We start from the raw sequence: 144179 nt of genomic DNA on the forward strand, positions 1-144179 counted from the left end.
GTAGACGGCTTCTGACCTGTTGGCTGACAAGGGGCCTGGGCCGCCCTCCATGGCAGATGTCAGGCCTTTGGTAATGGGCATGGCCATAGCAGGTAGCTCAGAGTGCCAGCATGTGCCAAGGCCAGAGTGGAGGAACTTACTCAGGGCCTTGCTTGAAGGAGAGAGAGAGAGAGCTTCCTCTCTCTCTCTTGACCCTCAGTCAAGAAGGACACAGGCTGAATCCGGCTCATGCACCACACATAGCCCAGGACCTAAGGCAGGCAGGCAACCCCAAGCAAAGGGTCCCATGAATGTCCTCAGACACAGAAACCCAGACTCCAAATTATCTAAAATGAAATTTATTGCATTTCATGCAGTTTGAAGTCCATGCAGCAAAGGAGACTAGCACAATTTTTAATGCTTTTAAAAATAAAGTTGAAAACAGGGGGTAGGGGGGGTATGCACAAAGTTCTAGTCTCCTTGGGCCCCTGGAAGAGAAGGGTTTGGGAATGAAACCATCTACTCTCCATGGCAAATGAGTCTTGTAAATGCAGGGAATGTTCCCACAGCCTCTGGAGGAAAACCCACAGAGCTCTGGGGCAGGAGCAGGGCCCAGGGAGAAGAGCACTAGTGGAAAGGAAGCTACACACGTCACCTCATTTCACCTGAGGGCAGAACAAGGTGGCGAATCCCGGGGCAGCGGCTGTTCTGAGAGCCGGGAGACTACACACACCCCTGGGGAGATCTGTTCCTAAAAGAAGTGGCGGTAAGAACCCAAAAAAGTAGAACAAAAGAAATATTTCTTAACCACACTCTTTGAGAAAATGCCATAAATATGTTATTTAATATTTTCATTTCATAGCATTGGACACATAGCTCAACATATTGAAATATTGATTCCTTAGAGAAAAAAAAAATGAGAAAGAAGGAAATAAAAAATATTGCATCTTTCTGTTGGAGAATCTCGGCCCCCAGGCTCGGGGCGTTGTGCACCAGTGTCCTAGCCTGCAGGAGGCGTGGAGGTCGGCGGGGTCCTCTGAGGAGGGAGGCGGTGCCCATCGCCTGGGGCTGCATGGCAAAAATTGTGTTGGGTGTCCTTGGCCTTGCCAGCTCAGGCCCTCAGTCGCCGGTCACCTGGGGGGCCTGCCCGTCGGAGGGCTGGTTGGCTGACTGGATGAACATGGGCTGGGCGAGGTCCTGGCCAGCAGGCATGGTGACTTGCTGGATCTGGTAGAGCTGCTGCGAGGAGTGGAGAGGAGAGAGTGAGGTCACCCCGGGGAGAGGTGCATGCAGCTCCCTATGGGCCTCGAGTTGGCTGGGGGCCCCGGATACCTCAACCACCACCCACTGCACGGCGTCTGAGGGGGGAGGGGAAGTGGCAGTCTGCTGGGGCTGGGGGCAGCAGACCCAGGAGGCACCAGCCCGGTGGGAGCAGGGGTGTGTGGTGGGCAGGGAGGAGGTGCGGGGGGTTGCATTTCCTGTGGCTTTCACTTCTCTCGGCTCTGCCTCTCCCGTTAGCTCAGAGCCTCGAGCTTGCTGCACGCTGTTCCTCTGTGACAAACACAGGCAATTTGAACCACTGTACCAGCAGCCTGGAAGTCAGCATTTCCCCAACTCTTGGTAATCTTCACTGGCAGGGGCAGTAGGGATTATCCCCTCTCTTTTTCCTTAGGTGTCTGGTTCAGGCTGAGGCCCCTGCACGGGCCCTGATGGGCAGGCAGGTCACCTGGGATTAGTCGCTTCCTATAGCCAAGACCCGTGAGGGGCGGAGAAGATGCTCATGGAGCCACCAAGAAAGGTCAGGGTCAACTGGACACAAATCCTCAGGTGTTTCCACAGAAACCCCAAAGCTAAGACCCCCTGACACAGGAGACCTGGCGTGTGAGCCTAGCATCTGGTGCTGGCAGAAGCCAGAGCTGGGTCCTGATGCCAGCTCCTCCCCTCTCTGGGCAGCAGAGAGCATAGGCTTACGCATGCCATCCTACCATATCCTCAGGGGTCTCCAGGGCCAGAGCATTGAGGGAAAGGCGGAGGGAAAAGGGAAGGTTCCTTCCTTACATGGGTTTAGAATTACTGAATTCCAGGCACCGACAGAGCGGAGAGGTCATGCGTTCTCTGCATTTCAACTAATCCATGAGATTAAAAAGAGCACAGCTTAGAGAAAAGCTATTCTTAAAGGAGACTGGAGACCTGCACTCTAGTCCTGGTTCTGCAATGAACAGCCAGGCAAGCACAGACAAGGCACTTCCCACCTCTAGGGCTCAGTTTACTCATCTGTAAAATGGGCACGGGGGCTATATAAAGTCTAGGGTTATTTTAAACTCCCACAAGTCTATAAACCTAGAGGACAGGCAAGACTTGTTTTTAACAACTTCTGTCCACTTATTGTTAGAAGATGATGGGACAGCTCCCCTAAGCACCAAACCCACAGACAGCACCTGCTGCCCTCCAACAACTCCTCATCCTCTGTGCCTGGCTTGGCTGGTATCTTACCTGTCCATCCGTGAACTGGCTGAACTGCTGCTGTCCTTGCTGGACCTCTGTCTGTGTGATCTGTAGGAATCAAGAAGGCAAAGTAGGCAGATGAGCTGCAGGGTCTGGCCCATCAGTCCACCAGCCCACCAGCCACGAGAGGGTCATGAAGATCAAGTGGACAGTGCATACGAGGTACCCAGAACGAGGCCTGGCACAGCACAGGGGCTTGACGAGTAGCAGGAAAGCAAGGGTCCCTCCCCACCCCCGAGCACTGATGGCTACTCAGAGTTGGCACCACAGACAGGCCCGTGGAGATGCCAATACACAATTTCCGCAACCATCTCTCTTAATGTCCGCCCAAACCCCACCCCCACCCAAAACCACCCCCTCACTACAAGGTCTTTCTGAGGCCTGAGGCTCAAGTCAAAACAAAAACACCTAGCTCCTAGATGCTGACAGGACAGGGCACAACACTTACAGTTTAGGCAGAAACCCCAAGAGTCTGTCTTTCAACCTGTGATGGGAGACTGCAATACACTTGGCAAAGTGGTGAGTGGTCGGTGGGCTCCAAACCAAACCCTATCACTTAGATTATCTCAGTGGAATATGAAACACCCTGGCGAGCAGGCGGCCTTGGCCCTAGAAGCCCTTGTGGCAAACCTAGGAAGTACTTTTTCCGAGACAGGCCACACACAGCCCTCTGGGCCAAGGGCGGGGGCGGGGGACAGTAAGGAAACCATTTGTCACATGTACTTAAAATCTTATGTGGGCATTTTAAATACATGTTAAAAGAAATTTACTGACATGGAGAACCGCATCATCTAATGCCAGCTGCAAGAGACAGCTTGGAAGACTTGAAAAAAGACTGAAGAATGTTTGTGTGTGTATGTGTTATCTGTGGAACATTTGACTAGCTCACGTTTGCTGTGTACCTTCTCCTGGAATCATCACAGCCACCCTGCAAGGTAAGGGCTGTCTTCTCAAGTGTCCTCACAATGGCCAAGAACAAGCCATCAGGGCCTACCCATGGGGCTAAGAGAAGAACAAGGGGACAGGTGTGAAAGGGGTTTCATAACTACTGTTCTTTGTTTCGGATCTTTCTCCTCCCACGAGGGCAGGAGTTAAGTTTTGTCTTTCCATCCCCCAGTGCAAAGTAAGTACTGAAGAAATGCCTGCAGGATAAAGGAGTGATCCTGAAACAAATGGAAAATATACCTCATAGATGAGGTTTTCACTGTGCTCTGTGGCCAGCAGGACTGCCCTTCACATCAGTTGAACAGAGTTTCATTTACCTTTAAATTCCATTTACATATAATTTATTCAACAGTCATTCAGCAAACATTTACTGAGCACCTACTAAGTGCCAAACTGTTAAAATTACAATCACAATCCGTCAATCGGTTGTTAGGAAGACTCTTGACTGTCCTCAGGTGCCTCTTCCTGCTTCTTTCCTCCTCTCTTTAAGACCCAACTCTCCCCACTTTCTGGCTTTAGCTCCTGGTCCCAAAATTGACCTCTGGGGAATTCTTCCTTCTCATTTCTTCCCATCCTGTGCTACAGAAAGTTTCTGGATCCTAGGCTAGAATCTTACAAGTTTAAAGGGAGCGGGTACACTAAAGGGTGGGGTAGTCTTGAGATCTGATTCCCTGTCAGTGAGCAAGCCAATGAAGCATGGATTTGGAGAGGGCCCTTTAACCATCCCAGAGACCACACGGAACTCAGAAGCCCTGCTCTTGGCTCATTCCTCATATTTCCCCAAACGAGATCTGTGGAGACCTGCTCCACAAACTCAGCTCTGTCACAACCGTCAATAGATACATCGCACCGCAACAGACACATCGCCAGAAAGGCACTGCGCCAGACGAGTCCAGCTCTTAAACGATCACTGCTTTTTTGGGTCTGAGGCAAAGAATAGATAAACAATACCTCCCTGCCAGCATCCATGTCCCCTGCAAATAATGCCCACACCCCCAATCCCCACGCCCAGGGAGGTGGCCCCCTCAGCACCTGTGGCTCACAGCATTCAATATCTTGGGGTGTGAGGTGAGAGGAGGGGGCAGTCTCTGGTTAGGGGTGCACAAGAAGGGGGGGGGGATCTAAGTAGCTTTCCAAAGGACACAGAAGATGCCAGGACACAACAGTCATTCAGGTTTAAACATGGAAACTGAGCCTGACGATGAGGCAGCCTGTGAAAACACTTCCTTCAGTCAGACTGCATTTACACACATCAGGCTCTCCTCAGGTATCCTGAGACTCCCTCTGCCTTGTGTTTCCTTGTCCCTCGAGAACAAGACAGTGAAGAGACACACTTTGAATCCAATCCTCGGATAAAGCCCATCTGTCCTCTGGGGTGCAGAACATGTGCAGAATGTGGAGGTGGCTCTTGCTGAAGATGAGGTGGCCAGAGAGTTATGTGCCAAGCCCCCCTTTCCAGTCAGAAGCCAGATCCCGCTGGTCCCCAACTCAAGCCCTGCATCTCTGGGGGACATACCTGTTGAGCATTGGTGGCAAGCGTCTGGATCTGTCCCTGTACGACTTGGGTGCCTGATACAGGCTGGGCTAAGCGGATATACTGCAGTTGGCCGGCATTCAGCTGCACCTATGGCAAGGGCAGAGACAAGCAGACCACAGGAGACTGAATGCAACCTCGAACAGGCAAACTTTTCATGACGATAAATGGTGATTGTCCCCTACCCACCACCCAAAGAAGCCAACTCGGAAAAGCTCCTTTTAAACAGAGACCAAAATAAGCAAAACCGTAACATCCCAACCCCATCAGTCACACAAAAGAGCATGCTCCTTGAGTGGGCTTGGGGGAAATTCCCAGAGGACTTTGTCATACACGTGAGAACCGCACGGCTGGACCCTCAGTATTCACTGGCTCTTAGCTGTCTGCTCACAGTTTATGCTAGGAGTTCATGCCCAACTGTGACATTATTGGAATGTTTGAACCTTAAGTGTGGGCCTTTCTCTCCTCCATCTCCACCCTTCACTACCCCAGTTCCTGGCTAATCTAACACTGAGAAGAGCCCTAGCATCCACCAGGAGCCCAGAGCAGATGGCCATCACTCGGGACCACAGCCCGAGAACTACCCAGCTCCATGCTGCACATCTTGGAAGAGAAAGCTGGCCCGCTTAACTATCTCTGTCCCCAAGAGCCAGGACCAATGCGGGTCTGTGGGACTTTTAGGAGCCTTGGTATTCAGCACTAGCCTATGGCCAAACACCTCCCAAGGGGACGCTGAATCAATAAACCTTTCACAGGATACCCCATCATGGGAAACTAAAGCTACAAAAATGCCTTTAGAGTCCCTCAGGCTTACAATTAAGTCTCAGATAATACAATAATACCGCAGGCTGCATTTAATTGCATGCTAAAAGCCTTAACTCGGGCTCTTAATGCTCCAGCATACCATGAAAGTATTAGTGCTTTGAGCGTGAGGATGAGGAGAGGACCAAGGCAGCTACAACGCGAGGGGAACTGTGGCTCAGCAAAGAAAACAGTCGGCAAAGGAAGACTATGGACAGTCATGCTCGGGATATGGGGGATGAAAGAGGCTCCAGGAAGACCGGCAGATATGGTCGCCCTCCATCTAGGTGTCCAGACACCACCCTCCAGAAGAAAAGCTGTCTGGCCTGCTTTTCTTTTAAGGGTGAGCTTCTTGAGGGTAATATGCAAGTCATGCCTCTTTGTCCTGCAGAAAATTTTCCTCTTGCCTTCAAGAGCTAACTTCATTATATGGGCTTTTGCTACCATGAGTAAAATGCTGACGGGATGAAACTCCTGCATACAAGTGTTAAATCAAACTGCTTCTCTGAAACTTCAGCTTCAAAAAGGATTTGAACCATCAAGAAAAGATGAACACTGAACCAAGAAAAGAGGTATGTTGAAGTTCCTGGTGGAACATTCCAGAATTGTCTAAGGCAAGGTGGAGGGACACAAAATCTAAACCCACTACGAGTCTGCTTTAAAGGAGACAGGGCAAGATATTGTGACCTACTGTCATTTCTCTTCTGAGAACTTGCCAAGAAGAGTTGCTGGGAAGTTGTGATGCCAAGCCTAACCCCCCACTACATTCCACATTGCTTCCAGGCCAATGTTAAATTGCTTACGAGGAGGAAGACAGCTGCACGGAGGCTTGGGAAACCTCATGTGCTGAGATTGATGGTGATTGGTCCCAGGAGTCTCCAGAACTCCAGCCAAGGACACGGGATGAAAGACTACAAGAAGCCTGGTCCCAGGAGTGGGGGAAGGTATACTGCCGGCCATAGGGATTTTACATTTCCCAGCTGGAAAGAGCACTTTGCAGAAACTCAAATGTGACTGAAAACTCGTGAGCCAAACAGTTCTAAGCAGTTCTTAGAAGCAAGCTCTTCTTTTAGGCTTGGGCTTAGATATCTGGGGATGCTCTGCTCTTTAGTCCTCTACCACAGGGATAATCCTGGGGACCCTCACACCCTTTTAACATTAACTACAGAGCAAAGAAGCCCACCCCCCTGGATGGAAATCAACCCTGAATATTCACTGGAAGGCCTGATGCTGAAGCTGAAGCTCCAACACTCTGGCCACCTGATGAGAAGAGCTGACTCACTGGAAAAGACCCTGACGCTGGGAAAGACTGAGGGCAGGAGAAGGGGGGCAAGAGAAGATGAGATGGTTGGATGGCATCACTGACTCAATGGACGTGAATTTGAGCAAACTCTGGGAGATAGTGAAGGACAGAGAAGTCTGGTGTGCTACAGTTCATGAGATCGCAAAGAGTTGGACATAACTTAGCAACTGAACAGCAACAGAGCAAAGCCCACTCCCTGGGCTTTCCAAAGAGAAGCATAGTTCCCTTCCCGGGAACTCGCACTCTGCTAAGCCTAGAAACGCAGACTCCTGCAGAAGTATACAGTGGAGACTAAGTCCTAAATTCTGCAACACGTCTTCTGTGCCCCCAAGTGTTTAAAAGACTCAAGTTAAAGTCACTATGAAGTGGGAACTCTACTCTGGCTTAGATGATCTTATTTTGGTGCTCTCACATGCAAAATCGAGAACCATTTATGAGAGAAGTCATGGGTTGGTGGCTGCAAGGAATCTGAAATCGACGCGTGCTTGTGTGTGTTTGTGGTCACCCCACCCCAACCCCACCCTATTTAAGAAGGAAGGGTGGGGGAAGGTGGGGGTGGGGAGAAAGAGAGAGAGAGAGGTGACAAAGAGAGAGAGAGAGTGATGCACACGGCCCCCTTTCCTCAGCTTTCTCTTGGCCTATTACTCTGTTAATTAAGAAGAGCTCCCCAAAATAGAGCTAAGGATACTTTTCAAGCTTCCTTCAAAGAGGAAGTGGTTAGCCAAGACCAAGTGAGGTTCTGTATCTGCCAACATTTCATTAACAATAGGAAAGGTGAGAGGCAGGAACAGACCTGCTCTATGTCATGTGTTTTCCACATTTTTTGTGGCAAGTTGACCAATGAATAGGTGGCACATGTTACGACAAGGACTTTCTTCTTTTTTTTTTTTAAACAAAAAAACAAGTATAAGTGAAAAAGCCAACAAATGTAGGAAATGAAATCCCTCAAGGCACACAGGAAGTAGCAGTCCACAGTGAAGCAATGGATAAGTTAAATGAAAGCCAAAAATACACTTTGTTGCAGGCTCCACTGGGAACTGACTCATGAATATGCAACAAGTGTATTTATGGCCTTCTCTATACACCTCCCTCTTATTATCTGCAAATCAAGACAGGACTGCCTGACAGGGCCTTTGGGCCTTGGCATGGAATAGTGGCTACAATGACCTCTTTGCACAGGCTGTGGGAGGGGAACTCTAGAGGCGCTGCCCCACAGTGGTGAGTCTGAACCTGGATTAAAGGAAAGCAGGGAGTACACAGTGAAGCCAGTTGTGGTCTAGGGTAATGGAAATACAGGTTTACAACAAAGTGTGTGTGTGTGTATTAAAATTTTTAACTGTTTCTGATTATACTGTTGAGCACAGCGCCACACAGACCCGAAGGCAGGGCAGGGCTTACCGGGATCTGCTGGATCTCTCCTGTGTTCGTGATGATCTGCTGCATCACCTGCATGGTCTGTCCAGTGCCACTCTGGGCCTGCTGGGCTTGACCTTGTGGCTGGGCCTGGACAATCTGCACCTGCTGACCTTCTCCAACTTGCATGGTTACAGGTGTGGTCTGGAAGGAAGAGTCATGAAAAAGCTGACTGAGTTCTAGCCCAGAGCCATCAGGCCTCCCAAGGGGTTAATGCTGAGCAGTTAACCAGGAGCAAACCCTCCTGAATGCCTGACCTCATCTCAACACCAACAATACTCAACCTAGAGAGTCCCCCAGGACTATGCACACTCAGAGCACTGATAAAATCATTTTCCAAAATAAAAGACAGGAAAGCCGAATGGATTTTTTGGCTCAGAGTGCAAAGTATTTGCCTCAACCCCAATACCTCTCTCTATGCTTCAAATGTTGCAACTTTTCACAGCCCTTTCAGTGACAGAAAGGCAGGTATGGTAAAAAAGAATTAAAAGCAACTATGATAATTCTCCCACGACTTGGCTGAAGTCAAGCCTGGAGCAGGTGAGTTTGGAGGGCAAACCAAATGGGAAGTGGGGTCAGTTTAGGACCCTGGGCTCCTTCCCCGGCATGCAAGGCCCTGGAAAAAACATAAAGGGCACACCGGCTGTCACCCCCACTTAGTCAGACTGACTCAAGCCCACGCTGGCCAGCTGGCTGCTCCAGATCACAGCATGGCTTCCCACGGGAGAGGCAAACACCCTTAAGACCTGGACACTGTTAAGACCTGGATCCTAATCGAGGCTATGTAAGTAATAGAATTTAAAACTTTAACAGAATTTAGCAAGAATTTTAACTTTCTAGAAATAGGAATCTCAGATTTAAGGAATTTCTGTCTAATGTATACAAAGATTCTGTGTCTCACACACTTAGAGGATTATCCAACCCAACGAAACTTGTTCCTTCGAGAGACAGTGGATTCAAACTGTCAAGAGGGTCAGTTACTTCTTTAAATCTCACATCTTTACCTCTGTAAAGATGTGACCTTTACAGATCCCAGAATAAGTTGCTCAAACTGGTGGTGGTGCTAGTAGGGCCTTTAATTACACCTGAACCCCAAGCCCTCACTTCGGGTATGATTTCTCCCCACTTGAAACCAAGAATCACCTCCTAAGATGACTCAGAGTCTTAATGAATGCTGGTCTTCAATAGATGTTGTTATCCCGATTGCTCTTACATTCTGACCGCACAGGTCTACTCTGCAGTAACGTTACCTGGGAAGGGGAAGGTGTTCTGGGAACTGTAGATGAGAAATGACTACAAACTGTAGGAGGGTAGGGAGAAAGATGACAGAGGGTAATGCATGCACGCAGGGGGCCAGGTCAACAGGAAACATCTCCCATTCTGACACCATGATCTCCAACTTAGCCTGCTCCCCAAACCTCCATAAAATGTTTCCAATTTTAGGACAGGAAACACAGGATTCACTTGACCAAAATATACTTCCTCCCAATTTTAATATGTATCGGTCCTATAAGGGTATCTGAGCTCAACTTGAAAGAGCCACTCCTGTAGGCCTAGGGAGGTGTGACAAAGCATAGCCACAAGGCCTTCCTGAGCTAGTCAGACAGGGGAACAAGAGTTGGGAGATGCTGGGAGGGACCAAGTTCACCATCCTCACAAGCCTTATCAGCTCCAAGCTGACCAAGTTCAGTGTGGCAGAGAAGAGGTAGATAAAATTCTCGCTGACTTAAAAAAAAAAAAAAAAAAGCATACTGCCAACTCATCACTGTACTACCAACTCAATTTTCCCAAGAGGACTTCCAAGGTATTTCTAAATCATTTCAGGAAAATGAGGGCTCATGTTAGCCTGGCAGATGTCAAATCACATATGGCGTGCCCTGCAGTTGGGGCGCAATAGTCATGAGCTTTTCAGAATGATTAGCCAATCAGGGACAGCTCTTGGCAGACTCCCTTGAAGTTTCCCGGTGCTGGGATAAAGCCTTAGGCAGGCAAAGCGCTCACCACTGCGGAGGCACAAGCACCGGCCAAAGAAGGTCCCTGAGGCATCATGCTGCAGTGAATGCCTCGAGGCAGGGACTGGGATATGGTCATCTGTAAACCCCTCCTGCCTAGCACTGTGTCTAGCAAAGAGCAAGCACTCCATAAACTTCCAAATTATGGATAAAAAAGTGAGCAGGGAATAAATTCCAAAACCATAGTAATTTAAATCTAGCTCTGTCCCATTGTTTTTTCTTTAGGCAGACCTAGCTTCAATGGCACCCCACTCCAGTACTCTTGCCTGGAAAATCCCATGGACGGAGGAGCCTGGTGGGCTGCAGTCCATGGGGTGGCTAAGAGTCAGACACGACTGAGCGACGCCACTTTCACTTTTCACTTTCATGCATTGGAGAAGGAAATGGCAACCCGCTCCAGTGTTCTTGCCTGGAGAATCCCAGGGACGGGGGAGCCTGGTGGGCTGCTGTCTATGGGATCGCAGAGTCGGACACGACTGAGCGACTTAGCAGCAGCAGCAGCAGCAGCAGCTCCTTACTAGAATACACACGGCTGTTTAGGATGGGTCCTCTGCCTGTCTTTTCAACCTGCCTAGATGCTCCCCTGTGCTGACTCTACCCTCCCCGCCTACCACTTCCAGTGCTGTTTCTCCCCACCTTGCTCATGCTGTGCCCTCTCCCAGGAAAGCCCTCCTTCCCCGCTTTATTTGATTCATTTCCATTATTCCCTGTAAGACTCACATTAATCCTTTCAGAGAACTTTCCTCTGACATTCTCTGCTACCACCTCCCTCACATCTTTTGTCGGGTACCCCTTGTGAAGCACTCCCATAACACCCTCTACACAATCCTAAGAATATCTTACACTTCCCACATGGCAAGTGCTGTAATCTCTAAGTATTTGTAGCCCCAACTAGATTCTTAAATTCTTAAAAATAGGGGCTGGTTTATTCATGCTTGTATCCTCAACACAGCATTGGACTTTAGCTAAGAGGACACTCAACGTCTGATGGATAAACAATGACTGTTAGGGAATTTGGAGTCAGGGCTCAGGAAACATAGTTCTCTTCAGCCTTTCATGATCCCCACCAATGTGGATATTAACTGCTTTCACAACAATACTATCGGGAGAGAAGGAATCTTCTGATTACTGTTCTAAAAACAGAAGGTCACTGGACACATCCAGTGGGAGACAGAAATGATGAGGAAAAGAAGAAGAAATGTATGCAAGCTGGCAATGACGCCTGATTGCCACCTTAAAGATACAAATTCCAATTCTGGTGGGGAGACGCAGACAGCAGGCATGGAATCCACTTAAAAGACCTCATATGAAGATGTCACTCTCTTCAAGGGGGCATCATAGAGACTTTTTTCCTCCTAAAATGTTTTAGGGACCCCAGAGAATGTCCTGTTCACTGCACTTTCCTCATCTGACCCATGAGCATGCCAGGATCCAGAGAGACTAGGTGACACATCACCTCAGCGGCCGGGTCTGGGGGCAAGTCCAGGTCTCCAGAATCCAAACCCAGTGCCCTACAATGGTCTGACTGCCCATCTGCCCCAGCCCCACTCTGCCCATCCCAAACCTAAGGGGTGCTGTCTTGCTGGGACGGCACCCTCTGCTGCTCACAGACCTGGCCCTGCTGAGGCTGTGCGATGATGATCTGCCCAGGCTGGATGGTGGTCGTGGAGCTGGTGGTCTGCTGGCCTTGCTGCTGCCCCTGGACTTGGACGGCAGTAGGCTGCTGAGCCAGCGTGAAGTAGTACTGGACGGGCTCGGCAGGAGTCACGGACTGGCGCACCTCCTCCTGTGGGGCAGAAGGAGAGGCAGGTAAGAGGAAAAGAACCGACTCAGCAGCCGCCGCAGTGAATTTCCATTCTTCCCCCAAACGGGCTCTGCACAGTTGCCTGCCGAATGCTGAGTTCTCTACATTTGAAGCCAAGGGAAAGTGGAATTTGAAGAGACCAGTTGTGCTAAATCGAACTAAAAATAACAGATTCCATAGGCTTCACAAAACAAACATACAGCCAATTTTCTGAAGCACAGAGTAATCACCCACTGCGTGATGAGTTGCAAATGGGCAAATAATTACCGTAACTAAAACCACGCACTAGCAGTGCTTGTCAGTAAATGCTGTCAAGGCCTGTGATCTGAGAACAGTGCTAATTGCAAGTACCCCAAACACTCAGGCTGGCTCCCAACCTCCCAAATAAGCAGCACTTATTTCATTCCCCCACCACCTCCGGAGGAAAAGAGTCGGGGAAAGGGACACAGGGCTTTTTCTGGGTTGGAATTTCAGAAGCAAATGTCAGGACCAAGAACGCTGGTAGGCAAGAGCCCAGGTTTTCACAGCATGTCGAGAGCTCGGTGGTCACTAAGGCCGAGTCTATCCAGCATCACATGTGGTTTGCTGGTACTTAGCCACAGAAGTGCAACCCAGGGGGCCTGAGGGACAGCTCTCCACTGGGGTGCTGCCTTGGCTGACTAGGGAGGTCGCATTCTGGCCGACCTGCTGAGTGAAGAGACTGTTCCTTCTTCAGCAGACGTTTTCCATGGCAGAAGGAGTAAACAACCCTCTCCCAGCCACCTCGAGCTCACAGCTGAGAGTGTAGGATGTTTACACACACTACGGCATGGTTACAGTCTGAGGGTCCGGGGTTGGTCGGCCCCTGACCACTGACACAGAGGTCGGCGTCTGCTCCGGAGGGCCCTGCGACACACGGAACCCCGCCTGGGACAACAGAAACAATACAAACATACAACCACTCGGCTGGCTGAGCAAAAATATCAGCTAAATTTACTCACTTCTGTGCTCTGGACTAAGTCTTTCAGGCTCAAGGAAAGAGGAGAAGGCTTCTCCAAGGCAGAGACCCTGTGGATTGCCTCAGAGCTCTCCAAAGGGACATACACAGTTGGTACTGACCCTATCTCCAATCTGTGCTTCCACGGCCCTTTTCTCATGAAACCTTTTTGTACTTGCTGGTCAAATTCACTACCCTCCCTGCTAGAATGACAGGCCTATGAAGGCAAAGCCTCGATCTCTCTTGCCCCCTACTGTCCCTATTACCATTCTCCTTTCAAGCACTCAATAAAAGCAGGTGCTAAATGATAAATGAATTCATAGGGCCGGGCAGACAATGGGAGGTAGGAAAGTATTTTTTTTTAAACCCAAGCTGCATGCATGCTTAAGTCGTTCGGTCACGTCTGACTCTTTGTGACCTCATGATCTGCAGTCCACCAGGTTCCTCTGTCCATGGGATTTTCCAAGCAAGAATAGTGGAGTGGGTTGCCCTTCTCTTCTCCACAGGATCTTCCTGACCAAGGGATTGAACCCAGGTCTCCTGCACTGCAGGTGGATTCTTTACTGGCTGAGCCACCAGGGAAGCCCTAACCCAAGCTGGGAGTATGACAAACACTCTTAAACCCACCAACTGTCAGCAACAGACAAGAACCCCTAACTCTTGCTCCCTCTAGGATTCTGCAGCCCCCGTGTGGGGATACACTTTTGTCCACTGTAGGATGGGGTGGGTACTCTTTTGCTTCCGGGGAACTGGGGGCCCAGGATACTAAAACTAGGACTGCGGAGACCTAGCTTCTGAGTAACTTGGATCTCAGCATGCAAGGTTCCCTGACGGCCATTCACCCAGTCTAGGCAGATACTTTGGACACTCTGGGTTTCTAAGCTAGCCCTTCAACAGGAACCAACTTTCTAAGTTAATGTATTCTGTGCTTCAGGCCCAAACAGTATGAACCCTGGACATGATCATGCTGAGGCAGAAGAAAAAGGAAGCTCCCTTTTATTTGCATCTAGGTCTCAGTTTCCAGAACAACTTAACTGTGACAACATTATCTCCATTTCAACTCTAACTTCTCACCATTATAAATAAAGGTCCACCAGTCAACTAGATCTTGGCTATGACAGGGGTAATACTGATACCCTCCCCAGCCAAGAAACAAAGGCCAGCTACTCTTTTCAAGGCTCCTGAAATAGGTTCAATGAATTTATCTTCCCACTCAGAACTCCCTTCCCATTTTATAGAAAACATTAACCATTAAAGTCCAAACCTAACTTGAAAAAGCTCTTGGGTGATGAACGAGTATAGAGGACTAAGAACTCCAAAACTAACCAGTAGGAAGTCTTGGGGAGTAGGGAGCCCCTGGCCTTCACCAGCCCTTGGCCTGTGACTGTTCTGTCTCCAGTTATCCTTGACTACAGCAAATCTGCAAGTGAATACTGTCTTTCTGCCAGAAAAATAGCAAACACTGTACCACTTTCAGAAGCTAAAATATCCTTTTCCAAAAGCTGTGAGAACATGTAAAGAGCTTCTCCTATGCTGCCTACAGTACCCTCTTAAGCTGTTTATGAACTAGGCAATGTCTGGGACACTCTGTGAGTATCAAATAGAGGCACCAAGGTTTGCCTTATGAGGACAGGCATGTCAGCTCTCAAATCACTGGAATGGAAGGAAGCATATCTAAGCTGCTTCTGCATTAGAAGACTCATTCTGCCAATGGAGGTCAAGCTAGAAAGGGAGTGATTATGCTTGGTTTAAAGAAATGGGTGAAGAGGAAATGACGTTTCAATGAGCAGGAACTTTCAACTCATAGCTTTATGGGGTAAAAGTCAGGTCTCAACTCTCTCCTGCTTGAGTAGTCTTTACTTGCTTCACCAAAGAACAAGAGACATCTCCAAGCATCTTTGAGAAGTCAAGGACCTTAGAACAACTCAGTATTTCTGGCTCGTTTCTTTCCCCAGCAGCGGGAAGCCACCCCCTGTGCTAGAACAATCTCTGAATGACTGGATCAATTCAGGATGGGGCACTTGCCCAGCTTAGCAGTGGCCTCCCCAACCAGAGTGCCTGCTCTTGGAATCTCTCCAGCAGTGGAGTCTGATAAACAACACCAGAGAATGGGCAGCATCACCTCCTAGGGCCATCACCACAGTGCTGTGCAGCCAGCCCCCAAAAGCACATTTGCTTCAGTAGCAAGAATGAACTGCTGCTTCCTTCAGAAAGGGTGAGTTTTGGAGAGTAGGCGCTTTTAAAAGACTTAAGGAAGCTGCCAGCCAATTTGGAGCTTGGGAAAACTTCATGTCTACAGAGGATTAAAAGCGCTATCTTAGAACTTTAGGCCAGCTTTCGGCAATCTCAACCTTTCAAAAAAGGCCAGGCAGCAGCTGTCCCGAACAGGATGCCAATCAATGGCCTGAATGCCTGCAAAGAACTGAACCCAGGCAGCAAGGAGCTGTCTCAGCTAGACACACTTTAAAGGAGATGGATCATAGCATTCAGAGTCAGGCTAGGATGTAACAAGGAGCTCTCTGCCACCCTAGGAGAGTCAACCACTGAGGACACGGGAGGAATGGAGAGGACACGACCATTCTTTCTGGCCAGTTGGCTTGGCAGGCAGCCCACAGGGAACAAGCAGGAGTTGCTGCAAGGAGCCTGAGCAAGGCCTGATTGTCACAGAGCTCACCACCTTGTTTTTAAAGGGGGCTTCTGAAACAAATTCCAACAGGGAGAGTGGGTGAGTGGTATCAACTGTTTTGAAGAAAGAGAAGTGGTCTGAGTTCTTCTTGCAGTGACTTCTCAAAGAGGAGGGAAGCACCCAGAGGAGGAACTGAGCCGTGGACACAAACCTGCAATGTTTCAAAGGCCATGTGCAGCGGGATGACTGTGGCAGCCTGCCGCTGTAAACATCCGACTGAAAGCTCCTTGCAACGCCTTACAGCTTCCAGTCAAGGATGTTTACAGTAGCAAAGACTGCCCAGAAGAATGGAGACGCAGTGAGGCACCCCGTGCTAGGAAGGAGGTACTGAGGGCTTGCTAACCCAAAGGTCCCCAGGCAGGGTCGCAATTACAAAGGCCGTTAAAGATGCCCACTTCTCCTACACTCTCTTACTGGTTATTAACATGAGACAGCACAGGAGAATAGTCATTACTGAATGACTCCTATTTCTAAGGATAATATACTATGAAATAATTCATTAAAAACACTGAAACTTTTATTAACAAAAACAAAGCAAGTAGATCAAGGCTCAGCTTTGCTCCTGCCAGACTCTGCCACTATTCCAAGTATCTCTACTATATCCAGTGAGTCATACAATCTGCATGCCTAAAATGATGAGCAACACAGGAGAGGGATCTATCAAAATTGCAATTAAGAGCTTTATGTACACAAAGTGCTGAAAAACAATGGTGTGACCTCTGGAGAGGAGCAGACAGAAGAGCAGGAAAGGCAGACACATTCCTTCTCGTCACTGCTTGGAAAAAGTTTAAGTGAAGGTTCTCAAATCTGGTTGCACATTAAAAGCATCTGGAGAGCTTTAAAAAGGACTGATGCCTGAGCCTCCCCCTCACAGATTCTGTTTCAGCCGGTGTGGGGGACAGAGCCTGGGCACTGGTATTTCTAAAAACTCTAACAGGTGATTCTAATGTGCAGCCAGCACACTGCGTAGAGAACCACAATCCAGAGCAAGAGAAGACCAAGTCCACTCCCTTCAAGCACAGCTATGCACACACAGAAGCTGCTTCCTGAAATCTAAAATCTTTAACCTGCTCTCCCATCCCAGACTTAAGAACTCTGATAGACTTCCCAGGATATTTCTAAATGAGCTACACTTTACTGTTTTAACTCATCTTTACTTTTCATTTTGTCTGTTTTCACTGAGACACCACCTCAGAGGCACTGAGTTAAAAGTATCCCTAAATGAGTAACAGAAGATGTTAAGGATGGATCTGGTCTAGAGAAAGAGAAGCAAAAGAAGAACAAATGACTTGTGCTGACAGAGGAAACGGAGATCGTCTGATACCAGGATGCAAGGCACCCTCTCGTCAGCAATGCCTTCCCAGCTCACCTGACGCTTCGGTGGTTTCAGCTCATCTCTTGGAACGATATCGATGAGAAAGTCAAACTGATCAAATTTTGTAATTGCCATGGCGATATCATTTCTCTGTAACAAAGAAAAGCAGGGTGAAAAATTAACTTGGGGAGAAACGAGTTTACCTGGCTTTCTACTCTCCAAGTTACAAGTAAGGTTAAGACGATGACTTCTAAGTCAAACTAAAGACCCACGGCCAAGCCTATAGCCAAAAAAAAAGCACACCCAAACTCTTACAAACTTCAAATGATCAGACCTGATGGACAAACACTGACCAAAGAAGAGATACATATAGCTCATGCTCTACAGACTAGATACTTGAGCCTGCAACTATTAACACCTCTGCTAGATCCTGCTCCAAGGTCTTCCCCACAACTGTTTAGATTAACACCCTCCAGATACATTCGTACAAATCTAGCCATATCAACTGACAGGTTTCTGGTCATTCTGTGGTTAGCAAAGTTAGGCTATTACTCAACCTGATAACCCTTTAAGCCCCTAAATAATATTTTGACTCTTTGGCTCACATGTAGTTTATAATCTATTTTGAATCTCTTAGCTGAAATCCTATTTCAGTAATTTTTTACAATATTTTTGTAGTCATTGGATCTATTAATGTTAGTTTCTACAAAATTACAATTTTTATTTTGAAATTCAAAATGACAATGTCAAATTCACAGTTTAAATATTGTTTAACGTGACAGGAATACTAGAAATCTGAAGCCACTAGGGTAGGGGCTGGGGGGAAGAGAACATGAGTCAGCTGACTAATGCTACTGAAACCAAGGCCTGCTCTGATGAGGTTCTTTCTAAGAGTGACATTCCCTTTCTTTAAAAGATTTTTAAATTAAGAACCAACACACTATGTATACTTAAGGTTTGTGTACGTCATTGTAGGACAATTATAAAGCAAAAGAAAAAAAAAATAGAGAACACTAGTAAGTGACACACATATTGAAGTGCTCAGGGGAATATAAAGTTTTAAATGCATTTAAAACCAGATGATTTGGTGGACAGAGGGAAAGACAAATATGGGACTAAAATGAGTAAAGTGTTAATGGTAGATCTAGGTGGTAAGTTACACAGGTGTTCACTGTAAACTTTGCTTATGTTTAATTTTTTCATAATAAAATGTTGGAGGGAAAGTCAACATGCTAACAGAAATCCTCAGCAAGCTCTATATATCACAGTTAAAAGATGACTCATCAGATAAAATAGGAGGGGATGGAAATTTTCTGTTGTTTTCTTTTTTTTTTCCCCTTTCCTTGTCTTTGTGATGGCCCCGAGCCACTGAAATGCAAAACTCCAGCCCGACCTTCTTGCCAACCACCAGCCTGATAATAAACCCTCCCAACAGAGGCAGGGCACATATTAAGGGTGCCAAGTCTCATTTAAGATTAGTACAATATAGTATCACATTCATGATGATGTCACCTACTCAAGCTACCCAGATGGCTCATCTATGGATAGAATGAGGGGAAGAAAAAAATAAATGATCACCTTTAGACATATACTAAAGCATTCTACAGAATTTTGGAAACAGATATACTTAAATGAGTCTTTTAAACACTTTTATTTTGCCTTTTGTAATGCTAATATTTTACCAATTATCATATTTAGTGAAAAAACAAAACAAAAAAGCCAGAGAAATTTTAAGTACCCAGCTTGATGAATCTGAATAAATATATGCACCCGGGTAGCTATCACCCATATAAGAACATACAAAGTTTCCTTCTATTCCTTTCCAGTCAACTTCCTTCCCTTACCAATCTGAGGCAACCACAGCTCTGACTCCTGTCTCCATAAATGATGATAGTATATGATAGCATGTACTGTGTAATCTGTTTCTTTTGCTTAAATATGATTGAGGTTCACCCACATTGTTGCATGAATAAATAGTTTGCTTCTCTGACTGTTGAGTAGTCATCCATTTTAAGAATAAATCTATTTGTTAATAGATTTACATCTTGATGGATATTTGAGCTATTTCCAGGTTTTGGCTATTATAAACTAGGTTGTTACAGACAGTCTTATACAAGAATGTCCACACTTTTGGGGAGTACATGTAAGAGTGGAATGGCTGGATCTGAGATTAAGGAATAGCATTTTATTAGAAAGTGCTAAATAGTTTTCCAAGGTGATCACACCACTTTACATTCTAACCAGCAATAAATGAGTTTCAGTCATTTCACTTTCTTGTCAACATTCGGTACTGTCAGTCTTTCTAGTGGGTACAAACCAGTATCTCATTGCGGTTTTAATTTGTATTTCCCAGATGACAAATGACATTGCATACCTTTTCGCTGTTGAACATTTAGGTGTCTTCCTTTTTGAAGGGCCTGTTCAAGTGCTTTGCCCATTTTACTTTTTAATCTGAATTGACTCTGAAGGTAGCTTTAATTAGTTCTCTCTAGATCCATAGACTTCCTCCAAGACAACATAAGTAAGTTTTCAATATCTAGCTGCACGAGACTATAGAATTTCTAAGGGTACGAATCTCTGTCTGTTTTGTGTATTAATTCCCAGGGCTTAGAACAGTGCTTGGCACACTGTGGGTATTCATTTAATATCTGCGGAATAAATGAACAAAAGCATGCATTTTCAGTTTTGGAGATAAAGGGAAACAAAGAAAACATAATGCACTTCCTTGGCTTTGCTGTTAAAATGCTGGCACTCCTGTATCTGCCATACTTCTCCTCCTATGTCTGGGAAATCTTTCCTCTAAGAAAGGGCCTGGGTGATGAGTGGAGGGGCTATACACCCAATGACTAGGGGTCTTCATACAATAAGAAAGTGATTTGCTGAATTAAAACAAAAAAAGAAACAAGAAAGAAGGAAAGGATTCCCAGGAAAAGAGAGAAGGAACAAAAATGCCAAAGAGGTTAGTGAGACTATTCTTCCTGGGACCGTTCTTTCCTGAAGACTCTCAAGCCTTCCAACTGGAAGCTGTTTAGATCTAGAAATAGATAAATAATCACTTTAGCCTCTGTTTACAGTGAGAACTCACCAAGTACAAAGTTCAGTCACTGAGCCGTGACAAACAGGGAAGTTGGAAATTAACATTCCTGGTAGGGAAATGCATACTGTCTTGGCCAGAAGGTCTGCCTGCCTCCCACCAGAAAAGGAAGATGCCAGTTAAACACATCAGTTTGACAGAGGTGTGGGAAAGAACAATCTTTGGTCCAAAGCCATGCAAGAGAAGAAGGCAAAGGCAGCTGCTTGCCTAATTCTCTACAATATTACCTGAAGAGTCCGGCGCTTGTTATCCTCTGTGTGGATCCAGGCTCGAAGAGTCAACTCTGTGATAAAAATCTGGGCTGCCTTGGCAAACAACACAGGGGCTTCTGCACTGATCATCTGCAACAGACGTAGGCCCTCCCTGTCAATCACCAGCAAGTCATTCAAACCAGTCAGTTTGTCCCTTATCTCATGTCCTGCCAATGGGCTATGGGTCAAGGACTAGAGAACAAGAAGGGGGTTGCCTCAAGAGATTCCAAGGTAAAATAAACCCATGACAAAGCAGGGACAAAGCAGGTAGCACACAGAAGAAGGGAAGAGGGAGAAAGGTTATTTATCTAGCACCTTCCATGGACTTTCTTGCTCTCATAAAAGCCTTTCAGAGAAACTAGGATTTAGGAAAAGTGAAGTGACTTGCCTATAGACACAGAGCCAGTAAGTGGAAGGATGTAGGCTCTAATCCAAAGGGAGACAACGTGGGGGAAAGATAATGAGTGCCAGTGGATTTAGGGAAAACCTCCAGCTTCTCACCCTTCTCGGCTTCACTTTTTACATAGTGAAAAAGAGGTAACAACTTGCCAGGGTTGCTGTGGGAATCAAATGAGATAATGTATGTAAAAGTGCCTGGCACATAGTAAGTCCTCAAGTACTGGAAGCTGCCTTGCCGAATCTGAATTCAAAGTTCAAACTCTTGGTCAAACAAAGCTCTGGACCCTGTGCAGCCTTTCTGAGGTGGTCTGTGGTGATCTGTCTGTGTGGTCAGAGTTAAGGAAGCAGGAGGTGAGAATTGGGATCTTGGTTCTCCAACTCTAGGTGAGTCACTTTTAACCTCTTTGTGTCTATTCGCATATCTACAGGATGGAGAAACTAGTAACTCTTATCCTGTGAACTCTCACATGGTTACTATGAGGAAGTAAGTTAATAAAAAGGAAAACTGCTATAAACTGTTAGCTTTCTATACAAATACAGGAAACTATTAATTCAGAGTGGAGAGAGTTGCTCTCTTCTTGAGAGAACTGTTAATAGGAGGCGGACTCCTAGGAATACAAAAATGGTCAACCAAAGTAAATCCTCTCACAAGCATAAACTGTAAAACAACTCACAGACTGAAAAGTTAGAACAAGTGCAATATCATTATCAGACATTTCTTAGAACTCAGATCAACTAACTAGAGACTGCAATAAGATGCCAGAAAGACGTCACTGTTCTGCTGACATGATGATACATGTTTACGCTACACAGTGGAAAGAATCAGGCAATTCAAAAAACAAATACTCAGTAGCTTGGATTTCAACAGCTAGCAAACAGGATATTCCCAATTTTTAGAAAAGTACCATACAATAATTAAAACTGTTCAATTTCAGCTCGGAACCAAATACAAAACCAACAGACAATAATACTTTTATTTTTGTTTAATTAAACTTTGAGCTCTAGAGAAATAAGCAATAATCTTCCCATTGTTTTACTTTCAATATGAATAATAAAAATGAATGTGAATTCACCTTCACATCTTCATCCAGTTTCATAATCTTCTTAATACGAGCCAGTGGGAGTTCCTGTACTCGGAAATCTTTCTGAAATGAGTAACAAGAGGTGCATAAATGGTAGGAATAATTAATAGGATGTGACAGGCAGCATGAAGCCCCCTGGTTGATCTAGTCCCTCCTTTTAGAAAATATGGCAGGAGAGGAATTACAAATGGAATTAAGAAAACACAAGCTCTAGAGCGAAACACTTCTTAACCAATGCGGAGCTTCCAGCAAAGGGCTTCAGGGTAAACTTACGGTGCCTTCTAACAGGGCCCTCATGAAAAGTAACCCCAAACAACACCAGGTTCTTTGCCAGAACAATAGAGAGGTGCATCAGGAATGCATTTTTCCCCCTAAGAAAGTTTACCAGTCTGCAATATGCAGATTAAAATGAGATTTCTGGCCTTAGGGGTTTTTCTCCAAGTTGCCAGTTATTTCCTTCTAATCAAGGACTACAAGAGCAAGCGCCAGCAATACCTGACCACAGTGACCGCTCTCTTCAGCCAATGTGACACTGGCTATTTCTGACCTTTGCACTAACATGACACCAGAAGCCGAGGAGGAGCTCCTTACCCATCACAGCATCAAAGGCCCTGTCTTCAAAATCTGCTGGGGGTGGGGGTAGGAGTAGAAGAGTTTGGAAAAAGGGTAAGCGTGAATTTATCAGCTGCTGTTTAGGAGTAGTCCTGTCAATTTTTTAACAAACAAGACTAAGTTGGGAAGAAACCACTTAACTTTACTGTGGAAAGGATTTAGGAAAGGAATTTTTGATCAGCATTACTCAATTACTTCTGATTTAAGTGCTTTTTCATTTTATTTTGATACTACTGGTATTTAAATACACAGCCAATGATGGATGCAATTCTAGAAATAAAAATCAATTTTGGGTTTCAAAGCTGCAAAGAAGAGAAAACTGAAAAGGCAGAGATTAGCTAAAATCAGCAAAATCCCTACTGGCACTAGGTGTCAAATGATTGATACTATAAGTGGTCTGAAATGTGATTCACCAAATCCAATACCCTCACCTGGGAAGTTACATCATCACATTATGGAGGAAGCAGCTCTTATTTGAGATTTGGTGTAATTAACATGCATTAGTGAACTTTCTTTTCCAAGACCAATAAAAAAATCAACTATACGTCAAAGAAGGCAGTGAAGCATTTTGGAAAAACATCATCAGCCTTCCCAGAATCTATTTTATGAATACAGAAGAACAGGAACTATTAAGATAAAATATACACCAAGACACCTAATTTTTTTTGGCCACACCTTGTGGCATGCAGAATCTTAGTTCCCCAACCAAGGATGGAACCCACTACCCCATGTAGTGGAAGCACGGCGTTCTAACCACTGGACCGCCAGGGAAATCCCAAGACATCTAATTTCTCCACCCAAATTCAACAAGCTGCTTGGCTATCACTGACCTCTATAAAACCCCAACATCAATTTTTTGTCTTTTCCAAATTAAGTATCAGCATTTTCCACGAAGCCTCTAAAAATCTAACTCTGGAGTGGTAGAGGCTTAGAAGTCCAGTTTACTAAAATTTCACCAAAAGGAGATAGCACGACACATTCTAATTTTTTCTCCTCCTCTTTCATTTGTTCCTTCATGCAACTCAACTGATAGCAAATGTATGATGCCTACTACTATGTGCAAGACGCAAATACACTTTTCTTTGAACAGCTGGGCTTCCCTGGTGGCTCAGATGGTAAAGCGTCTGCACGCAATGCAGGAGACCTGGGTTCAATCCCTGGGTTGGGAAGATCCCCTGGAGAAGGAAATGGCAACCCATTCCAGTATTCTTGTCTGGAAAATCCCATGGACGGAGGATCCTGGTAGGCTACAGTCCATGGGGTCGCAAAGAGTCAGACACAACTGAGCGACTTCACTTTCTTTGAACAGCCAAATAGTTTAGAGACTATCACTTATGAAATATTATAATCCCCTAAGCTATACTAGAATGGGGGTGTAAAATCCCACAGAGAAAAGAAAGAAATGACCAACTGCAAGTGGTGGGTAGCGGGGAGGTGTTGGAGTGAGCAAGAGGAGTTGGCAAATGTTCCGCAGAGGGGCTGACATCTGAATTGTGTCTTGGGATCCTTCAAATCTGCTTGCTGGAAAAGTAAGTGAATGTTATTCAAAGGACACAGCACACACAGAAGCACAGAGACAAAAAAACTGGCCTATTTAAGTTTTAGATGTATGACCTCAGTACAGAGGGGAGCAGCAGGAAAGGGAATACTGGATTGGGGCCAGACCCTAAAGGGATTTAAAAACAAAAAAACATTTAACTACAGAAATCAATCACTGGTCCTCCTTCTTGTGTGGTGTATCACACAAAATGATGCTAAACAGAAATGCCAAAGAAAACGCTAGGGATGATAAGTTTCTTTGGAAGGCCTCCCAGGATGATACACACAGCACAAGATTATGACCACAAGATTTAGGTCTCTTACAAGTGTGTTCTCATTTGGCTTCGTCATTTAATATAATTCCCACAACACTGTTCTAAGATTACTTAACTAAAGCCCAGAGCTGATAAAAAGATCTCCTTCCCCAACTTGAAAGAATAAAATATTACTTTCAGAATTTTTATGAGACTACAATTAAAAAAAAACAACAACAAGGAAAAGTCAAGATATAGTTCCACCTTGAAGAGAGGAAGAAACTTACAAAAAACTCTGTTCTAAGTCCCATACATCTTTTCTTTTGTGAGAAATTTTCTCATGATCTTTAAACCTTGAGATCTTAAAAGATCTTCAGATGTGCATGTGGGGCTCATTATCACTGACAATAGCCCAGCTTTCTATAATCTCAGCCCAGCTTTCCAGTCACATGTAAGGCTTTATGACCAGCTTATTGGAGAGAGGCGCCCCTTCACAATCGGTAAACTGGCTTTCAATTCAATGCTCCCTTGTCATTGGCAACCATGCAACTGACATGAGTAACATTTAACTTCTTATCCTGATGCGAATCCAAGTGGAAGAACAACTGACACACTTTACTCTTAGGAGTGACATCAGAAAGGCTGGAGAGCGGATTCTCTCTCAGAACATCTTTGTGCTCCTGACCACAACCAAAGAAGTATGTTTAAAAATGCTGCCATCTGAAACTGCTGAACTTCAAGAAGTCTGAATTCACTCAATGACAGTTTAAAGCCAAATTACAGTCAATAGGTCTCAGGCTGAACTAAACAACATCTGGAGTTTCAAATAATGATGAGGAATCTTTTGCAGGCCTACCTAGTCAGGCACTCACTCTGCAAAATCAAGATTCTACCTTCTCAAAAGCAGTGATTCTCAACATGGACAGCATGTTAGGATCACCTTGGGGAGCTTCTGAAACACAAGATGTCTGGGCTCTACCTCAGACTAACTGAATCAGGAACTCTAGGGAGTGGAGTCCTGGCATCACATTTTTTGAAAACTACCCTGGTGACTATAATCCAAAGTGAGGGTTAAGGACCACTGCTTTAAAGCCTTGCCGCTCAAAGTGAGGTCCCTAGACCCACAATGGCATCATCTGGGAACATGAATGAAGTGCAGAATCTAAGGTTCCTCTCCAAACCTGCTAAATCAAAATCTGTATTTCAACATGACCCTCATGTGGTTCACATATAGACAATAAAGTCTGTGAAGCACTGTTCTACAGGAAGGGCTCAAACAGCACAGGAACTATTTTTTAGCAGTCCACCAAACTTCACCTCCAAGTTCTCGTTTAAATGGTTATCTGATTTGATTGTAATGGTGGAAATGTCATCTTCCAATCTGGAGACACTGAAGAATGAAAAGATGTAACAGGCAATTAAAAGAAAGTGACCAAAGCATTAAATTAGGGCTAACCTGAAGGCTAAATGGGGTGTAGGGAGGGAGTTTGAAGGAGGATTAGATTTTTCTTTAAGATTCAGCATTACTACCTCCCCACCTGCCCCACAAAGGACAAAAGTTAGCTCTTTTTTCCCCGCTTTCAAAGAGGTCTAGAGAGTAAAATTTAATGCCAAGAAGTCTATTAATTATTGCTCCCAGAGGTCTGCTAAGCAAGAATACAGCATTTAACACAATCATCCTGGTATATAATCATTTTGGTATGATTTTTAATCAACTCAGTTTCAGGTGAGCACCACCTGAGGTTATGGACAATGCAGAGCTTTCAAGAATGAGGAGAGCAAGATGGCCAAGCTGAGATGAAAGACAAATTGCTTTTGCCGAACAGAGACCGAGATAACTGGGGCCAAAGTTGCCAATATATAATGAACTGTATCACCTGTGCTTAGTCGCTCAACTGTGTCCAACTCTTTGCAACCCCACGGACTAGCAAACCCGAATTACTTATTTTTGGAACACCTCTGTCACAGGCTTAGAGAGACCACAACACCTTATGAGTGTTCTCATAAACTTTATTTACATTTGGATGGTTTGAACATACAGATTTTTTAAAAAATCCGGTAGACATTTTGAGATACCAGCCTAAGAGGCTCTGCCATATCTGAGCAAGTCTGGTTGAGGTGCTGCTCGAGCTCTACAAAGGCACACACTAAGCACTGAAATATCAGCCGCGTCACACAGGCAGAGGTTCAGTCAGAGAAGCAGATGCCTTCATTTGCCATTGGCAGAGGAAAATAAAAGTTTTGCAAAGGGACTTTACCGGATTGCATTCTCACTCAAATCTGGCACTATGCTGCTTCACACTAAGTCTGAAGTGGAGGAGTCTATGATTCATTTAAACATTTACTGCGCACCTATTACATGCCAGGGCTTCCCTTGTGGCTCAGCTGGTAAAGAATCCGCCTGTAATGCAAGAGACCTGGGTTTGACCCCTGGGTTGGGAAGATCCCCTAGAGAAGGGAAATGCTACCCACTCCAGTATTCTGGCCTGGAGAATTCCATGGACTGTATAGTCTACAGGGTTGCAAAGAGTTGGACACGACTGAGCAATTTTCATTCATTCACTCACTATTACAAGCCAAACATCATTCTAAGCATCTGATTTAAGAGATACCATGGTAGTATTCTGACTTCCCTGGTGGCTCAGACAGTAAAGCGTCTGTCTACAATGTGGGAGACCCGGGTTTGATCCCTGGGTTGGGAAGTTCCCTGGAGAAGGAAATGGCAACCCACTCCAGTACTCTTGCCTACAAAATCCCATGGACGGAGGAGCCTGGTGTCCATGAGGTCACAAAGAGTCGGACATGACTGAACGACTTCACTTTCACTTATGGTAGCATTCTAAGATTCTTTTCTTGAGAGTATGTGGAAGGAAAATTTTAGCCATCAACAGGAGAATGATTAAAAATGACTTTTGTCCTTGGTCTTTCTCCTTACTCATAAAACTTGAACTAAAAGTAAATCCCTCAAAGTAATCCACTTTTAACCTCTGCAGGACTAGCTGTCTAGCTACAAAAATTTGGTCAACACCACTATCTTCTCTGATGTCAATCAAACCTGAAAAGTAAATCAAGCAGGATAACATCAAAGCCCATATTCCTCTTCACTGCAGCATTATTCACTATAGGCAAGAAACAAAAGCAACCCAAATGCCCACTGACAGATGACTAGATAAACAAAATGTGGTATACACACATATACAAGGAAATATTATTCAGCCTAAACAAAGAAATCTTGTCATATGCTACAACATGGATGAACCTTGAAATCTCTTAAATTATCTCTTAAATCACTTACTTATGCTAAGTAAGTGAAATGAGCCAGACACAAAAAGACACATGCTGTCTGAGTCTACTTACTTATATGAGGTACTTAGAGCAGCCAAATTCATAGAAACAAAGCAGAACAGTGATTACCAACGGCTGGAGAGTGGGGAAAGTGGGTAGTTGTTTTACGAGTGTAAAGCTCCAATTCCACAGGATAAAAAAAGTCCTGGAGATCTGTTTTACAACAATGTAAATATACCACTGAACTGTACATTTTAAATGGTCAAGATGGTAAATTTTGTTGTGTTGTTTTACCACAATTTAAAAAAAAAAATTCAAAGTCCAACAAAATACAGAAAAGCTAGGTGCTGAATTTCAACTTCTAAAGTTCATCTGATCACTTGTCTGATCCTGAATTTGTTTCTGCATTCAAGCTGGAACATGCTTGCTGCACTGCCTAGTCCCACTAGAACTCAGGAAGGCACTCGTTTTATACCAGGCTGATCCCAGCACTTAAACCTGAAAGCTGAACCATGACATTATCCCCTCAAAACATACAAAATACCCCACTTCTGACTTTATAATTCCATTTTTTCCCTCCCTTCCGCTTTATATCTAAGATACTATTGGTAACTACCACCTTTAGACTGCAGAATGATTTTTCAGTGGAAATCCACCAGTGAACACAGGCCACTCAGAGAAAGCCCAAACCAAGGTCAAATGCTGAAAATCCCCCCTATAAACAAACATGACCCACAAGGATACCCAGAATATAGGGGGTTTTTTTGACCCCTGAAGTCAGTGGACATTTATCACAATGAGAAGTTATTGTTTATTTTACTCATTCATTACCTGTTTCTGTCTCTCCCACCAGAATACATGTTCTGTGAGTGCACCAGTTTTGTCTGTGTGGTTCACAATAACTAGCCTAGCCATAGTAGGTGTGTAAGTATTCATCGAGTAAATGAAAACTGATCATGTATGTCAGAGGTTAAGGACCTTGCAACATGAGTTCTACATCAGGAAAGAATCCAGTATTTGCTCTGCCAGGATGCTAAAACCTCTGGGTCAGGAATGACATATCTCACAGAGTGCTCCTTCAGCCATTCGCTGAAATGGGACCAAACACAACATTATTCATTATGGATATAACATCATACTCTCCCTTTTAATGCTTCAGATTCATCACTGTGCCTGACTCAGTAACTATTTAATAAATACTTGTTGAACAAATGACCTGGGTGTAATTATTACACTGTAAGCTCCTCAAGGGCCAGGGTTTTGATTCTTCTGTCAGTGGGCCTCAACAAGGATGATTTCAGCCCCCAGGGAACATTTGCCAGTGTCTAGCCACAGTTTTGGCTGTCAGAACCGGAAGTGCAATGCCACTGGCTACAGTGATTAAAGGCCAGAGATGCTGCTAAATACCATACAATGCACAGAAGAGCCCCTCACAACAAGGAATTATCTGGCCCGAAGTGTCAATAATACTGCTCTTAAAAAACCCCAATCTAAGTGTATCTTTTAATACCTGGAAAGAGTGCTGGCTTACAATAGATTTGTTGTTGAATAAACTGCCCAACAGTTTTCACCAGGTCCTAGAAACCTGGCAGGGCCACTAAATCAGGCCACAGAAATGAGCTACAGCTTCTGGAGGAAAGGAAGACCTGCTTTTCTGCATTCTCTAAAAGATCTGCCTCACATTAAACAATCTCCAAGTCAAAGCATCCACAGGCCTAAAGAAAGCCACTAAAATTAAAAAAATAAAAAAAAAAAAATCCATGTAGTTACCTCACCTAAAGTAAATTGTATCGTCATCTTCTTACCCACAGGTCAGAAATGAACTATACCTTTGTAAATGTGCTTGAGATTAAACATGCTTTAGCCTAAGTTTTGATTATTCATCTCAAAGCTAGTTAAGTCTCTCAGCCTTCCTTACCACTGTTAAATTCCGGATTTCTTCCATGACGCGAGGCCAGAAGGACTGCAGGCTCTGCTGGGCGTCGCTGCTGCCGGCACCACCAAACCCTCCTTCTGTGGACATTCCGACAGCTAAAAACACACACATACGCGACACGTGTTACACAGAAGAAAGTCAGGCTTTGCATCTATTTATATCTTTCCTTGTGGATGTTTTCACTAATTCTTTCAGTTTTTCAGTCTGAGAAGATAATACAATTGTGCTGAAGAGGTTTTTCACACCAACTTAAGTCTTGGCAAAAAATGAGGAACGTTTTCCCTTTCATCCAGCTTGTCTCACAGAGACTAACAAGAAGCTGAAATCAGAAAATCTAAAATTCCTAGAAGAAAAAAAAAATATACATATATATATACATAAAACTGCTAGAAACCCAAATTCAAATCCTAATGTGAATCAAGGACTTTTAACGTCTCATTTCGGAGAGAAGGAAAAAATAAAAATGTACTTGGCTGCCCTAGTGTTATCCGTAATTTTCAACGCCATCCTCTCCAGTGTTTTTCAAGTTCTATGTGGCTTCTCACACTCCATGCCACAGCCTGCAGAACATATATTAAGAGTCCCCAGTGAGTAATACTGTACATAAATGTAAACCCAGAGTCTTAAAAACTAAGAGCCAAGTTTATTCTGCTGTTTTAGTCACTGTGGTCCCATTTCTTTGGGGCTGACGATTATTATTCTTTCTAATCTCAAACTAATCTTCCTCAAAGGACACAAAATCCGTACAGCCTAGGCCAGTAACTGAGTGGGTGGCACAAAGTCCTTGAAATCACTTCCAGTTCTTTGCTTACCTGAACCCTGTTGTTAGGCACAAAGTCAAACAAAGCACACCATCAAGTGGAAGCTCTAAGATGGTTGAAAAACAATAGGGAATTAAATTCAGTACAGAGAGAAGAGGACCAAAGTTTGGTCAACTGTTTTGTTGTGAGGGAGGGAAGATGAATAAGGACCCCTGCACCACCTATATCTGTACCATAAATATAGATAATACTGTAATGTTTGAAAAGATTTACAGGGGGAAAGTAAAAAACTCCAGATGGCTTAAATGTTTACCTGGCAAACACTTGAATCTAAGAAACACTTTAATTAAACACAAAGAACAAGAAACTTTAGTGATATCCCAAGAATTTCTATTCTGGGAAATTATTCAAAAAGATTTAATATGCCAGTGATAGGATGCTAGCGGAGAGCTATGTAAGTCATTAAGAACTAATTCTGACGGGCTGAAAGAAAAGCAGCAAGGCCAGGTGTCACACGACCAAACTGCTACTTTCCAGGGTCCATGTGGATGCATGCTGGGCTGATTACTCTCTATCAGCAGAGTGGATGAAGGCTGATAAATCGAAGTTTAGACTGTGAGGATGTCTGATTCACTCCTAAATGTTTGCCTGGGATTGTCCTAGAAATCTCTGATTTTTTTTCCCCTTTTTCTTCTAAAGGAAATGATGAGAGGAAAGAACAGAAGGAAAACAAGAGTACAATCTTCAAAGCAGATTTCACTCTGGTATAATGACATTAGTGGGTGATGATGTAATGGGAAAAGGTTTGGAGCCAATTTCTGGTGCTGGAGGCCCACAAGCAGCTCTATACATCAGCAGGAACTCTAAGTCCTAGGAAGCAATATGATCTTGGGAGTTTCTGGAGGGAAATAAAGTGAAGAGTGTTGAATCACAGTTGGAAATGACTAGATTAAAATCCTGAGTCCTAAAAAACTAAGTAAGAACACTTCAGCTCAGCTCCCATGACATCTTCACTTATCACCATATGCACGTGACCTATACACTATTATCTCAGATGTTCTGAGAACAAAGAAGTCAAGGTAATCTAGAGAAGTGTAGTTATTTATTTTTGTTAATAGATTCTTATGAGGTACTCATGACAATGATGAGAGCGAGAATCTAACCTTTTTAAAAGGGGCAAATAAAACCTTTCCAGAAATGAAATCAATTATCAAAAAACTTTAAAAATGAATCTAACCTTTTACTGTACAGATCCAAGGAAAGGCCTGATCTTACCGAATCTGCCATGTAAGCTGCTATGGTCAAAGAAGGAAGAGGCACAGTTGCCAGTGTGATACTCTGTACAACTTGCTAATGAGAAGCAGGATTCCTCTGAGTGCAAAGGTCTTTAAGATTTACAAAGCTGGTAACCAGTTTTGACTGTCCTCTGATCTCCTCCCACAAATGTTATCAAGGTACATAATTCAAGAAGCATTTTTTAAAACCATCTGTGCATAGTCTGCTTTTAAATCTTGAATGGCCCCAACTAAGCATGTGCTGGCGCAATCAGTTCCCAAACATCTGTGCAGTCAATAGATTATGAATGAATCTTTGGCTGGCTCAGAGCCACACACTGTTGGAGTGGGGGTGCGCACAAAACAAACGTTGAAAAAATCTTTCTGGAACTGACAAACGTATTAAAGGTTATTAAGTTTTTAACTCGAGAGACCCATTTTGAATTAGAAAACCATAAATGGATAATGGCAAAAAAAATCCAAATCAATAATAATGTTCTTTACATTTTACTGCCTCATAGAACTTGAAAATGGGGTGGGGGTGCTTTAAGAACCACCCAGGTCCAGCTCCTCTAAAAGATGCTCAGAGCTCTACTTCAACCTCTGCCCAGCTCCCTCAATGCACCCTACGAGGTCATTGAAACATGAGCTCCTCCCTCTACAGTTCTAGGAAACTGGTGCACTGGCTAGGCATTCTTTTCCATCTTTGGACAGCTCTCACTGCTCTTCTTTACATTAAGTTGAATTTACAAACAAAGGATCATTTCGGCTTTAGATGTAGTTACAACTTTTATGATTTTTCCATCCAGAAACCTCTTCATAAATTCCTGACTTCAAAAAACAAAGGTACTGGACACTCCTCATCAGGGACAGAAGACCTTTTCATGAGGAAAAAGAAAAAATGGTTTGGAGCATATTTTCTAGCATCTTTGCACAGAAATAATTTGTAGATAATTCTCAGTATCTCTTGGAAGACCATAAATTGTTACTATAAATTCCTAGAAAAGGTGAATATTTTTATTCAAAAGGCTTTCCTTAGAGCAGATCCAGTCTTCACATGGGGCTTTACAAATTAGATCAAATCTCAAGCAACAGATTTCATGAAAATAAGCTAGAATTCTCAATATTTTCTGACTGTGGCACAACTTAAAATTAAAATAATAAAACCTAATCATAAAAAAATTCTGCTCACTAAACACCTAAGTTAAAAAACATAAAGTAACTTCTCACTTATTTTAATATTACATTAATTGCAACTAAATTGATTTTGCTACAAAGTAGCCTATTTGTAACATCTACAACCCATGGAAAATATGCCAGGTTCATCTTCTAGAATGATGAGAAAGGAATGGATTTAAAAGTAAGAAGAGATTTATATTCCAGGATCCTTTTTACTCCATGTTAAATTGCTATTCCTATCATGAGATAAAGCTACTTACATACAGTAAGACCAAGCCGCATTAGCTTAGATGCCTCTTTTGAAAAATGCACAACAGAATTTCCCAGATTTAATTAATAATTAATATTAGATTTATCATTCATGTTCATTAATTAGTTTATAAATACCTAATAAGACTGCCTGCTTAATTATTTAATAAAGACTTAAGAATCAGATAAAGTATTGAATGGTTATTGCTATAAGAAATCTCAACTCCCATTATCTTTTCATTTATCTGGTTTTAAACACAGTTTCCTTTCCAAAACTAAAATGGGAAGAATCAAAGTCCACCAGGAAAAGGCCGTTTCTCCAGTGCTCAAATCAACTGCCATCTCTCCACAAGTCTCTAAATCACCACAAGTGATCACTGCTTCCGTGAACCTTCAGAGCTCTTAATCTGTACTTCTTCCTGCCCTCACCGCATTACCTTGTATGATCAATATTTATGTATTTCTTACCACATATCCCCTTCTGGTTTATAAGCTTCTTGTGGGTAGGACGTGAATATGATTCATCTCTGGATTCCCTCACAGCACCGAGCACAAAGTCTGATAAATAATTATTTCTGAATGAAAGAGAGTTTTTGCATATGTACTTTCTGAGAAAAAAGAGGCCTCTTAGAAAGCCTGGCTCTGAAATAAGATTTATTGGGACGGCAAACTATTTTAGGAAGTTCAGAATATATGAGGTTCTCGCTGGGCCTTTAAAGTGTTAGTAGGACTACAATCAGAAATCCACGTGACTTAAGTGAATTTAAGATAAAATGAAGGAAGAGGATACGCACACGCACACGCACGCACACACACGCACGCACACACACGTGTCCTGGAAGTTACAAGGCAGACCAGAAGGCTGGAAACATCGGTGTGTACTATCCACAGCATAAAACTCTTGAAAGTCAGAAACTTCTCAGAAAGGTGACCAGGACAGGAGGAGAAAAGGGGTGGGGAATACCTCTGTTTGGCCATCCACTGCAAGGAAGATAAGGAGAACATCATGCAGAAAATGAGATGATTCAATCAGATCACTCAAGGGCACACAATCTAACTGTCATTCAAATACCCAGTTACTTTATCAGTTTTAAAGAAAGAAGACCTAAGCAGTTTTCAAAACATCTCAAAAGCAGAGTGCTCCTCCTTTGAGATTCTCTTGGAAGTCTTTCAAGCTCTTGGTTTTGACCAGGTACCATTCTTACCAAATCCTCCCTGAGTGATATGCTGGACGTGGAACAGGATGTATCAAAATAATCAAGCTCATATACAAAGAAACATAAGATTTTACTACAATATCCCCTAGTCTCTAAAACTCTGCATCTTTAGAGCTAAAGCCTATTTCTTAGCATATACCTCATTCTCTCTACAAAAATCCTTTGTAATATGTCTAAACCCACATATAGCTCTCTAAAGTAACTAAAACAAAACAAATGTTGTTGGGAGACAATACCTAAATCCCTATCATCACAACAACTATTAAAGGAAAAAAGACCAGAGGAAACTCCCCTAAAATGAAGACCAATCTTTGATCAATGCTGCTCCCTATTAAAATACTAGAGCTGCCCTGTTTCAGGCAGTCAATTTTTACTTAAAAATAATGTTCTCACTATTAAATGTGAACAAATACGCCTTAGCCCAGTTGTGACTGAAGAACAAATCTAAACACTGGTACCATCTTTCACCTTAATGCCCCTCACCATCCAACTTGCAGCCTCTAGGCATTTCAGGCTGAGAATGCCCTAACAGTTCCTATATGTCTCCAACTTAACATGTATCAAGCATCTCCCTATGTTCAAAGCACATTAACTTCTTCACTTCTTTTCTTGACTTGCATTTTGATCATGTTTGTCATTAGATGACATGATTTTTCTTTTGCCCAATTAGTAGCTCTATCACACACATTTTATGTTCCAGTACTACTCAGGTATTTACTGAAGTTAGTTCCAAGCTTCTTTACTTGAACTGGCTAAAACTGTTGGGATACTATATTTCAAATGGGGAATGAAGAGACGACGAGAGATAAAGAAAGAATATTAATATGAATGAATAAGAGGAAAGCTAACTTGTGCTTGCTATTTTAGATATTCTCCCAAACTACAAAGAAAAGTGAAAACTAAATTTGAGAACTGAAATTTCTGCAACAAAACAATTCCACCAACATCAAGTTGGCTCTCACGTTTACACAGATGGACCTAAAACCATTATCAATCACAAGGGCTAAAAAGGATTTCAAGCATTAAGGAGGCATATGCTTTCCACAATAAAACCAATCCTAAATTGACAATTTCAGAAGAAAAATAACACTGTTCTGGAAATCAAAAGACCTTTGTGAACTGGTCTGCTGCCGACTAGCCAGTGGCCTTGGGCCAGTCACTGCACTAAGCCACTGCAGCTGCAACGTATACTGAACACATACACCAAAGGGCAAAGGGGCGGTCTGGCATGGAAGGCCTACACTTCACTGCTTGAGGATGCAATAAATGAATGAATACAAGGCAGGGGGACTAGAGAGAAAAGAGGGTTCAACTGTCTTTATTTAAGCTCATCTAAGGTTTCTACCGAGGCAAGAAAGCACTAAGCCTGGTGCCAGAAACCTTACTACTCAAGTTCTAAACATAACTGGATACCAGATGGTCATACTTACTGACAGGTTATTATACAGTACCCCACTACTGTAATAATGAATAATGCTGTCTTACTGGAGACCCCTTTCCCTAATCCTGAACGCCAAGTTCAGTGTTTGAGGGTGTGTCTGTCTTGAACTCCAAATGGCTAAGTAAGTCCGAAGCCCCTTTTCTAACTGCATACAGCAGAAACTGTGCTTTCCAAAAGACTATAGGTTGGAACTGGCTGCACAGTACTCTTCCTAAAGATCTGGTCACAAAGATACATTTTCAAACTGGCAGCAGAGACACTTCCTTCAAAAACAAAAACATGTTTCTGTTTGCCGTCTGATGCTGCTGCTGCTAAGTCGCTTCAGTCATGTCCGACTCTGTGCGACCCCATAGGAGGCAGCCCACCAGGCTCCCCTGTCCCTGAGATTCTCCAGGCAAGAACACTGGAGTGGGTTGCCATTTCCTTCTCCAATGCATGAAAGGAAAAAGTGAAAGTGAAGTCGCTCAGTTGTGTCTGACTCTTAGCGACCCCATGGACCCGTAGCCTACCAGGCTCCTCCATCCATGGGACTTTCCAGGCAAGAGTACTGCAGTGGGGTGCCATTGCCTTCTCCAACAACATACTCTTTCAAACAAGGAAAGATCATAATACAGTGTGTCTGGGGAAAAAAGGAAGGTAGAGCAACTTATGGTATGAAACTTAACAGGAAGGCATGACCAGAACATTAGAAAAAAACCTGTTTCTGTGGAATAGAAACGGTATGTAAACATATTACTTCACACATTTGTTTCCTCATTCCTTCACTGATGTCCAACTTACATGATATATTATATACACAGGTATATATGATAGCAACAAAACACTATCAGTATTTTGTACGATGGAGAAAAAAGACCAACAGGTATTTTAAAGGCAAGGGCCCACAAACCACAGCCCCCAAGCCAAATTTGGCCTGCAGCCTCTTTCTGTAAATTCACTTTTACTGGAAGACTGCAGCCCCATTCATATACGTTGTCTATGGTTGTTTTCATGCGGTAACAGTCGAGTTCAAAGTGTTACAAAAGAAAGTGTATGACCAACAAGCTAAAAATATTATCTAGCTCTTTACCAAAAAAGAGGATTTGCTATCCTAACAATGGGGAAACTGAGGGCCAGAGATTGGAAAGCTTGCAGTAGATCACACAACTATTAGATGGCTTCCTCACCCATTCAATCTCCAACCCGCTCTGCGCCACAAAATATCTGTTACTCTCTCCTGACACTCCAACCTAATGAAAGTAAATACATTTCTGAAGGAAGAATGACAAGTAACTGGCTTTTTCAGACTCTGAGCCTCAAAGAAAATTCTAACACGAGCTGGAGAAAGAATAGTGCTACGTGTGCTCAGTCGTGTCCGACTCTTTGCGACCCCATGGACTGTAGCCGCCAGGCTCCTCTGTCCATAAGGATTCTCCAGGCAAGAATACTGTAGTGGGTTGCCATGTCCTCCCCCAGGGGATCTTCCCAACCCAGGGATCAAACCCAGGTCTCCAGCATTGCAGGTGGGTTCTTTACCTTCTGAGCCACCAGGGAAGTCCATAGTGCCTGTTGTCTAAGCTAAATCATATTCTAAAACAGAGAGTCATTTTGCTTCCTGGATTCCTTCTGAAACTCAGAAACTCTAAGAACAACCTTTCACCCAGTCTCTAGCAGGCTCCTGAGTTGATGTATGCCCAGAAGTGAAAAGCGTGATTCTGAAGAATGTTTCAAAGATACCAACTTTAGAGCTTTAGAGTTTTACATAATACTTGTTTCATACATTATCTTCAGTTGATCTTCACTCAGCTCAGTGCCAAAGATATCAGTATCATTCCAATTTTACAGATAAGAAAGCCAAGGGTTGGGTATCTTTGTGCTCAAGGTCACATGTAGTAAATGGAGAAGCTGGAAATACAAAAGCTCTAAAATTCTGTTCTCGGCTTAGCACAGCTTGTTCATTCTCACTTTATGTTGCTTTAAGGTGTGTGTGTGTATGCAAACTATTCAGAGATATGAGCAATCTCAGCTTTGATCACTGACTCAAATCCTTTACCTAAAAGATCATTTTAATCCCCTTGCTCCTAAAATCTCTGTGGAAAACATGGAAGAGAAGATGCTCATGGAAGAGAAGATAGCTCACTGCTATCTCCTTCTCTTATTTCTGTGTCTCTTTCCTTGCTCCCTCACTCTCTTTTCTATCATTCCCTCTTGCTTGTCTCTAGGACAGTCAGTAGCACCTATGAATACTCAGCTGCAAACAGTGGGGGGCAGTAAAGTACAGGGTAAATACATAAAGAAAATCTATTGGACCTGGAGGTTCTTGTTCTCTGGCTACTAACTGGTCACTTAACTTCTTGAGGCCTCTGGTCACCTCACAGGGCAGCTGCAGCATACAAGTGGGAAACACATGTAAGAAGGCCTTGAAAAATACCAAGCATCATGTAAATGTCATATGGCATATCAAAATCACTGCTCAGAGCTAGACAAGTCATCTATCCTGGTCTGACCAGTTTCAAACACAGTACCACACCAAAAGACCAATCTCCCTTACATACAGTAACAAGTAACCCAATTTGCTTCTTTCTCTAATTTAGACTACTTAGAGTTTCCGGAGTGCAGAGTCAGATGCATAGAAACAAATGCACTGAGAAATCTTCTTCCACTTCTTTTATAAATATAAAATAACTTGAAGCCCTTTAAAGTTTTAAATTCAGAATGAATGTACTAGTTCCAAACAAAGAATTCAAGATAGATATGATTAGGTACGCTCTTAACTTAAATCCTTGGGAATGTCAATGATCAGTAGCTATGCAGGCTCTCTCTCTAGACAAATCCAAAAAAACTAAAATTCTTAGAACCTGTCTCCTTGGACACCTCAGACTTCCATAAGCAGGGAGTATGTGGCTGTTCTGTCTTGCAAAAGGAATTTTGTTTTTTATGTTAGAAAGTGGAGGAGACCTGGAATCTAGGCAGCATCCCATCCTATCTGGCCCCACCAACCAAGAGAAAGATTCTGTTTTGAGCTCTGAAAAGAGCCCTGGCTGCTTCTACCTCCATCTAAGATCTTGGAGTAAAGGGAACATGTTGTGAATGTAGTACTTTATGAGACTATCTAATGGATTGAAACCAACTTTTTAAAGTTTTGGGGGGACTAGCACTGCTAAGGAGCTTGCTTTCACACTACGTACAACTGTAAGAAATTAAACATACACAGTCACCGATCAGTGATCACTAAATTTTTTTCTCCCCAAGAAACCATTCCTGGCACCCAATAAAATCTATTTCTATAATTAGCGTATTCACTTTCTTCAGGCACATTACTATTATTAGGTACATTATTTTTTAAGCCTAAAATTTTCGTGCTCCTATTTTCTCCCCTGTTCTTATTTAATTATCTTTGTTTCTGGCACATCCTCAAGGAAAACATGGCTTGGACATAGTGGGGACTCAACACACATCTACTAATGAACAAACACAAGCTCCTCAAGAACTATTTTAAGACCCCAGGTACCTTTGACTTCACTCTGGGTTCTTTTCTTTGAAATGTGCATATGGGGAAATCCCTTCTCAAGTACCTAAGCTCAGCTGTGCAATAACTGTTGTGTAGTAATACAATGGAAAAGTAAAAAAAAAAGTGGGGATGGGAAGAAACCTGTTCTACTTTAGAAAATGTTAACACAAAATGTTCATAATTATCTAATCATAGACTCCACTGAAAAATGGAAGATTGTGCTGGTGAATTAATCTATCTAAAAACTGGAGAATTCTCGATAAAAAACTCGGAGGGCATTAGAAGAGTGTCAGTAAGAGCTTGGCTTTATTGATTTAGCTACATGATTCTGCTGATTCACAGACACTAAATTCTGCCCTCTGCTTAGTGTCTTTTAGCACTGATTTGAAAGTTAGAAGCAAGCAAGCAAGGGCACGAGAATAAACAAATCCTCCAAGTCAACCAAACGCTAAATCTCCCACCTCTGTGTATACAGCTGTCAGGAACAGAGAATGTAAAGACCACTTCAAAGAATGCAAAGCAACGGAGATGGTTATGCTAATCCTTTGCATTTGTACATGCTTTACACTTTGTAAAGTAGCTTTCCTCCTTTACGTTATCTCATTTATTCTTCACTACAAACACAAATACTAATGTTCCCATCTGACAGATAAAGATACTTAATCCAGAAGACTGAGGGGCATGTCTTAGGTTACAGGGCAAGTACATGGCAAAGCCAGAACCACGACCCATATGCCCTTATTCTCAGTTCTGTGCTCTTTCACAGCATGCTCTCCTCCCGCTTTAGCACTGGTAACTCAGCAAAGGACCGAACACTTGAGAACCTAGGGATCTTCTCAGCCTGGAACATAAATCCATCAAGCCCTTTATCTTTGTTTTCCTGATCATCCTCCTGGAGAACATACCCCCAAAAGCTAAAATGTCACATTCTTATATATTTCAGAGTAGAAAGTTTAAGGTTTTCAAGCTTGTTAAAGCTGCAGTTGCCCATAAGGACGAGGACTTGGGACTATCTGGTCACCAACCAAGAGTAGACATAAAAAGGTCCAGTAGATCAAGTTCACTCTCTGGGGGCCTGATGATGAGAAGTCACTACCTTTTCACTGTGGTTGAGAGGGACAGCCTTAGCCTAGCCCCCACTTACTGAAGCCACTTCCACTGCTGCACATTCTGAGGAGGAATCACCTGCCACAGCCACACTGTGAACACAGTGGCAATGTTATTTTAATTATGTGGCCTTTCCGCTTAGAACCAAAATCCCTGTTCTAACTACCTTAACAGGGATAAAACGAAGATTATGAATCGCAGCTAGGAAATACAAGCAGCTGATTATTTAAGAACACAATGACTCATCTAAAAACACTCATCTCTGTGGTTCAAGGTAAGAACTCAAATGAGGTGCCCAATACATACCACAAGTGTACGTTTGCACATCTAAGGAACACTAGTGAACAACTAACACAATTCTAACCTTGTATCCATTTGGAAATCCTTCATCTATTTCTCTGATCTTAGTAAATTTAGATAATTCCCCAACATAATGGTAGTATTCATACTAGTATGCTACCTATTTGCACTACGTTTCATTCTGAAAAGAAAGAGTTGTGTTCATCTATCTTGTTTGACAAAAACTTTAAAAATCACTCCATTAACTGTAAAGGACTATGTTTCATGCAAACATATTACGTTACTTAACTACCTTCAAGGGTAGCGTTATGAACATCTTGCCTGTTAATTACCAGAAGAGAAATAATCATGGAGTTCAGGATATAAACAACGAAGATGGCTGGAAACTTATCACTATTCCTCTAATGAAAAAGTTCTTATTGCCTCTGTTAGACTGAGGATAGTTACAACCTACCTAGCCTAGAAATCTGCTTAATCCTACAGATGAGGCTATCCTATTCCTGGTAATTTATTATGTGTGCTGCTCTTCAGTGTTATCATGACCATGTGGATATAAATTACTTGCTAAGTAAATGTTGCCAAATTCCTACTTGTGTATTTATGGTTGGCTTCACGCAGAACGCTGCCATTGGAGGCTTTACAAAGCTAACAGTGATAAGATTAGGTGGACGCAACTTAGGGAAAAGTCTTTGCACTGGATGGAGATGTGTGTGTATATTTAAGAGCTTAAACAAGAAAGCCTGAGGTTATGCATCCACACACATATACATAAACATATACATAACTAATTTCAAAGAGCTACTGCATAACTTTTCAAGGAAACACTTGTACTTTTTCAGAAAAAGTGAAGGCCACATCATAGGGCAGTATTTCTAATCTTCATATGAAGGCACACACTGAAAATGTTAGTATTACCTTTCTTAATATTTAACCTATGTGAAGAGCTGACTCATTGGGAAAGACCCTGATGCTGGGAGGGATTGGGGGCAGGAGGAGAAGGGGACGAGAGAGGATGAGATGGCTGGATGGCATCACCTACTCGATGGACATGAGTTTGAGTGAACTCCGGGAGTTGGTGATGGACAGGGAGGCCTGGAGTGCTGTGACTCATGGGGTCGCAAAGAGTCGGACACGACTGAGCGACTGAACTGAACTGATGGGATAATACTGATGCCCTTGCTCACTTTAACCTGTGACAAGATCGTGTATCATGCATGGCACTCCACCATGCTCATTTCTAGATGTCTCAACTTCAGGGTCCAGCCTTTTCTGTGTTTCCGTCATGGACACGAAGCTTTATTCTTCTGGTCCTCTGTCCATCTTCTCCCTTGATTTCCCATCCATTCCCCAGGTTCAGTTATGATCTTGATGAGCTTAAATTCCAAACATATTTTACCAATTCTGGTATTTCTCCAAAGCTCCAGTCCTGCTTGCTAAACATCTCCAACTGAAAAGCCACTCAGAACTCTAACTCCTTTTGTCTAAAGTTACATCTATCTTCTTCTTTTCCCAAACCTGCTCCTTCTAACTTTTCTATTTCCATCCTCCAGTCTCCCAGGCTTGAAATCTGAGTCATCCTAGATTCTGTTCCATTCTAATCAACTGGTAAACTCTGTAATAACAGTGTCCATCTCCTGACCTTTCTTCATATTGCCACTATGTCTGCTCAGGTTCTCATCTCTTTCATGTAATAACAAAAATAATGGATAACAGCTAATGCTACTCATGTAGGACTGTGTGCCAAGTATGCTTCTAAGCCTTTTACACTGCTCTTTTACCCTCACAATAATCCTATGGGTTGTGAACCTAGTATGTGAAGTCACTGCATAATGTTTACTATTTCTAGGATCCTCTGGTCATTTCTACAGTTATATTCAATGAATATTATAAAAGCACAGCTCTGATAATGTTATATGAACCTATCACCCAACATTTCCAATGGTTTACCATTATTAAGGAGAGACAGTTCAAATTTCTTAGCTTGGCAGTCAAGGCCCTCCAATATCTGACCCCAACTCACTTCTGAGATTTCTTTCTTTTGCTACTCCCTCAGGACTTCCCAGGTGGCGTGAGTGGTAAAAAATTTGCCTGCCAATGGAGGAGACATAAGAGACATGAGTTCAAGCCCTGGGTCGGGAAGATCCCCTGGAGTAGGGCACAGCAACCCACTCCAGGAGCTTGGCAGGCTACAGTCCATAGGGTCGCAAAGAGTCGGACACGACGGAAGCGACTTGGGACGGACGGACCTATCCCTAACTCACATCCTTAGGCACTATGCAGACTAGACCACTCACTGCTCTCAGCGCACACTACACCTTTTGAATCATGATGCTGCTCCTCCTGTTCCCCACGCCTGAAGTGCTCATGCCCCTACCTCCAAGTCCAACACCCAGTTAAAATGCCTTCCCTCATTCCTAAGCCAGAGGGTCTCCCCTTCTCTGAATTCTGTGCCTTTTGCTTATACTTTCCATATCAGTTTAATACATTTGATATACATCATCTGTCTCCCCTACCAGACTGTTAGATCCTGTAGCATTACAACAATTACAGTATACACCAATTTTATCTGTATACATTTTTTTGAAATCTCCACATAAATGAGACATGCATGCAGGTGAATTAGTGAAAGAAGTATAAAACATTCAATTTTAGTATTTTCTCACAGGGGCTTCCCCAGTGGCTCAAGTGGTAAAGAATCCGCCTGCAGTGTGGGAGACACAGGAGATGCAGGTTCGATCCCTGGATCGGGAAGATCCCCTGGGGAAGGGAATGGCAACCCACATCAGTATCCTTGCCTGACGAATTCCCTGGACAGAGGGGCCTGGTGGGCTATGGTCTGTAGGGTCACAAAGAGCCGGACATGACTGAACTACTAACACAAATACACACAAGAACTATATAGCGTAGGTAGATAAAGGAAAAACTAATTGTGTCTGGATATTTCCAGTTAAGCAGGTCTTCTCTTTAGTTTTCTGTATAACTGAAACTATGGAGACTGACCAAAATGACAGAACTTCCAAGAAAAAAGGATAACCAAGCGAATCAGCACTGCTGTTTGCTGTGGTTATTTTTATATATCCTTTCTTCCTCTGAACTAAGGAACACAAGGTCACAAGCTATGTTATGCCACTTTAAAGTTAAACATTTACAAGATTTTTTTTCCCTTTAGTTCTGCTTTTACACTAGAATTTATCTTCATTTCTTATCCTTCAGTTGCACCTTTTCACTGCAGGATAGAGTTGTAACTTAGTTTATAGTAAATACTCTTACAGAAAAACTTTGGCCAACTACTGAACAGTGGAGTCTGGCTTTTCGATGCCAAGGAGAGAGACAGGAAGATATGGGTGATAAAGCAAATAGAATCTAAGTTCTAAAGAGCCAAGCCCAACAGAGGTAGCAGAAAGAGCCAATTACAAAGAAAACTAAGCAGACGTGACGTAGATATCATCCAGCTGTGTCTACTGTAATTTTCAGTCACAGTATACCTCAAGACTTAAATAGAACGAGTTACATTATTCAAGCTCTTCTTCTTTCAATAAACTGTATCTTTTGTTCAAATATATGAAGGTAGTTAAAAGAAATGCAGCCACAAAATGGAAAAATTAAAAATTTTCAAGTACATTATGGTCTACCAGAGAATATGCAAAATAAAATAAAAACAAAAATCAAACCTACAACTACCCAAACACACATATGCAGATATACAATACTAATTTCGCTGGCAGTAATGATTAAAGTTGGCATAGTTAAAATGTTCCTTTGAAAGTATATACACAATGACTTCTATTCAGTCTTGGTAAATGCTTAAAAAGATCCTGGGATCTTTGTTTATTACCTACTGGTTGGCTTTAAGGAACCACTTGAAGAACCAGGCCCAAACTTGTTTGGGAATTAGCATGTTCCTGAGCTGTGTTAACAGCAACAACAGAACTGGCTGCGTGCAGGCGTTGTTCGTGTGCCGTTACTCCTTGCAGTGAAAGGGATGCATCAAAGAGACCCTGCTCTCCGGGACAGTTCAACCAGGTGGGCACCATTAGCTTCCTAGCTGATTCTCAGCTTTCTGAATAAGCAACTAACTGAGGCCAGAGATCTTCAGATCCCAAAAACGACAGTAAGTCTGCTGTCACAGCAGACTTTCTTAACCGACAGACTCCGCATGAAGACTTCTGAACGTCTTCCATGGCCCACTTGCTCTCTGTCCCTTCTGTATTCATATAGCAAACCTGTACAGATGTACCAAAAAGGAAGACAAATAGGAAACACAGTAAGCAAAAACAACCTAGAGGAATCAAAGAAACATTGAACGAACTGAGCTGGAGTTCAATCTCTGACCACTTACTAAAAGGCTGGAAGACCAAGACAACTAACCTCTCTGGGCCTCAACTTCCCCACTTCACAAGAAGGGAATCAGGCTAGATCCCTAAATAATTTTCACTGGGCTAACTTAACAGTATACACACTCTGTATGCATACTTCATTGGGATTAGGGACAGGCAAAAATAACGTCTTTCATGAAGAAGACCATGTACAAATGATTAGCTTTAAAAGTGCCTTTTGGGTTACTGGAGCCTCCACAAAAGTAAACTGCTTCTTTAAAAGGAGATCCCTGTCTTCTTTTAGAAACAAAATGTTCCCAGTGACCATGACTGCTGTCTTCAAACATACACATCCCTGAAACTAGAATTTTATTTGTAGAGGCCAATGCCAATTTTGCCAAACCTTATTTGATAAAAATGACTCTTTCAGCGCACAGAAAGGAGGTAGACATCAGTGCTGACTGACCATGCCTGAGAGGAAATGACTTAATAGGACCGGAAATCAAATAGATTATAAAATATCCACTACCACCACCACCCAGGTCGGGGGGGGGGACCCTAAAAATAGATGACACCAGGCATGTAAAATGGGTAAGAAAGAAAACCCCATGAGTTCCCACAATTTACCTTGGGAATATATCTTACAATAGGTATTAACTGTGAGAAATTTATTCCCGCATTTATATCTTGATAAGACCAAGTATTTTTTAAGTCTTCATCCGAACATTCACTAGCTTACAAGTTTGAAAACTGACATAAAAGAGATCATATGACCACTAAGCAAATGATAAGTGGCTCCCGTTTACTTTATAAATATTTGGTGCACAAACTAAAAATGTAACCCCTTCCTGTTAAACATCTGCAACTATTACAACTTACCTGCATTATACTGCAAATCTTAGTATACAATCAGAACAGGTTCCCGGTGTTTATTCTGAGAGGTCCCTAAATCTAACAAGGGTTTTTAAAAAATCAGTGTTCTCATTTCACCTTGCTCTAAGAGATCCTTGATTTTTGACTAAAGGGTTAAGATTCTTCCATAGGAATCTTGGTAAAGGAATGTTTGATGGTCTCAAAGTCTGCATCACATGGGGTTCTATAAGCATAAACAGGAATATGCAGGTGAAGGCATGTGAAGCCAGTTTAAAAAGAGATGTGTCAGGTTTAAACAAACTCTTTTTAAACATATTAAAATAATAGCATTTTCTTTGATGCCACATCTATCTCCATAAGCATTTAACCCATAATTTGGATTAGTAACAACCAACGTTTACACAGCACTTCAGAGTTTACAAAGCCCTCTGACATACATGATCTTATTTGAGACTCACCACTAAATAGGAAGGCGCTATTTTTAGGTTCCATTTTTACATGTGAGGAAGCTGACACTAAATGGCTGACTTGCCCAAGCTCACAAAGCTGGTGATAGCAGAACACACCATCTCCTGCTGTGCTACTGCGCCATGCAGCCTCAGATACCATCATCAGAGCTAATAAATATCCAAACCTCAGAGCCCATGTAAGCTTCTCCTCCACACATGCACCCACCCCCCAGCCTAAGTTATAGTTAGCTCTGGGTCTCTGCGTCTTATGGAAGTAGAGTTTTCTTCATTTCTCTGGGAAACATTTATCTGGCTCAAGTGTTAAATGAGATCATATTAACACCATTCAATACATACTGGAAAATATCTTAGTCACCAGGGGCTCTGCACAGGCATGTCTATGTGCGCCTTCTCAGGCAGTAGGTCAGATTCTCAGGGACCATAACCCTAAAAAGGTTAAGGACCCAGGCTAGAGGTAGCAGCTTTCCAAGAAGCTAAATCCACAAAGTTCTTAAGTTAAAAAAGAGTTTTACCTAGGCCTCATACTGTGAGCCACTTACCTTCTGCCTCCCCAGCTCCGGGCCTCTCCCAGGACCAGCAGGGTCATTCAGTATCTACAACTGTTTTTTAAATCCCGTATTAAAAAACAGAGTAACTGGTAACATATAAATCAATAACTTGTAAAAAAACAAATTTAAACTAAAATAATAATCTATTAAAAAGTAATCTTTAACATGTACTCCTTTCTCTTAGGACTTAACTTCTCAGAATGACCATTTGCCTTTTTTTTTTTTCCGTAAAGAAGGACTGTTTTCTTACCATAAGCATTCCAATTTCCCAAAAGAAGTTTCACAAACATAACTACTTTGAACTCCTGAAATACCATTCTTCACTAAGAATCCTCTAGATTACATAGAAGACAAGGTAGCATGCAAGGAATTCTGAATGTTAGGCAGTTCACTCAACCATCATACCAGAAGGATTTAAAATTTTTTTGCTGGGGGGAGGGAATGAAGAAGAGCGCGAGAGAAAAATGAACGCAGCCTCACTGCTGTATTGCTTGGAAACTCCTAATCTGAATCTATAACATAACCCTACTAACCACTGGACTTGAACATCAGAAGTACAGCTTCTTTTCATCTTAAATAGAAGCTTTTCAGTCCAAAATCTGCATAAACAAACTTTGTCCTTCAATCTTTCAACTCCTCAGCAGTTTTTCAAGGTCACTTTTCCGAGCAACGACAGAGGCCTGTATTTAGCAACTTTGACTGCTATATCACTCCAATTCCAAGAACCCAAAATCTAAACCCCCATCGATTCTCTCAGGTAAATCCTTTACTCAAGGGGAAGGCAAACTAACAGCCTCCAAACTTCTCGGACAGGGCCTGCTCCTTTTCCCTCCCCAGAGGCTGAGCGCTGCCGGTCCACTGCTCCATGCTAAGTCTGCTGCAGAAATGTTCCAATGACCTTCATTCCATGTTTGCAAACAGAAAGAAAACAAAGAATTGCTTTTTGGAATCAAGTGTCTTATGGATCTTAGTACATGAGATGGAAGATTTCACTAGTCACAAGAACAGGCTGGTTACCGATTAGCCAGCAACCTACATTAGTTTCATATCCCTAAAGGGGGGGTGGGGGGGAACCAAGGGCAAAAGACAGGGTGCCTATACACTTTACTTTCCTATTCACAAACTGTAGGTAAAATTAGGATTTTAAAGACTTCATATAGAAAATGTAAAGCATTTTGCTCACATCATTTTAAGGAACCAAATCAATACCTAACAAAATGTGTGAAACTGGTGGAAAAAGATTTGTTCTTGTCACTGCCAATATAGTGGAGATGTTTCTAACTGGCATTCTAAGCTAAAATGTGCATTTTAAAACAAAGGCTGTTCATTAACTGGTACTTACTAGAATGCAGAAGCAGACAGGTAAATCAAGAAAGTTATGGGAGAATTTCACATTGGCATGTGGGCCTTTACCATTAGAACCTGCATCCCAGTGCAAATCATATTTTCACACAAATTTAGAACAGCAATGGTGCTACTTCCACCTCTGAAAACACAAATGTCAACAAAGTGCATGGAAACAGAAAAAGTCTCACAACAACTCAGCTCATTCTATAGGAAAGGTTCAGTGCACTTGAACAAAGGAAAATTATTTGGAAAACAGTTAAGTTTACCGAAAGCAAAGAGAAAGTGCTTTGCTTCTGTGTGCCCCGGAAAAATGATTAGCCTTCCTTCATGTACCTGCTCTAGTCAATACTCAACTAGGAAAAGAAATCCTAGCTGAAGGGCATGCAAAATCTAAACAGAGCAAGGTATTCTAGGTGCACCAAAAGGTATGCATGGAATGTAAAGTGGCCATTTTCTGAAACAGTGCAACTTGTCTACACTCTCTGAAGCTTAACAGTTTCTACCATTTTAACACAAAACAAAGAATTAAACTTACCGGGAACTGCATTAATTTTACATGTAGTTATTTATATCTCCTCGGACAGGGAGAATTTAAGTCACTCCTATCCCTCCCCCCCACAAAAGGACGGAGGAAACAAAAGGCAGCAGGAGATGCAGAAACCTGAGTCTGGAATGTCCACTCCAGTGAAAGCCCGAACAGCTGTCCCCCCACCCCCCAGCAAACTATTCGCCATTTTTCTTTGTCTTTCAGCTGACCCCTGCCTCAGTGAAAAACTCCGAGGCTCCAATGAAGCCCTGCAGCCTCCTTCCACTTTAACAGTCAAAGGCATTCAATCTAGCATGCTATTTGACACCAAACCTTGCCTCCAGAGTAGTCCCATTGGTTGAGCTGCTTTATCAGCTAAGAACACAAAGCCATGATTGGCTGCTCACGTCATCAGTTACCTCCTTTGCACACTTCCTGTTTTAAAGTTACCTTGAGAAGCAGAACAGGGGTCAGATCCAGACTTCAAACTACAAGGAACTTAAGGCTTCAAAATGCCTGGCAAATGCACACAGCAGATGCACTAGGGCCACATGTGCTTCCAAAACAGAAGATTCTGAAATTTTAGAAGTGTTCTTAAAATCACCCGAAAGGGCTGTTACAGTTCCCACCCAAAGGATTTCTTATTGGCTGTCAGAGTTCCATTTTAAAAAAATTTAAGGTAATTTAACTGCTTCTGATTGGCCATCAAAGATGTCTGTAAGATACTGCTACAGGATCCTATGGCAGTAAACCAGAAAAGCAATGTGCACAAGGTTGGAAAGTTGTGGCTTAACTATCTTCAGCTTTCTGTTGAGCATTAACAGAAGGAGAAAAAGAAAACTGGGTGGGCTAAATCCAATGGCTCCAAAGAAAATAACAGCTTCTGTAAAGTAACAAAGAGTGATACCAATGGTCATGCAACAGTCTGCAAGATTTCCAAAAAGGCATCTGTCATTATGTCCTTGGTAATTTCAAAAACACACATTTCATTATCTTGAAATATAAACGAATCTAAGTAGAAAAATTCTGTGATAGTGTATGAAGTTAGTGACAGGTACAGTGGTATTTTCAGAAAGTCCACCAGGAACCCAAGAGGAAAATATAATGATAAAGGGGAGGAAAACTGGCAAAGAGTGAACATTAGTGAATATGCTATTTAAAACAATATAGTTTGATGGGTTAACTAATTTATTTAGGGTGGTTACAAAATATTGCTGATTAGCTTTCAATATAACAGAATTTTAATATCAAGAGGATTAACTTTTCTACCACATTTTTAAGAATAAGCAGCAGGGCTGATGAATTTTAAGTATCGTGGTTACTAAAGACATTCAGGGTACTAAAGTTTACCAGTGGTGGTCAAAGACTTGTTATGGATTACGTGCCCAACTGTTTATGTTTTAAGAGAAGCCTCCTAATACAGTGAAAATCAGTTAAAATTTTTTTTAAAAAGTATTCAAATAGAAACATCTCATTATTACCTGAGGCCTTTAATGATCTCCTTAGATCTGCTTCCTCTCATCAAAACAAAATATCCCAGGACTAAACAACACAACTGTTTTGCAGACAAATGAGATCCTTTCTAGAAATTCCTCAATTTTACATAAGAGGTCATCATAGACATATGCAGAGATCCAGCAGTTTCCTGAAAAAGAAGCAAGGTGGACTGTCCAATGACTGCCATACTAACTTCTCTTAGAGAAAGACTGAGGTGCAGAGATGTTAAGCAACTGGCCCCTAGCCATTCATCCAGGATTTAAACTCAGGTCCCACCCAGGGTGTTAACCTTGCCATGGCACTACAATGCTTACCAAGACATAGCGCACCCCAGGCCCAAGTCCAAGGAAATTCTCAGGTGTCACATTTACAGTCCTTCATTGGTATCCATGGGAGACTGGTTCCAGGATCCCCCACATTTACTAAAATCCGAGGATGATCAAGCCCCTTATATTAGGTGGTGCAATACTGTTGACCCTCTGTATTTGTGAGTTCAGTATACACAGACAGAGGCTGACTGTATGCATAGATAGCATTAGTCATCACACCCAACTTCATTAAAAATTATGATGTTTAATTTCCTCTGTTGGTTAGAGATCCAGTTAAGTATCTGACAAACAGCACTCCATAATATGATACAAAATTTATTGCTAAACTACTAGAAACATTTAACCAGTAGCAAATCACATGTATAATTTATAAGGACTAGAAACAACTATATCATTAAAAAGATTATACATTAAAATATTAAAGGACTGCATGGCAATTTCACTACAGCATCTAAATAAGAGCTCAGATACGCTAACAGAGTGCATTGTGGGACGATTCCTGAAGCTACATAGAGTTACAGATATTGCAGTTATTTTCTGAAAGGTTTAGATCCTGAATAGCTACCAACTTTGGAAGGGAAGGCAGAAGGCCAATAGGCCAGTTGTGTGCCTTATTCACGCTAGAGCCTTGCCTAACCTCGTAAGACTGGGGGTCAGGTCAGCTGCAAGGAAGCAAAAAAGCTGCTTTGAGGGGTGGGAAGCAGAGGAATATGCTTATTCACATCAAAACAACTAAACACTGGGAATCAGAAAGAGCTAATTCCAAATTGAGATTCCTCTACTTATTAACTGTATGACACGAGGCTAACCCTGAGCCTCAGTCTCCTTATCAGTGATATATGGATATCACCATCTGTATCAGAGTCACTCTAAGAATTAAATAAGCTAGCATACGTAAAGTATACTGTACTGTGTCTGAAAAAGCATTAAAAAAGGGGGGGGGGGGATACTAAAGGTCACCCAATCCAAATTCCTTGTTTTACATAGGGGTTAAAGTTCAGAAAGGCCTAGCTCCTTAAGGCCCCAAAGCTACTATGAAGTAATGTCTCTTTTTTTTTATCTCCAGCATACTCTGCAACCCTGCAGAAAGCAACTCCTGAGCCTTAAAGAGCAGTGTAGGAGGACTACCAGCTGCTACTAAAAATCTTCCCCAGCTTTATGCTGGAAATCCGTGCCTTTCACCAACAATCCCAGCTGAGGTCTAGTTATTGTTCCAAAAGTCTACCTCTGACTCCACTATTGATGCACCAGATTAAACCAAACATGCCCCTTGATACTTTGTGATGGTCTTTGGCATAGTTTTTATTAGTTCTTGGCAGTTTGCAAGAAAAACACTTCAATCCCTGTTTCTCATCAACAGTCACCTTAGTAGAATTCAAGCCACCAGTGGGGGTTTACCAGGTGGCTCAATGGTAAAGAATCCACTTGGCAATGCAGGAGACATGGGTTCCATCCTTGGGTCGGGAAGATCCCCTGGAGAAGGAAATGGCAACACACTCCAGTATTCTTGCCTGGGAAATCCCATGGACACAGGAGCTTGGCAGGCTACAGTCCATAGGGTCGCAAAAGAGTCAGAAACTACTTAACAACAACAAGTGGGAAGAGAAATTACCCTAGAATTTCCATCTGGAAGTCCCACTCAGGTTAGCTTTCTCTAGCTTAACATTGCTGTGGACCAAGAGCCTCTGCAATTCTAACTCATATTCTTCCCCAGTCCTGGTCTCAGGAGCCTCTCACCAGACAATTGTATCATCTTGCCCTAAAAAACACCCTAAGATAAGAACCAGTGCATTTGTTACATTGGTCAAGCTTTAATGATTCCAAAGAAGGGAGAGTGGGAATTGATGCTCATAGTCAGAAAACTGATTTTAAATCACAATTACCTACTTACTAGCTTTATAACCTTGACCAAGTTACTTAACCATCTCGGAGCTCACTTCCTCATGTGTAAAATGGAAATAAAAAAAGTAACACCAACTCACAGAAATGCTTGCTTAAATGAGATAAGTTACAGCACTCAACATTAATACCTGGCATGTGGTAGGTGCTTAGTTAACATTTAAATATACACTTGACTATAGAACCTATCACATACTGAATTACTTTTTAACACGTCTCTATTACCAGACAAGGACTTCTTGAAGAAAGCAACTGTGTCTCATTTATATCTACATATATCCTCAGTGCTCAGAACAGAGATATAAATCAAACCCTAACCTGGCCTAAGACTGGTTCCAAATAGGAAAAGGAGTACGTCAAGGCTGTATATTGTCACCCTGCTTATTTAACTTATATGCAGAGTACATTATGAAAAATGCTGGGCTAGAGGAAGCACAAGCTGTAATCAAGGCTGCCGGGAGAAATATCAATAACCTCAGATATACAGATGACACCACCCTTATGACAGAAAGTGAAGAAGAACTTAAGTGCCTCTTGATGAAAGTGAAAGAGGAGAGGGAAAAAGTTGGCTTAAAGCTCAACATTTAGAAAACTAAGATCATGGCATCCGGTCCCATCACTTCATGGCAATTAGATGGGAAAACAACAGAAACAGTGGCTGACTTTATTTGGGGGGGCTCCAAAATCACTGCAGATGGTGATTACAGCCATGAAATTAAAAGACGCTTACTCCTTGGAAGGAAAGCTATGACCAACCTAGACAGCACATTAAAAAGCAGAGACATTACTTTGTCCACAAAGCTCAGTCTAGTCAAGGCTACGGTTTTTCCAATAGTCATGTATGGATGTGAGAGTTGGACTATAAAGCAAGCTGAGTGCTGAAGAAGTGATGCTTTTGAACTGTGGTGCTGGAGAAAACTCTTGAGAGTTCCTTGGGCTGCAAGGAGATCCAACCAGTCCATCCTAAAGGAAATTAGTCCTGGGTGTTCACTGAAGAAGGAAATGGCAAACCACTCCAGTGTTCTTCCCTTGAGGATCCCAGGGACAGGGGAGCCTGGTGGGCTGCCGTCTATGGGGTCGCACAGAGTTGGACACGACTGAAGCGACTTAGCAGTAGCAGCAGTAGCAGTTCACTGGAAAGACTGATGTTGAAGCTGAAAGTCCAAAATTTTGGCCACCTGATGCAAAGAGCTGACTCATTTGAAAAGACCATGATGTTGGGAAAGATTGAAGGCAGGAGGAGAAGGGGACGACTGAGGATGAGATGGTTGGATGGCATCACTGACTCAATGGACATGAGTTTGGGTAGACTCCGAGAGTTGGTGATGGACAGGGAGGCCTGGCGTGCTGCGGTTCATGGGGTCGCAAGGAGTGAGACACAACTGAGCAACTGAACTGAACTGAACCTGGCCACAGTGTCAATGAAATAATAAGGAGTAATGGGGATTGAGGGGAACTGGAGAGTGCACACCTCATCCAAAGGGGCAGCTCCTGGGGGACTGCCCGGTGGTTCAGTGGTTAGGACTTGGCACTTTCACTACCAGGGGCCCTGGGTTCGATCTCTGGTTGGGGAACTAAGATCCCACAAGCCATGCAACACAGCCAAAAAAGGAGGGAGGGGAGCAGTTACTACTCAGCTCCAACTGATGAGGGCCATGGAGGAATGCTGGTCCATCGCAGTGACAGCTTCAGATTCAATATAAGAAGCAAAAGCCAGATCCTGGACACACAAAGTTGAAGCTAGCACAACTCCTGACATAGCATCCTGAAGAATGACTAAAGAACCAGAGTCACGGGCTGAAGCTGGTCTCAACCACCATGACAATCCTGCTAAGGACAGGGTCTTGCTCAGTACCCCAGATCACTTGATCTTGGAGGTTACACCATATTCCAGCAGAAGCAAAAATAGCAGCAAAGAAACTGGGCCTTTAGCAGCCTGAACATTTTATTGATGGTGTCCTTAATTGACTCTTGTGGACTAGTAAGTAAACCCGGGGTTCCCAGGAAATATCAAGAGATGAGAACATCTAGAGAAAAATGAACTTTTCATATGTTGAGATTGGCAAACAAAGCCATTTTCATTTGACTATTAAATTTGTTGTGTGCCTTATTATACACTAAGCTGATGAAATGGATATATATAGCAGTTTTGCACTGATGCTGTTACAGGTTTGTGGGTTTGAGTTTGTTTTGTTTTGTTTTGAAAGAATACCTTTAATCCAAGTAGCCAGAATCAAGCAGCATTAGTATTTTGGGTTATATACTTTTAAAAGCTTTTCTTATATAAATGAAATATGAGGTTAAGTTAGTTCCCCCAAATTAGATAATACCATACAAAAATACTATACCAACTGTTTTGTAATCTTTTCACTTAAATAATGTGAATAATTTCCCCTATCAAATAAAGACCTACATCCCTTATAATAACTGAATGACATTCCACTGAATGGATGCAATTTTTAAAGAGTCCCATATTAATGAATAATCTCAATGTCTTCAATTTTATTCTTAACCACTGGGCCACCAGGAAAATCTTCAATTTTAAAACATTGCAAATAGCATCACAGAGAACATCCATTATGCCCATTCCCTGCGTCACTACCCTCATTATCTCTTCCAGAACCCTTGGAATGGCTTCATAAGGAGTATTATTTTGTTTGGTTTAGAAAAAAAGAAAAAGGAAACCAGATTGTTTTAAATGATAAATCTTCACATTTTCAAGTTAGTTTTTTTAAAAAAATTATAAGCAGATCAAAGAAAATTGAGGGCTGCCAGACTGTAACTTCTGACCCTTATTTTTCACCTGACTTGGTCCTGAAACACTATTAGCTATTTTCCAAATCAAAATCACCTTCAAGTAAAAAAAAAAAAGTATGTCAACACATTTTTCAAAAAATCTGATAGATGTTCTGAAGATAATCTCCAAAGAAGTCCCAGAAACATTCTGAGCAATGGTAACATCATCAGAATAAAGAACATGGTGCTGGCGCTCAGTAAATGGCTGCATAAGTGGATTATAAATTCTCAATTATTTGTTTTTTAAAAATAAATTATATTCTCCAAAGCATAAATGAAAACCAATGGATGGTCAACTATTCTAGAGAGACCAGTGGTTAATGATGCATGTAGAATAACAACGCAGTGCCTGATGAACAGCAAGTGCTCCGAAAGATGGAGACTGCTTCTGTTAATACTGCTACTGGCAATGGGACTACATGATCTTTGAAATCACATAATCCCTAAGAGTCTATGTTAGTTTGGAAACATATATGTTCCCAGAGAAGTCCTTTCCCACTACTGGCCCAGCTAGCCTATACAAAGGACTCATTTTTTTATTCATAAACTCTTTATACCAGAACTGCTCAACTGGGCTCTACTCCACACCAAGTCATAACATGAAATGCTGATCAAGCATTCTCACAAACAGGGTTCCATGGCCCAGTAAGTTCGAGAAACGCTGCATACTGTATTCTTTCTCTTGAAGGGTTGTACATGAGCACAAACGTTCTCAATACTAATTATATAGAAAAGAAATGCCTTTGGCCATTATTTTGTCAAGGATCCTTCTTCACCCGCCCCCCCCCACCCCAGGATACTTACTCGCATTGTGTAAGAACTAATGTTCAATGAACAGCTTGGGAAATGCTGCTCCAGGCCAACTTACACATTTTAGTGGAATGAAAAGAAGACTACAGGCAAGTCTATTCTGACCACCTTCCAAAACGGTTGGGAGTTTTACACACATTATGGCATTTCCCTTTTTCATGACAATGACACTAAATATCACCATAAATAGCAATCCTCTGCCTCTCAAATAATTGCCAACCAAGTATGCTTTGCTTCTTAAATAGGCCCCAACTTTGTCATTTGATAATGAGCAAATTCTAAGCTACTTACCTTCAGGGTACAATAATAATTTTTGAGAGAGTTAAGAAACACAAAAATGTTCAACTGTGCAGATAGCGTGTACTTTCTTTTTTCTCTTTTAAATGGACAGATCATGCCACTGGTGAGGGGATATGTTTTCTTAATACTGGGTAAAGAATCCCACTTCATACAGACACAGGAATGGAAAATTTGCAGCTCCTGAGGACAGGGTTAACAGTAATTAGGGACTCTGAAAACCCTCAGTAACTCTAACAAATGTAAGCCAATGATAAGATATAAAATACTCTACACTCCAGTATAATTTCCTGTGAGTCACTGAAGCACTTATTGAAGCACTGTTCAAAAGATCACTATTTTAGCTTATATTCATGAATGTGTTTAAGAATAATTCTTGAATTTGATTTATAACAATATACTGTCGATTTTAAATGGAGGGTGTTCATTTTAATAGAATATCTTATGTGCCTTGAACACGGAGATTTGAACCTTAATTTAAACCTTTTCTACTGGAAACATTCAAATGGAAAGATTAGACTAGTCCCTCTCTCTAAATTGCACCTTAAGTTTATCCATGAGAAAGCGATCACTGTATAAAAGAAAGTACAATGGATTTAAATGAAACCTGCAGACAAGAAAGAACTTAAACCAAAATGGAAAATACAACTCCCACACTGAAAAAGAGCACAGAGGCAGCCTCACTGCTATCAGGTGCTTCACAGCTAAAACACAGAGAAGTGTGCAAAGGGTAAATGCAGAAGTAAACATGGAAGTAAAGAAAGCTGAGGCCCGAAGAACTGATGCTTTTGAACTATGGTGTTGGAGAAGACTCTTGAGAGTCCCATGGACTGCAAGGAGATCCACCAGTCCATCCTAAAGGAAATCAGTCCTGAATATTCATTGGAAGTACTGATCCTGAAGCTGAAACTCCACTACTTTGGCCACCAGATGAGAAGAACTGACTCACTGGAAAAGACCCTGATGCTGGGAAAGACTGAAGGCAGGAGAAGGGGACGACAAAGAATAAGATGGTTGGATGGTATCACCGACTTGATGGACATGAGTTTGAGCAAGTTCTGGGAGTTGGTGATGGACAGTGAAGCCTGGTGTGCTGCAGACCATGGGGTCAGTGTCAGACACGACTGAGTGACTAAACTGTGGAAAGGGTGCAGCAAATTTTGCAACCTGGCAAAAATTTCTGCAGGCAGGGAGATTTTTTTCCTGGACCATTCTACAATGTTGTCTTTCTGCTTACTTTAAAGAAAATGTTATCCAGGTGACTACAAATCAAGCTGACAGTCCTCCTTCAACTATTTCTACAATCAGAAAAAATTTTAAATGAATATAATACAAGTCTCTTTCTGGACATAATGATAAAACTGGTTGTTCTGATTTTAACAACCATTACTCTTTGGCAAATGTGAAGACATTTTCTTCTCATGAGAACCATGATCACTCAGCACCTGGAGATTAACAGAGGGGATTAGGAGACAACCTAACACTGAAACAGGCTTCCCTGGTGGCTCAGAGAGTAAAGCGTCTGCCTGCAAGGCGGGAGACCTCGGTTGGATCCCTGGGTCGGGAAGATCCCCTGAAGAAGGAAATGGCAACCCACTCTAGTACTCTTGCCTGGAGAATCCCATGGACGGAGTTAGCCTGGTAGGCTACAGCCCACAGGGTCACAAAAAGTCAGACATGACTGAGTGATTTCACTTTAACACTGAAATAAATGATCCTACAACTTTGTGCATTCGTAAGTAATATTGACCTCACAGCGGTCCACTAGAAATCAGCTCCTAAATCACAACGGCACAACTAAATTAGAATATTTCTTTCCTGTCAAATGGTTGCCCCACCCAACCCCCCACCATGTAGAAATCCTACTGTACGTAACAGAGCAGATAATTACAAAGCCTCCTCATCAAGGAAGCTCTAATTGGCTGTCAGGCAGATTTTACGCTATTCTCAAAAGAAAGTGCTGTGTTCTTCTCACTTATTAAGGCCCATTCAGTGACAGGCACCTACCATATGCTACTGTATTCATTTTTCATTAAGTACTCTGTAAGAGAGGTATTACTATTAACCACTACTTTACATAGGAAGAAACTAAGGCTCAGACAGGTTAAGAATCTGACCCCTAGTTCCACAGAGGGTAAACACCTTACAGAGAAGAATTCTTTCCTAGGTCTGACTCCAAGGTCAGCAGCTACAGTGGCCCCTCCCAAAGGCACTCTTTGGCCAAAGCATTTTAAATCCACTTCCTCCTACAATTAATCTATTAACGTTATGTTAGGTGTTTTGAGTATCTGTGGGAAAACACTAAAATGACCTTGTAGCCTTCCTAACTAGTCACAGTGCGCGCATGCAAAACCAAATAAACAAAATGAAAAGAGAGACTGTAAGACATCAGATAACTCACAAACAGTTTGCTTTGGGCAAAAGAAATAGAATGGAAAAGAACAACTTGCTGGCTAAGGAATGTTCTTAGGTTGTATGCCTAAGGCTGGAATGAACCTCAAGAAGGTCATCTGTGACCTTAATAATGATCTCAGCTACTCTCCCTCCTGTGACTGAGGCACACTTGTCAAAATACAATAGGTTCCTTAAGAGTCATCTCTGCCATCAAATCAGGTCTTCCACAGGAGAGGGAATGCTGTCTAGCAGAATAAGCACTGGCCTGGGGATCCAGGGACTGGGAGACTTGGCTCTACCCTGGCATAGAAGTGACCTTATCAAGGTCCTTACAGTTTTCAGGACTTTAGTACAAAGGGGTGTGCCTGAAAGAACCAAAGGCCACTTCCTGAGCTAAAATGCAAGAGTTTTTCTTTTTCCCCTAATATTCTAAGGAGTCAAGAGAACACTTTCTAAGAGTAAGGGTGCCACAAATTGTGTAAGAATTAAAGAGTTACAGACTAGGACTTCCCTGGTGGTCCAGTGGTAAAGAGTCTGCCTGCCAATGCAGGGGACATGGGTTTGATCCCTGGTCTAGAAGACTCCACACGCCACGGGTCACCTACGCTCCTGCACCACGACTACTGACACCACTGAGCCTGTGCTCTGGAGCCCACAAGCCACAACTACTGAGCCTGGTACCTAGAGCCCGCACACTGCCACTAGAGAGAAACCCTCTCAAAACAACAAAAATAAATAATTTTGAAAAAAGTTTCAATTTTAAAAAAGTTACAGACTTAATCTGGTCTCTGCCACTTACTTGCTGTGTGATCTTGAGCAAATTATTCAACTCTTCAGTTTCCTTATATAAAAATTAGGGTAGTAATAGTACCTATTTCATACTATGTGAGGATAAAACATATTGTTTATACCCTTGTTGGTTCAATGTAAGCACTCAATAAAAGGCAATAGCCATGACATTCTTGAATTTTATTCATATGGCTTTAGTGGCTCAGTACCTCTGAACTAGGAAATTTCAAAACTGCCTCAAAAAGACACTGACCATGGCTTATCTGGTGGCTCAGATGGTAAAGAATCTGCCTGCCATGCAGGAGACCCAAGTTTGATCCCTGGGTTGGGAAGATCCCCTGGAAAAGAGAATAGCAACCCACTTCCATATTCTTGCCTGGAGAATCCCATGGACAACGAAGTCTGGTGGGCTAAAGTCCATGGGGTTGCAAAGAGTTGGACATGACTGAGCAACTAAGCACACAGCACACACCATGGCCCTGAAGCAAGAGACAGACGGGCTCCAGGTTGGACATTTACAATCATCCAGCCTCCTCTTACCCTGGAGAAGGAAATGGCAACCCACTCCAGTACTCTTGCCTGGAGAATTCCAAGGACAGAGGACCCTGGTGGGCTACAGTCCAGGGGATCACAAAGAGTGGGACACGACTCTGTGACTAACTTTCACTTTCAGCCTCCTCTTTGCATTTCCTGGAGCCCACCTCCTACCTCAGCCCCACATTTCACTTTGACTCCACTTCTCTGTAAATGGGGTAAGAAATCTTGATGCTTTTCTAGTACGATGAATCAGTTTTGACCAAATGGGAAATGTGTAAACAAATAAGGTAATGATTATTTGTCATAAGGATTAAATAAAATGACACAGAAATAGTCTACAAAGTATTCCTGGAGAAGTAAATGGCAACCCACTCCAGTACTCTTGCCTAGAGAATTCCAAGGACACAGGGGCCAGGCGGGCTACAGTCCATGGGGTCACAAAGAGTCGGATACGACTGAGCGACTAACACACACACACACCAAGTATTAGTATGATTTCTGCTTAGAAACAAAGCTGACGTTCACAAGGTTTTAGTATAAACTCAGACCTCCTGGGAGTTCAAGATTTCTAGGGTGGTTAATTCCAAATGATAACAAGGCCCAGCGATTGGCCAGGGGTTAATGGAGAATGTAGGGCTTCCCAGGTGGTGCTAGTAGTAAAGAACCAGCCTCCCAATACAGGAGACTTGAGAGGCAGGTTCGATCCCTGGGTCAGGAAGATCCCCTGGAGGGCATGGCAACCCACTCCAGTATTCTTGCCTGGAGAATCCCATAGACAGGAGCCTGGAGGGCTACAGTCCATAGGGTCTCAAAGAGTCAAACACGACTAAAGTGACACAGCATGTGCGCGCATGCATGCGCGCGCGCGCGCGCGTACACACACACACACACACACACACACACAATGTAGAATGTATGGAGGCTAATGCAGAAAGGTATACTGGTGCTGAAGAGCCACCACTAAGAAATGCTTGCTGAATAAAAATGATATACGTATATGCCTGTCTTTGTAACCTCGTTCAGATTTGCTAAAAAAGAAACTAGCTTATGGATGTCTTAACAGGCTTCATATTTGATTAACCTAATGACTAAGCCAAATGAAGCTGCGATGACCAGTGTACAAAACGCATGGCGTCCTATTTGCCCTCATACTTTTGACATTCATCTTCCACACTGCAGTGTCATTACAAGCATGAGGGAGGGGACCCTCACCTAATTATATAAGACTTCCAATTCACTTGAAACCTGAATTTAAATGTTTCCTTAAAAATTGGAATTGCAAATACTCTGTTGTATCCAGTTTCAATTTACATGTCATTGAGGATAAGCATATCCTACAATCACCCCAGTCTGAAGAAGGCACTAGGTTTTTTGATAGGTCCCAGTGTTTGGAGCGGAGAAGGCGATGGCACCCCACTCCAGTACTCTTGCCTGGAAAATCCCATGGACGGAGGAGCCTGGTAGGCTGCAGTCCATGGGGTCACTAAGAGTTGGACACGACTGAGTGACTTCACTTTCACTTTTCACTTTCATGCACTGGAGAAGGAAATGGCAACCTACTCCAGTGTTCTTGCCTGGAGAATCCCAGGGACAGCAGGGCCTGGTGGGCTGCCGTCTATGGGGTCGCACAGAGTCGGACAGGACTGAAGCGACGCAGCAGCAGCAGCAGCAGTGTTTGGAGACAAATGTGCTAAAGAATGGTGATGTTGGAAAAAGTTCCCCAGTGAGCTCTTTACACTATGTACTTGGTAGTTCCTCACTGCTCAGCATTAATCATTTCCATATATAGAAAGTCTATGGCAACAATATTTTGAAGCCTGGTTTTAAAGAATGCAGATTCTTAAACTTTCTGCACATATTTTCACCTACCTGGGTTCAGAAAAACTCCAGCAGTTTACTATGTTAATCTCTCCCTTCACAAGAGAAACCAACGGATACAATTTAAACACCTAGTTGAAGAAACAATATTCTATATGGTTATCATTCTGTGGTCTGAACAGTACAACAAATTCTTATTGTAATTATTCAAATAAATACAATTTCTTATTCAAATTCTCCCCCTCAATACATCCCTAACATCCAGAAGTCAAGGAAAAATGATCCACTGTGAAATGTAAAACTACCTGAGAGTTTTGACAAGTCAGGTTTATGCTGATAGCAAGACACAGCAGATAAAACTACAAGCTTTGACATCAGGCTACTTGAATTTTAATCCTAGCTCAACCACTGAGCAACACTGGAGAAGCTACTTAACCTCTCTGATCTTCAATTTTCTCATCTGCAACATGAGGATGTCTACCTAACAGAAAATGTGTTAAATGTACTCCAAAATGTCAATCCCCTTCCTCTACTACTTTCCCCTTCTGTCTTGAAATTTTAGTTGCATTCGCATAAAACTGAGAAATGTGAAAATCACAGGAGTTTCTTGAAAACATAAATGTAATATCTATCTAAAGTTGAAAGAACCACCTAAAACAGACAAGGAAAAACAAATTAGAAAAACAGAGGTTTAACAAATGTGTTTCCATGATCTCCAAACCTCAGGAGGAGCAAATGTAATACAATCCAAGTTACTACAATTCAAAGAGAAAGGAACGTACCCCCAGCAAGCTGACTCTTAACAACTCTCAATTTTAAAAAAATCTTTTTTAAATATGAACCACAGAGTTGACAAACCCTGTTACATAAGACAAAATGCAAGATGCTATGCACTAGCTTATTTTCGCTCTGAGCTGCTTATGAAAAAAATTTTCCTTTACTGTGTATGAGGGTGGGTGTGCTTTTCAGACATATATAAAAGGAAATAAATGTGTCAAGATCTAGGATCTGTCAAGTGCTCCTCCACTAAAGAGGAACCTAACAACATCCTTCCAAACAAACAATTGCCAAGTATCTGATATTTGCTAGAAAGAGTAGCTTTGGAAACCTGGAAACTGAGCCCTGATCTGTAACTTTGCTAGAGCAGTAAAACTACACGTGTGTGTTAGTTATTCAGTTGCGCTGGACTCTTTGTGATCCCATGGACTGTAGCCCACCAAGCTCCTCTATCCATGGAATTCTCCAGGCAAGAATACTGGAGTGGGTTGCCATTCCCTTTTACAGGGGATCTTCCCAACCCAGGGACTGAACCTGGGTCTCCGTACTGCAGGCAGATTCTTTACTGTCTAAGCCACAAAACTTCCTATAGAACACCTAAAACTAGCAGCATGGTCCTGAGACCCCATCATCTATAACTACTCTCTTAATATGATTCCCAAATCTGAAAATGTTTCCCTAAATGCTTCTACTTTTTCACTCCTACAGATCTGTCACTATTAAATGCTGTGCCCCCTAGGCTGGGCATTCTGTTATTAAGAACAAGCACACCTATCCAATAGATTGCCTCCCTCTCAGCCTGGAACTAAAAAGCCTCTTGATGAAGGTGAAAGAGGAGAGTGAAAAAGTTGGCTTAAAACTCAACATTCAGAAAACTAAGATCATGGCATCTGGTCCTATCACTTCATGGGAAATAGATGTGGAAACAGTGTCAGACTTTATTTTTGGGGGCTCCAAAATCACTGCAGATGGTGACTGCGGCCATGAAATTCAAAGACGCTTACTCCTTGGAAGAAAAGTTATGACCAACCTAGATAGCATATTCAAAAGCAGAGACATTACTTTGCCAACAAAGGTCCGTCAAGGCTATGGTTTTTCCAGTGGTCATGTATGGATGTGAGAGTTGGACTGTGAAGAAGGCTGAGCGCCGAAGAATTGATGTTTTTGAACTGTGGTGTTGGAGAAGACTCTTGAGAGTCCATTGGACTGCAAGGAGATCCAACCAGTCCATTCTGAAGGAGATCAGCCCGGGGATTTCTTTGGAAGGAATGATGCTAAAGCTGAAACTCTAGTACTTTGGCCACCTCATGCGAAGAGTTGACTCATTGGAAAAGACTCTGGTGCTGGGAGGGATTGGGGGCAAGAGAAGGGGACGACAGAGGATGAGATGGCTGGATGGCATCACTGACTCGATGGACGTGAGTCTGAGTGAACTCCGGGAGTTGGTGATGGACAGGGAGGCCTGGCGTGCTGCGGTTCATGGGGTCGCAAAGAGTCGGACACGACTGAGCGACTGAACTGAACGGCCTGGATTTGTTTACTTCCTCCTCACACCATAACCACAGCCCTAATCTGGTAACTACGGACTCCAGGGTTTCACCAAAACCTGTGTTTCAGCACTGGCACTCTCTAGCAAAATTCCTGATCTGATCCTATTGTTCATCGGATGTGTCTCTAGGGCCCTGATGCCCTCTCTTTCTATACTATGCTCTCAGATTTGGCATTTGTGGATATCAGGGTCATTCCCTGTGTTATACTCCAAGTCTAGCACCCCTGGATCTCAAAGATCGTCTCAACCTGTAACTCAGGTTTCAGCGTTTCCAAGCCTGGCACCCTTGTGGCTTACACGCCCCTATCCCAGGCCATTCCGGAGGGCACCTCTGGAATTTGGAATGCCTCCCACTCCCAGCCACGCATAGGATACTCCTGAAGTACTTGCCAGACCATCACCCTCTCTCCCGGCTTAAGGCCTCTAGGCTCGCCCCCAACCTCCACCCCACGCCTGCGCTGTAAGTGGTCATCGCTCGACAGACCGAGACGAAGACGCGCGCATCCCCACAGCCTCTGATTCCCTGACAACCCCTAGGCCGAAGCCAGCGCGACCAATAACGTGCCAGGTCCTCGGCCTCCCCGCCACCAACCAATCACGAGCGAGCCCCCCCCGCCGTCGCCTTCCGCCAATGGGAAAAAGCCCGCGAGCCGGGCCGACAAGGCGCACGGACCCCACGAGCGCGACGGCAGCGACAGCGGCGGGCCAGGGAGAACACAACATGGCGGTGGGCAGGCCGGACCGAACTACAGCAGCAGCCACGCGAGGGAAGTGAGGTCTCCGCCGAGGGCGGGAAGCGCCGCCCCTCCCCTCGCGACCGCCGCTCACCTCTCCCCCTCCCACCCGCGGTAGCTCCCGCACACTCACACGCCTCGGCTCAGAAGGCCAGGGAAGAACAGGAGCCGCCCCCACGCTCCGGCGGAGTCGGGCAATGCAGAGGCCTGGGCACGACGGAGGGGAGGGGGAAGCGTGCGTCACGGAGAACGGAGCGCGCCCTAAGCCGGGGTACAAACAAGATGGCGGCCACGCCGTTTGCACCGTCTCCCCCCGCTTCCCCTCCCCCTCCTTTGGCGCCTTGGCTCCTAGTGTCTTTAATGCGCAGAAGCTTAGTTGCTTGAAGTCTCGCGAGAATTGAGAAGGGGCGACGACTTGGTGAGACTTGAGCCATCTGACCCCGCCCCCTTTAGAGTCCAGAGGTATCTAGCGGGGTCCTAGACAGCGTATTCAGCTTTTGTGGACCTCTGCTAACGGGGTCCTAGACAGCGTATTCAGCTTTTGTGGACCTCTGCTATGGTACGCACGCTTTTGAGTTTTAGGGGAATAGATAGGTTTTCGTGGGGTTTTTTTTTTTTTTTTTAATTTAGGAGGTAACAGCTGGAGGATGGAGGGCGGCATGGGGAATGCCAGATTAAGTGCGCCGTTAAAGAAGACAGCTGCCAGTACCGTAAAAGGGGATTTAAAACTGTAAAGATATACTTCAAAATAAAGAACAGCACTTTCCCTAGAATGGTCACCTTGTAACTTTACGTCTATATGCACATTGTTTTTGTCACTTGAAGGCAGAATTAAAACTTCTTTAAAAACAATTGGAAACTGAACTGCAACCACCATTCGTATTCATACTTTACCGCTTTAATCTCCACAACTACTTAGTCCGAAGGCATTAGCAGTATTTCTATTTTACTGGTGATTAAGCGCCAAAATGTTAAGTAACTTAATGAAGGCTCCGCAGATAGTGGCGAAACTCAGTTTGAATAGTCCCCAAATCTGTATATAAATACATCAAATATATATTGAGTAGAATCATCCACAATGAAACAGTGTGCACTAGGTTGCAAGCACAAATAAGACTGCTTTTGCTGGTGGTTACCTTGAAGTTTACAAATGACTTTTCTGAGACTTGTTTTGCGGGGCTCCTCAACAATAAAATCAATACACTATTATTATTTCCTTCCTTTGAGTTTATGACCCTAGTGATAACGTTGTTGAGAATAGTGGAATTAAACCCTTGACTTGAATTCAGGGAAATTGTTTTCAAATCCAGCCTAAATAAATCTCATTTAATGCACTCAATAAATATTTGATGAATAAATAAAACCTAACTAGTTACAAGATACTTGAGTTCACTAAGTCTTGTTGATTTCTTCATCTGTAAAGTGATCTTAATTCCTACCTCGGAGTGTCAGGGATATTGAATGAAACAGTTTAAGGGAGAGTGCTTTGCAAAAGTATTTCAAAGTAGTGATAATGATATTTTCAGACATGAGAAATGGCATAAAAATTAAAAACAGACTCAAGAAATAGTATGTTGAGATAAATAAGCTTGGCTAATGGGGAAAAGCTAGGTAAGTCTTTTTACAAATATTGAGCAATTTTTACATATACTGTGCTTATGAAAGGGAAGTAAAAATTTGCAGGGGACAACACAAATTAGTATTACTAGTTATCATTATTATATTTAAGTATTGACAGTAGATGGGCTTCCCTAGTGGCTCAGCAGTAAAGAATCTGCCTGCCTGTGCAGGAGTCATGGGTTTGATCCCTGGGTGGGGAAGATCCCCTGGGAGAGGGCATGGCCACCCACTCCAGTATTGTTGCCTGGGAAATCCCATGGACAGAGGAGCCTGGTGGACCACAGTCCATGGGGTCACAAAGAGTTGCACACAACTTAGTGACTAAGCAAACACTGACGGTATATAGGGGCTGTAGTCAATTTCCCTCTGGGAGCATGGAAATCAGGTTGCCCTCAGAATTAAACTAATAAAAATTTACATAGTAGAAGAAATTATCCAAGGATGATAGTAAACATTAAACAACAGCAAGTGTTCAAGCGCTGATCTACCAGGTGTGAAGTCCAGGAAGGGTCCTGGAGATACCGTCTATGCTTGATGTTAAGCTTTCAGTTGCCAGTTTGTGGGTAGTAGGTCCCAGTGGAGGAGTTGTCAGGAGACTTGGAACTGCAGCTGTTTACCAACTAGCACGAAAGTATTTCAGTATTTTAACAGTTAATATTTATAACTGGTAACAGTCACACTAATACATATAGCCTGAGTATTAGTCCTTGCTGTAGACTGTGATTATCAATATTCTCTGCCCCTCCTTTGCTAAAATTCTCCCTCAGGGACTTCACTGGTGCTCCAGCAGTTGAGAATCTGCCTGTTAATGCAGGGGACATGGATTCCATCCCTGATCCGGGAAGATCCCACATGCCCCAAAGCAACTAAGCCGCAACTCATGAGCCCGTGCTCTAGAGCCCATGCTTCACAAGAGAAGCCACCACAATGAGAAGCTGGTAAACCGCAACTAGAGAGTAGCCCCTGCTTGCCACAACTAAAGAAAGCCCTTGTGCAGCCACGAAGACCCAGCACAGCCAGTAAACAAATAAACAAAACCCTCCCTATCTGGCCTGTCCCTAGAAGGTTGTACTTCTCACCCTAATGTCCTCAAGCTTGACTTTGTTTTGGTCAATGAAATGTGAGTAGAAATAGCTTGATCCACTTCTGAGCAGAAATGTATTAGCCATCTCATGATTCCACCATATTTTTTTTCTCAGTCATGAGAGGATCACGTTCCAAATAGGGCTACTTTTCCAGGTTTGGTCCCAGAATGAAGATGTGCAGAGCCCCAGTTGACACACACGACATGTAATGTGAGTAAAGAAATAAATCTTTGTTAATAAGCTACTGAGATTGTTTTAGTTGTTCATTATTGCAGCATAATGTAGCTAGCCTAAACTGGCAGACAGCTCTGAAACCCAGGTGACTCAGCGGTAAGAATCCACCTGCCATTGCAGGAGATTCAAGAGACTTAGGCTCGATCCTGGAGTCTGAAAGATCCCCTGGAGGAGTAAATGGCAACCGCTCCAGTATTCTTGCCTGGGAAATGGTAGAGGAACCTGGCGGGCTACAGTACACGGGGCGCAAACAGTGGGACATGACTGAGCACACGCACATATCACATGCACACAGTCGGGTAAGCCAAGAGCTTATCTACAAACATGATCAAAAATAAACGCTGATCCAGTTCATATGAGAGGAATCTCAAGGCAGATATGATCGTAATTTAATAGAAACCTAATCAATCTTGTCAGCCAACCATTCTGTACCGTATTTGGAGACTATTCTGTCAAACGATAGTCTGTATCCTATTTGGAGAGAGATTCTGTGAACTAAAGGGCTTAATCAGACATGACAACTGAAAACAAGGCAGAAACGAGCATTAATGTTGTCCCTCTAAGCCCTGTCTCAGTTAGACTGACCTGGGCATTAAGATTTTCTTGTCCATGTCATCCCTACAGTGGGTGAATTATCTCTGGGTGCCTCAGCTAAGAAATGCTTCTTAAGATCAATATGCCTTCCTGGTGTGATTCTGTGCTCACCCAGCAAGTGTCCTGCCTCTGGGACAGAATTTAGTGATCTACCACCTAGAGGATCCCAGTTCTCTTGATAATTGCATTTTTCATTGTAAATTAATCTACTAGATCCTGGAGTATGTAACTATCCATTTTTGTGAACTGAGAGAATATAAGAGCCCTCCTGGGAGATGGTTCCATTCTGTGCTTGCTATTAAAACCTGGCTTCTGAGATGGTAAGACAGGCCCAGTTCTGAGATGATGGTAGATTCCCTAAAGTGTTAAAACTATAGAGGGACCTCTCTAGAATACCTTAAGCTACACGCCTCTATCTCATTGTATGGCATCTTTGATATCAAAGAAGACCAGTAAGTGCTAAAGAAAGATATAATTCACATGTTGTGGGAGTTCAAAAAGGAAGATATTACTTCCACTTAGCATGAAACGATGGGAAGAATTCAGGAAAGATTTGTGAGGATGTGACATTTTAAAAATGTGTAGAATTATGGAAAGAGCATGCCATGTATAGGTGGCCACTAGATCACGTATAGGAAGCAGGGGGTTGATGGAGGAAATATAGAAGATGATGAAAAGGGAAAAAGCATCTGGAAAAATACATTTTGGTCAGATTAAGGCTCTTGGGTTTTATTTTCTGCTAAGGAGACTTAGTGGTGGAAGTCTTATTGTTTTTATTACTTTTACCATTTTAATCACTTTCAAGAGTACAGTTTATTGGCAATAAGTACATTCACATCATTGTGCAACCGTCACCACTGTTTGTCTCCAGAATTTTTTCGTCATCCCATGCTGAAACTCTGTGCCCATTAAACAGTAACTCCCCATCCACCCCACCCTCGGCTCCTAGGAACCCCTGTTCTCTTTTCTCTTTTTGAATTTGATTATTCCAAGTATATCATATAAGTGGAATTATATTGGACTGGCCAACAAATTCGTTCAGGCTTTTCCACAAGATGTTACAGAGAAAACGAAACGAACTTTTTGGCCAACCCGATACAAAATTTACCCTTTTGTGTCTGGCATGTTTCACTTAGCATAATGTGTTCAAGTTTCATCCATGTCATATAGCACATCCCCAAACTTTCATTCCTTTCTTTTTGGAGAGAGGAAGAAGAGGGTAGAGAAAACACACATGCTTGAGGAAGGTGCAAAGGCACACAGGGGACAAGGGCCTTTCCACTAGGGCCTTGCGCTATGACTCACCTCTCAGTTTCCTTTGCTCCCCTCAGCAGCCCAACGTGAAGGCATCAGGGCAAGGACACCTTCAGAACCAGCAGCCATCAGGCCAAGAGCGCCCCTGGTCTCAGGCCCTGCCATTCTGCCCCTGAATGCTGTTCCTGCCCACACCACTTAAAGATGTGGACCTGAACCCCTGAGAGACCTCAGGAGGACCGGGCCCTCCTGTCGAACATCCTTTCAGGCAAACTTTCATCTCTAGTTATGGCTGAATATAGTACTCCATTGTGTGTATATAGCATATTTTGCTTAAAATTCATCCGGCAATGGAATTTGAGCTGTTTCTGTCTTTTTAGTATGGCGAATAATGCTGCTGTGAACATTGGTGTACAAATATCTGTTTGAGTTCCAGCTTTCAACTCTTTGGGGTACATACCCAGAAGTGAAATTGCTGGATCAGATGATAATTCTATGTTTAATTTTTTGAGAGACCACGATACTGTTTTCCACAGCAGCTGTACCATTTTACATTCCCAGTGATTGAAGTTTTTGCAAATGGGAATGACATGGTCAAAACTGTTTAACCACTACATGGGGGTTCCTTAGTTATGCCTGTGGATAGGAATCTGCCTGCCAATGCTGGGGATGCGGGTTTGATCCCTGCTGCAGGGATTCCACATGCTGTGGAGCAACTAAACTCATGTGCTGCAACTTCCGAATTCCTGGCACCTAGAGCCTGTGCTCTGCAAAGAGAGAAGCCGTCGCAATGAGAAGCCCATGCGCTGTAGCCAAGAGTCACCCTGGCTCACCGCAACTAGAGAAAGCCTGCGCTCAGCAATGAAAACTCAGTGCTACCAAAACAAACACACAAAATGGCTATCTGGCAGAGATAACAAGATGGAGTGGGGTTGCAGAATGACCAGTTGGAGACTTCCACATAGGACGAGATCTAACAGGAGCCTGAGCACATCAGTAGCAGTGAGAATGGAGGGAGGGAGGAAGATAGAAATGCAGAGGTGACGTTGCCGACGGAGGACTGAAGCGCTTGATTGTTGGTCTGCTGTTGCAGAGGTGAGGAGCAAGAGGAGTGAAGGTGTGTGGTATGACCCCCGGCTTCACCCCTGGGAGTAGGGCAGTCTCCAGATGAAGATTTCTGGACTTCTCCAGAGCGTGGCAAGTGGGACATTGTGAGCTCTGGGATGGACACTTGTCTTGCCTGCTCAGTAGCCTTGCCCTTTCCAATGGTAATGACACTGTACTTGCAGCCCAGCTGCTGAGCTCTGAAATCCATGCTACACTCTGAGATCCATTGCCCTTCACCCCCAGGCCTCACTTCCCACAAGCTGGCCACTGACTGAGCACAGCAGGGATTTTTGGACAGGCATCTGCCTAGGATAAGTGACGCTCTTCTGATGGATGACTTTGCCTCAAGGACTGCTCAGTGACCTCACAAACTTTCCTTGAAGCTGCACTGCAGTCTAAGGTGCTTCCACCTAGAACTCCTGCCTTCTCTTTTCTTCACTTAGGGTCAGACCTGGCTCACTGTTGGGTGGTCCTCTCCCAGTCTCTCTCAGGTCTAGCCACCCCCCACCATTGTCTCTCACAGGTGTTTTCCGTATTGAATTTCTTGCATTTAACCCTGTCTTGAGGTCTGTTTTCTGAGGATCTGAACTGACAGGAGGGGAGGGAGGAGGAGCTCACAGCATCTCCTCTGTATCCCATCAGCTGTAGGGGTAAGTGTGTGACCCACCCTGACCAATCATCATGAGCCCCACACCTTGGCCCAGGGCCTCCTCAGAGTCTCTCTGCATCATTTGCCTCCCAGACCATTAGATGCTTGGTCCACCTCAACCACAGACATGGCTGACCAGCTCTGAGTGAGGCTCACAGTTCCACTGGCTGAAGCCAACTAGTTGCAAGCATGGATAGTCTGGCTTCTCTCGCACTTTCCAGACCCTGAGGACCCACCACCTCGCAGAGCAAGAGATCTGGCTTCCTAAGCAGCTGCTGAAGGGGTCGGTGATGTACAGGAGATATAACCTGTACCAGAGATTTAACTGCCCATGGGGCCAACTATATATAGGCTTACCTGGTGGCTCAGCTGGTAAAGAATCCACCTGCAATACGAGCGAGCTGGGTTTGATCCCTGGGTTGGGAAGATCCCCTGCAGAAGGGAACAACTACCCACTCCAGTATTCTGGCCTGGAGAATTCCATGGACTGTATAGTTCATGCGGTTGTAAAGAGTCAGACACTGCTAAGCGACTTTCACTTCAGGGCCAACTATGATGAATGGAGGAACAATTTACTCTCCCTCCCTTCCTCTGATGGACTGTTTGAAGGTATAGTTTCTCTATACAAACAGTCTGAAGGCTTTCTGCACGTCCAAGTGGGTAGACCTGTCCAGAGACTAGATGTGTCTCTTTACAGTTCATTGTGAAGAAGTAGCAAGAAATATTTCCTTGCATTGCTTACCATCTTTTCCTGCTTCCCTATCCCCTCATCCTCACTGCCCTAGCATTGTGCATCCCTTATAAAGCTTTAGCACTTAATCCCTTCTTCGGGTTTTGTTTTCTAGGAGCCCTTGTTAAGACAGATCGCAGTTTCTGAACAGCTGAGCACTTGACTCAAACCAAGCTAAGCAAAGCCTTCCTAAAGATGTAGAATATAGAAAGACAAGACTTTTCTTCTGTAGGTCTTGAGTCATAAAGATCTGTGGGTGGCTACCACTTCTGCTTTACAGGAAGAGCCTGCCTGAGCACAAAGGCATCACAGAGGAAGGCAGATCTCAGAGAAAGAGAAGGACATAGAAGCCTGACGTCCTTTGAGCTCCAAGATCCAACCCTCCCCATTATGTATAGTTGTTTTGTTATTTATCTCCCTGAAGACCAGTTTTACCAATCCAAATCAAAGAAAATGTGGTCACGCCTGGATCCCAGGGCACCTCCATTTAAGAGATCAGTCAGGTGATTAGATTTTAGGCTCAGTTTCAACTTCCTGGGAGAAAGAGCTGTTGCTTGGACTAGTTTTAGCCAGATGTTTACCCCTGAACCAATCAACATCATTGTGGGGCACAGGGTCACGTGTAAATATGTTGTAGCCACTGTAAGGCTGCAAATATGGTGTGATAGCAAGTAGGGAGGAAAAGCGGGAGTAGAGAGCTGGGCAGACCAAACAAGGGCTGCCCACTCCTTGAGAATAAATAAGAGGGGAAGGGGTAAAGAGAAGGGGCTGAGGACAGAACACCATCTAATCCAATGCTGTCCTGCTGTTTATCTAAACCAACACTATCCAGGGGAACTTTCTGCAGGGATGGAGGTGTTTTATATCTGTGTAACCATCAGCTGCATGTGGCAGTTCAGCCCTTGAAGACAATGAATACAACCGAGCAACTGAATTTTTTGCTTCATTTTATTTTAATTTAAATTTGAAAAACTATGTAGTTAATGACTACATATTGGACAGGTCAGATCACACTGCCGGTCTGTTTGGGAAGAAAGCACGGAGTATTGGCTATGGCGTCTGCTTTGGAGTCAGTCAGATCTAGGTTCAAGTCTCAACTCGACTTCTTAAAATTTGAACAGATTCTGTAACCCCTCTGAGCTGTAGAAGTGAAAGATGCAAAGGATAGTGAATAATATATGGTACCAAAAAGAGAGAAAGGGGCAAAAAATAGCAAAGGGACAAAAAGTCAGCTGGGTTTAGCAATTAGGAGATGGAGTGAATTAAGACAGAAGTATTCAAAGTGTGATGGGGTTAGAGCCAGACCAGCAATTTTCCTGTCTTCTGGACATCTGTTAAGTATCTTTCCTCTGGAAAGGGATCCCAGGAAGGGAAAGACAGGGAACAAAAAAATTTAATCTTAATCCTGATGGCCACGAGGGGAGCTGAGAACCCAAAGGTGTGTCCTGAAGGTAGGGCTCCAAGATCAAGCCAGAAAAACACAATCAGAAACAGTCAGCCAAGGGTCTGGAGCCAAAGATAGGGTTGCATAGACCAAGAAACTAGAAGGAAAGAACATCTCATAAAATATCCTCATGACATAGCACTTACTGTGCAACTAGATTGTGAACCCTTCAGGGTTCAGAGCCAAGTTCATCTTAGTATTGCCAACACCTAGTAAGTTCCAGACACAATAATAGGTGTTTAATTAACATTTGCTAGAATGAATGAATGCAAGTAAGCCAGCCCACTCCTTGGTGCATGGTATTCACTCTAAAAATGTTAATTAAATGATCAAAAAGAGAAATCTCTACAATGAGAAGGTGCCAGGGAATCCTTCATGGCAGGGAAACCTTGTTTGTATGGTCCCTAGCGTATCACCTGGCACAGAGGGATTGCTCAACAAGTGGTCACAAGGGTAATGATTATTAGTGGGGGAGTGAGGTTTTGCATAATGATCCGGGAAAGCCTTGATGATAAGAGGAGATAAGTGAGTGAAGTCTCTCAGTTGTGTCCAACTCTTTGCAACCCCATGGACTGTAGCCTACCAGGCTCCTCTGTCTATGGGATTTTTCAGACAAGAGTACTGGAGTGGGTTGCCATCTCCTTCTCCAGGGGATCTTCCCGACCCAGGGATCGAACCCAGGTCTCCTGCATTGTAGGCAGACACTTTACCATCTGAGCCACCAGGGAAGTTAAAGGAGCTAACCTATATTGATTTCATTTAATCTTTATCCCACTCAATAAGATAGATCTTAGACTAATTTCACAGATGAGGAAACTTAAAGAGCAGATGTGCCTTATTCCTGGTTACCCAGTTCAAAACAGCACAGCTGGGGTTGAACCTGAGCTTCCCTGATTCCAGAGTCCAAGCTCCAACAGCAAAGATTTGGGAAGCAGGAAGCAGAAGTGTCCAAAGAAGAAATTAAGGAAGGCAGTTCTGGGGTTGGAATCCACTTCTGATTTCTGTACGCTTAGAGAAATTATGATGCCTTTCTCCCTGGAACACCCGCCGCTTGCCATCCTGGCACGGTCCTTACCCCTTCTACTGAATTCACCTCTAGGCCACCCTTTTGTTTCATGTCCCATTCAACCACATCTACTCTGCTTTTACTCAAGGAAGTAGAAGTTGAAATGGGGTCAAGGGGAGTTTTTATTTGTTGGTTTGTTTTATCTTCCCTGGTGGCTTAGACAGTAAAGGGTCTGCCTACAATGAGGGAGATCCAGGTTCAATCCCTGGGTCGGGAAGATCTCCTGGAGAAGGAAGTGGCACCCCACTCCAGTACTCTTGCCTGGAAAAATCCCATGGACAGAGGAGCCTGGTAAGCTGCAGTCCATGGGGTCGCAATGAGTCGGACACGACTGAGCGACTTCACTTTCACTTTGTTTTAGTTTTAAGAAGGCAAACTCCAGAGCAATTTTGTAAACTATGTATTTTCTAGTAGACAGGCAGAAATTGACAATGAAAGAGAGAGAAAAGATCTGCAGCGGTAAGATTTTGGGGTCCTCAGCACAGGTGGGTGAGAGGTTGGCCTCTGAGCTAGGGCACTGTGTACTTTTCTTCAGAGCAAAGAAAGAGAATAAGGGTACAGAGGCAGGAAAGTTAGTAAAGGTTATGGCACCCCACTCCAGTACTCTTGCCTGGAAAATCCCATGGACGGAGGAGCCTGGTAGGCTGCAGTCCATGGGGTCTTGAAGAGTTGGACATGACTGAGCGACTTCACTTTCACCTTTCACTTTCATGCATTGGAGAAGGAAATGGGAACCCACTCCAGTGTTCTTGCCTGGAGAATCCCAGGGACGGCGGAGCCTGGTGGGCTACTGTCTATGGGGTCGCACAGAGCCGGACACGACTGAAGTGACTTAGCAGTAGCAGGATGCTTAAAATTAACAGTCAAATTTTGCAGCAATTGATGATGGCACAGTCTAGGACAATGTTTTTCAAATTGCAGGTCCTAGCTTATTAGTAGATCATAAACCCACTTAGAAGTTTGCAACCAGCTTTATAAAAAAAAAAAGAATAGCATAGAATTGAAAATTTGAATTAATTACACATAGCAAGGGTAAATGCTGTGGAAACTATTGTGAAACTTCGGTTTCAGTTATATATCCAGTTAGTAATACATGTGTACTATAAAATTTATTTCTTATTGAGGGTACAGTAAAACATATTGTAAAGCCACTGTTCCAGGATGAGACCAGGAGAAGAATAGCTGATTCCTAGAACTTCATTTGCCTTCCAGAGTTTTCCACGATGCTTGTAAACTGGTCTTTTTTGTGACCAGCAATTGGCACCCTGAGGTGCATGATCTTGACCAAGTATGCCAGAGCTCCCTAAGCATGTGGGTTCCACATGTACCTAAACATTAGTCTCCTAGCCTTGAGGGATACTCTTTCCTCCTGAGAAGAAAATCCTGAGATTCACTGTGATTGGACAGGCTGAGTTCATACAACCACCCTGAACCAGTCATTCTGGCCAGTAGGATTGACCAGCTCAGCCCTCCTTTTCCCTGATAGAGTCAGCTTCCTGGAAATACTTGGATCCTGAAAAGGAAATCAGGGGCTGTTGGAAAGGGGGAAATGGAGAAATGAGATAGTCAACCGACGTCCCGTACATGTATCCCTTTAGGTGCCGAAATTAGTTGTAAGTTTCAATCGCATTTGTGCCAGTCATTTGCCTGTTTGCTCTGAGCTCCGGTCTAGACTCTCATGTTCTTCTTTGTACTGAAGAGTGCCAGGCCCTGGAGGGCCCTGAAAACTACATTTCCCAGTCTCCTCTTGCTAGCTGACTTCCAGTCAGATTCAGTCAGTGGGAAGTACAGGTGGGCAACTGTATGGCTGGAGATGGGATGGCTGGAGGAGATGTGAACATTTTCTCTTTGTATCCACTGGAGACTCTGGCAGCAGCTGTTGATTATGGGTTGAGAGGCCTTCAGTATTTCCAAAAGTATCAGTGGTACTGGAGAGGTGGCTCTAGGCTCCAGTGACCCCTGGCAGTTCTGCCGGCAGCATCACTTCAAAAGCAACAACCCGGTAGCATCAGTGGCACTTCTGGCTCTGGTAGCAGCCTTCCAGCTGCTCCTCCAGATCTGGGGGTGGAAGAGGCTTCCTGCAGCCACTAATCTCTAGTCTTCTCCACCTTACCTTTTTGCTCCCTCAAGCCAACCAGTTCTCCGAAATAAACTACCTCTGTTTGAATTCCAAGCACCTTTTCTGTTTTCTTGTCCTCACCCAGACTGGCATGGTATTGCCCTGCCACTAAGCTGACTGCCATGATTAACTGCCCAGGTGTGCTGTTTGCCAGTGTTGAGCTGGGTGATGCCACAGGCAAGCACATTAAGCTCCCTGCTGGGGCACTGGGGCAGGAGCACAGGGGACCCTTGAGAGAGCACAGAGAAAGTCTCACGCTCCTTCTGCTTCCTCATCTTTCCCTATCAGAACCGTGTGATGGAGAACTTACTGCCTGCCTCCTAAGATAACTGGACTCCATGCTGTGGCTGGAAGGGATGGGCTCTGGAATGATGAGGTGGGAATCGAAAACGAGCACGGTTGGTAGGGGGCCCAACACGGACAGGTCGGGGAAGGGTGTGCTCTGGCCACCAACGAGGGTTTTGGAAGGGAGGAGGGGTAGGAACTATCCCCTCTGCATCCTCTTTTCCAGAGGAGATGATGGAGGGATAAACCCGCAGTTCTCAATGTTTCCTGTCTTACCCTTCCGCAAGTGCTCTGCAATCAAAACAAGAAAACAGACTCTTCCAATGGCATTTATCCTGACTGATACCAGAGGAACTGTTACTGAATCCTTATGTCTTACCTTTACTTCCGTGGGTTCCTGTTGCTATCCAGGCCACCGGGGGGTAGTCAAGTCTCTCCAGGGCCTGGAGATGTAAGATTGTGGATGACTCCTGGAAGCCTCAAAGGAGCAGCCGTGCCCAAAACACCACTTTTCTCAGAGGTACCTTGCCATGGCCAGTAGCATCTTGCAAGATGGTGTTGGGCAAGTCCTACTCAAGTATGGTCCATGATTGGAAACCTCCTAAACCCAGTGAGCCACTAATTTGCTCTGTGATCTTGGGCAAATCAAGTTCAATCTCAACGTTTCCATCTGTTTGTTAAAGAGCAGAAAGGGCAGTCCAATGGTTAGGACTCCGAGCTTCCACTGCAGGGGGCGTGGGTTTGCTCCCTGGTCCCACAAGCTGGGTGGCATGGCAGAAACAAAATTAAAAAGAACGAAGGGATAATTTTTCTAAATTCTTTTAAAATACATTGTTTTAAGGGGATAGATGGCATGGGAGAAATGATAGGTGTTACCTTCTATCCCTCCTTCTTGCCCATCCTCCCTGGGTTTCTGTATCAAATAAGATAACAAGCATGAAAAGGCCCTGAAAAGTACAAAGTCCCATAAAAAGGCAAGAAAGTGTTATTATCAACATAGTCGTTAGAGGAGAGGGATGAAGGCAGGGCACAGGCTGAAAGCCAAACAGCTGGAAGGCAGGAAATCTTAACACCAAAAAAGGAAACTTTCTTTGTTCAAATTCTTCCTGGAGTGGTACTTTCTTTGGTGCAGACCTGGCACTGAAATCCTCTGAATGCTGACACAGCTCCAGGAAAGTGTCCGGGGACAGGTAGGGCATTCAGCAGCCAAAAGACACTGGAGAAACACCCAGCCTGATTCTTCACTTCTTCTGTGATCCAACAAAGGATGCAACGGAAGGGAGAGTTTCAGATTCAAAGCCAGGTGTGTGCTGGGTTCCTCCTCCAGGCTCCTTAACCAGCCACTAAGATGCTGGGAAAGATTGAGGGCAGGAGGAGAAGGGGACGACAGAGGATAAGATGGTTGGATGGCATCACCAACACAATGGACATGGGTTTGGGTGGACTCCGGGAGTTGGTGATGGACAGGGAGGCCTGGCGTGCTGCAGTTCATGGGGTCGCAAAGAGTCAGACACAACTGAGCGACTGAACTGAATTGAAGCTCTCTAGGGACCTAGGGTATCATGGGCATGCTTAACTAATGCTGAACTCAGTGGCCCACAACCTAAAAACCATTCCATGTTATGTTCAAAGGGAACATCCATCTGGGGAGGACCTTAAGGATGGTCTAGGCCAACTGAGGCCCAGTGAGGAGCAGAGACTTGCCAAGATAAGTAGAGTCAGACTCATCAAGTGGCCAGGAACAGTAAACTGACCCCTCTGGCTCACATGTAAAGGAGCTTCTCCCAAGGACTGGCATCCAAACACCAGAGGCAACTCTAGGACTTACTGCTCACAGCCTCCCGGTCTCTGCACAGCCCTGCCCCTCCCTCCCTCCAGCCAGGCTGCTGCTTACTGCTGGTCCCTGCTCTTCATCTCCGCTCAGGGCTTCGCTGGAGCCTGACCTCCCTACCTCACCTCCCTCTGTCACCTGACAATTTCTTTCTGTTCCTTGGTTCAAGAGAGCCTCTAACTGGCCTGTCTCAGATGGCTGTGCTGGGCTATTATTTAAAGGTCACCATCTAATACATGAGATGGTAACCCTTGGCTCAGGGCTGGCCCCCATCTGCTACCTCTAGAGGCCAGAGGGACCATATGGTCTAAACCAGAGCCCCAACCGGGTTTGTGGTCTGGGCAGCCTTTCTTCAAAGTGGACGTGAGTCTGGCAGGCACCGTGCCATCCCTGGAACCATGTGACTCAAGCCCAAGGCTCCAGATTTCCTGCCCAGAACTTTTCCCAGAGGATTTGTCATTTCTTTCCTTGAGTTATGTCACAGATAAGCCTTCATTCCTGCTAAATGTCATCCAGGAAGTTCTTCTTCCTCCTTCGTCTCTCCCTCCTACTCCTCTTCCCTGCCCCAAGGAACTTATGATATAATGAAGACAAAGACAGGAAAATAATTAGAAAACATCTCTAAGTATAGGAGTGCTTTAGAAGGAAATATAAACAAAGTCATAATAACGAACACTTACTGAGTTCCCTGTGCCAATCACTCGTGATCACTTTACAAACGTTTTTCTCATTTAATCTTTACAGCTCTCCTGTGAAGTTGGTACCACATTTGACACGCATGAAAACAGGCTCAGAGAGTAGTTCGCAGATAATAAACAGCACAGCAGGACTCTGATGCCGAAGCCTGCTCTGGCAACCACTGTGTTGTGCGGTCTTCACCATGCTGTTTGAGCACAGAGGACCACCTTGGACTAGGGAGGAGGCAGGGGGAGGACTGTGGAGAGCAGGAGACGTCCAGGAGGAGTTGATATCTGAACTGAGCCTTGGAGTAGGATGGGGCGGGGAGGTTGTTGTTCAGTCACCAAGTCACGTCTGACTCTTTGCAACCCCATGGACTGCATGCCAGGCTTCCCTGTCCTTCACTGTCTCCTGGATCTTGCTCAAATTCACATCCATAGAGTCAGTGATGCTATCTAACCATCTCGTCCTCTGTTGTCCCCTTCTCCTCCTGCCTTCAGTCTTTCTCAGCATCAGAGTCTTTTCCAATGAGTCAGCTCTTGGCATCAGGTGGCCAAAGTATTGGAGCTTCAACTTCAGCATCAGTCTTTCCAATGAATATTCAGGGGGTGGGGGGAGAGTCACTGTAAACAGAAGGATCCACAGTGTGAACAGCACCTGTGTGATCAGGGTGCAGGGCTGGAAGCAGGTTGCATGCCCCTAAGAGCGAGTGCCTCCCTAAATTTGCACCCTGAGCACTTCTCTTGCCCCACCCTCATCCAAGACCTGACAGGGAGGGTGGAGTTTGGGCAGGAAGAGTTTTGAAGAGAAGGATCCAGAAAAAGAAGGTGAATTCAACACAACCTAAGAGACGCAAGTGGTGGTGTCTGGTTTTCAGCATCTGAAATGGACTCTCAGGGCACATCGGTAGAGTCCAAAGTGGAAAACCCAAGAGGAATGAGAACCGTTAAAATAACCACGCGAACAACCCTCTCTGCCCAGATTCCCCACACACCTTTCTTATGCTCACCTTCCACTCTGGTCTTGGATATCACTTCCTCCAGGAAGCATCCCTGGGTCCCCCAGGCTTGCCTTAGGGCACTTGGGTTCCTATTTCGGAATTGCTCTTGGCCTTTCTGTTTCCACACTAGGCTGTGCATTCCCTGAGGACAGGGGTTGGGTCTTCTGACCCTTCCATCTCCAGCAGAGCATGTGGCTCATAGTAGCTGCTCAGTAACAGACAGTCAGATGAAAGAATAACAAACAGCCTCCCAGGGGCCTCTGCCAAGTTCAGGCCATTTTCTCTTTGTCTCTGGAGTACTGCCAACCTCAGCATTAGGAATCCAACATGTGTTGGAACCAGGAGAAACCTTAAAAATCATTTATTTATCTCCTTCCTCCCACCTTTTCCGGATGGGTTGATTGTGGTACAATATTCATGTATTTGTCAACAATTTCAACAATTTCAATCGCCACAATTTCTCATCTGAACTCCAGACCTAACCAGATGCTTCTGCAGCTCCTCATTCAGGATACTCCAACGTACCTGAATCTGAACACGTCCAGAACTGGACTCAGCATCTCCCCAACCTGGTCCCCCTCTAGCCTCCCGTACCTAGTAAAGAACATGACCACCATCCCCTGCTGCTAGGGTCACAATCTGGGGAGATCCCTTGCCACCCCTTATAGCATCCCATCACCAATCAAAGATCAAGGTTAGTAGTTTCTACCACCTAAATCATAGACTCTCTCCAAGTCCCTTCTGCTGCCTTAGTTTAAATGCCCCATAGCTCTCAATGGATCCCTGTTAAAGTCTCCTAATTAAACCCTCCAAATCTGTTATTCCCTTGTTCCAACCCATGCTTCCTACAGCCAGAAAGATCTTTAAAAAGTGCTAGTTTCATGTAATTCTTTGCTGATATACTTCCAATGGCTCTCCACTTAAATAATAATAATAATAACCCTTATTGTTATTATAGTTAACACATATGGAAAATGTATTATATCCTAGAACCTGTTCTGAGGACTTTACACACAGTGACTCAGTTAATCTTCTTACACAGATGAGAAAACTGAGGCTCAGAGAAGCACCTTCAAGGTTTTTGCATCAACCCTTGACTCTTTGATCTGGTTGACTGCTATTCAAACTTTGGATGGATACCATGGGGAACATTCTAGGACCTCCCTTTCTAGGTCAGGCCTTCCTCTGACTCGTATCCCAGCTTGTAATCATTGGACTGATGTCTGCCACCCCGGTCGGCTTGAAATTCTACATCCTTCCCATTGTTGTGGCCTCAGTATTCGACATGTAACAAATTCTTGCTCCATATTTGTTGAATGAATTGATAAAAAGGGTTTTCTTTTTTTCAAATTTTATTGAAGTTTTGTTGACTTACGATATTGTGTTAATTTCTGATATACAGCCGAGTGATTCAGTTGTACATATATATATATTCTTTTTCATATTCTTTTCCATTATGTATTAGAGGATATTGAATATAGTTCCTTAAGCTATATAGTAGGACCTCGTTACTTACCCATTTCCATATGTAATAGTGAAAGGGGTGTTCCATAGGAGGGGGAATGTGGTTAGATTTGCTGCAGAAGGATTTCACTTACGTAAAAGTCTGCAGGTGGTGAGACCCAGTCACTGGGTTCAGCAGCTGGGTTCAGGAGTGTGGATGGCCCTTTGGAGGAAGGGAGTGGCCATGAGGGTGGAGAGCAGACAGGGAACCTGGGGAGCATTAGGAGGTAGGCAGGACAGGCCCTGAAATTAATTGGATGGAGGTGAGGACAAGGGTGAGTCAAGATTGACTCCCGCGGTTCCAGATTAGGCAACCTGCACCTTGACCCCAGATGGGGAACATCTGGGAGGAACAAGGCGGGCTGGATTGGCAGAGCAGATGGTCCCTAGACCAAATCAACAGAAAACATGTAAAAGCTCTCAAAATCTTTGTGCCCTGACTCCTCTGTGCCCAAACTCTAGCTTGGTCAAGTATATTTGTCCGACCTCATCTCCAGCTATCCCAACAGCTCCTCCCCAAAGCCCCAGTGTTCCTTCTCACAGGAGGCCTGTAGGTTCTGTTCCACTTCTTCACCCTTCCTTGAAACTCGACAAGATTCAGCTTCAAGGACATCTCTGGGATCCCTCCCCACCCCCTCCACCCCTTCCTGGGATAAACATGTTCTCTGCTGTTTCCAGGATTCATTGAGTCAGAAATGTTTCTCTGCCTGTCTCTCCTAATGGCTGGTTTTCTCAATTCTAAATTGCCAGCACCTGGGATAAGGCTGGGATCAAGGTTTAAAAAAAACCACGTTGTTTTATTGGTTTCTCCAAGGATTTGGCTTTCTTGCATTAAAAGTAGGGCCAGGAGTCAGACCTTGAATCCTGATGGCACCACTTAAGAGACTGGACAAGTCACTTCGTCCAAATTCTATTTCCTCTTCTGTCAAATGGAGATGATAATACAGTGGACCCCCCTAGAAGAGTTGTTTTAAGGGTCAAAGGAAATAGTCTATGTTAAGTGTTTAGCACAAGGTCTGGAACATTATTAGCTTCCTCAAAAATTTAACTCTTATTTACATTAAGAAAAAGTCTTCCTGCCTTAACTCTGGGAAACGGCATAAGCGGAATCGAAGGTTGCAGTTCCTGCTATGGCCACACGAGGGAAGTGGTGAGCAGCCTCGGCACAGACTGGCTCCGCTGTGCTAAGGCACCTGCTGTGGACCCAGATGGTCAGGCTGGGATTTCCGGGGCTTCCCGGCCCCTGAACAGGTGGACCCTGGCCAGGGTGCCGTGGGAGGAGCCTTTTCGATGTACTCTGCCTTGAGTGTCACTGCCACATCCGTCCCTTCTGCTCATGCCCTTCGCGGCTCGGGGGAGGGGCTGGCAGGCCAGAGGGGCAAGAGAAGAGGGCAACTGGAATGCAGCCCTTCCAGTTTGTATTTCAAGTCTTTCAAACTTGAATATGATCACACTTCTTTATAGAAGTTTTTATAGTTTTATAATTTTTATAGTCAAATTTATCGATGTTTTCCCTTTGGCGTACAGGTTTCATCATGCTTAGAAAAGTCTTTTCCATTCCATCCCCCCAGGTTGTGAAAACATTCACTTATTTTTCTTCTGGTACATTATGGCATTATTATTTAAATATGGGCTTCACCTGGAATTTATACCCGTGTAGGGTAAGAACACAGCTCTCTCTTATTTTCCCAAATAACTTGCTTGATAGTCCATCTATTTATTAAAAGGCCTATACTGAATTTCCCCTCATTTTCCTGAAGTGCTACCTTCATCCTACACGGATTTCCCCTGTGTGGTTGTCCATTTCTGCTCTCCATTTTGTTTCACTGATTCCTCTAGGTCTGCTTCAATACCACACTGCTTTGAATACACTGGCTTTAGAATATGGTTTTTGTTTTATTTATTTTTGGTTCTGCTGGGTCTTTGTGGCTGCTCGTGCTTTTCTCTAGTTGTGGTGAGCAGCAGCTACTCTCTAGTTGCGGTGCAAAAGCCTCTCATTGTGGTGGCTTCTCTGCTTTCAGAGCACGGGCTCAGGGTGAGTGAGCTTTAGAAGCTGCGGCACATGGGCTCAGCAGTTGTGGCTCCCAGGCTCTAGAGCACAGGCTTAATAGTTGTTGTGCATGGGCCTAGTTGATCCACAGCATGTGGGGTCTTCCCGGACCAGGGATTGAACCCGTGTCTCCTGCATAGGAAGGTGGATTCTTTACCACTGAGCCACCAGGGGAGCCCCCTGAATATGTTTTAGTATCAGGTAACGTGCAGAAATTCCCTGGAGGTCCAGGGGTTAGGACTGGGCACTTTCACTGCTAAGCATGGCTTCAATCTCCAGTCCAGGAAGTAAGATCCCATAAGCTGCACTATTCGGAGGGTGGGTGGGGGGAGGGGAAACCAGGTAAGGCAAATCCCTTTTCATTCCTTTTTTCCAGCTTTATTTTTTTGTCCCTGCATGTTTATTCTCCTATGTGCACTTAAGGATGAACCTCTATCCCTCCCTCTACCCCCTGCCCAATCCTTCTGGAAGCCATTATGGAGCTTTGGGGTCCCTGAAATTATGTAAGAAGTGTACATCTGCACATTTCTCCAGAGGGAGTGTCCAAGTTTTCATCAGATGTGCAAAGGGACCTCAATTCCCAAGGGAGCCACTGGTTTACACGGCTTTGTGATGGGGCACATGGGAGGAGCACAGAGCAGTCTGGATTCCTCCCATCTCTTCTACATCTTCACAGATTCTGCTCTCCCTGTCCTTCACCTCCACCATCCTCAGGAGGGTTGTTTTTATTAAATAATCCCAGTCATTTTCCTTCCCCCCCTCCCCCTCCCCTTTCCATTCCCCAGTCACATTGTAATCCATGCCCTCAGCAGGGAGACTACTTGCTTTGCCTGCCTTCAGGGAACAGTTAGGAAGGCAAATAGTAATAATACTGGCGCCTCTGTAAGTCAGTGAATTTAGAACACTGGAGCCCAAAAGTGGAATTGACCAGCTGAGCAATGTTAGGCACAGGAAGATGGGACAGGCACGACTCTAGGAGAGACTATATACAGTGTCCTTGAGTCCTAGTGCTCAGGGAGCCCACTTGGAAGCTCCAGTTAGGCAGAGGGCAAAGTCGTAGGGCAGGGTTTTTCAGCTTTGGCATTAGTGACATTTAAGGTGTCCCGTGCCTTGGTAGATGTCTTGCAGCAACCTTCATTTCTTCTCACTAGATGCCAGTAGCAATCTCAGATGTGAAAACCAAAGATGTCTCCAGACAGTCTGGAACTGGGGGAGCAGAATTACCCTAAGTTGTAAACCACTGCTCTAGAAGAAGAGGGGAGCGGAGGGTCTCAGGGCAGGACACTACTCTCTTACCCTCTGTCTGAAAGGGACATCGTAAAGTCTTTTTCTTCATAGCAGGCACTTGGGCAAGCCTTCTCTCCTCTCTGGGCTTCAGGTTTTGCATCTGTAAACTGGATTTGAAGTTTGTAGATCATTTCCCCCTTCTCTCATCATCTGACATTCGTGGATCTGGTCCACGGTGTGACAGGGGTATCGTGGTGCCAGTAAGGTCCTGTGAGATCCCCAGAGAGAAGGAAGATGAGAAAGAACAGAAAGACGTAGAGGTGGGGGCGCGGGGAGACAAGCATTAGCAGGAGCGTTCCGGAGAAAGTAGAGGCTTGGAGTGTCCTCTGACCCCGCCCCTTCGAGGCCTTATTAGCGTAGTCGCCCCCAACCAGGCAAACCGAGACTCTCCAGATTCCCTTAGGCCCCGCCCACCAACATAGGCCCTGCCCCGCCGGCCCCGCCCCTTCCAATGGCCCACCCGCCCGCCCGAGGCCCCGCCCCCATCAGGCCCCGCCTCCGTCTTTGCCTCCCGCCAGCCGGGGCTTGGGCTTTGCACCCGGCGGCGGCTGAGAACCGTGGCGGCTGCGGAGCCGGCAGCGCAGGCGGGCGGAGCGGAGGTGTCCGGCCCGGTGGCGGGCGATGCCCCCGTGAGCCTCTCTCGCCGCCCCTCCCCGCCCCGCGCCCCTACCCCTCGGAGTCCGCCGCGCGCCTGGAACCGGGCCGCGCCTACCGCCGGGTCCGCGGGGCGGGGTCCCGGGGCAGCACCTGCCCCGCCTTGCGGAGTCGCCTGGGCCAGCCGAGACCCCTCCCTGTCTGGACCCCGGCCCCACCTCCGGGTAAGTCGATAGGCCTTGCTTGCCTAGGAATGGATGTGGGGAGGGGATGACGGAGGTCCAGGGGACCACGGGGCGGGGGAAGGGTCTCTGATGGTGAGGCGCCACGTAGGGACTTAAGTGTTCAGGGTCTAGGGCGGAGGTTTCAGGGAGGATGACAGTGGGTGTGATGACTCGGGTAGGGGCTAAGGTTTGAGAAGGGAACATTAGGTGTTGGAGAAGCCCGGAAAATGGAGTAGAGGGCCCCAGAGTCTTGAGTTCTTTGCTGATGCTCGGAGCACCTGGGCCCCTGCTCCTCAACAGCATTGCCTCCCATGGCATTTTGGAAAGTGCTTAAAATCTATCCTGGAAAGGGAGCTGGCAGGCAGCCTGCCTTTCTTTTTGCTGCCTGTGCCTGGTTGAGAAGCTGGCCACTCATTCCTCCAATGAGACATCATGGTGGTGCCCAGAGGACCCCCCACCCCCACCCCATATAAAGAAAAGGGGTAATGCCCACTCCAGCCCTAGGGTGGGGAGAGGGGACTCCTGGGAAGCCAGGAAAGGCAGTTGGTTAATCCATGGTGGGGAATCCAGAGTTCAAGGAGGCTTGGCAAGACCCTTGGTGCACAAACTGGGCATCCTCTCATTCAAGAGGAGGGTGTTTTCACCTCCTGGCCCCAGGATGCCTGGACTCATGCCCATATCACCTTCTCTGGACAACCCATCCTGAGAAGGAGGTTTCTTCCCAGTACCCTGGGCCTGGAAACCCAGGGAAGGCCCATAGCCCCCATGGTCCTGGTTGGGGAGAGCAATGCCTTACCAAGGCCAGAGAACAGGGGTGCTGGCTGCCCTTCCACCTGGGGGCTCTCTGGATGTGGCCCTGTGTGGCTGGGGAGCCTGGATGAAGATCACTGTCCAATTCCAGTCCCAGGGGTGTGGTCTGGATGGAGAGAGGAAGGCTGCCACCCCTTTGGTCCAGTCTTCTGCTCATGGTAACTTAAGTCTGGGGTCCTTGAATTTGGGGCCTGAAGTGGTGGGGCAAGGGCCTTTCTGGACCAGGCCTGGTCACCAAGGGGTTAACTAACCAGCCCCACCGTTGCTGCCAGCCACCAATTAGTCTGTCATCAGGCAGCTGCCAACTATCCCTGGGGACATGTGGGCAGCCTAATGGGGCGTTCTCTTGTGGAGGTGAGGCGGGGGGAAGGGGTCTGTGAAACCTGTGCGTAGCCCAAGCTCTGCGCCCTTTGGAGCCTGTTTAGGGCTCACAGACCCCTTCCCCGCCCTCTGTCCCGCTGCCTGGCTTAGAGACCTCCAGCCCTGGGGTTCCATACCTACCCGACCCTCTGCAGGGAATGAAGCCCAGAGTCAGGCAAACTTGGCTTCCAACCCAGGCTCTGCCACTTTCTGGCTATGCGCTACTGAGGAAATCACTTCTCCTCTCTGAGCCTCCTTCAATAAAACATACCCACCTTCTAGATCTGCTGGGAGGAGAAAATGAAATGGTGGATTTGAGCTGCTTAGCACAGAGGCTGGCACTCAGGGGAGCTCAGTAGGTAACTGCTGAACTCCTGAGCAAGCCCAGGGCCAAGGACCTGACGGGACAGGCAGATAGGAGCCCAGGGCTGAGGACTCAGCAGGGACCAAGATCCCATCCCTTGGGGCGTGAGGTCTCAGTGGACCAGGCACTGTCTCTGCCTGAACTCTCCTCTTTCCCTCCCTCCTTGCCCACAGACACTTCTGGTTCTCTGTACATAATTGGATTTTACTGTGCGGAGCCCAGGGCTGAGCTGCTCCTTTCTGGGCGTGCCCTGTCCCTAACCAGGTGCTAAGCTCTGTGGGGTCTGTCAGGGGTCTGGGTGATGCCTGCAGCTGCAACAGCAGCTGGCCCTTTAAGGAGGGAAGAAAACAATTATCTGGCCTGGGCATTGCATCAGCTGGAGGCTGGAGGGTCCCTGGGGAGGAGGGGCCAGGCTGGTGGTTGATTTCATTAGTGCCATGTGAGAACTCTCAGGTCTATCCCACTCCCAGGCTGCAGCCTTGTCTGCCCTGGGCAGCAGCTGAAACCCAGCCCCACTGACTCCCCCACCCCAGGAGCACCACCTTGGAAGACTTTGTATACACCCAAGACATGTAGGGGGAGGTAGGGAAGTGTCTCCCACACTGGCCTTTTTGCTGACTTGGGGTGCAAGAATGCTTCCTTGCTGACAGTTAGGGGTGTCTCCCCTTCTACTGTTTGGCTGACCTGGGGCGTGATTCTCCCCCACTGGCATCTTGTTAACTCAGGGGAGGGATGCCTTCTGCACTGGCTTCTCACTGACAGTGGAGCTGTCTCCTGCCCTGGTGTTTTGCTGACCTGACAAAGGAGCTATGCTGCCCGGGCTGTGTGTGAACTGAGGCCATGAGTTAGAAACAGTCGCTCTCTGGTTGGAGGTGAGCTGCCTGGGAACAGTGAGTCACAGAGGCAGAGAGGACTCCAGGTTCTTGGGCACCAGAGAGACCTGGGTTCAGGACCCACATCCTCCACTTCAGCTTCTGTTACACTTCAGGATTCAGACGTCTCTGAAAAATAGGAATCATTTACACCTCTACTGCCCCACCCCATCTAGAAGATGCTTGGTGGATTCAGTACAACTGGATGAACAGCCCGTAGCCCAGGACTGAGGGACGGAAGGTGCAGGCTATGTGATGATTCTCTTGCGTTTGTAAATTTGGGCTCCTCACACCTTGAGTTCAGGAAGCCTGGACAAGAAAAAGAGGGTTGGGGAGGCGTGGGGGGAAGGGGAGAAAGAGCACAGGGCTCTTCTGCATCTGTCGCAGGACACGTGATGCTCTCAGCTCTGTGTGTCAGGCAGCTCCTGCCTCCATGGGGTGGGCATTCTAGCCGGGAGATGGCCCAGAACAGGTAATAACACATGTGACATGTGTTGGAAAAAAGATGCAGGGAGGCTAGCATGACAAGGAGTCGAGGAGGCAGAGGAGGAGGGAACTGGGTGTGCTAAGGCTTTGATGTTGCGGAAACAGGCCTGGCATGGTGGGGAGGGCAGCAGAGGGAAGGAGGGGGAGCAAGGGGGCAGGAGTCAGCACAGTCAGGCCAGACCTCCTGGTCTGTCTAGCAGGACACTAAAGACTTGGGAATTATCCTGAAGCCAATGGCAGCCTCCAAAGATTCTGAAGCAGAAAGGGCAAGGGCTGATTTCCAGAGCATGCGGGCTGGGGTCTGTGGCCCTCAGGCAGTGCCTTCTCGGGGGTGACCTTCTGCCCTCTCATACCCCTTCCCTGCGCAGCAGCCTGGGTGCCCAGGGGGCAGGTTGTTTATGTGACTCATTCCAGGGAGAAGGAGGCCAGTCCCAGTCCCTTCAGCTCCCTCTCTCTGGGCCTTGTTGACGAAGTTTATCTCTTGGGCCCATGTTCTCCCAACCTCCCTGGGGAACCAGAGCATAAGAGGCAGGGCTTTGGCACCAGGCAGGCATATATTCACATCCCAGCTCTGCAGTTCGTGGGGGTGGGAAACCTCTGGCAAGGCACACCTGTCTCTGATCTGCAGTATCCTCGGCTATGTTGATGTTATGTATTCATAGGAAGGATAAAATGAAATTCCAGATGGAAATCACAAAACCCTATTGCTATGTCAGTTGGCATTTTAACTCTCTTGCGTTGAGGCTGACCCCGAATCCAGGCCAGGCCCTGGGCTGGCAGAGGGTGGGGGCAGGGCTGGATTCACCAGTCTGTGGTTGCACAGAGCAACCCGTGCTTGGAAGAACCCTGCACTTCATTTAATGTTTGGCTGTCACCATCTTGCAATTCTTAATAATTTTGAACAAGGGGGCTTGCTTTTTCATTTAGCACTGGGCCCTGCGTATTATATGGCCCCACAAACTAGGTTGGAATAGGAAGAGGCAGGGAGCAATGCAGACTGCAAAGAGTCCCCAAATGGAGGAGGTGTGAGGTGGAGGGCATGACTAACTGTCCCAAGGTGGGTGGGATGTTAATAATAGTAACATTTATTTAGTGCTTACTGTGTGCTAGGTTCTCTGCTAAGCACTTGACATCTTCATCTTCAAACATCCCTATGGAATAGGTAGGAAGATTATTGCCCTTGTATAGATGGTGGGAGTTAGAGTCAGTTTCTTGGCCAAAGTCACACAGCCATCAAGTGACAGATCTGGGGTTCCAACCCCGGGTTGTCAGATGGGAGAGCACATGCCTGGACCAGGGAGGTCTTCCCCAGGATGAGCCGGGTCTGCAGGGTAACTTGGAGTTTGCCGAGAAGGAAGGAGGTGTGTGGGGAAGGGAGGGCTGTCTCAGCCGGGAAGTGCCTGTGCCTAGAAGTGATACTTGGCTAGGAGAGATGGAACTGAAGCCAGATGCCTCCCAGGGTTGAGAGGTGGCCTTTGGATTTCACAGTTCTGATTTTCCAAGCTCAGAGCTTCTGGTCCCTCTGCTCCCGGGCCCTGCTGTGACCACGATTCCTCATAACTGTCCTGTACCGCCCACTCTCCCCCGACTCCCGCGTAATCTCCTTGACTTGACTTTAATCTCTTCTGGGCTCAAGACCTGTATGACTACTTCATGGACCACATTTAGATGTCTCACCATCAGTCTCAGGTGGAAACTCAGGCCCCAGCTCCGCCTGCTGGCACCTGCTCTGCCTCGTGTCCCCAGCTCGTCTCTGCCACCACCAGCCACCCACTTGCTCAAGCTGGAGAGCTGGAAGTCCTCCTGGACACCTCCCTCTCCTTCACCCCCACATTCCACAGCCAGTCCTTAGCAAGTGCTGTTGGTTCTCCTGACTCCCTCCCTATTCCGTCATCTTTCTCTCTGTCCACTGCCCGGCTCCAGCCCAGCCTCGCCTCAGCTCTCAACCTGGACCACAGTGACGGCCTCCTAAACCGGTCTCCTGATGTTTCTGTTCTTGCCCGGCTTCATTTCATGTTTCACACTATAGTCAGAGTGATCTTCGAAAGATAAATGTTTGATTGTGTCATTTCCCTGCTTAAGACCCTTCCAAGATTTCTTGGAATAAAAGCCGGACTGACGTAGTCTGCAAGGCCCTGTGGGATCTGGTCCTCGCCTACCTTTTTGCATCGTCTGTACCGTTCGCCCTCTCCCTCGGCTGTTGTCCCCACATTCTGGAATACCCTCCCCCTCCTTATCTATCTCCTTCAGATACCAGCTTGAACATAATTTCTGCTGAGAAGCCTAAACCAGAAACTAAACATCAGCCCCCTCCATAGGACCCTGTACTTCTTCACAACATCACACCTGACCTGCTTTTCTTCGTCCCTCTTTCTCGCTAGACTATGGACTCTGTGGGATCAGGAATCTAGTTTTGCCTGGTCCTTGCGCATAGTAGGTAAACAGTGAGCTGTTCTATGAATGAAAGGATTAGATGAATCATTGCTGCAGCATCCTAACTGGCCTCTCTGCCTCCAGGCTTGATTTCTCCAGGCCTTTCTCTGTCCAACCCGAGAGCGATCTTCCCAAAACACAGAACTGACCCTGTCACCCACTGCTACTTAAAATACTTCAATAGCTCCCCATTGAGGGCAGGAAGTGCCTTGGCTTTTTAGCATGGGATTCAAAGCCCTTTATGATCTGTACCCCCTCCAGCCTCGTCTCCCCTCTTACCCTCTCCCCACACTTTGAACTCCTGGTCCTCTAACACATCCGGCTGTTCTGTGCCTCTGTGCCTCTGCCCTTGTAGTTCCCTCTGCCCAGAACGCCTCCCCACCTCTGCTTTGTCTCCCTGGAGAACATCCTTCATTCTTCAAAATCAAGCTTAGCTGCCTCTTTTGCTGTGAAGCCTCCCAGGAACCCTCCCGGCCCTTCCTGAGCCAAGTCCCCCACCCCCACCCCCACCTCAGTCATATCTGCACAGAGTCCACATCTTTTCTTCCTTGTCTCCTGTGAAACTGAGCTCTTCCGGTGCAGGCATAGTGATTGTTCATCTTTGTGCCTCTGGATTCCAGCTTCTCCCCTGTCCTTAATTAGGTCTTTGCTTATATACAGAAACCCACTCAAACCAGCCTCAGTAATAAAGAAGGGTTTCTTATGAGGACGCAAGGGGTTCCTGGGAACTGAGGAGTAGGAAAATCATTAGCTTCTAGAAGGTGAGACCTGTTGGCCAAGAGAAATTGAAGCAACTGATTTCTGTACCTTGTTGACTGCCTTCACCCTTCTCTGTCCACCTACTGGGTTTGCTGTGCTTTTCCAGACATGGGGGCTACCTATAGTTCCTGTATTTCATCCCTCAGTTCCAGCTACATTCAGAGATAGAACCCAGGGCTTGGCAGATCCAAGTCCAGACTCCCAGGAGAGGATCTGATTGGCTCTGGGGAGGTCAGGTGCCCACCTTGGTCCAATCAACTGCAGCCTGCTGGGAAGGATCACAAAGTCAGACATGCAGACACGGCTCTTGTTTGTCAGTTATCTGGGCAAGTACTTCAAGAGACATCTGCTATAACCCTTACAGTGCCATGTGGGCCTGGCCTCAGCCTTCTATCTGGTAGTACCTGGAGAAAACAGACCTAGCATTTTGACTGTAAGGGGAGTCTTTTCCTGGGGCAGCGGCAGTACCCAGGGCAGGAACTGAAGAACCTGTCAAATGTCATTCAGAGGCCTGAACAGACAGTTAGAGAGGTGAGACCCTGATTTTCTCACCTCTCTTTAGAGTAGAGAGAGAGGCTTGAGAAGGGCGTGAGCAGTCAGGACAGTTCTCTCTGCCAGAATCGTATTCATCTCCTAGAACTCAACTCATTTCCTCCCCTCAGTGAAGCACCATGCATGCCTTTATTTCTCCCCATCAGGCACTCTTTACCTGTATTATTTCTAGTCTTATACTTTCCTAGTAATAAGCAGTTTTTGAGCACTTACTCTGTACCAGACTCTATACACATGCATTATTATTATTTAAATTTGTAAAAAAATTATTTTGGCTGTGCTGGGTCTTGGTTGCTGTTCGGGCTTTTCTCTAGTTGCAGCGAGTTGGAACTACTCTCTGGTTGCAGTGCTTGGGCTTCTCATTGCAGTGGCTTCTCTTATTGTGGGTCATGGGCTGTAGGGTGCAGGGGCTTCAGTAGCTGGGGCGTGTGGCTCAGTAGCTGAGGTTCCTGGGCTCTAGAGCACAGACGTATAGTGGCACATGGACATAGTCGCTCTTCGGCATGTGGAATCAAACTCCCTAGTGTCTCCTGCCTTGAGATTCTTTGCCACTGAGCCACCAAGGAAGCCCCACATGTATTATTTCATTTAATCCTCACACCCTATAAGATAGGTACTATTATTATTCACATTTTATTTTTTTTTACGTATTTATCTATTTAGCTGATTCGGGTCTTTGTTGTGGCATGCAGGATCTTCTGTCTTTGTTGCATCATTTGGGATCTTTGGTTGCGGCCTGTGGAATCTAGTTCCCTGACCAGAATCAAACCCAGACCCCCTGAAACTGGGAGCACAGAGTCTTAGCCATGGACCACCAGGAAAGTCTCTGTTATCCCCATTTTAAAGTAAGGAAACTGAGGTTCAGAGAAGTGACATTTACAGGCTAGGGACAGACAGCAGTGTGTGACTCCCAAGGAACAGTTCTTAACCTTAGCTCCTTACTCACTTGCCCCTTTGCCTTTCAGGATCGTTTGGGCCTCACAGGCAGACACCAGGTTGCCGTGCCTGCTCCCTACTGCCCAGTGTGGGGCCAGCCCAGAGGGGTGGAAGGATGCAGGCAGGGTAGAAAAAGCATCTGCCTAGGAGCTGAGGGGCTCCTCCGTGTGGACCTACTCCATATAGCTGTGTGGCTCTGGGAGTCTTTTAACCTTTCAGAACCTCATTTTCTCATTCAGAAATGGGCATGGTCATCCCTGCCGTGAGGCTTGTATTAGATAGTAGGTGTAAGAACAATTCGTAAATAGGAGAGAACCTAGCAATTTTTAAGGATTGTTATTACCAGAATGGAATGTGGCAACAGGGCGCCAGCTGGCCTCTGTGCCATCCAAGCTCCTGCAGGCGGCAGGCAGGCCTAGAGCTTCCTTCCCAACATGGGCCTGCTACCATCAGAGAGAACTGAGATGACTTTCAGTGGCTCACGGATGTGTTACTGCCCGCCCTTGGCTCGCATACTGAGAAAATTGGTTCCCCTTTCAACCCTATGAAGTCCACGGTTGTCCCATAGAGAAAGTGCCTTGGTGATGTGTCTTTAACAACTTTCCAACACCTGCTGCCCTCCCCTTTAAACAGAGATATTGGGGATTTCCTGGCAGTCCAGAGGTTAGGACTCCGCCCTTTCCCTGAAGGGATCTGGGTTCGATCCCTGGCTGGGGAACCAAGATCCCGCAAACTATGTGGCATAGTAAAAAAAACAAACAAAAAAACCCTGCAGAGATCTTGACTGGCAGCTCTGTGTAGCTAAATTTTAATAATATATCTTTGTTTTCACTGTACTTTACTGTGATTTTCTATTTATTAAAATTGATATTGGCTTTCCATATAGAGTAGTCAGGCAAAATTTCTATTTAAAATAAATGCATTTAAGTTAATAGTGTCAATTTCAAGAAAATAAATAATGAGCCATATGGGGGTATGGAGATTTGGCATAAATCACTGAGGGACACACAGTGTTATGTAGACAGTGCAAGACTGGGAAGTTGTCCAGAGACATCAAGTATGTGGACCTGGATAATCTTTAAGCTCCCTTCCATCTGCCTGGAGAATTTGGGAGTGTCTTGTACTGTGCCAGCCTACTCCCTTCTCACACCGTGCCCTGGCATGGAGTGCTTTCAGAGAATCCTGCCATGATTGTCATGTAGATAGAAGAACGTGGGCCACTGTCCTCCACCTTGCTTGAGAGGGGGACTCTTGGAGTTGGGGTGTCTGGATGGGTGTCCCTCACCTCTGAGCAGGACTTGGGAAACTGCTGGGGGGAGCAGGAGCTGCAGACTCCACAGTCCGCCCGATCTCCATGCACAAGACAGGCGTCAAGTCCTCCCAGAGGGCTGGAGTCCCAGACAGCGCTGAGTCCACGGATGAGGGTGAGGCTGTCCCCAAAGCTTAGGGCCCAGTCACAGCAAAGCCAGGAGGCTTTGGGGTCTCAAAGGCCCTGTTCTGCTTGCTGTCCCCTTTCCCACCTCTTTGTGCCGCTGAACTCCTGTCCCTGGGGATTGGACAGTGACCTTGAAGGGCCCCTCAGAGGACACAGAGGATGTATCCTTAGGGCTCAAGACCAGGGCCAGGTGGGCAGGAGGGAAGGCCTGCCTGCCCCTCCCCATTCCTGTGCTCTCAGTGGGAGGGCAGGCCTGGGCTCCAGGAGGGTGGGGGGCCTGGGTAGTATGGGGCTGTGCTTGTGCATCCACAGCAAATGTCGAAGGGTCTCTGTGAAGGCATATATTGTGTGAGTGTGTTTGAGAGAGAGAGTTTGTAATATATGTGTGCATGGTGAATGGACCTCTGAGTGGTAGTCTGAGGGTCTGTGTGGGGAGGCTCTGTGCGTTGTGTGAGTGCGTGTGAATGGCAGGGTGTCTTCTGTGTGATGTGCTTGTGGGTCTGTGGTGAATGTGTCTGTGTGTACTGTGTGTCTGTGAGGCATCTGGTGTGTGTGTGTGTGTGTGTGTGCTGTGTGTCTAGGTTGCTTGCGTGCTGGGTGTGGTGTGTGTCTGTTTTGTGTATGTCCTAATCTTTGTAGAGTGTGTGTCTGGCTGTGTGGTGTGTCTGAGTGGCTGCGTGCAAGCATGTGGCATGCACTTGGGGCTTTGTGCCTCAGACAGGGTGCGGGGCCGGGGTTGCGGGGCGGGGAGGCGGAGGGCTTTGAGGGCGGTGTCTGTCTGGGCTGGGGCCGCGAGGATTGCTGGTTTCCCTGAGAGGGTCCCTAGGGCAGGAGGCGGGCGCAGGCGGCGCCTTCCGGCTCAGAGCGGGTCTGGTAACCGGAGCCCCTTACTCCATGAAATATTGATCCGACCTAGCCGTGGCCCTGACCAAATAGGGCCAGGCGAGCAGGGAGCGCGCGGTGGGGGTGGTGGGTGGGGGTGGGAGTGGCGGCGCTGTCCGTGGTGCTGCCGCGTCCCTGGCGGGGGCGTCAGCTCTCAGGCTAAAGCGGGGATGGGAGAGGGAAAGATTTCTCTATTCACCCACATCCTTAGTGGGGCTTCTGCTTCTGAGGCTGAGCTAGTCTGTCCCTATCACCTGTCAGTTCCACCACCCCTTCTAAGAAGGGAGGGCAGGGACCAAATGAATATTTGGGGGGATCCAGTATCCCCCAGGGCTACGGTTTGCCTGGGACAGTCTTAAGTTGCTGTGGTGTGATTGTTAGTAGCGTCTCTGCTCACTCTTAGAGAGAGTCCTAATTGGATGATAAATTGTGCTGCCCAGCAATAGACTTTGCTCCAAAGACCTCTTCCCCCAGTTGTCTGCTCTGGCCCTGGGCATTCGGTAGTTGGTGGATGTGCAGGTGCTGTGGGTTGGGAATACTGTCTTTCTTTTGCATGGGCTGAGCCGGAATAAGGGCTTGGGAGCCCCAGGCCCCTTGGCAACCTGCTGCAACCCAGACCTTCCCCAGGGAATCCAGCTCCCTTCTCCACTAGTCCAAATTCTGCTTTCCATTCAAGCTGTGCTCTTGCTCTGGGCTTCCTTTGCCCTCCTGCATCCTGAGCTACGCAGGCCTCTCCTTGGTCTCCATGTCAGGGTGTGGTCAGGTCTTCAGATTGGTCATCCTTGTACTCGTGACATTTTCTCTGAGTTCTCCTACCCTGACTTGCTGACTTTCCCTCCTCTGGTGGATTTTGTTTTCCTCCTCCCCCTAACTGTGGGCATTACCTCTCACTCTTTCCTCACCCTCCTCTGAGCATTCTCCTTCCTTTCCACACCCCACTTTTCCCTCTGGGGTACACACCCAAATCCTTCCCACCCACTCTGATCTCCTGAACTCCAGGGTATCTGCTTACCTGCCCAACACCTCCATGGGGGAATTGCAAAATTATCTCAGACTCATCATATCCAAAATGGGCATTCATGTTTCCTTTAAGCCAGCTTTTCCCTCCAGGACCACGTGCTCTGCTGGTGGCACCTGTCAGCCCCCACCCTTCCTGTAAATCATGTTGGGTTCTGTTTTTTTTCCCTTCCCCCAACTTTGTCCCATCACCAACTCCAGGCAGTCCCCTGAGCCCTTCCACGACTCCTGCACCCCTTTTCTCTTTCCACCAGCACTGTCTGAAGCAGTGCAGCCCTTCTTATGTGCCTCCTGACTGCTCTTCCAGCCATCAGGCTTTCTTCTGATTCTGTCCTGTGTCCGATTGATCTCTGTAAAATGTTACATCTAAGCCATGTCAGATTTCACTCCCTGCAGGACTAAAGCCAAACTTCTCAGCCCTGCATTCAGAGCCCTTTCTGGGCTGTCCCAGCCTACGTTCCCAGCCCTCTCTTCCGCAGCTGCACCCACCTCCTGCTTCAACTGCACTGCTCTGTTCACCAGCCTCTGAACATACCATTCCTCCTCTAGTCCTTCCCAGCTAGTTTCCGCCTCTTTCTTCTCCAAATTGCACCTATCTCTTGAGGTGTTCTGCAGTGAATTGATCCATGATGCCTGCTCTGGTCTTCCCATCCTAAAGAGTTCACTCTTTCTGCAGAGCAGCCAGGGTATTTTTATCTTTACCTCTTGGTGCTTTGGATGGTCCTCCAACTAAGTTTGTGGTATCACCTGAGAGCTTGTTTGAAATGCAAAAACTCAAGCTCCACCTTTCTGTGACCCCTGGAATGAGAATCTGTGTTTCAACCTGATTCCCAGGTTATTTCTGTGCACATTAAAGCTTGCGAAGCTCTGGACCAGTGTGTCCACTGAGGGCAGCATCTTGCTTCTGTTTGGGAGTGGCCTTCAGCTCCAGGGTGTTTTCTAGTGGGATGCTTAAGGACCAAGTCTCGCAGCCCCTGTCAGGCAATAGCAGCCACATCTGGCCACGAGCTGTGAGAAGGATTGGGTGATGGAGATGGCCAGGAAGCATGTGCACTCTGCCTGGATGTTTTCCCCTGAAATCTATGCCCTGCAAGGCCCCAGAGCTCAAGCTGTAAATCTGACTCCAGAAGGCACTCCTGTGACATGAGAAGAAATCAATTAATCAATAAAAAGACAGTTATCAAGAGAGCAGAACTTTTCCCTGTTCACAACACACACACTGGTGGAAATGTCTGTTATTTTAATGTATGTTTTGAAACGAAAAATATGTATTTTCACTTTTTCTTTATGAGAGCATTAATACGTTTTCTAAAGTAGTAACTCTAGAAAACACAATATGTCATATGAAGAAAATAAAAATGACTCACAATTCTACTATCCAGCTATAAATACTATTTTTTATGTTAATGCTTATTTTAGGTCACCATGCATTCATTCAACAAATATTTACAGAGTCCTACTGTGTGCCAGGCACTGGGGGATTCTGGATGCAAAAGATGGCATGGTTTCTCTTTCTAAGCAACACACAGCTGGGGCGGGGGGTGGGGGTGGCAGGCATGGTGTGGGAGGCAGGCACTGATCAAGATAAGACAAGCAGTGTATTCATTTCCTAGGACCAGCTGTAACAAAGTACCACAGAGCAGGTGGCCTAAAACAACAGAAATTTATTGTGTCACAGTTCTGGAGGCTGGAAATCTAAAACCAAGGTGTCAGCAGGGTTGGTTCCTTCCAAGGGAGGCTGTCCCATGGCTCCCTCCTGGCTTCTGGTGACAGCTGGCAATGCTTGGTATTCCTTGGCTTGTTGCTCTGTCTCCCTAGTCTCTGCCTTCATCATTACAGGGATTCTTTCTGTGGTCTATCTGTGTCTTCCCGTAGCCGTAGTCTTATAAGTCCTTCTGGATTAGGGACCCACCCTCCTTCAGGATGACCTCAGTTTGGCTAACCACATCTGCCATCTGCAGCAACTCTATTTCCAACAAGGTCTGAGGTACCAGGGGTTAGGGCTTTAAACTTAGCTTTTTTTTAGAGGGTGGGGGGAAACAGAATTCAATCCATAACAGGCAAAGACAGTATAGGGTCTGGGGTAGCATGCCAGGGAGTCTAACCTTGTCTGGAAAGACTCTCCCAGGATGTGACATCCAGTCAGGGGCTGAGCACTGAGTGGGGCTGAGCCAGCAGAGGCGGTGTGACAGACCGATCCCAGGTCGCCAGAACACAAGGGTGGGGACAGGCTGGAGAAGAGCATTCTAGGCTGACAGGAGGCAAAGTGGTACTTTTGAGGAATAAAAAGAATGCCAGTGTGGCTGGAATACTGAGGAAGGGCAAGAGTCCAAGAGGACCTGGGTCACTTCTCCTGTCGGCCTTGTGAGGGGTTTTCACTTTCTCCTGAAGGAAATGGAGCCGCGGGAGGCTGTCATGCAGGAGTGATTCATCCTACCTTGTGAGCTGTCTCCTCACAAGACTAAGCTGTCTGGAGCCGAGTTGTTCCTCTGTGAACCCAGTTCTGAGGGCAGATGTGTGGCCATGTCCTCAGGAGCCCCCTGGCTGAGAGAAGATACAAGGCAGCCCCATCTGAGGAAGGGAGGCCTGGCTGTGCCTCCAGCAGCTTAGCCCAAGTAGGGAAGCCCAGCCTTTCCCTCAGGAACCTTGTCCTGAACAGACCAGGCTTGCTCAGCTCTTGGTCTGTTTCACCTTGGAGTCTTTGGAGTCTGGAGGACACACGTTGAGTCCAGACACCCAACCCCTTGCCCTGCTGTGAGGACTGTGTCTGAGAATGGGTCCAGGGCAAGTGTGTGAACCATATGGGCCCCTGAGGCCAGAAGCCCTGAGGCTGGAGGATACCTGAGTCTTGCAGGGGCCGGGTGCTTAGCGCCCTGCTCTCCCCAGACAATGTCTTGCTGTGGCCTTTGTATCAGGACGCAGACTCAGGTCCTCCTTTACCACACCCTCAGAGGCCACACCTTTACTGCGTGTGATGGGAGAGGGCCCCCGGCCCAAAGCTGCTTGTCCCTCCTTGTCTGGGCTAGGTGGGCCAAGCTGGGTGGAGGAGAAGTGGGTCAGCTCTGTAGCCATGGTTACAGCAGCTGCTCCCTGCCAGCCTTCTCATCTCCTTGCCACAAACCTCATGATGAGATCCTTTGTCCGGCCTGTGGGGATGGGGGCCAGGAGGGTGAGATTGGGGTCCAGAGTGTGTATGAATGTGTATGTATGTGTGTGTGTGCAGGCTCACACAAGCGCCTGCTCAGAGCTAGTGTGCATGCCTGGCCAAGGGAACCCATAGATCCAGGTAGGACACTTCCTACTTCCCTGCCCACTGAAGGGATGAGGTTCATCCTGCCTCTCTGAGCTGGGCAGGAGCCAGGGGAAGGGTGTGTGTGTGTGTGCCGGTGGCTGTCAGTGTGGCTGCTTTGGTGTGGATGAGTATCTTAGGGGTGTGTGTGTGTGTGTGTGTGCATGTCTGTGTACACAGGTGATTGTGTCTTTAAATGAATATGATTTATATGGGTCTGTATGATGTGTAGTCACACATTTGAAATTCTGTGCCCTGTGTCTCTCCCTGTTATGCTTAGTGTGTGTGCAAACCTGGTTTGGAGCAGATAAAAGTCATGTAATCAGGAGAGGAGCTGGCAGAGTGCTCCCCACTCAGGCTGGTGTCCTCCTGGGCCCAGCTCACCCTCCCCAACCATGCACCAGCTCTGTCACCCACCTTTCTCACCTTGATGGGGGAAAGTGAAGGCTAGAAATGAGGGACCCCCCACTTCTGCAGATACAAGTTAAAAAAAAATCTGTTTTACATCATGAACTGGTTCTCATTAGTTGGTAAGGCTGTACTGTGTTAAGAGGGATTCTGAGGTTAAGTCTGGCTTCTGACATGGGCACAGATTGGCCTGTGTGGTGTGGTGGGCAAGCCCTAGTGCTGGATCAAGGTTGAGGCAGGGGCCTTAAACCCAGCATCCAGCATCCGTTGAGGAGCCAGGAGCTGAGATGCTGGCAGGGAAGATCACAGCATCACATGCTAGCTCCCACATCAGCTGAGAAGTGCAGGGACCTAGGTCTCACATTTATGCTGGACTCTGGGTGGAAGCACCCCGGGTTGCAATGGGAGGTGATCCTGTTGGTCTCGGAGCCTTCCCATGAAGTGGTTGTACCTGGTGTGCAATCCAGACTAATAAGCACCAACACCTATGGAGTCCTTTACTGTTTACAAAGGCACGTTATGCAAAGTAATCATATGAGGGCCCAACTGAGCATGTAGCATGTACCAGTCCTTATTTTAGCAATACTTATATTTCATCTAAGAATCCTAAAGCAGGCATTATTATCTGCACTTCAGAGATGAGGATCTGTAGGCTCAGGGAAATTGCCCTGCGTCATACAGCTTGTAAGTGACAGATCTAGGTTTTGAACTAAGTCTGCCTCCAAAGCCTGTGCTCTTTTTTTTTTTTTTTTTGGCTGCACAGCATTGCAGCATGTGGGAATCTTAGCTCTCTGACCAGGGATTGAATCCACTTCCCCTGACAGTGGAAGCACAGAGTCTTAACCACTGGACCGCCAGGCAAAGCCTGCGCATTTAATCGCTGTGTTGAGACTTCCCTGGTAGCTCAGTGGTACCCACCTGCCAACACGGGAGACATGGGTTCCATCCCTGGTCTGGGAAGATCTCATATGCTGCCGACCCACTGAGCCCCTGCACCACAACTATTGAGCCTGTGCTCAAGAGCCTGGGAACCACAACTGCTGAAGCCCGAGCACCCTAGAGCCTGTGCTCTGCAAGAGAAGCCACCGCCATGAGAGAGTAGCCCCTGCTTGCTCCAACTAGAGAAAAGCCTGTGCAGCAACTGAGACCCAGCACAGCCAAAAAATAGATAAGTATATGTATATAAGAACTTTGCTTAAAAAAAGAAAATCACTGTACTTTCTTGCTCATTAACTCATCTGGTCTCCAGTCCAGCCCAGAGAGCTGGGCTGGGTCCAGGTGGCCAGTAAACTTCATTTTATAGAAGAGGAGATGGAGGTTCAGAGAAGCTGAATGACCCGCTCAGGGTCATACACTGCGGGCTGGAGCTGGGAGTCGGGCTCCTGCCCTCCAATACCCTCTCCCCAGTACACACTCCTGAATGCTGGTTGTGTCACAGAGCATCTGGGGAGGGACACAGACCCCATCAGTCAGGGGAAAGACAGGGAGAATAGGATCTAGAACTCGTTAGCACTTGGACCTGGAGGAGTCCCTTGGCATTAGCACCAGCAGTTTAGCACTGAGGTCCCTAAAAGGCAGGTTCGGGGACCCAGGAGTTTGGACAGTTTTAAAGGAGGAAATAGCATCAAAGAGTTTGAATGATTGGCTCAAGTGCACACAACTATCTCCAAAGCCTATCTTTTTTACCCCACAGGCTACTGGAAGCCCTGGAGGACAGGTGTCCTCTCCAGCCCTTCCTCAAAGCTCTCCTTTTTTCTTCCAGACTCTCATCACATCACCTCCTCCTGGAAGCTACTTTGACTGTCTTCACCTCCTTTCTTGAAAACTGGTGTCTCAGAAGTTAACAGAAGACTTGCGTTAATGCCCTAGGGGTGTGCTGTTGGGAGGGGCACGCCCCCTGTGATGGAAACACCACACTCAGAGTCATCAGTTCGGTGAGTCGGGGTTTTCTCTAAGGTGAGAGGGGAGGAGGAAACACCTGACAGGTGGTACAGGACCTGGGAGTTAGGAGTCTTGGGTTAGAGCTCTGGTTTTGTTGACAGCTTTCTCTGTGACCCTGGGTGTGTGTCTCCTTCCCCTTCTGAGCCTTTATTTCCTCTTCTGCAAAATGAAAGGCTTGGGTTAGAATAGGGAGGCAAATCAGTTTGACCTCATGAGCTGGCTCATCAATTGGTGATGCAGCACTGTGTTAAGAAGAATTCTGAAGTTAACTATGGCCCTAGTGAGAAGGAGAGATGGATTAGTGATGTCTAGGGAGGGTGGTAAGAGCCTTAGTCACTTACCATTCCTTCCAGACTAACAGTCCACCACTCTGTGACAGATTCCTTGGTATTTTCTGTTGAAAGAGTGAGTAGGTAGTTTCATCTTGGGCTTTTGGGTAGCCTTACTGACACTCACGGGCTTCCCTGGTGGCTCAAATGGTAAAGAATCTGCCTGCAATGTGGGAGATGCGGGTTTGATCCCTGGGTCAGGAAGATTCCCTGGAAAAGGAAATGTCTATCCACTCCAGTATTCTTGCCTAGAGAATTCCATGGACAGGGGAGCCTGGTGGGCTACAGTCCATGGGGTTGCAAAGAGTCGGACATGACTGAGAGACTAACACTTTCTTCTTTCACTTTCACTGATGCTCAGAGAAGGTTTATTACTTGGTTAGACACGTGGTCCAAAGGAGCAAGGGGCCCAGGGTGGCCAGGCAGAAACTTGAGTTCTGCTTTTGTCAGGATTCAGGGGAGGGTGTGGGGAGCCTTTAGGGTACTGAGACCCCAGGGCAGAGGTCAAACATTGAAGGCTGGAAAGAAAACACTCCTTCCTTGGGGAGCTTGGAAGGTATCTGCTGGCATGGAGCTTGGCAGGTACGGGGGACAGTGGGAAGGGACCCCTGAAGGGGATGTCCAAGCTGTCACCACAGAGGCTTCAGCAGGGGGAACTTAAGAGTGATTCTTCCATGACCTGGCAAGATCATGGGACGGTTTCCTTCCATCAGGAACCATGACCTGGGTTGGAAAAGGGACAGTCCTGCTTGGAGGCAGGGCATTGTTGCAGTGACTTTTGCAGACATTCCTTTAGCCGTCTCTTAGGACCACCAATATGTGAAATGCTGTGTGTCGGCCCCTCTCCATTCTGCTCCCATCTCCACCTGCTGCCCTGTTCCTACCCCTGTGCTCTGATGACTTGGGGGCTGCTGTGAGCAGCACTGCCTCCCTCATAGAGGCCAGGTGGTTGGCTGTGACTGGTTCTCCATCTTGTCCATCTTGAGCTAGACTGGCTGCCCAAGAAGCAACCGGAGCTCTGATTCTGAGCCTGCTGCTGCCTTGCGTGTGGAAAGGACTCAAAAGTCAGACTTTATCTGACCCTTTCAGTTTACACACAGATGAGGAACCCAGGCCCAGAGAAAGTCACACAAAGAATCTGTATATACATTATCATCTAGCCTCCTGATTCTGAACTCTCCCCAGCTGCCCTGCTCTGCACTTGGGACCAGAGGTCAGGCCCTGAGACCCTGGGCCCTCCTAAACATTCAACAGCTCTCCCGGGCAGTTAAAGATGAGAACGCAGCTGTGGATGGTGCAGAGTCCTGGATGTCAAACCATCTGCTTGTCAGTTCCATTCATTATTCATGAGGAAACACGAGCCCCTGGGTTGGCAGGGTCAAGAATTTTGTCCCTTACCCTCTTTCCTTCTCTTCCCCTGTGGCACCCAGGAAGCACTTGCTTCTCCAGCCATGTTCTGAGTGGTGTCTCTGCTGCCCCTCAGATGCTCATTGCCAACCTGGGAACCTGGGCCAGAGCAGGTTTTCAGATCACAGATACTTTGCCTGCGGTTTTCTCAGCCTGGAGATCCAGGACAAACCTGTGTAGGAGGGCTGGGCTCTCCTCTTTGGGTGAGCTCTGGGGAGGAAAGGGCAAGGGCTGCTGAGCGTATCTGTCTCTTTGTGAGAACAAGAGACCCAGAACAGGAGTCCAGGCCTGGCTGCTGCTTAGCTGAGTTGGATGGCCGAGGCCTTCAGTTCTCTGAGACTCATTTTTCTTATCTGTGACATGGAGATAACTGTGCATGTAACAGAAATACCCTAAGGAGTAAATTAGGTTTATGCTGTAGCCAATTCCAAGTATCAGATAAGCCCTTTCCCACCGTCCACCAGAAGACCACACAGATACCAAACAAACATACAGACTGGGCACTAGGATTGGAAACTAAAGAGGTCATCATAGACCCAAGTCCAGGGGGACTTTCCATTAGCTGCAAGGTTGATGGGGGATGGATGAAGAAATACAATCCGAGACTCTGCAGACTTCACAGGGCCAGCGAGTACAGGCCAGACAGCCACAAAGAAGGCAAGACGCGGCTTTGACTCATCCCTGCTGTCAGCCCTCATTCGCCAGGCCGGCAGGAGCCGTGCTGACCAGGAGCACAGGCAGCCACGCTCAGCTGTCTGGGCCTATCTTGCTATCCGCCTGGAGTGATGCCTTCCCTTTCTGTGTCCTTTTGAAAAATCAGATTCCCTCGGGATGACGGGACCCTGGAAGCGGGATGCCGCCCGGGGGAAAGTGCTGGGGGCCAGAACCGAACTGGGAAGGGCCAGGTGCAGAGTCCACCTGCAGCTGTCCCTTCTGAACTCTGCCCAGGCCTCGGACTTCGAGGTCGACAGCAGGAGATCCCACATCCGCGCTAAACAGAACCCTGGGTGCCTGCAGTCCTGCTTCCAGCGTAGTTCCTTTGCCCCGTGCTCTCTCCTAGCTCTCATCAGAACTGCCGCTAAACACAGAGCTGCATAGCTAGTTGCTCACTGTCTGTCTTCTCCCCCGAGCTGGAGGCTCTGGCAGGGCAGGATGCATTTGGCCTGGCTCATCACTGCATCGTTGGACCTCAGCGTAGGCCCAGGAGTTTTAGGGGCTTACTTTTTTCTTAATTTTATTCTCCGAGAAAAGATATTTTTCTAAAGTATATTATTAAATAAAATGATGACCCTTAGCATGAATATGAGTAATAGATCAAACTTGGGGTCACTTGTGATGACCATTTTGTAATGTATAGAACCATCAAATCACTATGTTCTGTCCCAGGATCTAAGATAGTGCTGTAGCCCTTTATGGTTCCATGTGAAAAAATGAATAGATAAAAATTTTAAATTACTTTGGTTATTTTAGGACATTATCTTGCCAATTTCTACAAGAAGCCCTGTTAGAATATTGATTGGGATCGCACTGAAACTATAGGTCAGTTTAGGGATAGCTGACTATTTTGAGGGGGGGGGATAGTTTTTAAAATTTAAGTATAGTCGATGTACAGTATTATATGTTATAGGTATACAATATAATAATTGACAATTTTGAAAAGTAATACTCCATTTGGGCTTCCCTGGTAGTTAAGACTGCAAAGAATCTGTGTGAAATGCAGGAGACCCAGGTTCAATCCCTGGGGTGGGAAGATCCCCTGGAGAAGGGAATGGCAACCCACTCCAATATATAGTTACTATGAGTGAAGTTGCTCAGTCGTGTCCGACCCTTTGCGACCCCATGGACTGTAGCCTACCAGGCTCCTCTGTCCATGGAATTTTCAAGGCAAGAGTACTGGAGTGGGTTGCCATTTCCTTCTCCAGGGTATCTTCCCAACCCAGGGATCTAACCCAGGTCTCTTGCATAGCAGGCAGATGCTTTACCATCTGAGCCACCAGGGAAGCCCAAAGAAAAACATCAAGATGTCATGGTGGTTGTTGTTTAGTTGCTAACTTGTGTCTGACTGTTTCGCGACCCCATGGACTGTAGCCCACCAGGCTCATCTGCCCATGGAATTCTCCAGATAAGAATACTGGAGTGGGTTGCCATTTCCCTCTCCAGGGGGTTTTTCCCAACACAGGGATCGAACCTGCCTCCCCTGCTTGGCAGGTGGATTCTTTACCACTGAGCCATCAGGGAAACCCAGTTACTATGAATTGTTGGCTACATTCCCTTTGAATATGTGTTGAATGCAGCATTAGAGAGTAAATTTGTCAACTTTGAAAGGAATTTGGCAATGTATTCCGAGAATCAGAAATATGTTTATGCTGTCAGTGTTAGGTAGGATGCTTCTTGATGTAACAGAGAACCCGATTCAAGCTGGCTTAAGCAATGGAAAGCACACTGTCTCACATAACTGGAAAGCCAGAGAAGCCAGGTTCTGGGGTGGTGTCTCTGTGCCATGCCACCCTCAGCATCACTGGCTTCATCCTAGGCTGGGCTGTCTCTCAGGGAGAGGCCTTGAGGAAGGGAAAAGAGAGACACACAGAAGAAGCACCTACCCCTCATGTAAGCCTGGAATCCAAATCTTCCCCTTAAGTCAGATTCAACCAACTTAGTCATATGCCCACCCTTGGGCCAGTAAGGGTAACCAAGGTGAATGCCGCTCACTGATTGTTTTAAACAGATCAAGATCTGCCTCTGAAACAAAGGATGGGGTGGATAAAACTAGTACGCTGCCAGGAAGCAGGAAGGGAGATGCTACCAGCGGCATTCACACTCAATAGCCCAGTCACTTCGTTTCCCGGAGTTGATCCTAAGGAAATAAGCAGATAAAAATCAGTGTACAAAGATCCTTATTGCAGTGGTGTTTAAAAGACAGGAGAGAAAGGGAAAGGGAGAGAGATGAGAAAGTTGGACTTGGATGAGTTGTTATTTTTTTAAATGTGTAGAAAAGAGACTGGGAGGAAATAGGTTAAAATGCCTATCGCGGCTGCCTCCCAGTCATGCAGTTAAGGGTGATTTTTCCTGCTTCTTTACGCTTTTCTGTCCCACTCCCTTCAAGCAGGAGGACCCCTTCGGCAGTCTGCCCGGCTAGAGCCACATTTGTTCTCTCTGCTCTCATTACTGGCTGTGAAAACAACAGTCACACCTGCTGAATGTTTATGCTTTGCCTGACACGGTTCCAGGCACTTTCATCTGCGCTAATTTAATCCTTCCAACAATCCTATGAGGTAAGTGCTTCCGTTTCTCATTTTGCTGAGGTGTTCACTGAAACCCCGAGATGTGTGGTCACGAGGTCACACAGCTAGTATGTAGAGGCCCTTGGAATTCAAGAGTGGGTCACGTGACTGCACAGCCTCCACCTTCCCTGCCAAACCAGGTCGCTTGTCAGGGCAGCCACACGCTGACAGGAACAGTCCCATTGATGGAGCCAGATTCTGTGCACACCCTTTACACGGACTTGGTCATTTAACCCTCGCAACCTCAGAGAGGCTGAGTGCCTTGCCCAAGGTCACACAGCTAGGAAGGGCTGGGGCCGAGGTCGAGTGGCCCGGGGTCTGATGCGTGACCCTTTCTCCCTCTCCCTCCCCGACAGGGTTGCCTGAGGTCCTGCCGCCCCGTGGACCATGTTTAACGGGGAGTCAGGTCCGGCCTCGGCTGCGGCCTCCAGGAATGTGGTGCGGAGCTCCAGCATCAGTGGGGAGATCTGTGGGTCCCAGCAGGCTGGGGACGGCACCGGGACCAGCACTGCCAAGAAGCGACGCAGCAGCCTCGGGGCCAAGATGGTGGCCATCGTGGGCCTGACCCAGTGGAGCAAGGGCACGCTCCAGCTCCCCCAGGCTGGTGAGGCCGTGGGCACCCCACGCTGGGGGAGGGGCACCTCGCTTTGCAGTCACAGGGCGCCCGGGGACTGTCCTCATGGCTGTACACTCCCACCCCCACAAACACCTAAGGTCGCACTACTGTACACCAGGTGGTGTTCTGGGTCCAGTCTGTGTCCTGACTCGTGACTCCTCGTGTAACTCTCCGAGACAGGTACTGAAGCACAGAGAAGGGAAGCAAGATGCCCTCATCTGCACAGCTAGGAGGTGGTGGAGCCTGCATTCAAACCCCAGCATCAGGCTTCTGAGCTCACGCTCCCAACCTTTATACTCTGCCGCCTCTCTACCCAGACTCACCCGCTAATCAGCAATTAGGCATTATATAGCCATCGTGTTCCTAACACCGTGCTCTGACACTGCCACTTCACGGACACATCCAGGAGGTGCAGTCTCACCTGGAATGTCTGAGTTTCTTAAGTACGAGTAGCCGCACACGTATGTTGCAATCCACAAGAGAGACACACACATACAAAGACACGTGCCCTGCATAGTCACATGACTAGCACGCTCGGTTGCTCATAAAAGCTACCCCCACTGCCAGGAGAACACAAGACATTCGTTGACACTAAGCACGGTCACAGTAAAACCAGTTATGCAAATCATATACAGGCCTCTGTATACAGATGCACAGACCCCGATCGTGGAAGCACAGTAACATACATGTACCCTCAGTGGCCCGTGGTCACAGAAACGCATCACACGTGTGTGCACACATACCTCACGGAGCTACATTCACACACTACCTTAATAGCTACCTCCTGATAAATACATTATACTTTCCCAAACAGCTGGTTATAGAATCCCACTTATGCCCCAGACTGGTGGGTGACCCACCTCGTCACACACTGTCAGCCCCGGAGCTCACGTCACAGAGGAGCCAGTCCTCCCTCCCCACCAGGACCTCCTCCCTTGGTGGCAACAACCCAGACACCAGCTGGTTTTGTTTTAAAATCTCTTCCTGCTTATTTTGCTCAGAGTAACAACTTCCCTAAGAAACCATCAAATAGGCAGCTGGATGGGGGTGGTGAGGGGGTGGGGGCACCAGAGGATCTGGGGAGAATGAATGCTCCTCGAGACTCCCAGTTGGGGCTGGGGGTGGGGGGGGATTTTTCCAGGCCTTAAAATAGATTTTTACAAAGCCCTCCACAGGAGCATGTGGGATGGTCTTTTCCAGCAATCAAGCTGCGATGTGGTTTCTGGCTCAAAGAAATGCCAGACATGGAGGGGGCTTGAGATTATTATCAGCATCCCTGGGTGGGCATGGCCCCTGTGAATGTGCCTGATAAAAGGGAGTCGGGGAGATGGGGATCTAAGAATCTAGGAGTTGGGCTAGAACAGGACCAAGGGGGTGAGATTAAGGTTGGGAGACTAGATTAGGACAGTGGAGGAGATATTGGGCCCCAGGAGGCTGGCTTTAGGAAACCAAGCCCTGCTGATCCCTGGCTGAATTGGCTGATTCAGCTTTAGACCCAAAGGTCACTTCATGCCCAGATGCTTTGGAGAGACAGCGTTCCAAGGCCAGGGCAAGTGCCTGAGTCACTGAAAGACATGTCAGTGATGTGCCTGGGACTGTCTACCTACCCAGACTCCACAGTCAGCAGGCAGGGATAGCAGACACCAGGATGACCTCCAGCCTTTTAGAAGAACAATCAACAGTGGGGTTTCTGGATCACTTGTCTCTGCAGCGTGCAAGGGCATGGATGGAGGCCTGGAGAGGGGGGCAGGGGAATTGCCCACTGCCCTTTTAACTGAAGGCCTCTGTGAATCATCCAGTTGCCAAATGTCAGAGCAGAAAGGGGCCCTGGAGACCCTCTGGTCTGGTGTACTCATTTCATTGATGAGGCATCTGAGCCTGGAAAAGATAAGAACTTTAAATTGACCTTCAGAGAGAACCCTGTCATTAACTACCGGGGCAGCTTAGGCAAGCTGCTTCACCTCTGTGAGCCCGCTTCCTCATTTATAGCTTGAGGACAATAATACATGCCTTGCTGAATTGTCCAGGGGACTGAATGAGATAGGATGTGTAGAGGTGCCCCCACCTCTTGCCTGATACATAGTAGATACTTGGTAAATTGTTGGTTATTATTACTGATGGTCACACAGTAGGGCCAAAAAAGAAGTGACTTCTTTAGCCACCCCTTGCTTGTAGCACACTCCCCTCCCATCTACAATTCCTTGTCCCTGTTTTTTTTCTCCCAGGCCTTGGGGTTGCCAGTGTCCCAGTTTAGAGCCCATCCTCCTGGATGGACAGTCTGGCCTCAGAGGGAGGTATGGGGCTGATCACTGTGGACACTGGCCCTGGAAGCTCTGTTCCGGGGTAAGATCCTAGCAGCATGACCCTGCTGCCCCTTCTGGGATGGCCCAGTTCCCTGAAGGACAGGGCTGTGTAAAGTGGGGACAGACCCCTCTCTGGGACCCAGTCTTCTGGGTTCTGGGTCTGCCCATCACAGGATCTTCCATACCTCTCATTGACTTGAGCCTTGCCCGTTCCCTCCTCTTCATTTCAAAGCCTGGATGATTGCACCAGCCTCCCCTCTAGTTCCCTTGCTTTTTGCCTGTTCCTTCCATTTTATTTTCCTCATGTTGTCCTAGAAAGGCCTCCAAAAACTCACCCTGAAACTTTAGAGGACTAGTCCTGGCTCTCACTTGAGGGACCTTGAGAAATTCACTTTCCCTCTGGGCCTCTGTTTCTTCTGTAAAATGGTGGTTAAAAGTCTGTCTCCCAGCTTCCTTCTAGATCTAACATTCTTTAGGTTGTGGGAGCAGAGAGGAAAGTGGGGTCAGAGTTTTGGGTTCCCAGGACACAGGTGGGTTTTGGCCTGGCCTTCAGCTGGGTCACACAGGGCCATCTTTGGCTGTTCTTGCCTTTGATCAAACGGAGCTTCTCTTTTCAGTACCAAGGACAGCTGCTGCCTCGCTCTGGGCTCTGGAGTCTGGACCAGGGTGGGGCAAGGGCTCAGGATCGTTCCAGGAGATCCCCTGGGGAGTGCTGCTGGAGGCTGACTTCCTCTTCCTTGTCTGTGGTGGGATAGATGGGATGGCTCCTGGAGTCTGTTGGTCCCCAAGGACCACAAAATTGTTGCAAGCAACTTGGTCCAATTCTCTAGGGAGAGAGGCTACGTAAAATTACTTCCTAGATCAACAGGGTTCAGATACTGGACTGGTGTGAGACCAGCAGAGGAATTTTCACTGAGGTTGCAAGACCTTCCTTCCCACCCAGAGACGTAGGGTCTGGACTTTAGGGTCCTCATCTGTGAAATGACAGGGGCATTTCAGGATTCTGTGACTCCCCTAAGCAGGGGCTCACAGTAGGTCAGGCAGCTCAAAGAAAATAAACCTTCAAATGGGTCAAAGCTTTCCTAAGCTCTAGAAGTGGGGGGTTTGGGGTCATGAGTAGTAAGGTTCTGACATCAGCTCAGGGTATATGTTGGGGGGATTTGAGGTGAAGGAGGATAAAGTGCGGCCCCCACAGACCCTTCTGTCTTCTAACTGGATTAGAGGGGCTGTGGCAGTTAGGAGCAAGGGACAGGGCAAGTCTCCCCACCTATAATTATTTCCCAGTCCCGTGTGTAATGGGACACACACCATTTGTGGATTTGCATCCATATATATGATCGAGCAGATGGGTCCAACTGCTAGTGCTGTGGTGTGAAGGTCACATGCGTGTGGCAAACCATGTCATGTGTACATATGACAAAGACTTGGTAGGACCATTTGTGACTATGTGACTGATGTATGAACATAACACATGACCTTGGATGTGAGATCACTGTATCAATATATGTGATTGTTGGCAGTGTGTGTGCCTGAGTAAAAGAAATGCATGAGCTAATATGACTCTGTGTGAATGTGTGTGTGTGTAAGAGACACAGATACTGATGGTCTTACTGATTCCTGGATAGAGGCTATTCCAATATCCCAGAAGCTAGCGAGGTTTCAGAGAAGACATGCCTGCTTACCAGCATCCCACTGCCAGTCCCCCACCCCACTCGCCAGTGCTGCTGCCCCTCTCAGCCTTTCCTCTCCCAGTGGGACTTCCTGAAAAATAAGTAGGGCCAAGCAGGAGGGTAAAGTCCCTGTTTCTCCCAGGCTGAGGTCTTGAACACCCTCTCCCAACCCACGAATCGCCAGGGTGACCAGCTCCACCTTCCCTGCCTCACCCTGGCCTCTCCCCATCACTGTAAGCACCACTTCCTTCCCCATCAAGCTCCTCAGGCATACAAGCTCCAGGAGGGGAAGTCCCTGCAAACCCACACACTGTCTTCTGCCCCTACACTGCCCCAGCCCTGCCCCCAGGAGGAGAGAGTGTCTAGAGGGACCACACTGCAATGCTGAGGAGGTTGCCATGGAAACCAGGCAGGATGGTACACTGCTCAGAGAAGCAAAGTGTCCCATGTTCCTTGCAGGACAAAAGAGGGGGGTTAGAGATGTCAAGCCCACCCCCGCCCCCCACGGGAGGTACACTGAGGGTAAGCTCTCAACACACAGCTTCTGAGGTTCTTCTGTAGACCTCTTCCTCAAAGCCAAAATCAGTTCAGGTCAACCTAGCAGTCTCTCTCTGACTTCTTTCTCTAGTGGCCTCTCCACACACAACCCCCTTCACATTCAGAGCCACATTGACAATGGGTGTTAGTTTGTGAGTGGCCAGAGTTCGTGTGGATTTTTTTTTTATATAGGACCTGTGAAGGTTTCACAGAGGTGGTTTGTGATCTCCGGGAGTGATAGGGCTCATGACAGTACTTGGAAAATGAAAAACAAATCTGAGGATTCTGGAGAAAGCAAACTTTCCAGAAGAAGAAACTTAACCCTTTGGGTCAAGGGCTGAGATTGAGTGGGAAGGTGTGGGTCAGGGGATCCTGGTGAGGATGAGGCTGAGGGACAAGGGCTGAATTCTGCTGACTCCCCACCCATAGCCCCAACATCTCCATTCTGCCTTCAGCCATCCTTCTCATCTACTTTGCGTCACTGCGCTGAGCAGGATCAGGGGTCAGGCTGTGGGCTGGCTCTAGCGGTCATCTCAGATTGCCACTGCCTCCAGTCAGAGCCCTGTCTATTCTGTACCCTCCCAAGAGGTTGACTTCAGCAGTGATCTCAGCGAAACCTCATCAGCGATCTGACCTTCTTCCCTCTCTGTGCTTCGGGGGGTCACAGAAGGGGCCACCAAGAAACTGCGCAGCAACATCCGGCGGAGCACAGAGACGGGCGTTGCCGTGGAGATGCGGAGTCGGGTCCCTCGCCAGGGCAGCCGGGAGTCCACAGACGGGAGCACCAACAGCAATAGCTCCGATGGCACGTGCGTTCAGCCCACCCCCACCGTGTCCCCACCCTCCACCTGGGTCTTCTGGTCACCAGCGCAGGGTTGGAAAATATGGTTGGGTTTGCAGGCCAGATATCTGAGTTCCTCTGTACTCCTGCCTCCCTCTGTCCCCGTCCCCTGGACACCGGCTGCCTGGGCCCCAGTCTCCCTATTGCTCCTGGCCGCTTTTCTCCATCAGAATACTCCAGTGGCCCAAGAGCAGCCCATCCCTCTGGTATGTTTCATGCCTCCCACCTCCCAGGGCTTACATGCCCTTCCACTCCAGAGGAGAGAGCTAGAAAGGATATGGGCTTCTAAAATCTTTTAAATGCAAAACAGCTGGTACAGCTCAGATGAATGGCATTCTCACAGGTGGACTTACTGTGAGATATATATAATTTCACATACATATATATATAACATAAATATATATGTTAAATATATTTCTTACATATGCATATGGGTTGCAGTCAAAAATTTGAAAGTCTCTGGGTTAGATATTCCCTTGATCTCTTCAAATCTATGAAATGATGGATATATGATTAAGATGTTCTGAATCAGCTTCATTAAGGCTCAATAATTTCAGAATTCTATGGCCCCATTATTTGAGATTCTATGATCATGTCTCACTACTATGCCTGCTTCTGTGAATTCGAGTAGCTGCTTGGATTTATCTTACCATATGCAGGGCATTGCTGGCTCTTCAGATCAGGGCCTCTTATTCTGCGATCTACCAGTCAAAAACAGTGTCTCAGTCAATACAGCAACCCTCAGAGATGTTGGTGCTACCAGTATCTCCATTTTACAAGTGGAGAAACTGAGGCACGGGAAGAGGGTATGGCACCTTCCCAAGGTCACAGCTATAAAGTGGTAGTGGAGTCAGGTTTTGAATTAAGGACATTCGACCCTAAAATCTTTGTTCACAATCTCAGCACTGTCGATACTAAGCTCCTGAAATTCTGTGACCTCAAGAGTTATATTTCCCTTTGTTGTTATCCTTTCTCTTTTTTAAAAAAACTGAAGTATAGTTGATTTACAATATTATGTTTCAGGTATATAGAAAAGTGATTTGATGATGTATATGTCTATATTATTTTTATGATTCTTTTCCATGATAGTTTATTACAAGATATTGAGTGTAGTGCCCTGTTTATAGTTTAATATGGTAGGGTATATCTGTTAATCCCATATGCATAATTTATCCCTCCATCCCTCCCCTCTGGTAGCCATTATGTTTGTTTTCTATGTCTGTTTCTGTTTTGTAAATAAGTTCATTTGTGCTATTTTTTAGATCTCACGATATATGGTATCTGTTTTTCTCTGCCTCACTTAATTCACTTAGTGTGATAGTCTCCAGGTCCATCCAGGTTGCTACAAATGGCATTGTTTCACTCTTTTTTTATGGCTGAGTAGTGTCCCATTGTATGAGGATACATTTTATATATATATATAGATAGATATTTGTGGATATATAGTACACCCACCTTCTTTATCCATTCATTTGTTGATGGACATTTTGATTGTTTCCACATCTTGGCTATTGTGAATAGTGCTGCTTATGAACATCGAGATCATGCCTACTTTTTTTTTACATGTGCACACTATATTTACTTATTCACTTTATTATTTATTTTTGGCTGCACTGGGGCTTTGTTGCTGCCTGCGGGCTTTCTGTGGTTGCGGTGCAAGGGCTTCTCACTGCAGTTGCTTCTCTGAACACAGGCTGTAGGCACATGGGGTTCAGTAATTGCAGCACAGAGGCTCGTTAGTCGTGACTCTCGGACCCCAGAGCGTGCAGGGCTCAGTACTTGTGGTGCATGGGCTTAGTTGCTCTGCAGCATATGGAATCTTCCGGGACCAGGGATCAAACCTGCATCCCCTGCGTTGGCAGGCGGGTTCCTAGCCACTGCGCCACCAGGGAGGTCCATCATGCCCGCTTTTGATATTGTGTGGGATGGGTGTCTAGCCTTGGGAATACTGAGTTAAAAGGTGCGCTAGTGTTCTTATTGTGATGAGAAATATTTCATCATATATATGTATTCACAAGGCATGTTCAGTAAACTCCCTCTGGGCCATTGATATGTCTGAGACCTAAGAAGTTGAAATAACTTAGCAAACCTGCGAAGTAACTTTTGGTTCTATTGAGATGATGACTTTTATAACCAGCCTGTCTTTTACAGATCTGTGGAGTTTTTGAGGCAAGTGCGTGAATCAAGACTGTCAGCTATTCATTTAAATTTTTCAGATCCCACTATCCAAAAAACATGATGTTAGACTACTGCTAACTCTGGCCAATAAAAATGGATGGGCCTAAAAGCCCCTTCCTAGAGAGCGGAGGCTGAGCCTGGCAAGGGAGAGACACAGGCCCTTCTGATAAGTGTATTCAGCCTGTCTCCCCTTCCTGCCTGTCTCTGGCCAAAGGGGACTCAGGCCAAAGGGTCCAACGGGGGGTTGCTCCTGGGCCAGCCTTTTCTCTCTCGAGGCAGGAGCATGGGCTGTCCTAGGATATCTGGGAATATCCTGTGATCCATTATAGCCCCTGGGCAGTTCTGGGCCAGCCCTCCCACACCTGTCCTTTCTCTGCTGGCCACACCCAGAACATCTAGGCTTGAGGACATGCAAAAGTAGCACATTTCCTATGACGGTCACACCAGCAGCGGCAATAACTGCCGCCGATCGTTTCCTGTCTGTCTGGAACTTCTCCTGCTCCCTCTGCCCTAATCCTCACCATCGCCCTGGATGCATTGAGTGTCAGCTCTGTTTTGTAGGCAAGACAAGTCTCTTACCTCTTGGAGCGTCCGTTTTCTCATCTGTAAAACTGGATTATAGCTCCTGCCACCCACAGTGGTTGTGCAGATGAAATGATACCCATCTGGAGCGTGTAGTACACTGTTGGCATCTGGCCAACTTTCAATCACTGTCAGTTTTTCTCACAACTATTTCCACCCACAGCCATGGACCACCCCCCCCCCCCAACACTTGTCATTAATCTCAACCCTGTAATTGTGTTATTTCGGTCTCAGTTACTGTTTAGGGCACCACCTGACATTCCTGACTTGGATTTCAAAGTCATAGTCAACTCAACCTGCTTTTGGAACTTGCTCCAGGCATTGAAATATCTGACCTTTGTCTCTGGTTCTTGCCATTAACACCTCTGGTGAGGACACAAAGTATCTCGCAAGTCCTGCCTTTTCAGGGTCACCTTAGAAATCCTAGCACTTGAAGATTTGATATCATGATGGTTAGTCTCTTTGCTCAAGTGACATCAAAGCCTTTTTCTGTAACGTGCAGAAATGAACAGTTCTGTTTTCCCTAGTCACAGTGGCATACTTTCAGTATGTCCAGGGGAGATTGGGGCACAGAGGGAGTACCCAGTGCCCCAGGGGCAGCGCTACTGCGTCCCGCCACCCAGATGCCCTCACATACCCCTCTGCCCCCTTCTTCAGGTTCATCTTCCCCACCACCCGGCTTGGGGCCGAAAGCCAGTTCAGCGATTTCCTGGATGGGCTGGGACCAGCCCAGATTGTGGGGCGACAGACACTGGCAACACCGCCGATGGGTGAGTCTTCTTCTTTTATTTATTATTTATTGTAATCTTGGCTGCGCTGGGTCTTCATTGCTACACATGAGCTTTCTCTGGTTGCAGCCAGTGAGGGCAGCTCTCTAGATGGGGTGCTCAGACTTCTCCTTGCAGTGGCTTCCTTGTTATGGAGCACGGGCTCTAAGGCTCTCAGGCTTCCATTGTTGTGGCGCATCGGCTTAGTTGCCCTGAGGCAAGTGGAGTCTTCCTGCAGGAGGGATTGAACCCATGTCCCCTGCATTGGCAGGCAGATTCTTAACCATTGGACCATCAGGGAAGTCCTGGGTGAGTCTTCTTAAAGGCAGGGTGAGTAGGGCAGTGGCAGCCAAGCAGCAGACCAGGTGAGCTCAGCAGGGGCCCCACATGATGCAGTACAAGCCGCAGAAAGGAGCCCTCACTCCAGCTCTTATGCCAGTGAGGAGGCGTCAGCATAGCGAGCCTCAGTCCCTCCCACGGCAGAGAGGAGAGGGGTTCCAGCCTTTCTCTGCTGGCCACACTGCAGCAGCTTTTCTGGCACATTCCCGCCCTCACATCACCACTCTCACCCACTATCTCACCACCTACCATGCGCCCAGCAGTGCTAGTGCCAGGCATAAGATGGTGAACAAAGATTATCATGGCATCGACGTCCACGGAGTCTGCTCTGTCACTGATTCTTTGTGGGACCTTGGGCAAGTCACATCCCTTCTGTGAGCCTCAGTTTGCTCATCTGTAAGATGGGAATAATAATGCCTGCCTTAGTTCTGCAATCTGAAGACTATTTTTTGAGTCTCTGTTTGATGCCTTGCATGAAATAGTTCATTTACGCCTTAGGAACTGTGTCTTATTTGACTTGCTACTTCTAACAGTGCCTGGCACCTAGAAGCCTTTTGGTAATTTTCTCATCCCTCCTCGCAGTAGCTAGCAAGTACTCCCTATGGTCTATTCTTGGTCCTCTTAGCTGCAGTTCTGGCTCCTTCCCCCTCTCTCTCCCTCAGATTCTGGCTGTGTTGGCTTCAAGCAGCAGCTCCCAGGCTAGCTTCCCTAGAGATGCCCGCTCGCCTCCACCCCTCCCTCCCCATCAGTCTGACCTGAGCAGTGTCTGACCCAGACGTCTGCACTCAGCCCTCGCATAGACAGTTTCTAACCTTCGACCTCACAGCAAATGAGAAAGTTGAGTGCAGACAGTGCCCTGCTGTGACCATGCAGTGGAGCTGACATTCCATTCCAGGCCAGGACTCCTCCCACTGCACTGCCCTGTCTTCCTGGAAACGGCTCACACAGGAGCCTTTGTCTACTGGAAGAGGGGTCCATAGGGACTCTCAGAGGGTAAGTGGCAGTTCCCATCTGGCACTTGGGTGGGATTTGGCTAATTCCCAACCCTTGCTTTCAGGCTTTTAAGGGCCTGGAGAGTCTGATTTTTCTAGCTCTAGGCCCAGCCAAGGGCTGGGTGGCGGTGAGAAAAACCAGCCACTTGCACAAGGCTTATGCGCCATCTCAGCCTGGAACACTCGTGTATGGCGCCCCCTGGTGTCCTAAGTTGGGAAGTACAGGTTTGCATTGGCTCTCCTTGTTGGGGATGTTACGTTGAGAGTTGCTGCTGCTGCTAAGTCGCTTGAGTCGTGTCCGACTCTGTGCGACCCCATAGATGGCAGCCCACCAGGCTTCCCCGTCCCTGGGATTCTCCAGGCAAGAACACTGGAGTGGGTTGCCATTTCCTTCTCCAATGCATGAAAGTGAAAAGTGAAAGTGAAGTCGCTCAGTCGTGTCCGACTCTTAGCGACCCCATGGACCGCAGCCTACCAGGCTCCTCCGTCCATGGGATTTTCCAGGCAAGAGTACTGCAGTGGGGTGCCATTGCCTTCTCCGAACAGTGAGAGTTAAGATTAATTAATTCCTGAGACCTCCCCCTCCCCATTCCGCACGGGGAGGTCAGGAATAGCTAGAGGGAGAGGGATGAATTGCAGGATGTATCCTCAAAGTCCTAAGTCCCCATCTTCCAAAGTGTGCAAATGCGCAGTGGTGTAATGGCTCAGAGACTCTGAAATGGGTGGCTGAGCCCAAAGTGTGGCCCATTTGAATTTTTCTGCATCAGGCTTATGATTCTGAACCCCCTTTTTTGGCCACGCAGCATGCAGGATTTTAATTCCCTGACCAGGAGTCAAACCCATGCCTCTGCAGTGAAAGCAGAGTCTTAACCACTGGACTGCCGGAGAATTCCCTCTGTACTCCTCTGAAGGACGTCCCAAGTGACTAGCAAAGATGGGCACAATAAAGGACAGAAATGGTATGGACCTAACAGAAGCAGAAGATATTAAGAAGAGGTGGCAAGAATATACAGAACTATACAAAAAAGATCTTAATGACCCGGGGAAACAATGGAAACAGTGACAGACTTTATTTTCTTGGGCTCCAAAATCACTGCAGATGGTGACCACAGCCATAAAATTAAAAGACTCTTGCTCCTTGGAAGAAAAGTTATGACAAATCTAGACTGTGTATTAAAAAGCAGAGACATTACTTTGCAAACAAAGGTCCATCTAGTCAAAGCCATGGTTTTTCCAGTAGTCATGTATGGATGTGAGAGTTGGACCATAAAGAAGGCTGAACACTGAAGAACTGATGTTTTTGAGCTGTGGTGTTGGAAAAGACTCTTGAGAGTCCCTTGGACTGCAAGGAGATCAAATCAGTCAATCCTAAAGGAAATCAATCCTCAATATTCCTTGGAAGGACTGATGCTGAAGCTGAAGCTCTAGTACTTAGGCCACCTGATGCCAAGAGCCAACTCATTAGAAAAGACCCTAATGCTGGGAAAGATTGAAGGCAGGAAAAGGGGATGACAGAGAATGAGATGGTTGGATGGTATCACTGACTCAATGAACATGAGTTTGAGCAAGCTCCAGGAGATGGGGAAGCTCAGGGAAGCCTGGTGTGCTATAGTCCATGGGGTTGCAAAGAGTTGGACATGACTGAGCGACTAAACAACAACAACTCTGTACTCCTGGGACATCTCCTGCTTTCCTCCCATCCTTTGTCAAGGGTGGGAACAGGCCCTTGTTTCCGGAGCGTGCCTCATGGCCTGGGCAGTCTTGTATCTTGTCAGCTCTCCAGACTGATATTCTTTAAGTATCTGCTTGACGTTTATTTAGGGGAGTAGCTGATGGCCACTGTGTAGATGGTGAAGACATCTATTGAGCACACAGCCTCCCCTGTCTTCCTGATACAGAAATCTGTCCCCAAACTTGCTATTCCTCTCAGTGAAACAGAGCCCCCTCCCTTCTCCCATCCCAGCTTACCTTTGTGATTCCCTAAGCAGGGCCGTGGAGGGTCACGCCCCCACCCCACCCCAAGGGCCCTATCAAAACATTTCTCAACTGCTTTAAATTGGCCTCTGGAGAGCAGCTCCAGCTCATGCAGTTTTTGTCCTTCTTGTGCCCTTTCCGTGCTGGAGCGTCCTCTGCAGACTGCATGCTGTGGGCCAGCCTGCCCCTTGGTCTGACTCTGCCTTGACGGTCCTCCTTCTCCCTTGCAGGGGATGTGCACATTGCCATCATGGACCGGAGTGGCCAGCTGGAGGTGGAAGTGATTGAGGCTCGGGGTCTGACCCCCAAACCTGGCTCCAAATCCCTCCCAGGTGAGGCAGAGCAGCTGAGATGAGGGATCTTGGAAATGGGGTCCTGCCAGGGAGGGATTCACAGCTGAACTCTGGGTCTAGCAAGTCCTGGCTCCCCACTGACCTAATCAGTATTTTCAACAGTGGAGTCATGGATTGCCTGGAAGGCCAGTGGGGGGCAGGAATGGGAGGGGAGGACGGAGGAGTTGGTATTCGAGTCCATCTTGTCCACCTGCTGTCCACTGGTCAGCTCCTCCTGCTTACCCTGCTCCCCTCCAGGATCATGTGGAAGTTAGGGGAAGGGGCAGGCCACAGCAGTTTCCCCGGGACCCCTCCCCATCATGCTCTCTTCCGTCCCTCAGCCACCTATATCAAAGTTTACCTACTTGAGAACGGGGCCTGCTTGGCCAAGAAGAAGACAAAGGTGGCCAAGAAGACCTGTGACCCCCTGTACCAGCAGGCTCTGCTCTTTGACGAGGGACCGCAGGGCAAGGTGCTGCAGGTGAGCATCACGAGGCCAGGGAGCGGGGCAACTCTCAAAGACTACAGACTGTCATTTAAAATTTACTTACGGTTTATCCTGTGCCAGCACTTTAATACCCTTTACCCATTTTTTGTTACAACCTAATGAGGTGTTATTGCCTCCTGTTGGTTGATAAGGAAACCAAGGTTTGGGGGGATAACTTGATTGCCCCCACGTTGCACAGCTGGTAGGTAGAAGCAGGTTTTATTTTTTTAAGATTTTTTTGTTTTGATGTGGACCATTTTTAAAGTCTTTATTGAATTTGTTACAATATTGCTTCTGTCTTATGTTTTGGTTTTTTTTGGCCAAGAGACATGTGGTATCTTAACTCCCCAATCAGGGATCTAACCTGCACTTCCTTCAGTAGAAAGCAGATTCTTAACCACCGGACCACCAGGGAAGTCCCCTAGAAGCAGAGTTTGACCACCTTCTTCCACCAGGTGGTAATGTTTATCATCATGATCCAGCAGCAGAGCGATAGCTGTGGCCCGGGTCCTGGACTCTCAGCCTGCTTCCAGCTCTGGAAGCCTGTCATCCTGGATGCTAGGAGGCTCTGGAAGTCAGGGCCAGCTTCTAATCCCAGCTGTGCCACCAACTGCTGTGTATCTTTGGGTTAGTTGTTCGCTCTGAGCTACATTTCCTTTTTGTGGAAATGATCCGTATAGCACCTCTACCTAGATGGTTGTAACAATGGGGAGAATATATGTAAAGTCTGTACACCATAATGCATACCATAAACGCTTAATAAGCGTGGCACACCACAAGTGCTTAATAAGTTGTTGCCTGCAGTCAGTCTGAGTTCTGCGTCTCGCAGTCCCGTGTGCCCTGGCAGTCTCTACACGGTTCCTCGGCCACCGCCCAGCCCTGGAGTTGGAGAGCTGGCTCAGCTGCTCTCTCTTCCGCCCACTGGCAGGTGATCGTCTGGGGAGACTACGGCCGCATGGATCACAAGTGCTTCATGGGCATGGCCCAGATCATGCTGGACGAGCTGGACCTGAGCGCCGCAGTCACCGGCTGGTACAAACTCTTCCCCACGTCCTCCGTGGCAGACTCTACGCTCGGCTCCCTCACCAGGCGCCTGTCCCAGTCCTCCCTGGAGAGCGCCACCAGCCCCTCGTGCTCCTAAGGACCTCAGGGAGAGGCCGGGTGCGATGTGAGAAGGGGCATGGCCGCCTCCCACCTCCCCCTGTACATAGTCTCCACGTCTTTCTGGCTCCCTTGCCCTGCTGCATGCCTGTTGGCTCCTGGGCCTGTCCCAGCTGTCTTTGGAGACTCTAGCGCGTGTGCGTGTGTTTGTGTGTGTGTGTGTCTATGTGTGACCATGTTAGATCTATTCATTTGTCTGGGTGTAGTCTGTCTTGGTGACTATATGGGCTGAAACCCATGTCTCTCCGTGTCTCGTTGTAAAGAAACCCAAAGGAGAATTGTGTGGCCAGGACTCCCCCCGCTGAATCCAGGGGTGGAAGTGCGGGACACGGCCGTTGGCTCCTCCCGCCTGGCCCCGGGCTCAGGGCAGAGCCTGCGTGTTCCCACCCGTGCCTGTTCTTGGTGGTCTCTGCTGAGTTTTCCGTCTTGTCCTTGGTTCCACTGCTGCCTCTCCCAGCACTGCTGCTCTTTTTTGAGGAATGTAGCGTCCACTGCAGCCGGCCACACTGAGGCCCCTCTGGGAAGCCTGACACCCTCCTTTCCACCGAGCTCTCCAGCCGCTCTTCCACCGAATGCACCCACAGCATGTAGCAGCTCACCTAGGGCCCTGGCCAGGGCCCCTGGGAGCAGAAGATGCTGGGGAGCTGAGGGCTTGGAGATCGCTTTCTCCCTCCAGCTGGCACCTCCCCCCTTCCTAAAAGTGAGATCCGAGGGGGTGTTGGTTCCCAGGGCTGCAGGCCAGCTACCTTGGCAGGAAGTGCGGGTGCCTCCTTTTGCATTGTTCACCTCCCGTCTCCCTTTAAGCCTCCTTGCTTCCGACATGCCAAAGGAGCTATCCCAGTGGACCCCAGGAGGTGCGGACTGGATGGTCTTAACCTGCAAGAGGTTGGCCTCAGAGGGGATGTTGTCCGCCAGAGTGGGCAGCCCCTGACAACACCCATGTCCTTCCCAGGCTCTGAGGGTGGTCCTGTGCCCCTCGGGGCTCATCCTGAAGGGGCCTGGCTTGTTGAGGGGCCATGGAGGGCGGGGCTGCTGGCAGGAAGGAGGAGGGCTGGGACTGACTTGCTCTAAGAATCCTGTCCAACCTTCAGGGATTAGCTGCATGAAGCTGACTATTAGGGGCTCTATTTTTTTTTTTTTTTTTTTTGCTCATTTCCAGACCAGGGTCTGTGTTTGAGAGCTCAGACTTTCTGAAGCTCCAACCTCTGGGCTCCCGCACAGCCTGGTTCTACACTCTATAGACCATGACAGTCACCAGCTCTGTACAAGCAATACTCACCCCCTCGGCCTCCCTGCCTCCTGCGCCTCTGCCGCTGCCCTCCAGAGAGTAGCCGGGCCTGCTCTTGACGCCACACCTGTCTCTGCTGTCTTTCCACCTTTGTCTGGTTGGAGCTTTCCAAAGCCACTCAAACCCTGACCTGATTGGACAGCTGGGCCCCTGGGGGTGGGCACCAGGGCCTGGACTGGACCTTGTGAGATGCCGGCTGGGAATCCTGAAGTCTGGCTCGGGAGCCCAAATCTGTCCCTCTGCCTCCTCGGGTCTAGTGTGAAAGGCGAGAGGTTGCCCAGGAGATGGACATGGCAGGGTCAAGGTCTGGGGCCCCCCTGCCCCTTCCCCATACCTCACCCCCGAGCACGGCATGACTTTCACCCACATACGTGGGGGGAGCCATGGGGAGGTGCTTGGACTCCATTAATCACAAAGCCAGGTGGACATGGGGATGGATGCTGAGGCGGGGACATGGAGGCAGAGGCTCTGAGACAGACCCTTCTCCACCAAGGGGTTTCCTTTTCTGGCAGGATCCGCATGGGGCTGAAGCCAGGGCCTGACCACCTCCCTCCCAAGAAAACTGCCCACGGACAAAATGTGGGTGAGGGCAATAAGAACTAACAAAACGAGAGCCTGGGCTGACTCCTGCCAGAGCCGGACGGGAACTGTTGTGTTTGTGGAGAGAGAGAGAGAGGAGACAGCTGGGTTGAGTTTTCTCTTTCTCAGAAATTCTCTTCTGAAATTGGGACTGGGTAATGCATTTCTCATGTGTCTATGGCAAAGGGCTCTCTGGTCTTGGATCCTAGGGTGGGGAGAGGGAGGAAACGCGCTTGCAGAAGAGTATTTGTACGTCCTATGGGTGATGCAGAGCCGTCACCCTCAGAATGGTGTGCAGATACTCAACAGCTTTGGAGTTGGGGGATTATTAGTGACCCATAGATTCCCAGCCGGCATCTCACAAGGTCCAGTGTGGATCTTTCCTGATGTGGCATGGAGCAGTGACACCCAGACTGTGTGGTCACCCCCAGGGAATGAGGCTCTCAGAGAGGGTGTCACCCTTCCTCCCCGAGGAACCCAGGAAGACAAAAGATGGGGAGCTACCAGCTGAGGCTGCTGCTGGGGAGTGGCTGCTGGCCCCTTGCCACCGGGGAAGGTTGGCTAGCAGGGGGCACATACTAGCCAGAGGGGTGGCCTGACCTGTCCTAGAGGTGGGCCACTCCATTGGTTCCGCCTCACTAATGGGCAGTCATTCCCCACCCAAGTCGACCTTGGGGGATTATTGTTAACCCTTTGTACCAAATCAAGTTAATCCAGTTACTCCACCTGGATTTTCTCCCATGAGAATGAAGTCTAGTGAGGCTCCATATGTGTGTGGTGGTGAGTGGCTGGACTTACAGGTCTGTCTGGGCCTCCTGGATGCTGGGGCCTGTCTGAGAGGCTGCTCTGGAGGAAACCTGTCCCAGTGGAGGAGGGAGCACTGTGACTGCTGGCCTTGCCTGGAAGGGGGAGTGTCCATCCCTTGAGGAGGGCATGGTGGGAAGGGAAGGAACATGATTCCTCCCAGGCACTGTTAGAGGCAGTGTCACAGCTCCACATGCCCGCTCCTTACCCCAGGGGACCCTGGGGCTGATGCCAGGCTGGGCTTTTTGTCACTCCATCTCCCTCTGCTCAGGCAGGTTTCGTGGAAGACGTGGCACAGACAGCCAGCCCTGCAGCGCTGCCGGGCTGTGGGCAGGAACCATGACAGATGATTCAGAGCATCTGTCTTCATGTTTCTGCTGTGTTCAATCTGTCCCACTTCCTTCACAGACTCCTTTCCTAAAGGGATAGCTGTGATGGGCCTTTGGTATGAATCAGACTCCAGCGAATGGGGCCAAGTCTTGGTTCTTCCCTGAAGGATCGCATCTCTTTTGTCAAACCATCTCCGGAACTACTCCCCACCCAGTCTCTCGCCCAACCCAGCACTCTTAGGAAAGGAGGCTCCCAGTATGCAGCGAGCCCAGGCACTTCCAGCATTTCAGGGGGCCGAGAAAGAGGGTTGCCCCTCTTGCTCACCACTCATGGGATCACTGGTTCTTCCTGGGGCCTGACCCCCACCAGGGCCAGCATGCCTGAGTTCTTTACTGCCAGCCTTGAGGAAAGCAGAAGCCTCCTGCCCCCTTTAAAGACTCTAGAGCCCTGCAAGGGCACTTCTTTGGAAATGAAATGTAGCACAATCTCAGACTGTGTTACCAGGAGCCCTGGCACACAACCAGGGTCCTTGTTCCACACCCTGCAGCCCAGGAGAAGCTGGGCTTCCCGCCCCCCACCCCCACCCCCCAGCCGGGACTCCAGAGCTCCTGATAACCTCTGAGTCCCCATCTTCTTCAGCCCAGAAAGCAGCAGGGCTTCAGAAAGGCTGCTCTTCTGCTTCTTTGGTTGCTTCCTGCACTGTGTAACCCTGTGGACAAATTGCTGCCTTTGCTCGTCGGGGGAGGGGGGGGGCGTGTCCTTCAGGACCAGGAGGCCGGCCATCCGGCAGGGTATCTGCAGTGGCTGCCAGGAGAGGGAGGGGGAGAGGCCTGCTGCCCGCCGGCTCCTTTCTCTCTCCCTTTCTTCCTCTCCCCAGAGTTTTCTTCTCCAATATCCTGACCCAGAAAGAGGTTCCTTAAAATGCTGCTTCCTGTACTGGACTACTGTCCACCTGCATGATCAGGGAGGAGATAGGAACGTAGACTCGTCCCCTACCTTCTCCCTTGAGTCTGCTTTTCACTCAGGTCAGAAGAGATTGGGGCAAAACAAAAACAGTCGAGACTGAGGGGCAAGAGTGCCTCGCCTGATCCAGTGAGGCCTGATGGGGACTGGATCGGCCTGGGCTTGCTGGGCAAGGGTTATTTTGAAAGAGTGCCTGAGCATCTCAGAGTGATGTCAGTGATGCCAAAGAGAGCAACTTGGTCTCCTCGGGCAGCAGCTCTGCCAGCTGAGCCGCACACGTGCGGCTCAGGTGTCGGCATGCCCCATGGCGGGACCTTGTTCTCTGACAAAGGGCTTAATCTTTCCATGTAGCAAAGCAACTTCCTCTCCCCCCAACCCTGAGCTCAGGCCTTTGTGGGCCCAGTAAGGCTGTGCTTGTGAGGGAAACTTGCATTCTTCCAGGGCACAGACTGGCTTGGGAAGGATGCTCGCCACAAAGCATGCGTGTTACTGCTCCAGGAGAACCTCCCTACATTCTGGTTGGAAACTTGGCCAGCAAGGGTAGGAGCCTTCAGCCTCCCAGGCAGTTCACATTGATGCCAGGAAGGTCCTTGGGCCTGGGTTCCAGAGAGCTTGGCAAACAGAAATGGGCCCTGGGAATCCCAAAGGCAATAGAGCATCCGCCCCAAAGGTCAATGGCCTGGACAGCTGGCTACAGAGAATCCAAGGCTGTTACATACAGAGAAACTGTGACCTTATGCAAGTCTCCTCCTTTTTCTGGGTCTCAGCTTCCTCATCTGCAAAACCAGAGCATTTGCTAGTTATTTCATGGTTCCCTCCAGGTTTTTAAAGTCTGATCTGGAGCTGATGAGGATTGTGAGCCTGATATACCTGGCACCTGGTCTCACAGGCTGGTTCCTTCCAGCCCTGGGGACAGGTCCTCACCCATCCACGCCCAGATGCTGCTTCTGACAAGAACTCTGGGAATCCTAGCGGACTCTGCTCCTTCCACCTCCTCGTGGTTTATTGTTCTCTTCCTCTTATGTGATGAGATAATTAAGGGTTGTCTGCAATGGACAATTTCCAAGGTGCTGATGTGAGGTTACAGCCTCAGCTGCATCCTGCGTAGGTCAGTATCCCCACCAGCAGACGATGCTGGGTTGGTCCTCATCTCTGCTTCTAGAACGGGATCTGTGGGAGAATCTTAAAAGAAGAGGCTCTCTGATGGGAGGAGAGAGGGAACTTATTTCCCTTCAAAGTATTTTGCTTCTTGAATAAAAAATATATATATATATCACTCTTTTTCCAGAATGCCTTTTGCAGACACCATCTCAACAGGCAGAGTGGCTGCTGCTTCCTTAGGAAAAGCTGGCCTGATTGTTTCATCCACTCCTTGAGAATGTAAATTCACAGCAGGCAAGAACCCCTTTTTTAGAGTTTCCAAATGCATCCTGCAGAGAGAGAGCGGATAGGGACTGACAAGCACACTGTTTAGATAAGAAGCAGTTAGCCTTTTACATTTTCTATATGCAGCATCTTCCCAAACTCGTTGTGGCTCCCAGGTGGCAGGTGGATGGCTGGGAAGGACTACCGGCTGTTTCTTACAACATTCTTGCCAATTCCCTTGAGGAGAAAATCCTTCACATGGCTTCTGCATGTACAGTATTTGGGCAGCACCAAAAAAAAAAAATTATTAAAGTCAGTTTGAAAATGGTTTCACGTGTTGCTTTCTGAAGATGGTTCTTAATTCTAGGAGAGAGCAAACAGTTCCAGAGGACTGAAACAAGGAAGAGGAAGATGCCTCGGCTGAGAAGCAGAGAGAAGTACATCTCAGAAAAAGCCCTCAAAGATCTGACCTGGAAAAAAAAAAAAAAAAAGATCTGACCTGGGCATCTGGGAAATCTTGTCACAATGTGTCACTGGGCCATGGAGTCTGACTGCTTCAGGCAGCTTTCTGGTTCTGTTCCCAGGATCCTTGCTTACAAGCCCTCAAAGCCTTCTATTCCCACATATTCCACAAGGGGCGCCCAGAACCAAATAGGGGAAAAGGTTAAATGGAGCCGAGGCCGCTGCCCTTGACCCGCTGCTGCTTTCTGAGCACTTGGGTCCAGAAGCTCTGCTCAGGCATGGCTGGGCAGTCTCCTTGCTCAGCCACACCTGATACAAGCAGTAAGCATAGCTGTTGACCTCCAGTGCTGTGACCCCTGGAATACCCCTTTCTCTCCTTGCCTCAAGGAAGGATATAGTCACTTCTGGGCAGTGCCACTGTCCTCTTAGGACTGGATCTGGGGGTATGGAAGATGGATAAAGTATAGCAATGTCACAGCACATGCTTGCCAGGAGAAAGGCTGGCACCTGCCTGCCAAGAGCCTTTCAGAGTAAACTCCACTGCTTCGGCTCTGGCCCTTAACCTTGCAGTTCCACTGGACACCATCTCTTGTTGGAAGGCTCATGAGACCTGTATCTAAGCTCTGGTACCCCGCCCGCCGCCCCCACCCCCCACCAGCATTCTGTCTTTTCTTTCTTTCCCACTTCTGCTCTCTGAGACATCTCATATACTCTCATGGGTTTTAAGAACTTCCATGCTTCTAACCAGTAAAAAAAAAAAAAAATTTTTTTTAAAGAGAGTAAAATTAAGAAAAGAGGAACAGACAACAAAACTGAGATCCATAGAGACATTCTGAAAAGATGTTCTTCAAACAGAAGGAAAACGGTACACACTTCATAGGGTTATTGGGGGAATTCAAGTGAGGTAATATGTTTAAAGTGCTCAGAACAGTGCCTGGCACATAGCATTTACTGTGTTTGCCATTGTAAAGAAATGATGGAATGGCTGAAACGTAAGAAAGAAATGTGAGCAAAGAAATAAGATTAGTAACTATTAACATACAGATTATAAAACTAATAATCCTTACTTTTTAAAATTAAATATAGTCATGAACTAAAATACTAGAGAACGATAGCACATACATTGGCCCTTGGAATGTTCTTGGAGGTGAAAGATACTGAATAACTTCAATCTTAAGCATCCATTCTAAAATCTAGAGTAAATACTAAGAAAATACAAATGGAATCAAGTAGATTCAAAAATCCTACATAGAAACTATGAAGCTTAGTAGTGTATTAAAAATGGTATAATCATGATCACCTGCACTTCCCAGGTGGTGCTAGTGGTAAAGAATCTGCCTGCCAATGCAGGAGACGTGGGTTCAATCCCTGGGTTGGGAGTACCCCCTGCAGTAGAAAAGAGCATCCCATTCTGGTATTCTTGCCTGGAAAAGTCCATGGGCAGAGGAGCCTGGTGAGCTACAGTCCACGGGGCTGCAAAGAGTTGGACACAACTGAACACACACACGTGCAATCAACTGGTGTTTCTCCCAGAATATAAGGGTGATTCAATAGAAAAGTTCTCTGTAATTCACCACATCAATAGACTAACAGAGGAAAATAATTATCCTGATGCAGAAAAAGCATTTTGTAAGGTTTAATTCTATTTGTAATAAAACTATTGTCAACTTTCTTGATTTGATAAGAGACCACTCTAATGGCAGAAACCAAAGAGGAACTAAAGAACCTCTTAATGAGAGTGAAGGAGGAGAGTGAAAAGGCTAGCTTAAACTAAATATTTAAAAAACTAAGATCATGACATATGGCCCCATTACTTCATGGCAAATAGAAGGGGAAAAAGTGGAAGTAGTGACAGATTTCCTCTTCTTGGGCTCTAAAATCACTACAGATCGGGACTGCAGCCATAAAAGCAGAAGATGTTTGCTTCTTGGCAAGAAAGGGATGACATACCTAGACGATGTGTTGAAAAGCAGAGACAGTACTCTGGCGACAAAGGTCCATATAGTCAGGGCTATGGTCTTCCCAGTGGTCATGTACAGTTGTAAGAGCTGGACCCTAAAGAAGGCAGAGTGCCAAAGAATTGATGCCTTCGAACTGTGGTATTGGAGAAGACTCCGACGGTCCATTGGAGGCTCTCAAACTCTCAAGCAAGGAGATCAAACCAGTCAATCTTAAAGGAAATTAACCCTGAATACTCGTTGGAAGGACTGATGCTGAAACTGAAGCTCCAGTATTTTGGTGACCTGATGCGAACAGTCGACTCATTGGAAAAGTCCCTGATGCTGGGAAAGATTGAGGGCAGAAGGAGAAGAGGGCATCAGAGCATGATATGGCTGGATGGCATCACTGATGCAATGGACTTGAACTTGGGCAAACTCCGGGAGACAGTGAGGGACAGGAAGGCCTGGTGTGTTGCCGTCCTTGGGGCCGCAAAGAGTCAGACATGACTGGGCGACTGAACAACACATACGCCAAAAAGCCTGTAGTAAATGCTATGTTAATGAAAACATTTAATGTAGTCTCTAAGATCAACAGAAGAAGAATCAATGATGTTTCTTGGACCTGGCAGAGAACTGATGTTGGAAGGCAAACTGCTACCTTGAAATCTGGAGAGCACACACAGAGAATTAGAGCTAGTCTGTGATTACCAGGAGAACCCGCTGGAGCCAAAACCTGATGGGAGCACTTAAATGTTAATACTAACAAATTTCTGGAGGCTGAGTGTGAACTACTTTGGGTATGATCGACAGTTAGAGGCTGGCAAGGGTGCATACTTTTATGGGCTTTTTTTCTAGGCACCCACAGTAGAGATCTGAGAAAAATCTAGTGGTCTTTTTCAGGGAGAGGGTAAAAGTTCTGAAAAACATCCAGAGTCTCCTCCATGACAAAGGCCTACTGTCCAGGGAAAACACTGAACTGACTCATTGGAAAAGACCTTGATGCTGAGATAGATTGAAGGCAGGAGAAAGAAGGGAATGACAGAGGATGAGATGGTTGGATGGCATCACCGACTCCATGGATATGAATTTGAGCAAGCTCTGGGAGTTGGTGATGGACGGGGAAGCCTGATGTGCTGCAGTCCATAGGGTTGTGAAGAGTCAGACACGACTGAGCGACTGAACTGAACTGAACTGACCCAACCCTGGGGGAGGGCATTTTCCCCACTCAGGGGCCCCCTAGATTTCCTCTCTCACCTAAGAGGGGATGAAAAGCTCAAAAAACGCTTGTGAAAGTCATGACACAGGGAAATGGACCCATTAAAAGAATGAGGTGCAATCATATTATAGAAGGCTTCCTCTGCCCCACAACTTATCCCCTACAAACAGGGGTCTAATGGCTTACAATTGAAATAGCTGCAAGACACAGCCTATTAGGGAAGCCCCAAATCAAGAGGGGAGATTAAAAAACTGGTCACCAGCGGAATTTGAAAATCTATGACACCTATGTGCATGAGACCATCTAACCATCTCATCCTCTGTTGTCCCCTTCTGCTCCTGCCTTCAATCTTTCCCAACATTGGGTCTTTTCAAATGAGTTAGCTCTTTGCATCAGGTGGCCAAAATACTGGAGCTTCAGCTTTAACATCAGTCCTTCCAATGAACACCCAGGACCGACTCCCAGGACCGACTCCCCCCAGGATGGACTGGTTGGATCTCCTCTCAGTCCAAGGGACTCTCAAGAGTCTTCTCCAACACCACAGTTGTATGGGAATCCTGTACAAAGCCATAAAAACAAAAAAATAGAGGAAGGATTGAAAAAGAGATAAAGCTATCATTTATAGATAATTTGATTACTACCTTATTAAGAAGAACAATTATTACACCTCATGAGAGTATTCAGCAGCAAGGTTGCTGGATACAAGATTACTCTACCAAAATCAGTTGCATTTTTTTTTTCTGTAACAGCTATAACCAGTAAACATGAGATATTATCCACAATAGCAATTCAAATTATTAAATAATAATTAAGAATACATAAGACCTCTATAGAGAGAATTTTCAAATTCTTAAGAGTTGATGATCTGAATAAATGAACAGACATTCCCTGTTCTTGGATAAGGCAGTTTAATATAAAGATATTAACTTTCCAAGTTGATCTGTAAACTCAACACAAGCTAAAAATTTCAGTTGGTATGTTAAGTAAACTTCCTCTACAACTTATGTGCAATAATATAAGTCTATTAATGGTTAGATCAACTTCTGTTTAAAGAAGAGAAAATTCAGGGATTGGTATGTAATATAACTAGGAAATTAATATATAATGAGAGGGGTACCTTAAAACAATGAGGAAAAGTGGATTGTTTAAAATATGTATTAGAGACACCTTCACTATCTGGACAAAAAAAGAAAGAAATCCCTGCTGTTGGGTTGCACTCCACAGACTTGCAAGCCTTGTAGCTGCCTAGCCTGCAGAGGGAAGAGGAGTCTGGAGACAGTGCCAGAATCATCAGCAGTTTATTGGACAGGGGATATCACACATCCAAAGCAAAAGATCCTGGAGTGGCACCCCACTGTACGTGACTAGCAGGACATGGCAGCAATCTTCGCTACCTGAGAGGAGAGGGAGGCTACCAGTTATGGGGGCATGACGTGATCAGTTACCAGGGAGACCGTGGCTGGGGCAGGAGGCAAGCAGTTCCTGATTAAGCCCTATAATTAAGAGGATTGGATAGTCACGTGAGTGAGGCAGGACCTGGTGGAGCAGGGTTGGGTGTACAGAGAGCAAGAGAACAGCCATCTTGGGTGGTCTGACCATATACTACACCTATATACCTTGCTGGACCCTGACAATCTTGGTCCAGCTCTCTTCCATGATATCCCTGGGATCAGGTATGTAGCGGTGCTCTGCAACCAAATACCACAAAGGCCCTACAGACATCAGCAACTAGAGGGTATCAAGAGCAAGATACCTGGTACACTAAAAACAGGGATTGCCAAGAGGTGGGCAATTTTAGAGCCAGGCACTTGGCATGCAGGACAGGAGGAAGGTGAGAGTTGTCAGTCGTCCCTACATGGTCACATTAGCTGGGTCACTCTTCCGTGGAAAATCGCTGCAGACCTAGCAGTCTGACTCATTTCACAGTGAAGCCACCATTATCACGCAGTCTGTGAACAGATTCCCTCCACTCAGGCTAGGGAGGAAATGTGAGATGTTTAACAGGCACAGTACAGGGGAGATCATGACCATTATACAAAATAAAAACAGAAACTGCATTCTGAGATAATACTATTCCTGCCTGAGGTGTTTCTCCTGGCCTGAAATACCATATCATCTGTCCACCTCTTGGAGAAGGAAATGGCAACTCACTCCAGTATTCATGCCTGGAGAATCCCGTGGACAGAGGAGCCTGGTGGGCTGCTGTCCCTGGGGTCGCACAGAGTCGGACACAACTGAAGTGACTTAGTATGCATGCATGTATTGGAGAAGGAAATGGCAACCCACGAGTCAATGTTCTTGCCTGGAGAATCCCAGGGACAGAGGAGCCTGGTGGGCTGCCATCTATGGGGTTGCACAGAGTCGGACACGACTGAAGCAACTTAGCAGCAGCAGCAGCAGCAGCAGTCCACCTCTGTCCCCATAGCTGGTGCCCAGTCCGGAGAGGTGGTATAACAATGGCACAGAGTTAGTAGAATGGGGAGGGGGGAGCATCTTTCCCTAGTAGGGTTCCAGATTAATTACCTTAGTCATCTTGGGTGGGGCTGGGAAGAAGATAGGTGAAATCTCTAAGTCCCTTTCTAATTCTACTCCTCATCGGGTGACAGACCCAAACCACCAGGAGCTAACCTGCCAATCCCAGGGCCATTTTATAATGTTTCCCTGGGGGCAGATCCTATGATAGCAAAAAAATGAGCTACTATCCTGACCAACAGTTGGCAACAGTCCTTCAGTAGTAAACAGTTGAACTCAGATGGTGTTGACTAGTTGCCTCTGGGTTCACATGGCATTCACAATCACTCCTGGGATGTCCAGTTATAGTTTGTAGGACTTGAATTAGCCTCCTGGCCCATAGGTTGAGAGCAGGATTCCTGTCTCAATGGTGGTTCTGTCCCCTTCCCTAGCTGGGACCAGAAGTCCAAGGGGCCTCTTATTTTGCCATTGCCAAAGGCCTTAACCAAACCTTTCTGAGTAACTGGCCATGTCTGATTCACAAGCCTGTCCCTATCCCTGAGTTAATATCCCTGAAGTCTGTATCAGTACTCGTTTAGGGGTGGTGGGTCAGGGGTATACTTGTATTTTGTAGATAATCCAGGTCTTTGCACTTTGTCTGTATTCACCAGCCATCCCTGTGCAATCAGATGAGTCAAAAGCATGGGGCTGCTACTTTTTAACTGGAAAGAGACTCTGAGGTTAAGAAAATATCAGCAGTATAATGAAAGAGAAAGACATCTCTTCATGCAGTCAGCTGCCATAGAGCCCCTAGCTAATGTCAGCTATAGAATATACAAGGAAGTCCTGCAAATCAACAATAAAAAGGTAACAACTTCCATGGGAAAATGGGCAAAGGAAATAAACAGGCAAACTCCAAAAGTTGATAAGCATATGAAAATAGCCTCAGAATCATTATAATAAGAGATATGCAAATTAAAGAAATAATGAGATACCACTTTATACTAATAATAATTGGTAAAAATTAGAAAACTGATAATGCCAAAGGACATCAAGGACATGGAGGTATAATCAGTGTAGCCATTTTGAAGAGCAAGCTGACATTACCTGGTCTAATTATATGCAGATCCTATGACCTATACATTTGTATATATCTCCATTAAAGGCACATGTACAAGGAATATTCATCATAACATTATTTGTGGCAAAGTGCGGCTGGCAGAAAGTGAACCCCCTGAAGATGCCCACATCCTAATGCCCAAAACCTGTGACTATGTTAATTTACATGACAGAAGGGACTTTGTAGATATGACTAAATTAAGGACTTTGAGACAGGGAGATTAGCCTGCATTATGTGGATGGGCCCAGTCTAATGATCTGGGTCTTAAAAGTGGAAAACTTCCCAGCTGTGGTCAAAAGGAGATGTGATTGCAGAAGGACGGGCAGAGACGTAGTGTGACAAAAATTAAAACCTGAAGACATGGATAGTTAATCATACTGTGTTTATGGACTGGAAGACACTATACTGTGAAGATGTCAATTCCTCCCAAATTTACCTCTAGAATCAGTGCACTTTCAGTAAAAATCCCAACAGGTTTTCTCTGAAGAAATTGGCATGCTGATACTAAAATTTATTTGGAAATGCAAAAGACCTTGAATAGCTAAAGGACTTTCGAAAAGGAAGAGCTGAGTTGGAAGATTTTATTATCTGATTGCAAGACTGATTATAGAGTAACAATGGTGTTGGCATAAAGATAGGGCAATGGGACAGAACACTATCAGATGGGACAGAACACTATGGAAATAGTTTTTGACAAAGGTGCCAAGTCATCCAATAATCTATACAAGCGGTGATGCAATAACTGGGTATTGGAGTGCAAAATATGAACCCTTCATGATAGACACAAAAATTAACTCAAAATGGTTCATAGACCTAAATATAAAAGCTAAAATTATAAAACTTCTACAAGAAAATACAGGAAAAAGTATCTTCACCACTTTATGGTAGACAGCAATTTCTTAGAACATAAAAAGCAGTAACCCTAAAGTAGAAATCAAAAGATAAATCAGATTTCATCAATATTAAAAGTTCTCCTCTTTGAAATATACCATTATGACTCATAATAAGATGATGACTTAATAAGACAAAGTAAAAAAAAATGGGCAAAAGGCAAACAGATGGGTCACAAAAGAAGTTATACAAATTGCCAATTTGATGGAAACATAAAATGGTATAATCACTTTGGAAAACAGTTTGGCAATTCCTTTAAACTTTCTTATACACTTACCCCAAGACCCAGCAATTCCAATTCTAGCTGTTTATCAGGAAAAATAAAAGGCTATGTCTACCCAAAGACAAAAACACTCACGGCAACTTTATTCATAATAGCCCCACGTTGGAAACAACACAAGCGCCTAATGTAGCTGTCAGGAGTCGATCAAAAAATAGAGACCACGTAGTTACTTGAACAAGGGAATGTTAATGTTAAAAAGTATTAACTCTTCAAGTGTTAGAGAAGGTGATAGGAGAAATATACAGAATATTCTGAAGCTGAGGGAGTGTCCAAGGAAGGAACAAATTGAAAAGACAACCTCTCCTTGAAGCTGGCACTCAAAATTTGTTGGAAAACATGTGTCATGATATGAGGTGTGCTAGGAACCCAGGCCAGGCCTGATCCATAGCCTCCAGGCTGGTAGGAAACATCCCTCTAGGGTACTGATGGCAGAGGCTGCCAGGGAGACCCTGGAGAATCCAGGTCAGGATTCTACTTGCAGGTGGAGTGGTGGAAGCTTAGGACACTTGTGCCCATGTCTGGAGGAAACAGCCTTCCAGGGAGCTGCTGGGTGGAGGCTGGCAGGTGGCTGCACAGGGAATCAGAAGCCTGCTCATCACTGGGATGATCCCTGAGGACCACAGAGTCCACTGTGGGAGGCTCTAGTGAGGTGGGCACAAGCTGTGAGTTCACAGGCATGTTCTGGACACACAGCTGGAGCAGAATGTTAATGGATGCTGCCAGGCATCTGCCTCTGGGAGCAGGGCAATTGCAAGAGAAACGGAGCACGTGAGACGCAGGAAAAGCTTCTTCCTGCGGTGTCCCTCCATTGCCATCTACTGACACAGCTTAATGCTGTTCTCACTGTGAAGGAGAAATCCGTAAAGGGGGCTATCCAGCTATCGGAGAGCAGGTAATGAAGGGTAGATTTGAATGAGAGGCAACAAATTGACAACAATAATATCTCGCAACATGTGCCATGGACAAGCAATTGGTGGCAAATCAATGTAACGGGATACCACTCAGCACCAAACAGAATGAATTAGCGGCATATGCAATAGCACAGGATGGTAATAGGACCCTAAAAGAAAGACACCAAACACAAAGAGTAAGTATTGTTATATGAAATTCTAGGCCAACCAAGACTCATCTACAGGGAAGAATGTCAGTCAGCATTGCCTGAGGATCTGGAGTGACTGGAATTTTTTTTAACATTTTATTTATTTATCTGTATCAGATCTTAGTTATATTTTAAAGGGACTTGGTGTTTTCAGTGCTGAGGGCCGAGGTTCAACCACTGGCCAGAGAACTAAGATCCCACAAGCTTCTCAGTGTGGCCAAAAATAATAATAAAATTTATAAATTAATTTAAACAAATTTAAAAATGTATTCAGTAAAAACAAGACTGGGCGCTAACTGTGGCTCAGATCATGAACTCCTTATTGCCAAATTCAGACTTAAATTGAAGAAAGTAGGGAAAACCACTAGACTGTTCAGGTATGACCTAAATCAAATCCCTTATGATTATAAGTGGAAGTGACAAATAGATTCAAAGGATTAGATCTGATAGACAGAATGCCTGATGAACTATGGACGGAGGTTCATGACAGTGTACACAAGGTGGTGATCAAGACCATCCCCAAGAAAGAAAAATGCAAAAAGGCAAAATGATTGTCTGAGGAGGCCTTACAAATAGCTGTGAAAAGAAGAGAAGCGAAAGGCAAAGGATAAAAGGAAAGATATACCCATCTGAATACAGAGTTCCAAAGAATAGCAAGGAGAGATAAGAAAGCCTTCCTCAGTGATCAATGCAAAGAAATAGAGGAAAACAATAGAATGAGAAAGACTAGAGATTTCGTCTAATTAGATACTAGTTAGAAAGTTAGATACCAAAGGAACATTTCATGCAAAGATGGGCACAATAAAGGACAGAAATGGTATGGACCTAACAGAAGCAGAAGCTATTAAGAAGAGGTGGCAAGAATACACAGAAGAACTGTACAAAAGAGATCTTCATGACCCAGATAATCACAGTGGTGTGATCACTCACCTAGAGCCCGATATCCTGGAATTCGAAGTCAAGTGGGCCTTAGGAAGCATCACTGTGTACAAAGCTAGTGGAGGTGATGGAATTCCAGCTGAGCTATTTCAAATCCTAAAAGATGATGCTGTGAAAGTGCTGCACTCAAGATGCCAGCAAATTTGGAAAACTCAGCAGTGGCCACAGGACTGGAAAAGGTCAGTTTTCATTCCAACCCCAAAGGTAGTGCCAAAGAATGCTCAAACTACTGCACAATTGCACTCATCTCACACCCTAACAAAGTAATGCTCAAAATTCTCCAAGCCAGGCTTCAACAGTACATGAACTGTGAACTTCCAAATGTTCAAGCTGAATTTAGAAAAGGCAGAGGAACCAGAGATCAAATTGCAAACATCTGTTGGATTATCGAAAAAGCAAGAGAGTTCCAGAAAAACATCTACTTCTGCTTTATTGACTATGCCAAAACCTTTGACTGTGTGGATCACAACAGACTGTGAAAAATTCTGAAAGAGATGGGAATACCAGACCTTTCCTGCCTCCAGAGAAATCTGTATTCAGGTCAGGAAGCAACAGTTAGAATCAAACATGGAACAACAGACTGGTTCCAAATCGGGAAAGGAGTACATCAAGGCTGTATATTGTCACCCTGCTTATTTAACTTCTATTCAGAGTACATCATGCGACATGCTGGCCTGGAAGAAGCACAAGCTGGAATCAAGATTGCCGGGACAAATATCAGTTACCTCAGATATGCAGATGATACCACCCTTATGGCAGAAAGCAAAGAAGAACTAAAGCACCTCTTGATGAAAGTGAAAGAGGAGAATGAAAAAGTTGGCTTAAAGCTCAACATTCAGAAAACTAAGATCATGGCATCTGGTCCCATTACTTCATGGCAAATAGATGGGGAAGCAATGGAAACAATGACAGACTTTATATAGGAATATATAAAGCCAGGAGGCTTTATATATATCTATATATATAGATATATATAGAGCCAGGAGGGCTCCAAAATCACTGCAGATAGTGACTGCAGCCATGAAATTAAAAGACACTTGCTCCTTGAAAGAAAAGCTATGACCAACCTAGACAGCATATTAAAAAGCAGAAACATTACTTTGCCAACAAACGTCCGTTTAGTCAAAGCTTTGGTGGCTCAGATGGTAAAGCGTCTGTCTGCAATGTGGGAGACCTGGGTTCGATTCGTGGGTCGGGAAGATCCCCTGGAGAAGGAAATGGCAATCCACTCCAGCACTCCTCCCTGGAAAATCCCATGGACGGAGGAGCCTGATAGGTTACAGTCCATGGGGTTGCAAAGAGTGGGACACGACTGAGAGACTTCACTTCACTTGGTTTTTCCAGTAGTCATGTATGGATGTGAAAGTTGGAGTCTAAAGAAAGCTGAGCACCAAAGAATTGATGCTTTGGAGCTGTGGTGTTGGAGAAGACTCTTGAGAGTCCCTTGGACTGCAAGGAGATCCAACCAGTCCGTCCTAAAGGAAATCAGTCCTGAATATTCATTGGAAGGACTGATGCTGAAGCTGCAACTCCAATACTTTGGCCACCTGATATGAAGAACTGAGTCATTTGAAAAGACCCTGATGCTGGGAAAGATTGAAGGCAAGAGGGGAAGGGATCGACAGAGGATGAGATGGTTGGATGGCATCACCGACTCAATGGGCATGAGTGTGAGTAAGCCCCAGGAGTTGGTGATGGACAGGGAGGACTGGCATGCTGCAGTCCATGGGGTTGCAAAGAGTTGGACACAACTGAGCGACTGAACTGAACTGAACTGAAAAAATATATTCACAACTAAGACCTGGCACAACCGAATAAATAATAAGTAAAAATTAATATTAAACAAAAAATAAACATAATACGATCTCCATTTATGTTTGATTTAAGGAGTGGGAATAGAGACACGCTAAACTCAGGCAGCAAGATAACCAAGACGTGAAAGCAGCTGTCTGCATGAAAGTCGACATGAAAGTTGCCCATCTTGGGAAAGAGACTCTTACCTGAAGGAGCTGCCCCACCAGGCTGTGTCTGCTCGCCACCATCCAGTGTCCCCCATGTCCCCCAGGTCACCAGGATGCAGCAGGCCACATTCTCAGGACTTCTGGGAGGGGCCAGGTGCCCCACTGGAAGGGACAGGATGGCCATGATGGAGAGTGGGGATCATCAGGCCTGGTGAGGGCTGGTTGGGGCAGATGTCCTAGCAGAGGCAAGGGAGGCTTATGTGGGCCCAAGGTCCACGCAGGTTGGGGAAGAGGCAGGGTGTGGAGGAGGGGCAAGGGGCACAGTTCAAGGGAGGTGTGTCAGAGAGGAGGGGAACAAGTTGGAAGGGGCAGCGAATGGAAGGGAGAGGGAGAGGGGAAGGTGGGTGGTAGGAGGAGCAGGGGCATAGACCAGGGTAGAGGTGATCCAGGCAGGAAGGTGGGAAAGGGCAAAACTAGTAAGAGGAGCGAGATGGTCTGGGCATGTGGTAAGAAGGGGACCAGTGTGGTCTGAGTAGCTGCTGACTGAGGCAGGCATAGGGTGAAGAGACAGGGATGACATAGGGACAAAAGGCCAGACAGGAGGCAGGAAGTGAGCCAAAAGCTGAACCTGGGCAGGCGAAGAGGCCATCGAGCAGGAAGGAGACAGGGCAGCTTCTTCTGCGTGACTCTGGGCTGAGAAGTGATGGGTTCAGTGTTCAGCATTCTTTCTGTGCTTAATGCCTTTATGACTCAGATTCCATCAACAGGCAGTGCTAAATTCTGTGGCATTTTGACTTGGAAGATACCTTTACCATGAGTACGCCTTCTCCATCTTATAAATAGAGAAACAAAGGCTCAGAGGGTTGCCCAAAGTCCCTCAACAGTTAGTTAGGGGCACAGTTTGGACAAAATTCAATCCAGAGATGACAAAAACAGTCCCAGGTTGACCAGGGAGTGGGTCAAATGGGAGGATTCTCGAGGGCCTGGAGGGGTCACTCTGGCTATTAGAGCCCACCCTAGATAGAGGCACTGGAGGTATCTACTCTCCATCTTTGAAAGGTACCTTCTATCCATGACTAGCATTGTCAGAACCTGCAAGGAGCCTCTTGTCTCCCCACCATGAGAAAGCCCACTACATACACCCAGGAAAGGGGCTGAACATGAAGGAAATACCAATACTGACCTGCTCTCCAAAGAATGAGTGAGTGAGTGAGTCAGTCAGTCATGTCCAACTGTTTGTGACTCCACGGACTATAGCCTACCAGGCTCCTCTGTCCATGGGGATTCTCCAGGCAAGAATACTGGAGTGGGTAGCCATTCTCTTCTCCAGGGGATCTTCCCAACCCAGGGATCAAACCCAGGTCTCCTGCATTGCAGGTGGATTCTTTACCAGCTGAGCTACCAGGGAAGCCCCCTCAGACAATAATTTAGCTCAATGGGCTAGAGGTATGGGGAATGGGGTAGGAAGGACCTGGAGCAGGCGGATGGGTCAAGGAGAATTTAGATCCTCCCTCTAGTCTTTGCATTAGATGCTGCTACATCTTGCTTACTGTCTCATTGGGAGTTCACCAGGTAGGGACATTACCTCCATTTTAAGCAAGAAGAAACTATGCCCAGATTGGCGGAGGCACTTGCCCAGGGCCACTCAGCACTAGAATAACAATACTAAGACCAGAATTCTGGCACCTGAGTCTGTACTCTTTCCATTAAATAACTATTGGAAAATGGGATGGAAACACAAGGGAACAAGTCCCTACACTAGAATGAGAAAGTTTTAGAGGTGGGGCAGGGCAGATGGTGGTGGCAGATGGTGAAGAGAAGGAGAATTAGAGAATTAGGGAGATTTTGCAAAAAATGATGGTGAGCAGCAGTCCCTTCTGGAAAGGCTTTGGAAGCCACCTTAGACAGAATGGACTTCATTCTATGACAAATGGGGAGGCTCCCAAATCTATGAAGAAGGAGAAAGGCATGTTTAGAATCATGCTTTAGAAACACTACTCTGACTCCGGCATGTGGGATGTAGGGACAGGAGGAACCAGGTTCAGAGAAAAAGATATTGCACTGAACCAGGAGAGGAAAATCATAGAGGGGGAAATCTGAGATGAATTAAGGAGACAGAATAGGTAGAACTTTCTGGCCCACTGGAGCAAGACATGGGGAGAAGTAAGCTTAACACGCAAGTATCCAGTTTAGGAGACAGGGTGGAAGGGGAATATAAGAAGAGTAGGTTTTTTTTGACTGGGGTGGGGGGGTGGTGGGGGTTCCTGGTTTTTACTTACTAAGAATCATATGCAGTTGAGGACATCAGTTGGCATTTGGGTGGCCTACCAGAAGCTCAGGAGAGAGAGCTGAACTATGGATGCCCTTTCGAGAGGCATCTGCTGAAATATAATTTTCAAAAAGTGTGTCAAGAGAAAGGACATCACCTGAGCCAATGGGCAGCATTTATGGCCCAAGACACACTGAGGTGCCCAGGAAGGAGGCTGAAATGGCAGCCTGCGAGGCAGGAAGGAACCCAGGAGCTTGTGTCATGGAACCACAGAAAGAGTGTTTTAAGAAGGGAGCAATCAGGGAAGGAAATAAAGACTTTCCACATTCAGTCAGAGGGTGAAAGAAAGTGAAAGTGAAAGGCGCTCAGTCCTGTCTGACTCTTTGTGACCCCATGGACTATACCGTCCATGGAATTCTCCAGGCCAGAATACTGGAGTAGGTACCTTTCCCTTCTCCAAGGGATCTTCCCCACCCAGGGATGGAACCCAGGTCTCCCACGCTGCAGGTGAATTCTTTACCAACTGAGCTATCAGGGCAGCCAGAGGGTAGTGAGAGCAATTTGTTTTTCTTAAATTTTTTCATTTTTTATTTTTCAGCCACACCCGGGGCATGCAGCTCAAGCTGAAAAGTAAAATCCCAGTTCCCCAACCAGTGATCCAACCCACACACACCTTGCTTTGGAAGCATGGAGTCTTAACCACTGGAATGCCCCAGTGAGAGCAATTTTAATTCTGAGTGGAAGTGCTTGGTCAGGGACTGGGAATAACATGTCCCACAACTCCTCAAAATACCTGCATCTCCTGCCTTTTTAAAGACGCTGCAGCAAACTCTCTTCCCTTGAACCCACTCTACACTGGAGAATTAAAGAAAATGGGTTCAGTGGAGGAAATAAATCAAGAAGGTTCCCACCCTCAGGATTATGCTTTAGGAGATGTTTGGGGGAAAATCCATAACTGAATCAAGGTGATTGGATTTTCAGTCTGGTTGTTACCTAATCCCATCAAGGACTCCCTACCTGTAGCAATAAATAGGGCCATGCAGAGAAACTCTGTTCTCATTTCCAGGGAGAGGCAGCGTGGAGCCTGAGTGAGTCCCTGCTCGGTAGAGAGCACCCTCCCTGGCCAGCCTTGCTCGACACAGCTTTCTGCTGCCTGTGGTGAGTCTCAGCCTGGTGGAAGGGCCTTCCCTCCTGGCTTCCTTTTGTAAAATTATGCTCACTCTTTGCTCTCTCTGCCTCCCTCAAAGAAATAAACAAAATTATTAAACACCAACAGCAAGTGATAAACTCTATTTTCATGGTGTTTAGAGTCTGGAGTGGGGTAGAGATATAGGATAATATGATGAATATGTAAAAATATAAAGAATCTAGGATGTTTCATGTGCTCTGGAGAAATATAGAACAGGGGAGAGGGGAAGCTTGGTAGAGTAGGTGTTTAGGGATGACTGTGTCTTAAAAATTCCTACATTGGTAGAT

The 144179-nt window shown here is 46.3% G+C and overlaps 2 protein-coding genes and 1 pseudogene across 11 annotated transcripts in view; 2 read left to right on the forward strand and 1 right to left on the reverse strand.

Moving 5' to 3' along the window:
• Positions 1-322: 322 nt before the first annotated feature.
• On the reverse strand, positions 323-65453 carry NFYC (nuclear transcription factor Y subunit gamma). Of its 8 annotated transcripts, XM_027537662.1 has the most exons (12): positions 65183-65451; positions 50305-50468; positions 46942-47001; positions 29708-29820; positions 22091-22162; positions 20595-20708; positions 17328-17423; positions 12105-12278; positions 8466-8624; positions 4946-5053; positions 2473-2532; positions 323-1218 (listed from the first exon to the last, which is right to left on the reverse strand). In XM_027537662.1, the coding sequence occupies exons 4-12, from the start codon at positions 29810-29812 to the stop codon at positions 1099-1101; spliced, it is 1008 nt and encodes a 335-aa protein (XP_027393463.1). In that variant the 5' UTR covers positions 29813-29820; positions 46942-47001; positions 50305-50468; positions 65183-65451; the 3' UTR covers positions 323-1098. The 8 variants fall into 8 exon arrangements, with proteins under 8 accessions (XP_027393463.1, XP_027393464.1, XP_027393466.1 ...); XM_027537663.1 differs by lacking the exon at positions 50305-50468; XM_027537665.1 differs by lacking the exon at positions 46942-47001.
• Positions 65454-86116: 20663 nt separating this feature from the next.
• On the forward strand, positions 86117-128400 carry RIMS3 (regulating synaptic membrane exocytosis 3). 2 transcript variants are annotated; one of them, XM_027537677.1, is made up of 9 exons: positions 86117-86403; positions 102769-102940; positions 107787-107955; positions 108321-108568; positions 113758-113899; positions 117349-117461; positions 120994-121095; positions 121437-121576; positions 122511-128400. In XM_027537677.1, exons 4-9 carry the CDS (start codon positions 108352-108354, stop codon positions 122721-122723), a joined length of 927 nt encoding a protein of 308 aa, XP_027393478.1. In that variant the 5' UTR covers positions 86117-86403; positions 102769-102940; positions 107787-107955; positions 108321-108351; the 3' UTR covers positions 122724-128400. The 2 variants fall into 2 exon arrangements, with proteins under 2 accessions (XP_027393478.1, XP_027393476.1); XM_027537675.1 differs by having other exon boundaries at positions 107790-107955.
• A 15513-nt stretch (positions 128401-143913) lies between these two features.
• Positions 143914-144179, forward strand: part of LOC113890070 — a 1497-nt pseudogene continuing 1231 nt past the window's right edge. Inside the window, exon 1 of the transcript XR_003510427.1 lies at positions 143914-144179. This exon is cut by the window's right edge and continues 1231 nt beyond it. The product of XR_003510427.1 is annotated as a general transcription factor IIF subunit 2 pseudogene (transcript).

Source organism: Bos indicus x Bos taurus, chromosome 3 (assembly GCF_003369695.1).
Source record: "Bos indicus x Bos taurus breed Angus x Brahman F1 hybrid chromosome 3, Bos_hybrid_MaternalHap_v2.0, whole genome shotgun sequence".
NCBI lineage: Eukaryota > Metazoa > Chordata > Mammalia > Artiodactyla > Bovidae > Bos > Bos indicus x Bos taurus.

Bases quoted from the DNA above. Each gene is read 5' to 3' on its own strand.
- NFYC (XM_027537660.1), bottom strand. From the start codon at position 29,812: ATGTCCACAGAAGGAGGGTTTGGTGGTGCCGGCAGCAGCGACGCCCAG. The intron at 5,054-8,465 runs GTAAGCCCTGCC...CCCTTGCCATAG, and splicing joins GAGAGATCCAGCAGATCCCG to GTGCAGCTGAATGCCGGCCA. The intron at 1,219-2,472 runs GTAAGATACCAG...CACTCCTCGCAG, and splicing joins GCCAGTTCACGGATGGACAG to CAGCTCTACCAGATCCAGCA.
- RIMS3 (XM_027537677.1), top strand. From the start codon at position 108,352: ATGTTTAACGGGGAGTCAGGTCCGGCCTCGGCTGCGGCCTCCAGGAAT. The intron at 108,569-113,757 runs GTGAGGCCGTGG...GGGGGGTCACAG, and splicing joins GCTCCAGCTCCCCCAGGCTG to AAGGGGCCACCAAGAAACTG. The intron at 117,462-120,993 runs GTGAGTCTTCTT...TCTCCCTTGCAG, and splicing joins ACTGGCAACACCGCCGATGG to GGGATGTGCACATTGCCATC.